The 144179-nt window shown below is 35.6% G+C and overlaps 1 protein-coding gene and 2 pseudogenes across 2 annotated transcripts; 1 reads left to right on the forward strand and 2 right to left on the reverse strand.

Annotated features, from left to right (window-relative positions):
* Nucleotides 1–3933: 3933 nt before the first annotated feature.
* LOC132313859 (protein MEI2-like 2) lies at nucleotides 3934–73357 on the reverse strand (annotated as a pseudogene).
* A 14311-nt stretch (nucleotides 73358–87668) lies between these two features.
* On the forward strand, nucleotides 87669–91792 carry LOC132311171 (uncharacterized). Of its 2 annotated transcripts, XR_009482872.1 has the most exons (3): nucleotides 87669–88111; nucleotides 88596–90816; nucleotides 91496–91792. XR_009482872.1 is itself a non-coding variant. In XM_059808938.1 (2 exons), the coding sequence occupies exons 1-2, from the start codon at nucleotides 87932–87934 to the stop codon at nucleotides 90717–90719; spliced, it is 2304 nt and encodes a 767-aa protein (XP_059664921.1). In that variant the 5' UTR covers nucleotides 87669–87931; the 3' UTR covers nucleotides 90720–90965. The 2 variants fall into 2 exon arrangements, 1 of the variants encoding a protein (XP_059664921.1); XM_059808938.1 differs by lacking the exon at nucleotides 91496–91792 and having other exon boundaries at nucleotides 88596–90965.
* Nucleotides 91793–109932: 18140 nt separating this feature from the next.
* On the reverse strand, nucleotides 109933–110089 carry LOC132315134 (U2 spliceosomal RNA; annotated as a pseudogene).
* Nucleotides 110090–144179: the final 34090 nt, after the last annotated feature.

A 144179-nucleotide genomic window follows, 5' to 3' on the forward strand; every position in this document is an offset into this window, starting at 1 on the left:
TGATTTTTTTTATAGAACTTGGGTGGGTTAGTAAAAAAAATTACAATAAAACAAGAATGAAAGCAATCCAAAATTCTTCAAAAATAAAGTAATATACACACACACACACACACACACACATATAACAAAATTTCAGTAATTAAATTGTCAAGTTGTACATTTTTTTAATGTATCCGCCATTAATGCCAATTTCACAGTAACGAAGCTTCAAAATCATATCCATATCCATCAATATTACCATAAACCCACACCAAATCAAACTTTAGAAAAACAAAAAAAAAAAACTCACCCCAACGAATCTTCAAACTAGAGTTTTGCACTGGCACATTATTATAATCGGTGGTAAGCAACTCGGATTTGTATCCCCACACAATCAACAACGGCACACTCTCATTTCTTCTCAAATCAAAGCATCGTTGTTCTTGTACAGCCTTATGGACTGCGATTCCACATCCTCTTTGACTTTCTCGACTTTAACACGGCTTCCTCTGGCGACTCAATCATCGCTTCGGTACCCAGAACTACTGTTTCTCTATGTTAGTTGCATATTGTCTTGTGTGTAAATAATTGAGGATTGATCTCTATATTAAATGCTTTTTGTAATTGTGCTTAGTGATGACCATGCATGGTATTTATTGAATACAACTGTCAATTAGTTTGGTGGGTTATGCTTTGTCTTGATGAGTTGTACTACACCTTAAATTAATTGTAGTTAGGTAGACAATTCATGCTTGAGTTTGATAGTCCTTGCTTATTATTACAATTTGTATTATCCTCTTGATTTGATGTGTGCTTGTAGCCATATTTTGATTATAATTATTTTTCTCCATTAATTAAAGGCTCTTGGTTTAGTTGCATGTGCTTAGTGGTGCATTTCATACCCCAAGCCTCTCTTCCTATCACTAAACTCTATTTAATCTAGTGTTGATTTCAATTGCACATTCAAAGTAGTATAATTAATCAATCAAACATCCTTTCAATTTCATGTTCATTAATGTAAGTTAGATTCCATACTATTATCCCTGTGAACGATCCCTTCTAACTTTATACTTATGTATATGTGTTTTGTGACTTTTATAAATGTAAAAGTAGATGCCCACTTAGCACATTCTCAATTCTAAATATTTAAACACATTTTTTTTTTTTGTGTACACACCAACTACGCATCAAAGATGATGAAACAAAGAAATTTTTCTTCGAAAAAGCAAAGAAATTATTAAGAGGAGATTTCATGTTTTTCTTAGTAGACGAAGATTGCAACATTACTTTCTTATTTTTCTTCGGAAAAGAAGATTTTTCTACTTTTGGTGTAGAAGATGTTTTATTTCCAAAGCCTAATCTCATTTTGTCATTTGAAGGTTTATCTATAGTAAGTAGCTTATTGTTACAAGGAGTCATTTGTCCCACATCGGATCTGGATGGGAAAGTTATTGAGTCTAAATGGATGGGTATGCAGCACTACCCAACAGTTTGAGCTTTTGGATAAATGGACAAGCGTCCACCCATTACAATTGGTATCAGAGCCAGGTTCAGTCCTTAATCCGGTGTCAAGACAAGCACCCAGCCCAAAAGGCGTTTGGGTGAACACCCCGGATAGGCAGGGTGACTCGAGCTGCAACGAGGATGTTGCGAGTTTAGGTATGAGAGGATGTTATAAGGGGTCATTTGTCTGACATCGGATCTGAATGGGAAAGTGATTGGGTATAAATGGGTGGGTATGCAGTACTATCCAACAGTTTGAATTTTTAAATAAATGGGCAAGCGTCCACCCATTAAACTTATATAGTTGGCATATGCTAAATTGAATTTCGTAGTTACTTGTTTAGACGTTTTATGATCACATTCTAACTCTTCAATTTTCAGATTAAAGTCTCTAATTGACTTTGGGCTTCATTATTTTACTAAGTAAAAGACGTTTTATGATCATGTTCTAACCCTTCAATTTCAGATTAAAGTCTCCAATAGACTTTGTGCTTCATTATTTTTATTAACTATGAAATTTGTCTTTCGAATTTTGTAGCTACTTGTTTAGACGTTTTATGATCACATTTCAAGTGTTTAAAATTCAGTAAGATAACAGTAGTCTCCCTAAATTAAAATTTAATTCCATTTAAAGTAGAACATATCTTATTAAAAATATATATACAATAAATTGCACTGTTAAAAGCACTTAACTGAATGAGTACTTCAATAGAGTTCGAGCTTTTGAGGGTTTTGGTCACCCCTCGCCAATTTGTCTTACCACCACCACCACTGATTTTTGACAAATGACAAAAGCTTGAGCAATTTAAGTTTGATTAGAGCATTTCTAGCAGTTGTGTGTATTTTTCTTTTTGTAAATCTGATGTGTCAAAGTAAATTTACACAAATTTTAAACTACTTATCTTTAGCTTTAGCTATTATTTTATACCTCTTGTGTAAAAATGTTATGCCAATAACAACCAATCATGTGTCCCCACATATACGAACTTACTTAATATAGGGTTGATTCATTAATGTAATGAGAAAAAAAGAGAAAAAAAATATGCTGATGTGACTGTATAAAAAAATTGTGTAAAATACACAAAAATTTTACACATTTATGTATCTTAACAAACTGCTCGAGATAAAAATAAAATAAATTAAACTAAAATTACACATTATACGTGACAACATATATTTTACACAAAATGATGTTTTAATAGATTGTTGAAGATGCTCTTAGATGTTAAAAAGTAGAATTTTTGGTCCTCACCAATGAGAAATTATTGGATGATCCGGGACGACCATGTCATCAAATGGTCCCGACCAATAAAAGGTCGGCCATGCATATCTTGAAACACACAATTTTACCTCTATATACATATAGAGAGCCAGTGAGAGAGAGAACTACTAATAAATATATACGTACAATCATGCATCAGGTACACAATTTCATTGCGTACATTACAACACTGAACATATATTATCGGAATTAGTAATAGGGTATGTTCGTATATACAATTTCAAAAGCAGCCATACCCATATAAACATGTATGCACGTTTTGCATAACTAGGGATGGTAACGGGGGCGGGGTGGGGCGGGTGTACCCTCCCCCGCCCCCACAACCGTTTAAAAATCCCACCCTTGTCCCCGCCCAAAACCACAAAAACGGGGGTACTTTTCACCCCATCCCCGTAACCGTTTAATATTTTTACCCCCACGGGTACCTGCCCAGCCCCATTTAAGACCATAATTTATTTATTGTTGAAATAGATTTGTTTTTTTTTTTTTCCCCCTCATCTTCAATTATTTACCATTGCAAATTTCTTTTTAATCAAATTCATTTTTTACTTTAATATTGTTATATAGGGTACTAAATATATAGTGAGAAATATATATACTAATGAAATATGGGTACTAAAGTAATTTGCCTATCTAAACGGAACGGGAGGTGCAGGGTGACCTCCCCTGCCCCCGCACCAAATCCGTGGGGGTTTTTATTACATCAAATCATCTCCACCCAAAAAGTAAAACGGTCCCCCAAAACTATCAAAAATGGTGCGGGATGGGGTGGGTAACCGTGGAGGCGGGTCAAATTGCCATCCCTGTGCATAACAAAATGAAAAACAAGAAAGCAAATCTACAGGTGTGATCATCGACAAAGCAGCGAGGAATGCATCCGATAGCAGAGAGGCTTCATCCATTAGCTGTATGCTTCACCTCATTCTTTTCCCTTGTAACAGATTGTTGCTATACATATACACAAAAATGATGCTACCTCTGTATCTCTCCTCTGAACCATTCTTGTGAAATACCAAGGGGCATCCACTATCTATCACTCAAAAATCAGATATCGCCAGATCCCCCGTATACAAGCAATCTCTTGCATGTTCTGGTTTCTCCTCTAAGTTTATGTACATACGCAAAAAGTTGTCACATGCCTTTCAAAAAACAAAAAAAGTTGTCACTTGTCACCATTGCTTCTCATCCAGTTTATCGTTTGGACGTTGAAGTAAATCCCCCGAGTAAGACCCATCTGGCTGACGATTACAAATATTCAAATTGCTGGAGGGGAGTGGTTCCTGAATGATATAAAATGATCCTAAAGTAAGTCCGCAAATGATTTGATTTAGCTGGAAATCTTTACATATAATCTTCTGCTAATCTTTACACATCAAACTTCCATATGAAAATCTAAATCAGGCTCCAGTTCTACAATATAGGAAAAAGGGCATGATTCTTCTCCACCAAAAGAAACTCTTAAGGAAAAACAGAAGTACATTTTGCCCACAAATTGCCAATACAATCTTTTTCCATCTGAACCTCTTATACCTTAATTTCTTTAGTTAATAACATCCTAAAGACATTTGAAATATTGTTGAAATTTCCATCAGTTTTTACTTTTAACCTATCAAAAAAAAAAAAAAAAAAATTTCCATTATTATTAATTTTTTTATATTCTTTAGGTTTACAACCAATGACTAAATCACGGGGAAGGGTTTTTTTTTTTCTCGAAAAGTAAAAAAAGTAAAAAATAAAATAAAAAAAGGAGGGAAGGTTCGAACCAGTGAATTGAGAACTATAAACCTCCCCTAGCTATCAACATCCATGTTAGCTTACCTAAAGATTAGTTGAAAGATTGCAAAACAATGTTTGTGCCGCTGGCTTTGCATGAAAAATTAGGTACTGTTTCTTTTTACAGAGAACTACTCACTGAAGTTCCACATTATTTCCGTTCTTTTTCATTCAAAGAAATATGTCATTTAAATTTGGCCACTATAAATCACCCAGGTACAACAGAGGCTTCTTGCTCTCCCTCTAAATAGATTTACATGTGCTTGAGGGGGTGGGAACGAGGACACCAGAGGAGATTTAACAAAGTTGCTTCCAAACACAAAGTTCAATAAGTTATCAAACAAATAAAATTAAACAAAAAGCTATAATACTCAAACGGAACTAAGTTAAGAATATCTGCTATTGAAGTTAAAAATTTGACAAGAGATTCTGAAATTTGCAAAATTACTAAATCATGTTAGTGAAAGGAAAATAATACATGGACACCTCAACTACATTACCTTATCACCAGTCTCTTGGCCCTCTGACTGGAAGAATATTGGGCCGCAGTGCTTATCTTCATTCATTAGGCTTGAATTCTGAAAGTGTGTAAAAAGGGCTGCCTTGCCCTGGACACGTGCATATGCCAAGGAAGCAACTTTTTCACTATTTAACTTTTCCCACTTCTTCCCATTGAATGCCTGCAAAAGTTTATGCCGGATAAGTATTTCCACCAGTTTAAAAGAGCTCTAGAATTTCACTTGCATAAATTCAGTAGACTAGTTGACATGTTGAAAATAAACTTGATTTTAGAATTTTAGTTGTAATTACTATTTTTAAGTATTTGGTATACATGATGCATGTGTGCATTTTATATTAGTAGGGTAGTAAATGGTCTTGATGGAGAAGGTTATGTAAGACTAAGAGGTATGGGAATTAAGTCTCCTAAATACTATGTTAGTGGGAGTTATGCTACTAATGGTTATGTTAGTGGGAATAATGGGTGTAATTAGGCCTTTAAATGTAATGGTTATGCATATATATGTGAGGCCTATATAATCATGTACTTTAGTCATTTTAGAATAAGAATATGTTGGGATTAATTGAAATAATATACTTCATCCTCCATTTCTCTTCCAAATTATAGTGAATTGTATTTGTTTGTCTAGCCCACTTATTTTCAACAAAGTGGTATCAAAGTAAGCCAGAAAGTTGTATTAGAGAAAAAGCCAATAAAGTGGTATCAGAGCCAAGTTCCATATTAGAGCCGGGGGTTACATGTTCAGAGCCTAGACGATCCTGGAAGCCTGACGAAGTTGATCTTATAAGGTTCAACGTTTTGAGAAGAACATGTTTCTCCTTGATGATGATGAACATGGGAAAATGTATTTTCTTAATGAGAAGATGATGTTCTCTAATTACAAGAGAATGAGAATCATCATGACTTCATACCTCAAAGCATGTGATTTGTGGGATGTTGTTGGAGAAAAGCTAGAGAATGGTATGTCCAACAAGATTCGTGTGAAAAAAGAAGAGAAGGCATTGGTAGTGTTGCTAAAGGCAATACATAAAGAAATTTGGGAGTATTTTGGAGAGTCCAAAACTCCAAGTTGTGTTTGGAAGATGCTCGAAACCATCGTTTCCAATCATAGAGGTGAATCACTACCTATGGAGTATTGGGTACAATGCTTTGAGGATGATGAGTTTACGAAGGATGATTATGAAAGTTTTGAAGACAAATTTATGGAGAATGAAAAGGCATATAATAAAAATCAAGTTAAAGAATTTGAAGAACAACTTGAAATGGTGCGTGGGGGCGCGTGAGGGACCCCTACAGCTGCTGGAAAGTCCAGATTACCCCTAGGGACTGTTTTGTAATTTTCAGAACCTTCAACTTGCATTTTTGGACCTCAGGTTGGTATTTTCGGGATTAACGGGACATTAAATTATTATTTTGTTACCCGTTAATTATTATGATGTTCAATTAATATTTTTAAACAATAATTGTATCGTTTACAGTACGAATCGCTATTAAATGGATGTAATTAATTTAATAACATACTTAAATATTAATTGTGTTATTATTTTAAATGGTACTAATAATTGATGTTAAATTAAATGTTTACATGATTTTCTTCATATAAATTGTCCATTATACATTATGAGATTATTTATATTGTTTATTGATATGTAAATCATTATTATTATGCTGGGTGTATTTCAGGTAGTAAATGGACTGCTTAATAAATTATGTCGCATTTATATTATATGGATGTGTTGCCATATAAAACCATGTGAGCTGACTAATAAGTTGAGACTCATTTATACCTTATGCATTCGTTGCCATAGACAGATGTGTGGCTGTCGGGGTATGTAGTTTAATATTATTGGCATGTGTTGCCTAAGTGATATACTCAGTATATTCATTAGTACCTTGAGATGCGTTACTACTGTGTAGGACTTATAGTCTGTGTTGTCAGCACCATGCACCATATATTAATAGCTGATTTCCCAGGTAGGCAAAGGAGACACTTAACCACCTCGTGTGAGTCTAAGTGATCACTGTCTATTCTGGTTGAGGTCATATTATACATTGAGTAGTTTCATTAGGGTGTATACAGATATAGTATACTTCTGAATAACAATGATTAATTTATTTGATTCTTTGATTTGAGTCATAGTAGAGAGGACTTGCTCGTGGGGTTGACCCACCATTGTTGTTATTTCAGGACACGGTCAGTACTCGTTTCAAGGTTGAGGCTTAGCAGTGTGGGACCACCATCCGAACTCATCTACTCTTACGGTCCTGTTCAGGGTAGAAGTTTTATGTATTATTTTAGTTTCAGTTTTATTTACTTTCGACATTGAACTTTTAGGTTTATATTTAGGGATCCTTGACATAGGATTTCCAAGTTGTATAAAGGAGTTTTGTACTTAATAAAGGATGGATGACTGTTTTATTATTTAGTTTTCCTTTCCTGTCTAAATTCTTCTATTATTATCATTTTGTATTCCATGCTTGTATATTACCAATTGTTTTTGATATCTCTCATTTTCGTGTATAAACCTGATCAACTTATGCGTGGAAAATGTGGGGTGTCAGACTTCTAATGACAAATGATGTATTGTCACAAAAGATTGAGTTATTGTGACAAAACTCACTTTGTTTCGATTAATAAACTTTTAGTGACAACATATTGTCACTAATTAGTATCATTTAGCGACGATGAATTTTTGTCCCAAAAAACTACACTCTAGTGACAAAAATTGTCTTTGTCGCTATTGATAGATTTTTAGTGACAAATTATTTTTCGCCAATTTCTATCTTTTAGCGACAAAGGATATTTCATCACAAAAGAGTAAATTCTTGTCACAAATTGGCCTTCTGTCACCGTATACTTGTTTGGGAAATAATAAGAAAAATTAAAACTTATCATAAGTTATGTTTTTTATATATAAAAGTATGTGTATATATATAAATATATGGTAAAGTGCAGAACACTCCCTGAACTTTGTTTGAATTTGCAAATAACCCCATTGAATTATATTTTGTACCTAATACCACCTATTGCCACAAATACCCCAATGTTCTAATAATAAGTTAATCATTTTATAAAATGGTAGTTATATATATTTTTTTAATGATAAATTAATTCTAATAATAAAGTTAAGGGATAATTTGTATAATTCATATTTAAATTTAAATAAGAGAATATATATATAAATGATTTATTAATTGGGATTAATTATTTTTATTTTATTTTTAAAATAATTTATTTTATTTAATTGAGTGCTTAGATTAATTATCTTATTTTAATTAGATTATATTTTGTTAGTATATTTGTTGAATTGAATGGTATTTTGCTTTGTGGAATGTTATGATTAAATTGTCTATTTGATTTGTGTGTATTTATGTTTGTGTGAATTGTTTGTTAATTATTTGTAATTATTAGATTTAATTTAATTATTTTATTTTAATTAGATTGAGCTTAAGAGGAGTGTGACAAATGGATGTGGTATTGGGCTTGAAGGAAGCCTTGTTAGGTTAATTAATAAGGGCCAATGATTATAAAGATATTTAAATAATTATCTTTGCATAATTATTATGGAAGGAAATATACATATATATATATATATATATATATATATTGATATATATATGTGTGCATATAATTTAATTAGTCAAAGATTATCATGAAAGGAAATAGACATATATATTATATAATATATGTGTATATATATTATTTAAGATAGTTATTATTTCTTTTATTTGGTAGTCCTAGTAGGAATATGATTTGGATTTTAATGTGTATAAATATACACATAAGGTTTTAGGGTTAAAAGTTTACATGAATAAGAGAGGTAAAGAGAGAAGAAGAGAAAGCTGATAAGGAGGAGGCTGGATCTGAGAAAGAGGACGTCAGAATTGGAAGAGACAATCAAAACTTGAAGCGTCGGTTTCGTTTCGAAACCTTCTGGCAAGTTATTTTCTAACTCTACTATTAGAACTCATAAGGATTTCACCTTGAGTATCAGTGTTTAGATTAATTTTATTTAATTAAATCAGAGTATTAAAAATATGTTTTATTATTATTTTTATTTTTGGAATTGTTGAATTTTAATTGTATATATAGGTTGTATATATTTAAAATCAACTATATGCTTGACCTGTGACCCAAGAGGGTTATTTAGGGTTTATAGAATTTCTGGGAATTTTCAGTAATTTTCTATAATTTTTTGGTATTTTTCTATATTTTTAAGAATTTATTATATTTTATTTTCCTATAATTATCAGAAAAATTATATATAAATATATACTATTTATATAGTATTTTATATAAATATACACACACTGGCGTTTGTGAAATCAGCGCCTTAATAGGGAATTGATCCAGTGCAGTGCGGCATCGGTAATAGTGTGTACACGCAAATCTTGATCTTTGGATGGTGATGATGAGGGAGGATGATTCAATGTGGTGTGGTGCATGGGATTTTGGTGTTCATGGTCATCTGGACCATAGAAGTGGTCTGGTCAATAAAGAACTGATCTGATGTAGCGCAGACCATGGAGAGTGGTGCACACTCAGATCTGGACCGTTGACTTGTTCTGGTCAACAAATAAATTATTCGGTGTGGTCACACTCATAGTAGCGATTGAGCTCAATCTATTATTTTTTACTGTTTTGTTACTCAAAATTTAAACGGTCATAACTCAGTCATCTTAAATCCAAATTGGGTCATTCTTGAGCTAAAATTTAAGGATTTTTCGTTCTCTTTCCAATTGTATCAATTTCATTATTAGATTTTCATCATACTAAGAGATATTTACATTTTAGTGAGATGGTGTTGAAAAATTATTTAAACTGATGTGGAGTACTTATGGGAAACCATTTATAACGATATTTAGTAACATTTAATTTGCGTAAATATCATTAATTAATAGTTTGGTGATGGAAGGAGTTATATATATACTTAATTATATATGTGTATATATGATTTAATTAATTTATGTTTAGGATGGAAGGAAATATATGTGTGTGTGTATATATATATATATATATATATTCATTAATATATATGTATATATGATTTTAAATAATTAAGGATTATTATTGAAGGTATTATACATATATATATTGTATAATATATGGGTATAAGTATATATCAATTAAGATAATTAAATTATTGTTCTTATTTAATATATTATATTAGGCTGGTTATTAAATTAATCGTATGCATATAATATGCATGAAATGGTTATGTGTGAATTAATTTATTGTTAAGTTTAAAGTTGATACATAATTGAATTGTAGGCATAAATGAGTTGTCATAAACGTAAATATATTGCCTAAGTATTTGTATGAATAAAGTACATACATAGGAAGTATGACTGAATTGTTAATTTAAAAGTACAAATATATATACTTAAAGGAGGCATGGTTGAGTTGCCAATATATAAATAAATATATTTATAATGGCATGGTTGATTTGCCAAATGTATAAATAAATATACTTGTGGATGCTGGTTGAATTGCCAGTATATAAATAAATATATTTATAATGGCATGGTTTATTTGCCAAAGCGTTCTTCAATTGATGTATGTTAGATGATTAAAATTTCATTTATGATTATTGAATGTGTAAGTTGGATTATGATTAGAAATGATTATATTAGAATAATCTAGTCTTTAATTGTTAGTATATTATTTTATATTAATAAAATAATATTGGTGCAGATATAAATGATTTGTCAAAGTTTAGATATTGAATATGTGATTTAAATAATTACAATTATTATTAGGGATTTGATTAAATATATTATTTCTTTAATTATATTTTATTATTTAAATGGTTTAATAATTGTTTAGGATTGAATTAAGGTTAAAGGAATTTCTATTTAAAAGAAATTGTGGATTGGTCTAGGAATGATTATTAATTTAATCATGGTGATTTCAAAAGAAATTATGGATTGGTCTATAGATAATATTTTCGTAAAATACATTCACAATTGTTCTCATTTAGTTTTGTATTTTAAAAATGTTGCAACACACCAATGGTAGTAACTCAACGAGGAATTCAACTTTTTATGATAAAAGTGAATTTTCAAATTTATCATTATTAAAAGATAAAGGAGTATTCTGTAATTAGTGTACTTGTTTAACTAGTCAATGTCAAAAAGGTAGTTTGGGAATATTATAAAAAATAGTACATCTATTATTGGAGTGGGACGTGTATTTAGGACATCTCAAAATAGAAAGATGTCCAAGAATTTAGGAACGGAGGGAGTATTTAGTTATTCAAAGAGAAAGCCGTGGATGATAGACTAGGGATAGTCGAGATGGACTCTAGAGATGGAGTTCTTGTCTTCTTGACTACTGTTTATGAGCATAGGCATGAGTGAGAAGGGAAAAGAAAAAAAGAGGCAATGGAGCAAAAGATAAAAGTAATGGGGGCATTATATAAATATTCAAGATTTTATAGATAAAAACAAGATTATTTAAAAATTCAGTAGGAGCAAGTAACCCCAACGGGCTTCACATGGGTCTCTCCCTGTTGATAAACACAACTAAATATTTTTAAGGTAACTAAAAAAAGAATAATAATAATAAAATAAATAAATAAAAAAAACTTGCACATACTCCCCAAGAAAAAGTGATATGTAGTTTTATAATGAGCATTATACACTTTTTCTACCAAGATATCTGTCATATTTAAAGCTTAACTTTTGTTGTCACATACGAGGGAACTTCCATAATATAATATTTCATTTAATGGCTGGGAATTATTTTTCTAGCTATGGACGAATTGTGAAAGGATAGTGAGTTTTCCAGTTTTTGATTCTCCAAACTTTCAATGACATAATAACATCTAGATAGAACTTTGAGAAACTAAACCGGCAACTTCTTGTGTTCATTAATAATTTTATTTTCTCCCCCAAAATAATAATAATAATAATAATAATAATAATAATAATTTAAGTGGTGATTTCTCTTGAATAAACGTTGGTATAAGATGGGATTTTAAACCCAAAAGGAAAAAAAATGATCTATGATTACTAAACCCATTTTAAAATTACCAATTACTGAAAAGCCAAAGTTAATAAAAACACAAAACTTCAAAAAGAAAAACACCTACTGGCTGTGTTTCATATTTGGATGTCCCTTAGTTTTGCCGTTTCCCAATTTTAAGTTTTTGGTAACAATATGTATAAGAATATAATATTCGTTGTGCCAAAAACTTTTTATTAGTTTTGGAATAAAAAAAGCTATACACATTTACAATTGAATTCCCGGCATATAATCCTAAACAAGCCATCCACATTTACAATCAATTCACATATACATATGTACACACAAATTTTGTAAACTGCAAATAAGAAACAAAATAAGGGCAAAAATAATATTTTAATAATTTATAAAGATGGAGTACAATTCTTTGTAATATTTTTTACAAAAATAAAGGTCCCCTGATTCGATCTCCTTTTTGGTTGGTTGGATCCAAGGGCTGCACAAGTTTGATCTTGAATCACCGTGAAATTTGATGAAGAACGGCACGTCTTTGGATGTGCTTGTTGTTGATCACTATGGAATTTGATGAAGAACGACACGAGTTTGGATGTGCTTGATGTTCTTCGCTTTTAGGTTTGGATTCTGAATTACTGTCTCTAACTTCTGAGTCTCTAGATTTCTGAGTCTCTGAATTTCTGAACTTCTGAATTCTGAATTTGTGTACCCCTTCCTTCTTCCTTCAGGCCTCTATTTATAGGTTTCTTGGATTAATAGGATGATGACAAGTGTCATCTCCTGATAAGGATAAAATCATAACTGGCCGGGCCGATTATATTATGATAATTATCCTTAAATATAATTATTCCAAATAATTTTATTAGGAATAATTATCTTTTTATTTAATCATCTAGGCTGGGCTAATTGAATAATTTAAGTGGACCAAACTTGTGCCAATTAAATAACTTAATTAAACATTAAGCCCATATTTCATGGGTCCATTTGTCAAAACTAAAGCCCACTAAAATTTTAGTGTCTACAAATTGCCCCCACTTCGAGTCCCAAGATTGACAGGACTTATCTCCTTTTTCAAGTGGGACTTGAAGTATCCAACTTTCCTATTTAAACTGAATTATACAAATCCAATACAACTTGTAGGTATCTTGTTGCCTATATATATCCTCAATATTATAGGGTTTGACATCAATTCCAATAATCTGTGAAGACTTGTCAGATTACAACTTCTGAAGACTATGTTGGATTGCGGCTTCTGCTTGAACACACACAAATAATTGGTATGTCTTTTTTTTTTTTTCTTTTTTTTTTTTCACGATTTTTTTTTTTTTTTTTTTTTTTTTTTTTTTTTTTTTTTTTTTTTTCCATACTTTTAGTCCCTCTAGGACCCATTGTTTCGTTGGAACCCATTTTGTCCCTCAGGACCCATTGTTCCATTGGAACGCATCTAATCCATAAGGACCCATTGTTCATTTGGAACGCAACTAGTCCATAAGTACCCATTGTTTCTTTAGAATGCATCTAGTCCGTAAGGACCCATTGTTCATTTGGAATGCAACTAGCTCGTAAGGACCCATTATTCCTTTGGAACGCGACTAGTCCGTAAGGACCCATTATTCCTTTGGAACGCATCTAGTCCGTAATGACCTATTATTCCTTTGGAACAAACAATCTTCCATGCATACCAATCCATACTTTTTTTTTTTTTTTTTTTTTTTTTTTTTTTTTTTTTTTTTCAGGGAGTGTTAGTCAATCATGGTATTTTTCAAGAGTTTCAAGCCCCATACTATCACTATTTTGGAGCGGGAGAACGACACCATAGAGAAAGGAACTACTTTGGATGTCAGAACTTCTCTTGTTGGCCGCTTTGCACTGAAACCGCTTCAATTTGATCCTCCGTACCATCATTTGCTAGAGTGGTCCCGCATATCTTCTTGTGAGCTTTCCAACCTTGGCTATAATCAGAATAATGAGATAAATTCGATTTCAAATGTTCTGATTTTACGCTTTGCACTTCATGAACCAATAAAGGCGCCAGAACATTTTTCACTTTTGGGTCATAGGATGCGTGCTAAAGGAGCTAAATGGGGAAATTCCTTCAAAATCCCTGATTTATCCTATACTTATGGATATTGGGAATGGTCAGAGGACGTCATGGGTCGCCATGCTAAATTCCCAAAAAAAAAAACTATATGGTGTAATATTTGCTTCGTTATTCATATATGATCGCCCTAGGCCTATTCTTAAAGCTTTCCTTGAATCTTGGTACTCTTCTACCAACACCCTCCATTGCTTAATAGGTGAATTGTCAATTTCTCTTCGTGACTTGTATGTGATAGGAGGTCTTCCTTTTTCTGGCAAACAATACGAAGAAGTTATCCCTTCTGTGAAAGAGTTATCAGATTTAGACAAAGACGGTAAACCTTTCCTTCCTCCTTACTGTCGGTACTTATTTTCTACCTTCAACCATCTTTAAAAGCAGCACACAACAGAGCAGACTGTGAAGATTTCTGATTTGGTAAAGTTTTGGTTTAAAGGATCAATAAAGTATGAAAAATCTAAAAGAAAAGCGTCAAAGAACAAAACCCAACACCCCAAACAGACTCATAAGCATCCTTATGGAGTGATCACTAACATTCATATTGCAAGCGGATGAAGTATTCACCGGCCTTGGAATAGAACAGGGGATGAAAAAGGAAAACTTATTTAGCTGCCTTTGTAGCTTGTTGGTTATGCAAATTCATTCTGCCTTCCGGCCCTGAAAATATGATTCGCCCTGGAGTTTTCAAAGTTGTCAGCATGATTGCAGATAGTGATGGGTTTTGTCTTTCTGTTCCGGTCCTAGACAGCATTTACAAGGGCTTGAACGATATTATTTCTTCCTCTACCCCATCGAATTCGGTAGTGACATTTCCCATTCACTGTGTATGGATGGCTAGCAGAATATTTCAACACGCACTTTATTTCTTCAGAGCACAACTATGTTCCTCAAATAATACAGTTCGAAGGGGAAGGGTCAGCGAAGCACTTTGATGAATCAGAAGTCCAAAATTTGTTTAGATTTTATGAAGGTATCAAATTATCTCATTTGTCTAAAACATTCGAGCCAGAGCAACTATTTGTGGATGATGGCCAGCAAAATTTCTCAATCTTTGAATATTTTGCCTCCCTTCGGTCGAGTTATTTGACATTGTGCCAAGGTGACCATTTCATCATTGAGCCTTACAGTCCGCATAGGTTTAGCAGACAATTTCATTTTCCTCAAGATGTCCCAAGGAGGTTGAAAAGGGACATTCGTACTGGTAAATTAGAAGAGGTTATGAAACTATGGAGATTGTCCACCTGTTTCCATACTGGGTGTAAGGTATTGCTTCCTTCGAGCTCTAATCTTCAGAAATTTAAGGTCACGAAAGCATATGCTGAATGGTGGGCCAAAGTCTATGTTGATCCATTTACATAGGAAGAAACTACCTCAAAGCAACTAAAAGCACGATTTCCCCACCAAAGAAACCAACTAAAATCAGGAAGGTTTTAATTAAGGGGTTGAAGTCAAGCCTCCCATCTACGCCAATGCCAAAGGCAACCATCAAATCTCATAATAATTGTGATGTTGTTGGAGGGTCTAGTATTCATCACCAGACAGTAGAAGATGTCCCACCACTAATCAATAACCGTCACCGTCGTCAGTTAGGAATGGATTCAGATGAGGATGTGAAAGCTTGCGATGAGGATCATAACTGGAAGCATGTCACTGATAAGGTGAGACTTGATCCAATACAGGAATGTGTTGTCACTTCTCTTGATCGATTTTTTAATGGGGTACCTAGCAGTTCACAACCTATACAGGTATTATTTTTATTTATTTATTTATTTTATTATTTTTTCCCGCGATTTACCATCACTTTATTTTCTTAATAGACAAAAGGCAACGAGGGATTTCTCAGGAAAGATGTCATCTTTATTGCTAACCCAACATGTAGTGAAGAATCTGTTTATGGACCGTCTACCTTAGCGTTGGCAACTGCAATAGGAAAAAGTACAGAGGTTTCACGACAAAGAAGCAGAGCTAATTAACATTTGGATGTTTTGAGGGTTGCTGAAGTGACTAGTCAAACTATGGAGGTAGTTGAAAAGGTTGGTATAGATCATATGGCTATCCCTTACTTACCTATAAGAGAACAGGGTCCACCTTTGCATCATATTGCCCCTTCCGAAATGTCAATTTTTAATGTAGAAGAGATCGTTCTTAATGTTCATCGCCGTGCTACTTTATTCTTTATTGACTTCATAAAGGGTATCATACGCGATATTCCTACTGACAAAATATCGTCTCAAGCACCTAAACTTCAAACACTTTATGAGGGACTCGCAAAACTCCCTGGAGACCATTCAGCTTTAAAGAGGCAAATTGACTCGTATACGAATAATGCAGCTAATTATGTTGCTACTTTTTCTTCCTATGCTTATATGATGACTTCAGACTCTCAATCCCAACGGTTGGCCAATATTGATACACAGCTCACCAACACTAGGTCTATAGAAGATGATGGTGCTAAGCGTATACAATCACTTCGGTCTAGTTTGAGTGAAGTCGAAGTTAAAGAAGCCAGGTTAGTGAAGGAGTTGCAATAAGCCAGGGAAGAGACTCAATGGATTAAAGTCCTCATATCGACAACGGATGCACAGTTATCTCAGAAGAAGGAAGTCGTCACCAAACTTTGGGAAGGTCAAAAATCAGTGAAAGAAGCTAACGTCATCTCTAATCATGATCTTGAAGTAGTGAAGCAACTAGAAGAGATATTACGGTAAGAATGTAACGAAATCATAGCTATGGAGTTTTAATATTGATCATCATTTTTTTTTTTCCAAACCCCAAAAGTTGTAACTTTGAATCTCAACAATAAAATAAATGATTTATTATCTCTATTTTTTAACAAAGATGTTGTCATTGTTTATTGGTTTCGCCGTTCACAGTTTATACTCTTGCGGGCCAAGAGTATACGAAGAAATTTTTTATTTTTTTTAATTTTTTTTATGGATGACTGAACTTGGAACAAACCTCCAAGCTGCCTACGTACCCTTACAGGGATCAAGTCAATGACGTAGTTTAATAGAAAATAACTTTTTTTATTATTTTATTTTATTTACTGTTGGGGCCGTATAAAGTTTTAGCTCATGCGGGCCATGAGCATAGTACAATTTAAGCTCATATGATCAGGAGCATAACCTTCATGGGTAATAGCGCTTCAGGAATTTGCCATTAATGGGCCCCACTCTTACTCTGTCTTCATCAATAATAAGATATACTTCGTTAGTATAAACTTCGCGAACAATATATGGTCCATCCCATTTGGATACAAATTTATTTCCCTTGCGATTCATGATAATTGGTCTACGAACAGCTAATACTAAGTCTCGAACTTGAAATGACCGAGGTTGAACTTTTTTATTGAACGCTTTAGAAAGTCGAGCTTGATAACACTCTAGCTGTTGTTGAGTTTCTAATCTCTTCCCATCCAATTCTTCCAGTTCATGAAAACATAAGATGACATTTTCTTCACTTGTAAGACCTTCTTGTATGGCTATCCTTAATGGAGTGATCTGTTGTTCCAATGGAAGAACCGTTTCCACGCCATAGACAAGAGAATACGGAGTTTCTTGAGTAGGTGTATGATGCGTAGTACGATATGCCCACAATGCTTCTTCTATTCGCTTATGCCAATCTCTCTTTGTCTGGTTGACTACTTTCTTCAATAACTCACAAAGAGTTTTATTGAATGCTTCTGCGAGACCATTTGCAGGGGCATTGTACATGGAGGATTTACGTTGTTTGAAGCCAAACTTCTCACAAAGATCAGTTACCCAACTATTTTGAAATTCATCCCATTGATGATGTATCGAGGGACACCATATCGATAAATAAGGTTAGACTTGATAAAATCAACTACTGTTTCCTTTTTCACATGTTTATAGGGTGCAGCTTCCACCCATTTAGAAAAATAATCAGTGGCAACCAAGATATACAAGTGGCCCTTTGAAGACTTTTCTAGAGGACCAACTACATCTAATCCCCATGCATTGAATGGCCATGATGTTATAGTAGGGTGCAGCGGCTCCGGTGGTTGATGTATGAAGTTAGCATAGAATTGACAAGCTTGACACCTCTTTGCATACTCCAAGCAGTCCTTGACCATGGTGGGCCAATAATAACCCATTCTTTTGATGCGAAAGTGAAGCTTTGGACCAGATTGATGGGCTCCACAAATCCTAGAATGTGTCTCCTTCATTGCATGGGTTGCTTCGTCATTTCCAAGGCAGCAAAGGAAAAAGGCCCTCATATGAACGCCTATACAACGTATCGTTGTAATAGATGAAACGAGGTGCTCGTATTCATATTTCAGTCTTGTGGCGCAGGTCTTCGGGAAGCTTTCCATGTTCCAGATAATCAATGATAGGGAGCCTCTAGTCTTCTTCTACTTGTGTCCAACAAGAAACTAAATTATTTTCTTCAAATTTTTCTTCCAGGACTTGTGGCAAGACCCATCATTGACATACAGGAACATCAACCAGGTCCTCATCAGTTAATGCCAATGTTGTAGCTAAATTTTCTAAAGCATTAGCTATCCGATTTTCTTTCCTAGAAATGTGTTCTAGCATGACGCTATCAAACCGTTCCAACAAATGAGAGGCATAACGATGGTACGTCACTAGATCATCTTTTTTAACCTCGTATTTTTTAAGAAGTTGGTTGATCACCAACTTAGAGTCTCCATATATTTCGGGATTCGCGATCTTCATCTTATTCACCATTTAAAGGCCGATGATCAGGGCTTGATATTCAGCTACATTATTTGAGCAGTTTTCAGTGAGTGCAAAAGAGTATGGCATAACATGTATGTTTGGAGTAACAAAAACTACGCCTGCTCCAGCCCCGTCTGATCGTGCTGCCCTATCGAAAAATATTATCCATGGAGGGAGGATATCCACAAGAAAGACTTCTTCATCAGGAAAATCTTCAGAAATTTCCCAATCGGCTGGAATAGGATGGTCAGCTAAGAAATCTGCTAAGACTTGTCCTTTCACTGTTTTTCGTGGCACATAAACAATTTCAAACTCATTGAATAAAATTGACCGCCTCGTCAAACGTCCAAAAATGACCGGTTTAGACATGACATATTTGAGAGGATCAGCTCTTACAATAAGATGTATTGTATGAGCTAAGAAATAATGCCTTAATTTCTTAGAGGCGAAGACAAACGCGAGGCATATTTTTTCAATTGGAGGATAATTTTGTTCCATCGGGGTAAGCTTGCGACTTAAGTAATACAAGGCTTTCTCTTTATGTTATTCATTATTCTGAGCAAGTAGGGCACCCAGTGATTCTTCTTGCGCAACAATGTAAAGTATGAGTGGTTTTCCAGGTACAGGTGTTCCTAATACCAGAGAATTGAGAAGGTACTTTTTAATGCTATCGAAAGCATTTTGGCAAGATTAGTCCCAGTTGAATGAGCGTCTTTCTTCATGAGTCGGTTAAAAGGCAGACAACGACCAGCCAAATTTGAGATGAACCGACGAATAAACGCCAGTTGACCTTGTAAACTTTGAAGCTCACGTAAATTCTTTGGTGGTGGCATCTTTTGAATGGCCTCAACTTTATTAAGATCAATCTCAATACCACGATAACGTACGACGTATCCCAGGAATTTCCCTAAAGTCACACCAAATGCACATTTAAGGGGATTCATCTTAAGTTGATATTTTCGGAGGCGATTAAAAACTGTGCACAGATCCTGTAAATGATTTCTTCGTTTTTTCGTCTTAATGACCAAGTCATCAACATAACATTCAAAAATCTTGTGGAGTATGTCGTCGAAGATCGTCTGCATAGCGCGCTGGTATATTGCTCCCGCATTTTTGAGTCCGAAGGGCACAACTTTGTAGCAATATATCCCTTTAGGAGTGCAAAAGGTAGTTAGTTCCTCATCTTCGGAGTCATTCTTATCTGATTATATTCGGAGTAACAATCCATGAATGAGAGTGCTTTATGCCCCATGGTTGCATCTACAGTGAGCTCAGGGATGGGAAAAGAAAAATAATCTTTTGGGCATGCCTCATTCAAATCATGAAAGTCCATACAGATTCGAATCTGTCCTTTTTTCTTCTTTACTGGAACAATGCTCAAAATTGATGTCGGATATTTTACCTCACGAATGAACCCTACTTCAATTAATTTGTTGAGTTCTTCTTCTATCCTTGGAACTAGCTCTGGACGGAAGAAACATTGAAACTGCTTAATTGGACGTGTCCCATTTTTGACAGCAAGATTGTGCACTACAATTTTAGGGTCAAGATCGGGCATCTCTTTGTATGTCCAAGCAAAGACATCCTTGTACTCAAACAATAATTGAAAGTAATCATTTTTTTCTGAGGGGTTTAGGAATGCACTAACGAAAACTGGTTTGGGTTAATCATCAATCCCTAAGTTGATTTCCTTGAGTTGATCAATAGTAGCTTGCCCCCGTCTTCTAGTGCTGGTGGAGCTTTCTCAATGTCATCTGGTTGTTCATAATCAGGTTCCTCTTCAATAGTGATGTGGTACAAAATAACATAAGATAATTTGCTAGTGTGTTCTATTCTATCCACTTCTTTTGATTGATTAGTGAATACAACGGTATACCTTCGAGCTTTTAGTGCAACATCATTGGTGACATCTACCTCTGTCTTACGTTTCATTCGCGATGGCCCTAGGCTCCGAACTTCACTATTGTTCACCACATCGATGTTAGTTTTCTCTGAATTTCCACTCTTGCTGCTTCTTAGCGGCACATCATTGATTCTACCAATTCGAGAATATATTGATTTTCGACATTAAAGTTGTGGAGATTTTCTTCCTTGGTCATGAAAGCTCATTCTATTAAAAACAGAGGTACGAGGCAAACTGCTGACATGAGAACTTGAGATATTTGATTCTTGGCTCGACAACCTGTTGAATACAGATACTCGATCACATGGAGCTCGTATACGGTTAAAGACCAATTTTTTTTATGCATAGTCTGTTGATCTTGTTCAGCCTTAACTTCTTCAAACCCAATGTATAAGGTGTTTGACTTCTTATCTTTTTTTTTTTTTTTTTGTGATTTGAATTCGAAGTGGCTCAGAAGCTATGAAATCGAGACCAGACTTGTGTGGAATGATCTTACGCCCTTGTTATTTTAACTTCTTCTGTGTCTCATTGAGGCCTTTCACTTTCTCCTCGGTGACCTCATAATTCAGTTTTCCAAGGCTTGCAGGATTTGTAAAATCATACCCCGACTTAGCCATGAGTTGGTATGCTTTAGGATCGAATCCTTTATCAGTCCTTTGTTTTGGAAGTGAGCTATGCTAGACCAGAGATTGAGAAGGCTGCATGAACCCTTTTAACAGAGGCTTAGAAGGTGAAGACTTTTGAATCTTGGTGAGAGGAAGAGTTAACTCTCCTTGCAGCTTTTGCATATCTTCTTTTTCCTTGGTTTGTGACATTTTCACTTTAAATTCCTTAGTCTCAAGTATCTCGATGACAGGTGACTGCCCTTCTTATCATTGATATTTTGGAATATACTTTAAAATAGGTTTCATCCGATGTGCTTTTATCGAGACCCCTTGCATTTTAGCTACCTTTACAATGTCTGTCACTGAAACATCTAATGGATCACTTAATGCTTCTTTTGTCTTTGTAGATTGAACCTCTTGTGTAGATGGATGGCTTGGGATGGGCACTTCCGAAGGTGTATCGGGATCAATATAGAACTTAGCATTGGCAAAATGAGACTCTGCTACTGTAAATGGTTTATGGTCCGCCACAACCGTTTGTACGCCATTTTTATAGAATTTGAAGCATTAATAAAGAGTCGATGGAATGACGCCATTACTATATATCCAAGGCCTTCCCAACAACAAATTGTAGGACGTCTTTGCATTAATAACATGGAATAAGGTTTTAGCTTGGAGCTCGCCAATAGTTAGCTCCGCCCGAATCATGCCAATAACTCTCTGTTCTCCTTGGTTAAAACCTTAAATAATAAGACGGCTACGAGATAACTCGTCGACTGTGATGCCAAGATTTTTCATCGTAAATTTTGGCATAAGATTCACTGTTAATCCACTATCAATAAGAATTCGAGTAACCTTTTGTTCTCTTATGTAACCGGAAACGAAAAGATGACAATTATGCGGTTTCGAACCCAACTGAAGATCCTTGTTAGTGAACACAATTGGTGCATAACATGAATCAAGCATACCTCTGGCTACTTCATCATCATCAAACTTTTCAATGATGGCTACATCCTTTGCTTGGTTCTCTATAGTCTGGGCTTCATCTTGATCCTCGCTATTTTCATCATCAAGGCTCTTTTTCTTAGTTAAAACCATATAAGGTATCACAACTTCATTATTTAGATATCCTTCTGGAAAGAACTCTTGCAAAGTAATGGGCTTTTGGATCCCTTTGCTCATAGAGGTGTGTTTGATGACTGTGTCTTCTTGACCCATTTTCTGTTATGGCCAGACTGCTTATGGCGATATTGAGGTTTCTTCTTCCTTTACCCCCTGTTAGAATAACTAGTCTAAAAAATGTCAGCTCGTTACTTCCGTGGTTTATTTCTTGTCACCAGAGTCCATCCTTCATCATTATCATGAGGAAAGACCCTTCCAAATGTTGAAACGTCTGGTACACTCCCTTGGCCAAAATAGATGGGGATTGGTTCCAATGAGACAAACTAGATGGTTATGCAATTTACCTCAGAAGTTGAAGGTTGAAAATGAGCACTCCCCATGACAGAGGTTGTCAAAGTAGTAGTAATACGATTTGAAGTTACAACTTTGTCTGTATCCAACAAGATTTTTCCTTGTTTTGTTAGATTCATCACCACCTCCTTGAAGATAAAACACTTCTCAATTGGATGTCTGATAATACGATGATATTTGCAATATTTTGGGTCATTAACACATCCCATCTCTTCAGGGCATTTGCTTTCAGGGAGTTCTATAATTTTATTTTCGAGCAAGGATTCTAATATGTCAGGAACATCGGAATCGGGAAATGGGTATTCCTTCTTCTCTAATTCCTTTAGCTTAGGATGCTGTCTTTCCCCCTCTTGAAACTGGCGAGACTTTTTATCATCTTTCTTGTTATCTTTAACAGATATCTTGACTGGGGTAGTTGAGATAGTCATGGATTCTTTAGCAGTGTTCTTTGACGACTTGTTGCTCTTCTTCCAGTTTTTCTTATCTTTGCATGGTTCTATGGCGACGGGACTTTTGCCGTCATGGGATTTCATACTGATTTGTATGTCATGGGCACGCATAGCCAATTCTTTAAATGTGCGAGGTTTTATGCCTTGAAGAATGTAGAGAAAGCCCCAATGCATTCTTTACATACACATCTTTACAGCAAAGATTTCTGACAATCGGTCCTTGTAATCAAGACTGAGTGCTCGCCATCGATTAATGTAGTCAATTACAGGCTCATCCTTTCATTGCTTCGTGTTAGTCAATTCTATCATACTAACAGTACGATGAGTGCTATAGAACATGTTCAAGAATTCTCGTTCCATTTGGTCCCAACAATCAATTGATTCTGACTTTAGGTCGGTATACCACTCAATCGCGTTTCCTTTAAGAGAGTAGACAAACTGTTTAACTAGTAAGTCCCCATTAGTTCCGGCATTATTGCAAGTCTCGATAAAATGGGCAATGTGTTGCTTGGGGTTGCCTTTTTCATCAAATTGCTGAATCTTTGGAGGTTGGTATCCTGCATGCATCCTCATACTGTCGATTCTCCTCATTTAAGGCTTTGAGTAAATGAGAGTGCTTTGTAAGACACCTCCGTATTGGGCTCGGATTGTATTCGTTATCATATCTTGCAATTGTTCGACAGATAATGAAGAGACTAAAAAAGTAAGATTGGTTTGACCAATCGCCTGTTCTGTAACCGGCGTCTGTTTAGGGTCCTTCATGCGAGTACCTTGTGCGGTAGAATTAGGATTCTCCGTCGACATTGCTGTGAAAGATGTAGGATTCCCAGACGGTGGTGGTGCACGATTCCCAGATGGCATTGGTGATTCACCGAAGGTCTAAACTTCCAATTTGTTCATCAGTGTAGCGATTTGCAAGTTCTTCTCTTCAACAGTCTTTGTGAGGTTCTCAATGGCATAAGACATAGTTGTTAGTTGTTCTTCCATCGTGGCAACTCCAGTCATCATAGCAACGACCACATTTGAGTATGATAGGCCTTGAGAGTCAATGTTCCTTGAAGTGATTGATTGCTCCGAAGTCTAACATGGGGACTCTGGGGGTGAACCAACACTAGAGTGAGCATTAGAGATGGAATGAAGTGAATCTGGTGGCGGAACCTCCTTTGGAACAACGTCAAGGTTTTTGACATGTTGAGTTTTCACGTTCACCGGCTTCGTAGGATTAGCTTGCACTAAGTCTTGCTAATGTCTGGATAATGCGATTGCCTGGGATTTGCTCCGTGTTACAGGGCCGCCCAAGGTACTTCTATCATTTGATGCATTTTTGGCCTTTATGCCACTTTTTATAGTGGTTTTGGCATTGACCTTTGTAGCAGCGATGTTCTTTGGGGCTTTTTTGTCTGTCTGAGCCTTAGGGGGAGCTATAGAATCTGACGGAGAAAAAACTTGATGGTAGGAAAAAGAGATGAGAGGTAAAGGAAGTCCCACCGAGCGTACCATAAATTTGTACACATAAATTTTGTAAACTGCAAATAAGAAACAAAATAGGGGCAAAAATAATATTTTAATAATTTATAAAGATGGAGTACAATCCTTTGTAATATTCTTTACAAAAAGAAAAGTCCTCTGATTCGATCACCTTTTTGGTTGGTTGGATCCAAGGGCTGCACGAGCTTGATCTTGAATCACCGTGGAATTTGGATAAAGAACGGCACATCTTTGGATGTGCTTGTTGTTGATCACCGTGGAATTTGATGAAGAACGGCACGACTTTGGATATGCTTAATGTTCTTCGCTTTTGGGTTTGGATTTTGAATTTGTGTCTCTAACTTCTGAGTCTCTGGATTTCTGAACTTCTGAATTCTGAATTTGTGTACCCCTTCTTTCTTCCTTTAGGCTTCTATTTATAGGCTTCTTGGATTAATAGGATGATGACACGAGTCATCTCCTGATAAGGATAAAATCATAACTAGGCCGCCCGGTTATATTATGATAATTATCCTTAAATATAATTATTCTAAATATATTTTATTAGGAATAATTATCTTTTTATTTAATCATCTGGGCTGGGCTAATTGAATAATTTAAGTAGACCAAGCTTAGATCAATTAAATAACTTAATTAAACATTAAGCCCATATTTCATGGGTCCATTTGTTAAAACCAAAGCCTATTAAAATTTTAGTGTCTACAACATACAATCGTAAATCAAACAAACTGATATTATTAACAAAAAGAAAATGAAGAATAGTGCTCTGATTTAGCAAACTTGAACATATGATCTTGAATAAATATCAATGTTTATTTGGGAGACGAATAGAGTTTTTAAAGAAAGATCATATCAGAAGTTAATAGGGGAAAGTTGTTGACAAATTGGAGTTGCAAAATTGGAATTGAAGATTGGCCCAAAATTATGTCATCGCTTATGTTTGCAAAAGGAGAATTTTTGGCTATAAATAGCCCTTGTATCTTATAAGCTCAATCATCCGAATATCATCCGAAAATCATCCAAGTGAGGATCAATTCGGATTCAAGAAGAGAGAGTTTGAGTGAGCAAAGAAAGTTTAGAGAAAATAGTATATATTTTCTCATTTGTGAGCCTTTTGTAACCCTTTGGGTTTTGATATTAGTTATTGATCTTGAGCTCCCGTGGATGTAGGCACATTGCCGAACCATGTAAATCCTTGTTTTCCATTTATGTGTGTGTTTTCTCCTATTTAGTATTTTGTGAGTACATTCTTCTTGTGTGTGTGATCATAACCACCATTTGTTATTTGTTGGGCCCACGTTTCTACACAACAAATTGGTATCAGAGCACCACGGTTCATATTCTATTCAGGCATTGTTTACGTACGGTACTATTCGTGTATAGTAGTATTCATATGGTACTGTTCACGTATACTACAATTCAAATGCAGTACTATTCACCAGGGTTCTTTTTTTGGAGAATTTTTTTTTTCTCATCAGAAATTCTTTTAGGTGATTGTGATCGTTGAAAAAGAATATGGCAACCGTAAAATTTGATATTAAAAAAATACGATGGGCGCAACAACTTCAGCATGTGGTAATACGAAGTTTTGGATATTCTGATTCAACAAGAGTTAGACACTGCTCTAGGGAAGGAGAAACCAGAAGAAACAAAGGAAAAAGATCAGAAAAAGTCTGGTAGCTGTGTAAGATCTCAATCCAGATCAAGAGGAGCATCAACTTCGGGCAGGAAAAATCTTGCCAAAGATGAATGTGCCTTTTGTCACAATAAAGGGCATTGGATGAATGATTGTCCTAAGTTGAAAAATAGGGATGATAAGAAGATTGCCGTCAACATTATTAGCAGTGATGATGAAGCTACAGAGTTTACTTTGACTATATCAATTGGATCCAGCTCTCATGAATGGATCTTGGATTCAGGTTGTTCCTATCACATGTGTCCCAACTGGGAGTGGTTCTCCAAGAGCTGGACGGTAGAGCTGTTTTCATGGGTAATGATCATGCCTGTCAAATAAGGGGGATAGGAAAGATCTGTTTGAAGTTGCACAATGGAACAGTCAGCGTTCTCAAAGATGTCCGGTATGTACCAAATTTGAAGAAAAATCTCATCTCACTTCGATCATTGGCTGTAAAAGGCTATGAGATCACGCTGAAAAGCGATAGTCTAAAGGTGACCTATGGAGCTCTAGTTGTAATGAAGGGTATGAGGAAGAGTAACTTGTATTTTCTCTTTGGAAATACAGTTACAGGCGCAACAGCTGTTGCAGACAGTTCAGAGGGAGATGCATCAAATGCTACCAGATTGTGGCATGTACGCTTGGGACATGCAGGTGAGAAGGCTTTGCAGGGACTAGTGAAACAGGGTCTATTGAAAGTTGCCAAGACCTAGAAGCTTGGATTTTGTGAACATTGTGTTCTGCGTAAGCAAACAAAAGTCAAGTTTGGCACATCAGTACACTACACGAAGGGAACACTTAACTATGTTCACACAGATGTTTGGGGACCTACTAGAGTTGCATCTTTAGGAGGTAAGCATTGGTTTGTCTCATTTGTTGATGACTTCTCTAAACGAGTATGGGTATACACCATGAAACATAAAAATGAAGTCTTAAAAATGTTCTTGAAATAGAAGAAGATGATGGAGACTCAAACTGGCAGAAAAATAAAAAAGACTCAGATCCGATAATAGCGGTGAATACACATCGGGCCCATTCTTGCAAGTATGCCAGGACGAGGGTATTGTTTGACACTTTATAGTCAAAGACACGCCGCAACACAATGGAGTGGCAAAACGCATGAATCGAACCTTGTTAGAAAAAGTTAGATGTATGTTGTTCAACGCTAGATTGGGCAAAGCGTTTTGGGCTGAGGCTGTGACATACGCATGCCATCTCATCAACAAGTTGCCTGCAGCTACGAATGAGGGCAAAATGGCCATGGAGGTATGGTCTCAGAAACCTGCTACAGATTATGATTTTCTGCGAATCTTTTGTTGTACTGCCTATTTTCATGTTAAAAAGAGTAAGTTGGATCCTAGAGCCAAGAAAGCTATATTCTTGGGCTATAGTGAAGGTGTAAAAGGGCATAGACTTTGGTGCCCCGAGTTAAAGAAAATCATTAATAGCAAGGATGTTACATTCGATGAGTCTCCGATGTTGAAAATTTCTCCTACAGAGAATAAGACTAAAGAAGTTTCGCAGCAGGTGGAGCTTGAGGCTGTAATTGTTCCAGCTAATCCTGTTAGTAACTCAGATGATGAGGAAACAAGTATAGATGAGGAAGAGGCTCCTACCTAAGTGTCTCCACATCAACTATATTCTATTGCAGTTGGTAAATCAAAAAGAAAAATAAAGAAACCTGCACGGTTTACTGATATGGTGGCATACGCACTACCCATAGTTGATGATGACATTCCATCTACCTACAGAGAAGCTGTCAGAAGTTCAAAAAGTGTAGATTGGAAGAAAGTAACAGACGAGGAGATGCAGTTTGTTTATACGAATCAGACTTGGGATTTGGTCCAACTTCCAAAGGAGAAGAAGGCTATAGGGTGCAAATGGGTATACACCAAAAAAGAAGGCTCTTCAGGGCAAGACAGTGTGAGATTCAAGGCTAGATTGGTGGCGAAAGGCTACGCGCAAAGGCAATGGATTGATTATAATGAGGTATTTTTACCTGTTGTAAAACACTCTTTGATTCGGATTTTACTAGCTTTGGTTGCACAGTTTGACCTCGAGTTAGCTCAACTCGATGTTAAAACTGCCTTCTTACATGGAGATTTGGAGGAGGAGATCTATATATCTCAGCCAGATGGATTCAAGGTTATTGGAAAGGAAAATTGGGTTTGCATACTGAAGAAGTCGTTGTATGGGTTGAAACAAAGTCTAAGGTAGTGGTACAAACGATTTGATCAGTTCATGAAAGGGCAACTGTATGCAAGAAGCCATTTTGATCACTATGTGTATTTTCGTAAGCTTCGTGATGGATCATTTGTATATTTGCTCTTTATATGTTGATGATAGGTTGATTGCATCTAAGAACAAAGTTGAAATTGATAAGTTGAAGATTCAGTTGAATACTGAGTTCGAAATGAAAGATCTTGGTGAAGCTAAGAAGATACTTGGGATGGAGATTAACAGAGATAGAATGAAGGGCACTGTTTGTTTGTCTTAGAAGTAATATTTGAAGAAGGTGCTACCTCGGTTTGGTATGGACTCGAATACGAAACCTGTAAGTACCACTTTGGCCCCTCATTCCAAGATTAGTGCTTCATTATCTCCATGCACAGACGAAGAGCGTGCGCATATGGCTCATGTTCTGTATGCAAGCGCAGTTGGAACTTTAATGTATGCAATAGTGTGTACGAGACCCAACATTTTACAGGCTGTTAGTATGGTAAACAGATATATGCATGACCCAGGAAAGGTCATTGGCATGCAGTGAAATGGATTCTACGGTACATCCATGGTACTGTGGATGTTGGTTTGAAATTTGAGTGGATATGTGGATTTAGACTACGCTGGTGATTTGGATAAACGTCATTCAACTACAGGTTATGTGTTCACACTTGCTAGAGGACCGGTGAGTTGGAGGTCGACATTACAGCCTACAGTTGCTTTGTCTACTACAAAGGCAGAGTATATGGCAATGACAGAGGCCATTAAGGAAGCCATATAGCTACATGGGTTGATTGAGGATTTGGGGATTATTCAAGCGCATATTGATGTCTATTGTGACAGTCAAAGTGCTATCTATTTGGTAAAGAACCAGGTTCATCATCCACGTACGAAATACATCGATGTCCATTTCCATTTTGTTCCTGAGATTTTGGATGAAGGCGATATTCTCCTTTAGAAGATTGGGATTGCAAATAATCCCGCAGATATGCTGATGAAGGTTGTAACGAAGGTCAAGTTTGAACATTGCTTAAACTTGATTAACATCCTGCGAGTATGAGCGACTTTAGGCGCAATTGGAGGCAGTTCAAGATCATATTTGTTTGGAAGACTTCATTTTGGAAAGATGTACAAAATTTTTTCGCCAAGGTGGAGATTGTTGATAAATTGTAGTTACAAAATTAGAATTGAAGCTTGGCTCAAAATTATGTCGTCGCTTACATCATCAGGCTTTGCTTACATCATCGCTTATGTTTGCAAAGGGAGAATTTTTGGCTATAAATAGCCCTTGTATCTCATAAGCTCAATCATCCAAATATCATCCAAAAATCATCCAAGTGAGGATCAATTCGGATCAAGAAAAGAGAGTTTGAGTGAGCAAAGAATGTTTGGAGAAAATAGTATATATTTTCTCATTTGTGAGCCTTTTGTAACCTTTTGGGTTTTGATATTAGTACATTGATCTTGAACTCTCGTAAACGTAGGCACATTGTCGAACCAAATAAATCCTCGTCTTCTTTTTGTCTATGTGTTTACTCCTGTTTAGTATTTTGTGAGTGCATTCTTCTTGTGTGTGCAATCACAACCACCATTAGTTATTTGTTGGGCCCATGCTTTCGCACAACAAAAGTATGAAAAAAAAGAAAAGAAAACAAAAGTAGAACAGATCGAGGTTGAAACTATAACGACTTGGTGTAATTTTCTGAATTTGTTAGATATGCTAATATTTTTATTGAAATGTACAGTTGAAAACTCAAATTGTTTGGATTTTTGAAAATTAAGTAACAGGAAAAAGAAAGAACAAAAGAAGAAGCTGGACCCGCAATGGAGAAATTTTCAGATTTTAGGGGTTTTATTAACAGAGAAAATGTAGATCACCTAAAGGCATTTTATATCCGCATTTGCTAGTCTTGACATATTGGTACCCTTGGAAACAACACCGCAGCACCACACAGAATGAGCTAAAGAGTAGTAGTTTCACATACATACACCAACTTAAATATCAATTTTATTTTGTTACTTATAAAAAAATATTTATCCAATACATCAAGCATGGGAAATCTTCCAAAAACTATAAGGGATAGAAAAATGAACCTGATAGGAGGGGACAATGTGTGAAGGAGACATCATACTGATGAAGGCATAACCTATGTTACATTTGTTCTACAACCAAATAAATAATTAACCATAAGTCATGGCTCAACATTAGTGAAATACTGAATAATGTATTAAAGGTCCCCAATAAAATTACCTTAAGATCAATTGGTAAGTTGGAAAAATCATAAGTACCCCGATGATTTGCATCAATAGCAGCCAGCAACATCTTTGAACTGTACCTAAAAGAAGGCAAGAAAAGCACAAGTTAACAAGGAAACTAGCAATCTGACTTAAACAACATACAGGTATCATAATAATATATTTTAGAATGTTATTACTTATTGGGGATATTTTTAATCATCAATGTAGTCCTAGTATCTTCCTCACTAATGATCTTATCCAAATCAATCTTATAATGCTTCTCGCTGTCTATCTGGTTGACACTGTACTCAACCCATGGACTTTGAACACGTTCAGCCAATCCCTCATTGCTGGTTGCTCCAATTCCTTGATAAGAACCATGTTGGGAAAAAGTAGGCCAATTACTTAGAAATGGCATAATTCTGGAACTGGGTAAACCAGCTAATGGTATAATTCTGGAACTCGGTGAACCATTTTCAGTCATGTTTCCTGGGAGTGCAACATGAACACTCATAGCCTCGTGTGCATCTAAATTCATTATATAATGTGCACTGTTATCACTTAAACCTGTATTCCCAAATGCAGCTGGGCTCTCAAGAAGGATGTTTCTGGTGATTTAAGGAAGTAGCCAATATGCCTGTTAAGAGGAATACCAGATGGAGCAGATCCCACATGATGTTGGCTATGTGAACCAAGGAATGACCCATGTTGATTGTGTGAGATTTATATTTTGAAATTGACTAATTTCGCTGTCAAAACAAGTTTGATCGAGTTGTAATTTTTCAGTTTAAAATTTCAAAGATTGAATATCGGATGCGGATTTGAAGAAAGTTCAAGTGTTCATAATATACTACACTCCGAGATAATGAGAACGATGTTCTAAGAAGGTTGAGAGGTAGTGAGAACAGTTAGGAAGGATTTTGGAAGGTTCAAAAATTACAAGACTGGTCATCTTAAACCGGTTCAAGAATCCGTGGGATCCCTTACTGTCCATCTTGAACCAATCAAGATGGCTGAATCGGTTCAAGAAGTCCTGAATGCATCATGTTTCCAAGTTTCCATCTTCTGATGTTTCCTTTTTGATCCCAGCTTCCTTCCAAGTCCTATGAACGAAATTTATCATATTTTCTGAGGGATTTGGACTTTCAAAACTCTATATAAATCATGTCATATACATTGGTTTATTAACGACTTTAGGGAAAATCAATTCTATATTTTGAGAAAGCCTTTAGAGAGAGGAAAAAATTCAGTAAATCAAATCTGATTATTCTGAATTTATTTTTGAGAGCACACATATATATTCATGAATGATTTAGTTATAGTGTTCTCCATCTCATCGGAATTGGAACTATATTGAAGATTCAGATATTCCGGATGAGCAGCAGGATCTAATTATTCTACAATCAAGTTTAGATCTTGAAGAACAAAATTAAACGCAGTCATACTTTGGAAGGGTTGGAGCATTCGTGGAGTGTTGTCTGATCTACCTGCTACTCTTCTACAAATATCAAGTGTAAGTCTGAGCTCAAGTTGCTATTGGACGGGGAGTCGCAAAGCCAGGGGGTCGTCAGCAGTTGATGTGGTGTAGAACAATAGGGTGTGAGCCAGAGTCAAAGTTCGATATACTTTGTTTCAAACATAGTGGATTGGTTTACTTCAGATTACACAATCCACGAGGTTTTTCCCATAACAGTTGATGCATTTTATCAACTAGGATTTCCTCATTAAAATCCTAGTACAATCTCTCTAACTCTAACTTGCTTTACTTTTCATATATTTGTGATTATGGATGTTTAAATTGATCATATAATTTAATCAATCATAAATTGCGCAAGTTGACCTAATAATCAGATCTGGGTCATTAAGGGAGTTAATTACAATTAAAATCAACTGACTGTTTTCGCACCCCGCGTAACTCTCGTTTCACAATTTGGTGTCAGAGCGGGTTACTCAATATACAGAGTAGATCATAGTTGTTGATTTATTGTTGTTTTTTGCATCATGTCTGAAAATTCTTCTGTTGATGTGTTGCCTTTACTTCCTATTTTTGATTCTGCCATAAGCATGCAAATTGAGTGCTCTAAGTTCAAAAATGATTTTGAAAATTTATTAGAGAAATTGAATCTTGCAGAACTTGATAGAGTTATTTATAAGTTAGAAGTTTCTGTCTCTAATAAAAATTTGGAAGAAATTGGCCATAAAAATTTGCATCTTCTTCATAAAATTAATTTTCTGGAAAAGGAACTTAAGAAGGTAAATTTGTTTAATACTTAAAATTGATAATTTGAGTAGTGAATTTGTTAAATCAAAACAGTCTGTTCAGAGAGTTGATATTGACACTTGCAAAATTAATACGTTGAAAGGAGTGATTAAAAATGTTATAAGTAACAAAGATTTGGCATCAATTTCAAAGAATTTGTATTTTAAAAAATCTAAAGATATTTTTGTGAAAGTTGAAACCAAGCCTTATGTTGTTTCTAATTCTCCTAAACTTATTTCAACATGTCATTTTTATGGTGAAAAGGGGCATATCAAGTATAAGTGTCAGAAAAGAAAATTTGAAATAGGAAATAAATTAAAAAATCTAGAGAGTTCAAGTTTGAGGAAGAAGAGGATTAGGTTTGTTGAGCCTTGTGATGCTTTACCTAGAATAATAAGGAAATCATTGCATAATGAATCTAAAATTGTTTGGGTAAAGAAAGAGAATTTTAAGTGTCTTGCCATGCACACTGCACTTAGAGCACTTGGTTCATGTGGTTGGTATTTTGATAGTGGTTGCTCTAGGCATATGACAGAGGATAGAACATTATTTACTACTTTTAAGGAATGCTCAGTTGTTACTGTTACTTTTAGTGATGGTAAAGTTTCTACTGTAAGTGGTAAAGGTAAGATCAAATTTCCAGGAATTGGAGAGTTAAAAAATGTTCTATATGTTAAAGGTTTAACTGTTAATCTGCTGAGTATTAGTCAAATCTGTGATGAGGAGTTTCAAGTAAATTTTACTCAACAAGGGTGTTTTGTAACTAATGAAAAAGGTGAATGCATCTTGAAAGGAACTAGAACTTCTGATAATTGCTATGTTGTCTTTTCAGATACTTCACTAATGTGTTTTTCTGCAGTTACTGATGAGGCTGTTTTGTGGCATAAAAGACTTGGACATGTGAATTATAATGATTTAGTGAATTTGTCTAACCATGATCTTGTTCGAGGTTTGCCTAAATTGAAGATGCTTAAGAATGAAATATGTGGTGCATGTCAATTAGGAAAATAAACTAGAGTGTCACATAAGAAACTTATTCATAAAGTCACTTCACGACCTTTAGAGTTGATTCATATGGATTTGATGGGTCGTATAACACTTGATAGCATTGGAGGAAAAAGATGTTTACTTGTTATGGCTGATGATTTTTCTAGATTTACTTTTGTTGCATATTTGAGGGAAAAATCTGATACTTTTGTGAATTTCAGGTCTATTTGCCAACTTATTCAAAATGATAAGGGATATTGAATTAATCGGATTAGAAGTGACAATGGAGATGAATTTGAACCTAAGGAATTTATTGAATTTTGTGATAAGAATAGTATTAAGCATGAATTTTCATCACCTAAAAAACCACAGTATAATGGTGTAGTGGAAAGGAAAAATAGGACAATTGCAGGTATGGCTCGTACTATGCTTCAGGAGAATAAGATTGCAAGTCACTTTTGAGCCGAATCGGTACGTACTGCTTGTCATATCCTAAATAGAGTTTATCTTAGGCCTGGAACTAACAAGACTTCATATGAATTATGTTATGATAGAAAGCCTACTGTTAAATATTTTAGAGTCTTTGGAAGTAAATGTTATATCCTTAGAGATAGGGAACACTTGTGAGAATTTTACTCTAGAAGTGATGAAGGTGTGTTTTTGGGTTATTCACAAACCAGTCGGGCTTATAGGATTTTCAATCTTAGAATCAAAGTAGTCATGGAGTCTATAAATGTTGTATTTGATGATACAAAATCTAAGATAACCTTTTCTCAACTTGATGAAGAAGAAACTAATTTCGAAATTGTAGGAGAGAGGAAAGAACCTTAAATTGAAGAAGAAGAAAGAGTTAAGGAGTTAGGTGAAGAAGGTGAAGAGGTTGAAGAAGATGAGGATGAGGAATTAGAGGTCACCACTGATGAACCTATAGGAATTCCTGCACCATCTCTAGATATTCCTACATCTAGCAGTTCAAGAGTTAGATTGAGTCATCCAATCGACAATGTGATAGGTCTATGGGATAAACATGGTATTAGGAGTACAGTTCGTGATGATGTGGGACACTCATGCAATGTAGATAATATAGTTCACTCATGTCACATGGCTCAGTTTAAACCGAAAAATGTTGATGAAGCTCTTCAAAATTCTAATTGGCTTATGGCTATGCAAGAAGAATTGCTTCAATTTGTAAAGAATGATATTTGGGAACTAGTGCCTCGACCTAGTGATGTTAATATCATAGGGACCAAATGGATTTTTAAAAATAAACTTGATGAACATGGTCTTGTGATGAAAAATAAAGTTAGATTAGTTGCACAAGGATACACTTAAGTTGCAGGAATTGATTTTGATGAGACTTTTGCACCTGTTGTTTGACTTGAGTCTATTCGACTTCTTTTTGCTCTTGCATGTCACTTTAAATTCAAGTTGTTTCAAATGGATGTTAAAAGTGCTTTTCTAAATGGTATTTTGTAGAAAGAAGTTTATGTAGCACAACCAAAAGGTTTTATTGATCCACATAATCCTGATTTTATTTTTCATCTTAAAAAAAGCTTTTTATGGTTTAAAGCAAGTACCTAGAGCATGGTATGAATACATTGCTGCTGGAACTTGTTGCACACAATTGCTTTGGATGAAACAGATGCTTGTAAATTATGGAGTAGATTAAGGTACTATTTCTATCTTTTGTGATAATACTAGTACAATTAATATTTCAAAGAATCCAATTTTGCATTCTAGAACTAAACACATTGACATTCAACATCACTTTCTTAGGGAACTTGTTGAACAAAATGTCGTGTCTTTAAAAAAAGTGCATACTGATCAGAATTTGACTGATATTCTCACTAAACCATTAGATGCTTCTAAGTTTTCTCATTTTAGGAAATCTATTGGTGTCTGTTGTCTTGATTAGATGCATTGCAAAGACATAGTCTATAAAGGATCTTCATGCATATCTTGAGAGTCTAGATTATGTTTTTGGGAAGTTAAGTAAACCATATTGACTGAGTACGTTGAATACAAGGAGTTTCATGACACATGGATTATCTATGGAAAGCATACAGTGGCTATGATTTGATAAAGTTGGTTTTGCTTACTTATTTCGTATAGTAAATGAATTATTGATAGTGGACGGTGTTTGCCGCACCACCGTCAAGCTTGAGGAAGTGTGCATTAAGGTGAGGGCCAAGAGTTTTACATTTATAGAAGCCACTACTACATTCACTAAAAATATAGCTAGGGTGAGTAGGGATTGTCCTAAGGGATTGTGAGGATTGACCAATGTTGTGGAATCGCTATTAGGGCTAGTAGGTCGAGTAATCAAACAATTGGTTAGTTGGTTGATTAGAGAGTAACTAAATTAAACTAAATATTGGTGTGTGTGTGTGTGTTTAGTTGATTCAACAAACAAGGATGACTAGTTAAGCATGCATTATCTAAACATCATGTGAAAGACACAATATATCTAAGCAATGAAGCATATATTGTCTAAATAACATGTGAAAGGCACAATAGATCAAAACAAGTCATTAATCCTTTCATTAAGCTCACAATCCAAATACAACACAAGGTTAGAGACATATGCTACTTGCATTCAAAAGCTTGGATCATCAAACAACAAGTATAGATTGTCCTCCCATTTAACACTACACTACAACTACACTACATCTACACAACTAGCATCAAAATAAACTAGGGAAGAGGCACAAACCATCAAGGAATAAGTATGAACCATCAAGAGAATCACAAAAGCATTCTTTTAAGCACTATGTCTTGACAATCTCCAAATCTATAGCATCAATACACATAGACATGCATCAATAACACAAAATCTAGAGACAAACACATGAACATCTATTCTAGCATATATAGACATACGGATAGAATGAAATGATCAATTGGAAGCATTAAACCACATAAATCATTGAATAAACAAGATCTATATATATCAAAGTATCAAAACATTAATTACAACACTAATCCCTCTATAATACACAAGATTAAGATATAGAAATCATGCTTGGGGCTAACTCTAGTCCTAAGAGAATGTTTAGCCACTCATGGTGATGTTGCTCCAACCCTCAAGGGCTAACTCCATGGTTGAAATCTGCTCCTTGTTGATGAAGAACCTCCAATGGTGTCTCTAGCCTCCTCTTCTATATTTCCGCTCCAAGAGATGATATGAAAATGATATTGGCTCTCCTTGTAAAAAGCAATCCTTATCCTTATATAGGTAGGTCAAAAGACACCCAAAATGAGCTGGGGTCGTGCACACAATATCCCTCATGATTGGATAAAGGACAACTTTCAATGAGATGGAAATTTAACTTTTTCGCACTGAAGGAAGTTCGATCAATCGAACCTTGGATTTGGATCGATCGAACTGGCTGAGATCCATCAACTTAGGCTAGATCGATCCAACTGGTTGAACCTTTTGGGAAAAGACAAATCCGAGATATTTTGGGAGATATTTCTGGGTGGTACAATTGTGGATAGGATCAATCATTTGAATAAGGACAAAAGTGTTCTATCAATCGAAGGGTGGTGTTGGATCGATCGAACTTTTGGACTTTATACTTTTGGGCCAAGACTTGGATCTATCTTGAAGTGCTGAGATCGATCATTGTTCGATCGATTGAACCTTAAACTTGGATTGATCGAACTTTTCTGCTTCCTACATTTGGCTTCATTTGCTTTCTTCTTTCTCCACTTTGCTCATTTCTTTGTTTAATCCCAGAGTTGCTTCCTTTTAGCTCTTATTTGGCTGAGTTAGCTTATTTTCGGGATAAGTACCTGAAAATGGAAATAATACGAAATCAATCTAAAATGGTAAAGTAAGATAGATAGAGGTACTAGAATGCCTAAGCTTAAGGGGTTTAAATACGCACTTTCAGCGCTCATCACACCCCCAAACTTAAATATTGCTAGTCCCTAACAATGAACTAGAAAGTAAAGGAATGAAATGAACAACTATACAAGTATAAACTAGAAAGTAATAAATGATAACGCCACTTTCGTAGGGAACACGATTGCACTTAGCATATGCAACAAGCCTTTTAAAGCCCTAGGTTACCCCTAGTGGACAAGTGAAGTCTCGTGAGGGTTTCCAGAAATGGTACTCACAAACATTAAGCTCGTTCTTTCAAAAGAGACACCAATATTGCAAACAAGCATTGGAAGAAAACTAACTCAAATATGCAATTTTTCAAACATTTCTAAGTAATCTCCCAAAATCTCAACATCAAACAAGCAAATATGGTCCTCCACACATCAAAAAAATGATTATGCAAATCAAAACAACTCTAGAATTCTTTTGAGTGGACCAGCATCAAATATATTGCTATCTTAGCCAACTAAAGAATTAATTACATCCTTACCCTCAAACTAGCACACAAATCTAATACCGATCATCAAGACAAAAAGTGGACCTTTTATTAAAGCTTTATTGTTCTAGGTGCGCTTATTCTTTTCACTCGATTTTTATTTTTTTTATTTTTTATAGGATCAAAGATGAAAGTATGGTGCAATGTGTTGATCTATTAAGCTTTCTTGGATTAAATGGTATGTAGATATTCCACCATGAGATGAGCCATGTTGAGGTATAATGAACGGATGGATCGATTCATGAAGTCGAGCGTTAGGTCAATGATTCCCAAACCAGACAGCTTTAGGGCATTAGGCGTTCAAACACCCCTACGGACTTACAAGCTCAAATCAACTAGGTTACAAATCAAGACAACCTCCATCTAATCATTTCCCACTTCTCACATTTTGGGAGAAATCCTCATTTTTTTATTTGCTTTTGCAACTTTTTCTTTTTTCTTTTTCTTTTTTTTTTTTTTTTTTTTTGAATTCAATTATTAACCTAGAATTTGGGCCCTCCATCTTTCGGCACGAGAAGTTCAATGCTTGATGAGGCTAGAATCCCGGCTACTTAGTGAAAAGGGGTTGTTATCCACCTTTATCAAGAATGAAAGCTTTCAATGCACTATTAGCTCAATTGGGATATAACTAATTCAATAGTCAACAAAGCATGTACCCCACAAATGAATGCTATTGTGCGCTTGTGCTAGTGTAAAATCCTAGAGTGAATCTCAAAACAATCACAAAATCAAAATAATGTAGACCACAAAGACAAGCAAGATATCAATCTTTCAAAAAATTTACTCCTAAGTGGCATCCATAAGGCATACAAGGAGTATTGGACTCTCAAGTCAAGCAATTTTTAAATTTTAAGCAATATAGTCCTCAAAAGATCAAAATCATAACTAGTTATGGACCAATCATAGAAATATCCCTTAAATACACAAGTCATGCTCAAAATTTTAAATTTAAAACTAACACTGTAAAGCACCATTTCCCCCAAACTTAAATGGCACAATGTCCTCAATGTGCAAAGAGAATAATGGAAAGAGTATACCAGTGCAACTAAGGCATAGAATGATCGAGACTGAAGTATCCGAAGTGGGTGGCATGACCCCCCCAAACTTAGGATGAACTGTGGTCCTGAAAATTAGCACTTGGATAAACTCATCAGATAACAAAATGGGATAATCAGTGCACAGTGGACATGCAAGTGTAAATGGGATAAACAGATAAATAGATGAGAGAGGTATAAGGGTGGTCCTAAAAATTGGGTAGCACTCTCTCACTGAAGTCACTGTGATGCACTTGATGGAGTCAAATATACAAATATGAGAATATAATCATATGACATCCATAACAAAAATAGATATATAAAATAGATAAAATGCAAGTACAACAAAAATATCAAAGCTAACAGACCGGCTGTAAAAATAATAGTACTATACAGTGACAAAAATAAAGTATCAATAGGAGAGAGGGATCATGAGATAGAAGGAACTGGGAACTCAGGAGGATGAGGTAGGATGGGCAGGTCGGGTTCCGTGGATATTTCTGGATAGATCTCGGAACATGGTCGCGACATCCGTGCTGAAGGCAGCAAAATTAGCTCTATGGGCTATGAGATCAGCTCGAATGGCAACAACAGCATCCTCAAGAGTCTGCAGGCGTACTCCAAAGCCAGGGGTTAGATCTGGAGCCTCAGGCATAGATGAATCAGAAGAAAGCTCCTGAGTCTGCTCCTACTCATGAATGGGTGACCCAGCTGGAGAGTACTGCTTTATATCATCTGTAGGGCACTTTAAGTCAATATCTATATGATCTGTAGTTGGATGGACTGGTGCGTCGTCCGCTGCGGCATCTGTTGCTGCTGCCTGTGCCTCCGCCTCCTCTAACTCTGCTGCAGCCACTACTGCGTGGTCCTGCAGGCGAGTAATGATGGATTGGTAGCTCTTGTCCCAATCCTTCTTTAGGAAGTGACAGGAACCTCTCTCGGGGTGCTCCCGAGGATGGATGGGGTAGCGCTGATCTATCAAAATCTAGGTGATGAGGTGGCTGAAAGGAAGAGAATTAGCCCGTCCGGGTGTCTCCTTGCTGATGTACTCATCATAAAGCCTCCTCATCATGCTCCAGATGAGCGCGGGAATGGACACCCAGTGCCCGGTGTAGAAGGCGTAGAGGGCTGTCAGATAATCGTCCCTCCGCTGAATCTTATGCCTGGCCATGTATATGTTCCGAAAAAGCACGGAATCGGTGAACCAAAGGTCGTTTGGAAGGAATATCCGAGTGGCGAAGGTCTCGCCACTGGCATGATAACCTGTAAGAAAAACCGCCATGTCGGAGTAAGAAGGCCTGAATAGCCTTGAATAAGTGTCCTGAAGTTCCGGAGGACATCTGTGTGGACAGCGGCAAGAGCGGGCTAGTGAGTCCACTGTGATGGTGATCGGATGTCCATCGACAGAAGTGACCATCTCGGTTGTGGTACGCGGCGATGGTCGGAGGTTCTAGTAGAACAACCGTACCAGCCGCGGGTAAACCGGCTCTGTGACGGGGGCAAGAATAGTGGCCAGGCCCCTCTGAATAATATCATGGTAAGCGGATCGGGTCAGCACTGATCTAGAGAAAAAGGCCATATCGAACACTGACTCGTGGTCGACCGTCATGTGCGTATATCTAGGCACGAGCCTATCACGCTCCTGAGCTGGCTGTCGTGGTGGAGATGGTACGGGTGTATGCTCAGCTCCAGCATGTGGTGGAGATGGTGATGGGGTAAATGCAAGATGAGCCTAAGAAGGAGATGGAATATGATCATCCTCAGCCTCATGAACAGGTGACTGAGGTGGAGTTGGTTGTACTGGCTCCTCCTGTGCATGATCATGGTCGTGAGAAGGACCGGCACCGGCATCAAAAGTGTGCCTGCTCCGGCGGTGATAGTGACTGCGGGCTACAGTCTTGCGCTTAGTCATGGCCTGAAAAATAATTTAAAAACTTGCAAAGGAAGTCAGTGCCAGAATAAAGAATTAAAAGCACAAAATCGAAACATGCATGTCAAATAAGATAAATCATATAGATGACATGAATCTATGCAAGTGATAGGATATAAAGCATGCTAAACAATGTAAGTATGAAATGCATTCAATGTGGAATATCACAGGCATTAGGCATATATGAGATAGCATGAACATAAGGTATGATGAATGAAGTGTGTGTGTGTGAGATCTGTGAAGTTTGATTGATCATAAAAAGAAGTGAGATCGATCACAAAAGTTGGATCGATCGAAAATAAGTGAGATCGATCTCATAACTTGGATCGATCTGAGACATGAGTTCGATCAATCTCTCAAGATCGATCTGAGATACAAGTTCGATCGATCAAACTGTGCGACAATGAAAACTCAAAGGTCACATATTTGTGACTTTAGAAGCACGGGGTCTACACGAACGTGTTCGTGGGCCCATTAACAAATCAAATCATCCAATCCCATCACCCAATCATGGCCTATACTCCCAAATCGAATCAAAGCATCAAAAATATATACACATATATACATATATATACACAAATGCTTCAAGCTTCAACAATGGAAGATTTTGTCATGTATATAGCATGTATTCAACATATAAAGCATGTATGCACAAGAGTGAAGCTTAAATCATGAGAGGCATTCTGAGATCTTACCTCAAACGATGAGAGAAGTGGAGATTTGGAAGAGTGAAGATGAATCCGAGAAGGGAGAGAGAGATCGATGCTTAGATGCTCGCCGGAAAGTTCACTGGAGGTGGGAGAGGTGATGATGATGATGCACAGTGACGGCGATGAGAGAAGGGGGTTAGGGTTTGCAGAGAGGGTGAGATCGATCTAAGGTATCGATCTAGAAAACCCTCGATTCTATTTTTAAAAACATTCCCGATAGAGTTCGATCGATCAAACTTTAACTGAGATCGATCGAACTTTGATGAACTCTCTTCAAAGTATTTTTGGATTTTTGAAATTTTTTAAAAATACAAAATTAAAAATTAGAAATTGGAATTAAAATTAAAATTGGAAAATAAAGTAAGATAAAATAAAATTATATATATATATATATATATATATATATTTTAAATTTTATTGAATAAACAATAATAATTAAAAACTAATTAAATTAAAATATTTTTGAATTTTTGAAAACTTTTTGAAAAATAAAATAAAATAAAATAAAAATGAAAATATTTTTGGATTTTTGAAAATTTGAAGAGTCAAAGCAAAGTCAAAATAATGAAACAAAGAACTGAGATCAATTGAAACAAGAGTTCGATCGATTAGACAGAGAGCAAAAATATGCAGGTTTTTGGTTCAGAAAATTGGCCAAGTGTTGGAACTTGAAGATCAATCGAACTTGAAAGTTGGATCGATCGAAGAAGTTCAAATCGATCTTAGAATGTTTCGATCGATGAGACAAAGAGGTGATTTGGATGCAGGTTTCTACAGGCTCAAAATTTTTTTAAGTGTTGAATCATGAGATCGATCGAACTTGGAAGTTGGATCGGTCGAAGGTCTCTTGATCGATCTAAAAATTAGTTCGAACGATGGGACATAGAGGTGATTTGGATGCAGGTTTCTGCAGGCCGAAAAATTTTCTAAGTGTTGGATGCAAAATGGAGTTCGATCGATCGAACTCAGGTTTGAGATCGATCGAACTATGCAGAATGCTCAATAATGGCATGAAAGCTCATGCAATCCTCACCAAAGTTCATTTCAATGCATATGAACCAAAAACAAGTATCTAGACTTCGCAAGAAATGAAATTTAAGATAGAAATGGGGGAGGAATAGGGTTTTGACACCCTATGAATACTTTTTGCTAGTCTTTAACGTCTCTAACAAGACATTGGGCTCTTTTACCCCGGCTCAATGATCTTATAATGCATCCCCTCCTTGTTGGGGTGATAGATGCTTTAAACTCCACCTAACAAATGGTTCTTTGAAGAACTTATTGGATTAAGTTTAAAAGAAACCTTTGGTCCTTTGTCTATGCAATCACAACCTTTGGGCTTCCATGCCCTTTCAAAGCAAGAATTTGAAACAAGACTTTGAGAATGCAAGGTTAAAGATGATTCTTTGGAAGTTTTGGTCTTACACAAAAGCTCATTTCTTTGACATTGTAGATCATGACATTCATCTACAACATTAACCTCTCCTTCATATTTGTCAAATGAATTGGGTGTGGGATTAAAGATATTCAACTTCACTTTCATGTGGCCAAATGAGATCTTCATTATCCCTATCCTACAATATATGTTGGCATTAGCGGTTGCCAAGAAGGGATGGCTAAGGATAACGGGAATTTGGCTCTTAGGGTTGGGAACCGGTTCCGTGTCTATGACAATGAAATCCACGGGGAAGAAAAATTTGTCAATCTTAATCAAAACATCCTCAATTATACCCCTAGGCTTCTTAATGGAATGGTCGGCAAATTGCAAAACTATCGACGTCGGTTTCAATTCACCTAGGCCCAATTTGACATAAACCGAGTACGGAAGAAGGTTAACACTTGCTCCTAAGTCAAGAAGCGCCCGATTAATGATATGATCACCAATAATGCATGATGTAGTAGGTGAACAGGGGTCCTTAAACTTTGGAAGAGTGTTATGTTGCAAAATTGAGCTTACTTGCTCGGTCAAAACCACTTTTCTTGGTACTTGGCTCTTGTTCTTCCGCTTTTGGGTGCACAAGTCTTTCAAGAATTTGGCATAAGCCGGAATTTGCTTGATTGCATCCAATAGTGGAAGATTAACTTTCACTTGCCTAAACATTTCCATAATTTCATTGGTTTTTGCCTTTTGCTTCTTTTTTGAAATGGATCCTTTTAAGGCATCCGGAAATGGAACTTTTGTTTCAAACACTTTTTCAGAATTTTCTTTTGAACTCTCTTCAACACAAGAAGTTTTCAAATCATTTTTTAATAAAACTTTTTCAACATCATTTTTCAAAACTTCTTTTTCAAACACATTTTTCAAGACTTTCTCATTCACAAGATCACGTATATGCAATGAAGGAGGAATGGGATATGAAACGGGACGGGTGACAACTTGAGGTTGCACCGGTTCACTCTCTTCATTGGACATTTCTACTTGATTGTTCACAATCCTACCACTCCGCAAGGTGGTCACCGCATTAACATGTTCAATGGTGTGGCCTTCTGATGAAGAATGGGTCTCCACAACACATTGTTGCTTAGGTGGGGTATTAATAAGCATCTTTCCCTTCTCTCTTGTATTGAGAGTGCTTGCTATTTGCCCTACTTGGGTTTCTAGCTTCGCAATAGATTGAAAGTGAGAATGAAGCAATTAAGTGTTAGCCTCTAAAGTGCCCAAAGCATTTAAAACTTTTTCTTTAAAGGCGGGACTTCTAGTATTTCCTTAGGAATAAGATTGGTTGGGAAAATGAGAATTAGCAAATTGATTTCCTTGTGATTGATAAGGTCTATAGCCTTGGGATCCTTGGTTTTGAAGTGGAGGTGGAATGTACTTCCCTTGGAAACCGCCTTGGGAAAGGTTTGAGCCCTCTCCTTGGTTTTTCCAAGAGAAATTCGGATGATTCCTCCAACTTGGATTATAGTGAGTACCATAAGGATTATTCCCTTGGTTCACAAAAGCTGCATTGACTTGTTCATTAGGTTCATTTTGCACTTGTCCATGAGGAAAATGAGAAGTAGAATGAAGAACACTAGAACAAGTCATACATGATTCATTTGATGCACGATGAGAATGGTTAGGAAAGGAAGATACTTGGTTCGCCGAGTTGTGGTTAATCAAAAATTGATCAAACCTTTGAGATAAAGACTTTATTTCGGCGGCTATTTCATTCGAATAGTCGACTTGATATAAGTCAACACTCTTCCTACCTTGTGTATCTCTATCATTCTTTGAAGACAATGTTCTATGTAATGAATTCTCACTCATGCTTTCATAGAGACGTTATACATCATCCTCATGCCTATCAATGTATGAGCCACCCATGGAAGCATCAACCATACCCTTATAGTTGTCCGATAGGCTCTCAAAGAAATATTAAACTAATTGCCATTTAGGCATGTCACGGTATGGACACTTCCTAAGCAATTCATTGAAGCATTCCCATGCCTCATGAAACATTTTTCCATCCCCATGTGAAAATTCTCTAATTGAGGTTCTCATGGCATTGGTCTTAGAAACCAGATAGTACTTCTTCAAGAATTCTTGTTGCATTTCTGCCCAAGAAGTGATTGAAAAAGGCCTAAGATTGTTAAACCAATACTTTGCCTTATCCTTTAAGGTGAATGGAAAAAGTTTGAGTCTTGAGACCTTTTCCGGCATGTCCGTATATTTTACGGTGGAACAAATTTCAAGAAACTCATCCAAATGCTTGTAAGGTTCTTCATTAGGAAGTCCATGAAAGTTAGGAAGCATTTGAATGGTTTATGCTTTGATTTCATAATGATGTGCTCTAAATGGAGGCAATTGGATGCATGTAGGTGCATTATACTCATTAGGCACATAATGGTTTCTTAAAGCAAGAGGTGGATTAGCTACTTGAGGTGCAACATGAACACCTTGGTTTTGAATTCCTTGATTGATGATGGGTGGTTGTGGAGCATACATTGGCCTTGGCATTCCATAGGGAACTTGGCCTTGTTGTTGTTGTGGTGGTTGGTGAATGTATGGCCTAGGCATACCTAATGGTACTTGTATGTTCTCATTGTGCACATTAGGATGAAGGATACCTTGTTGGTCTATGTGACCAAGGTCCTCAACGTAATCATCATTATGGTCATCCATTGATAGATTGGTTCTATTTGAACTTCCTCTTCCCCTAGGATTTCTAACGATGAATTTAAGATGCAAATCTAAAGGGACAAGAGTGGGTCTCAATGAACGACGTCCATGCATGCACAATGCAACACAACAAGCACAAAGAATGACAAACACTATGCTTTCATAATAATGCAATTAGACTTCTTCTACAAACACTTAATTCATACTCCCATGCTTTAACAACAACGATGCAATGACAAGAAAAATGCCTCCACGTGGGCTCACGATTTATCTAAGAAATTAAAAACAAGCCTTCACGCGGGCTGACGATTTAACTAAGGGATAGAGTAAGAAAAAGTTCACAAAGATCCTTTAGCACTTTAACTCCAAATTTAAAGCTTAGCTTAGCAAAAAAATTTAAATTTTTAGCTTTTTACTTTCTTTGCTTGCTTGAATGCTCCTTTGCTTGCTTCTTCTCCAACAATGTACCTAGTTAAGTAAGAACAACGTAATAAGTAACCAAAAAGAAAGATAAAAATAAAGGCACGATCAACAGAGTACTAATTCCTAATGAATTCCACAAATCCGACGTTGCCTAATCAAATCAATAAATCTCCGGCAACGGTGCCAAAAACCGGCCGGTGTTTGCCGCACCACCGTCAAGCTTAAGGAAGTGTGCATTAAGGCGAGGGCCAAGAGTTTTACATTTATAGAAGCCACTACTACCTTCACTAAAAATATAGCTAGGGTGAGTAGGGATCGTCCCAAGGGATTGTGAGGATTGAACAATGTCGTGGAATCGCTATTAGGGCTAGTAAGTCAAGTGATCAAACAATTGGTTGGTTGGTTGATTAGAGAGTAACTAAATTAAACTAAGTGATAACAAAAGAATGCAATTAAGAGTAAGTAAGAGAGAGAGATCTTGGGGTTTAGAGATCACCACCAAGCAATGCATTTCTATACCATTCATAAGTGACAAATGAGAGCAATTGGTGTGTTGCAATATTGGTGTATGTGTGCGTTTAGTTGATTCAACAAGTAAGGATGACTAGTTAAGCATGTATTATCTAAACATCATGTGAAAGGCACAATATATCTAAACAATGAAGCATATATTGTCTAAACAACATGTGAAAGGCACAATAGATCAAAACAAGTCATTAATCCTTTCATTAAGCTCACAATCCAAATACAACACAAGGTTCGAGACATATGCTACTTGTATTCAAAAGCTTGGATCATCAAATAACAAGCATAGATTGTCTCCCATTTAACACTACACTACAACTACACTACATCTACACTACTAGCATGAAAATAAATTAAGGGAGAGGCACAATCCATCAAGGAATAAGTATGAACCATCAACAGAATCACATAAGCATTCTTTTAAGCACTATGTCTTGACAATCTCTAAATCTATAGCATCAATACACATAGACATACATCAATAACACAAAATCTAGAGACAAACATATGAACATCTATTCTAGCATACATAAACATATGGATAGAATGAAATGATCAATTGGAAGCATTAAACCACATAAATCATTGAATAAACAAGATCTATATATATCAAAGTGTCAAAACATTAATTACAACACTAACCCCTCAATAATACACAAGATTAAGATATAGAAAGCATACTTGGGGTTAACTTTAGCCCCAAGAGAATGTCTAGCCACTCATGGTGATGTTGCTCCAACCCTCAAGGGCTAACTCCATGGTTGAAATCTGCTCCTTGTTGATGAAGAACCTCCAATGGTGTCTCTAGCCTCCTCCTCTATATTTCCTCTCCAAGAGATGATATGAAAATGATATTGGCTCTCTTTGTAAAAAGCAATCCTTATCCTTATATAGGTAGGTCAAAAGACACCCAAAATGAGCTGGGGTCGTGCACACAATATTCCCTCATGATTGGATAAAGGACAACTTTCAATGAGATGAAAATTTAACTTTTTCGCATTGGAGGAAGTTCGATCGATCGAACCTTGGATTTGGATCGATCGAACTGGCTGAGATCCATCGAACTTAGGCTGAATCAATCCAACTGGTTGAGCCTTTTGGGAAAAGACAAATCCGAGATATTTTGGGAGATATTTCTGGGAAAAGGACAAAAATGGATAGTGGGTGGTACAGCTGTGGATATGATCAATCATTTGAATAAGGACAAAAGTGTTCAATCGATCGAAGGGTGGTGTTGGATCGATCGAACTTTTGGACTTTATGTTTTTGGGCTAAGGCTTGGATCTATCTTGAAATGCTGAGATTGATCATTGTTCGATCGATCGAACCTTGAACTTGGATCGATCGAACTTTTCTGCTTCCCACATTTGGCTTCATTTGCTTCCTTCTTTTTCCACTTTGCTCATTTCTTTGTTTAATCCCAGAGTTGCTTCCTTTTTGCTCTTATTTGGCTGAGTTTGCTTATTTTCGGGATAAGTGCCTGAAAATGGAAATAATACGAAATCAATCTAAAATGGTAAAGTAAGATAGATAGAGGTACTAGAATGCCTAAGCTTAAGGGGTTTAAATACGCACTTTTCAGCGCTCATCAGATAGTACATTTACTTGAAATGTCATTGTTTTGGTCAAAGATAATGTCGATATGATTGATCATTGTCTTGGGATTTAAACTTGATTTATGTGTTTTAGACCAAAAGAATGAAAAGAAAAAGAAATTAAAAAACAAACAACTTGGATTGAAAAAGTTTTTGAAAAAGAAAGAAAAATATTTGCTGTTTAGAAAAAGTTGAGATGGAAAAGGCTACCTTTAGGATTTGTCCGAAAGCTACCTTGACTCGAAACAAATGGGAATAAGGGAAAGAGCTGGCTACCCATAATCGTGAAAGTCGCCAATATGCAAAAAGAAAAATGGAGCACAAAGAGAGATAAAAAAAATATCTTTTACACATGTTGATTGTTTGATTTCTAAGGATATGTGATATCATTGATTTATTATCTGAAATCTGAATAATTGGCAGATCATATGTTTTTGAAACTTGGTGGTGATTTTACTACACTTACTAAGTTTGTGGAACTTAATTGAATTAATCCTGGTTATTTCTATGGATACATATAATCTTATGGAGTCTACATTGTCATTAGTGACAATTTACAAGATTTATATGGTTGGTTGATTCCTCCTTCTAGGATTTTTCTTCCTTGTGACCCTTGTTAATTTGTGACAAAAAGGGGGAAAGAGTTTAGCTTGCCTCATTATTAAACTCTGCCTCATTATTCAGGGGGTGAACTTTTTGCATTGAGGGGGAGAACCATTGGTCATTGTATGTGTTTACATATTGCCTTGATCAATGGTTGATATTCAGGCATTAACATTTGCTTGTGTCTATTTCCTTGATTAAGTTTCACGGGTAGTTGTGTTTGAGTTAATGTGCAGGTTACAAGTGGTACATGTGTTAAAGCTTCATGACGTTCAAGAAAATTTTCATGTTTTATTTCCTTTAACATTCTATGTAATTTACTTTCCTGCTTGAGTAGATTGCTGAATTGTTTTTAGGGTTTTGTCACGAAATTGCCAAAGGGGGAGATTGTGAGATTTATATTTTGTAATAGGCTAATTTCGCTGTCAAAATAAGTCAGATCGAGTTGTAATTTTTCAATTCAAAATTTCAAAGATTGAAGATCGGATGTAGATTTGAAGAAAGTTCAAGTGTTCATAATATACTACACTCTGAGATAATGAGAACAATATTCTAAGAAGGTTGAGAGGTAGTGAGAACAGTTAGGAAGGATTCTGGAAGGTTTGAAGCAAGTTTAATTGCAAAATTACAAGACTGGTTATCTTGAACCGGTTCAAGAATCCGTGGGATTCCTTACTGTCTATCTTGAACGAAGCGAGTTTAATTGCAAAATTACAAGACTGGTCATCTTGAACTGGTTCAAGAATCCGTGGGATTCCTCACTGTCCATCTTGAACCAGTTCAAGATGGCTAAATCGGTTCAAGAAGTCCTAAATGCATCAGGTTTCCAAGTTTCCATCTTCTAATGTTTCCTTTTTGATCCTAGCTTCCTTCCAAGTCCTATGCACGAAATTTATCATATTTTCTGAGGGATTTGGACTTTCAAAACTCTATATAAATCATGTCATATACATTAGTTTATTGACGGCTTTAGGGAAAATCAATTCTATATTTTGAGAAAGCCTTTAGAGAGAGGAAAAAATTCAGAAAATCAAATCTGATTATTCTGAATTTATTTTTGAAAGCACACATATATATTCATAAGTGATTTAGTTGTAGTGTTCTCCATCTCATCGGAATTGGAACTGTATTGAAGATTCAGATATTCCGGATGATCAACAGGATTTAATTTTTCTATAATCAAGTTCAGATCTTGAAGAACAAAAATAAACGCAGTCAAACTTTGGAAAGGTTAGAGAATTCGTGGAGTGTTGTCTGATCTACCTGCTACTCTTCTACAAATATCAAGTGTAAGTCTGAGGTCAAGTTACTATTGAACGGGGAGTCGCAAAACCAGAGGGTCGTTAGTGGTTGATGTGGTGTAGAACGATAGGGTGTGAGCCAGAGTCAAAGTTTAATATACTTTGTTTCAAATATAGTGGATTGGTTTACTTTGGGCAGCATAGTCCACGAGGTTTTTCCCATAACAGTTGATGTATTTTATCAACTGGTGTTTCCTCACTAAAATCCTGGTGCAATCTCTCTAACTCTAACTTGCTTTACTTTTCATATATTTGTGATTGTGGATGTTTAAATTGATCATATATTTTAATCAATCATAAATTGAGCAAGTTGACCTAATAATTAGATCTAGGTCATTAAGGGAGTTAATTATAATTAAAATCAACTGACTGTTTCCGCACCCCGCGTAACTCTCATTTCACAGATTGATATATGGATAACCCTGTCTCTTTCCACCAGAAGTAAATGGCTTCTCCACTGATGATGTTGGCAAGGCAAAAGAATTGAGATGCTCCCAGTGAGTAGTGGGACTTCCCTAAAGAAACTGAGGTCCAGATAGTGTACCAATACCAGATGAATTAGAGCTTGATTCACCAAAAGACGACACGAGTCCAGGACTTGCCTTAATTTCTACTCAATAAGGGAATGAGAATGCTGATAAGTAGCTCCTTGTATTGATTTGGCTCTACCAATTACCTTGTTCACATTGCTAACCTTTCCTTGGTCTTTACCGATTGGTGCAATCTTTGCAGGGTTTGGAGCGGTGTATGGTAGAACAGAAGCCAACATAGACAAATGGTTGCTTTTCATTGGAGTGAAAGTTCCTAAGCCAGGAAATTAACTAAAACCTTGCAAAGGATTGAGTTCAACTGGGCTGCTGAAAGTGGCCAGTTACCTGTCATGACTGTGCCACAGATTTCAGCATATAACAAAAAAAATGCATTTAAAACAGTAACAAGAGTAGGAAATGTTCAATAACAATAGCAATAACTTTAAGCTCTCTCATAAACGCAAATGGCTAGAGATATTCACCTGGAGGAGAGTTGGTTAGTGGTGAGCCTATCTGATGTCAGAAATTTCGAGCTTCATCTTGTTCCAGTTCTTGACTCAATTGATGTATCGAGCTGAACATCGAAAGCACAAACAATTCAAGTTTTTAAACTTTAAAAAATAAAAAATAATGTTAAAAAAATAAATAAAATAAAAAAAGTTACCTTTAATGAATCAATAACACAACTAAAATATGATATGATATTAATCAGTACAACACAACTAAGTCATTAGAAATTGAAAAGTGGTGAAACAAAAAACTGCAGCATCAGAAAAAGGCATTATGCAAACCATTCAATGAATAGAAAGTAGCAATCACTTAAAGTATACTAGTTTGGACCTCTCTTTGAATCCCAAATCTTAGAATACAGAGGATTGACTACGAATATGTAGACATGTAGATGAGTACAGAAACCAAATACAATTTGTTGAAGGAATTATATATTTAAGTTACACCCTCTCTAACAACTTAAGCTTTTGGACCAAAACAGAAGGCCACACACACGTGAGGGAGCGTGTTGAAGGATTTATATATTTAAGTTACACCCTCTCTAACAGCTTAAGTTTTTGAAGTAGATGGTAGTTAACACAATTCAATTTTTTCAACCAAAAAAATTATTTTTAATGAATCAATAACACAACTAAAATATGATCTAACACTAATAAACACAACAGGACTAAAAGTAATTAAAAACTGGAAAGTGGTGATAACAAAAAAAGGGACAAAAAGCTCATCATCAAAAAGTGTGAAAAATAACTTCCTAATTGATAATTTTCGGTATCAAAACTAGTCCTCTAGTTGCAATTTGTAATTTTATGTTTTATTCTTGAGACTCAATGTCGGAAGCGGAATCAAAAAAATTGCGCAAAGTGCGAGTATACTTTGGTTTGAAGAGAACATCATATTAGTCAAGGTATGTAGTGAGGACACTTTGTGGTTCATTTTTGGTACGAAATTTAAGCTTTATCATATATTTTTCAAGTCTGCCAAAAAATGGACTGGCCTTTTGCACCGGTCCAACTTTTCCTCGAACCAAAATGGAAATTGCAGTTTTGGTCAAATTTGGTTTGCTTTTTTGTCAGATTTTAAGGACATGTTTTTACATAAATTAAACTTGTTTCCAAGTATAATTAGGTCTTCTTAAACTTTATATAAACACTTTTTCTCAACTAGGGTTCTTACGGTTTTTGAGATTAACTTTTGAAAAAGCCTTTTTCGAATTTTTTTGTGTGTTTTATCTTTTCAATTTGAGAGCACGAACTTAAACACACGGGTGACTTAGGTTGATGTTCTCTATCAGATCGGGATTTGATACAGTGCAAATGCAAGAGATTTTCTTCAAACAGTTGAAGATCCTAAGAAGACTAAATTGAAATTGCATTAATACATTGTTTATGGGTCTTAAATCTATTTTAATTTTATGTTTAATGTTTGCTTTACGCTCTAATTAGGGTATTATCGTCATTATGGTTTTATTTTATAAGTCATGTGCCTTTTAAATGAGTCATGTGAGTATTAGGATTAAATCTTTGCTAGGGCATCCGTTGTGTCTTATACAAGGGTTGTTCCAAATTGTAATCAGCAGTTCTTGATGATTATCAATATATTCAGCTGCCAGAGCAGCTTTCTACCTCTCTCTTTCTTTGGGATTGAGTTGTGGGTGTTTTAGCTGTTCTTTAGCTTGAACTAGCTCTCTATTTTCCCTTCTTACAAATTTCTTTTTTTTTTTCTTTCATAGCTGATTGACTTAGGATTTGAGCAATTGGAGATTCATTCAGAAAAGCAGGGTTTTAGTTTTCCTTCACAAATTCAAAACTTGAAGCAAGAAGGATTTGATCTAGCTATGAAGGGGACAGAACATTTGCGGAGTGTTCGTGTTCTAACAGCAACCCTTCTACAAGGACTAAAGAGTAAGCCTGAAGTGCAGAGCATTTGGACGGGGGAGTCGCAAAGCTAGAAGCGTTCAATAACCAATTCTTGGTAGAGCGGAGTGGACGTGAGCTTGAGTCAGAGTCTGTTGTACTTTGCTTCGAAGATAATGGATCGTTTTGCTTGAGACTGCAAAAGTCTTTGTGGTTTTTCCCCTTGTTGGTTGATTTTCTAACTCTTTTTTTACTTTACTTGCATTTAATTTTTTACTTTGTAGGTTGTTTTTATTTTGTTTCGGTAAATATAAAAAAGAAGTAAAAATTTGGGGTGCAGACCAAAAAAATTTGGGTGCAGACCAAATCTCCAAAGCCATTTTCCTAATAAGGCCTTATTAAAAGGAATTAATCATCTGATTCCTAACCCACCTTGCTGAATTGGAGTGCAGACCCTCTCCCACTGCACTAAATGATACTTGAACTCCTCCCCTTTACCACCCCACAGAAAATTTCTCTACAACCTCTCAATCTGTTATGAAAAAAGGATCGAATAGGAGTTTATAAGAACAAGAGAAAAATAATGACAAGAAAAATAAATAGGCACACACACAATCGAGATAAGAATTTACGTGGTTCGGCTATGCCTACATCAACGGGGAGAAGATAGAACAATATTTCACTATAGAAATAAAGAGATACAAGGCAAAGTGGCTCACACCCAAAACCCAATTACACCCAAACTCTTTCACCCACTAACTGATATTACAAACTCACTCAATTGATTTGGGATCAACACCATGGAGGGCAAGGCTATTTATAGCCAAAATGGGACACCAAAATGAGGCTACTTGGTGACCACTCAAAAGACTTGCTGGGAACACATTCTTGGAAGCCAAGAATAAAACTTGATGAACACATATACTTGGAGGCCAAGAAGATGATGTCATGGGTGATGTAAGCCTCAAATTGAGCCACATGTTTAACAAATCTCCACCTTGGCAAAAATTCAAATAAGCCACTGTATCTCTGCAAAACAAACTGTCTTCTCCATAAAACAAATTAATTAAGAATTTTAGTTAAGTTTGAGTCATCCTCAAACTTAACCCTCGGGCTCTCATTCTTCAACCCATGCATGCCTTACGTAGCCACAAGCATACCTTTAGTATTCCTGTCAAACTCTAAATGCTTACCTTCAGTAACCTCAGAAATTTCAAGTTTGACATCTCCTTCAGCAACCTTCTCCAACCGCCCACAAACCACCGGCCGGTAATGAAAAGTCATCTTCTTACCCTTGTGGAGAATAGGACGTCCTTTACTTTTCCTCGCATCCTGTTGTTACCAACTACTTGCCTCCCATGCATCTTAATGGCACTCGAATGGACTATCTCATTGCCACCAAGATTATTGCAAGTCAATATCACACCTGTCCTCATGGGTCTGCCTCCCTATAAGGACTGCTGCAATTTTGGTTGCCATCTGAAAACGGATTTCATTCTCCCACTACGTTGTGTAGTCCCCTCACAACCCTTTTGAGAACTAGGATCGTAACTCCTCTTTCGAACACTTCTTTTGCCAAGATCCGAATGCAGATTTCTACTAACTGTAGAAGACCCTGTAGAAGCTCCACCTGTTACTGTATTTCCTTGGAAAAGATATAAATTTTTCACCTTGGTGCCCTGTAACACTACAAGAGAATCCATCACGACCATCATTACTCCACCCTCTATTACAACCTTGTAACCTTTGGAGTCTAGCACACCCACTGAAATAAGATTCATCTTCAGATCCGGTACATGTCACACATCTGACAATGTTCTCACCAACCTATTGTGCTTCTTGATCTTGATTGTTCCAATTCCCAAAATTTTGAAAGCTTTCTTGTCCGCCGTCAAAATTGAACCACCTTTCACCTCTTTATAGGAAGAGAAAGAATCCCTACTGGGACACATACGAACAGAGCAACCAGAATCAAGAATCCAACTGTCATTAAATGACATACCTGAACACGAGGTTGTCATGAGAACATATTCATCACTTTCCGAATCACTAGTTATAGCAGTTGCCACAGAAGCTGTTTCTTGAACCTTTTCTTTGCCATTCCCATTTTTTGCCTTTAGTTTGGGACAGTGCTTGATGATGTGCCCTATCTTGTGACAGTAGTAACATTCCACATTTTTATGAGATCTAGATTTGCCCCTACTAGCAGAACCCTTTGTCCCACCTTTGCCTCTTACAAATGGACCCTCGGCCTGTTCATCTCCAATATTCTCAGACACCTTTTTCCTCAACTCCTGAGAGTTTAATGAGGATTTAACATCCTCCATACTAATAGTGTCTTTTCCATAGAGCAATGTGGTAACAAAATGCTCATAGGAAGGAGGCAAAGAACACAACAAAATAAGAGCTTGATCCTTATCATCAATTTTAATATCAGTATTTTTCAAATCCATAATAATAGAATTGAAATTATCAATATGCTCCTTAAGAGGCATACCTTCCTTCATACGAAGGGTGTAGAGTCTCTATTTCAAGTAAACTCTGTTGGTGAGAGATTTCGTCATATATAGACTCTCCAATTTCAGCCACAACTTTGTCGCTGTGTCTTCATCAATAACTTCACGCAGCACCTTATCAGGTAGATTCAGAATAATCGCACTACGCGTCTTTTCATCGACCTCATCCTTGTCTTCATCGGACATAGTTGTTGGCAACTTGTTCTTCCCGAATAACACCTTCTTCAGACCTTGTTGAGTCAGCCGGGCCTGTATCTTGATGCGCCAAAGACTGAAACTAATCTTGCCATCAAATTTCTCAATTCATATCTAGTCGACATCTCAAAAAACTCCTCCAAAAATTTCTCGGTGAATAGTACCGTATTTGTGAACAGTACCCAAAAAGTATCTATGAACAGTACCATATGTGTGAACAGCATCTGTACACAATACACGAACCCGAGCTCTGATACCAGTTTGTGATGAAAAAAGGATCGAATAGGAGTTTATGAGAACAAGAGAAAAATAATGACAAGAAAAATAAATAGGCACACACACAATCGAGACAAGAATTTACGTGGTTCGGCTATGCCTACATCAACAGGGAGAAGATAGAACAATATTTCACAATGAAAATAAAGAGATACAAGGCAAAGTGGCTCACACCCAAAACCCAATTACACCCAAACTCTCTCACCCACTAACTGATATTACAAACTCACTCAATTGATTTAGGATGCTTCAACACCATGGAGGGCAAGGCTATTTATAGCCAAAATGGGACACCAAAATGAGGCACCACTCAAAAGACTTATTGGGCACACATTCTTGGAGGCCAAGAATAAAACTTGATGAACACATATACTTGGAGGCCAAGAAGATGATGTCATGGGTGATGCAAGCCTCAAATTAAGCCACTTGTTTAACACAATCCTTTCAGCCGCTAAAGAGGGAATATGGAAAACTGAAAGAAAGTACGTAGGAAGGCTCGGCACAAAAGATGGGGAATAATAGAAGTTTGGCACAAAAGATGAAATTAAAACTCCGAAGTGGTCTGAAATCAAACTTAAACTCCAATACTTTTGAGAGCAAATTGCAGTTAAAATTTGTAATTTGAGCCATCAGAAGCCATTGAAAATTTTTAACAGATTGAAAACCATTCTGTTAGTTCAATACGATTAAATTGGAAAAATTTGTAGCTCAAAACTTGATTAATGTATTTTTGTTTTATTTTTATTTTTTTAGCTATGCTCTAATTGTGAGATAAATGTAAATTGCCTCAGAGATGAAGAATAAGCTTCAAAAAAGGTTAGATTGGCAATCTTCGGCAAAAGGGGTAAGAAGGTGAATTCAAACTGTGATGCACACTCACCAATTAGGTCCATTCATAACATATACATGGCGTCTTAATTTCAATTTTTTTTTTTTCAAACTTATTTTGATCCCTAAATACGCAGGTTGTTGCATGAAACTCATTATTAAAATTAGATTCTGCAGAATTTTCCAAGTATCAAGACTGCACAATCTCGATCATTTGAGCTATCGACTAAAGCATTCTTTTTTTCTTTTTCATTTTTTTTTTTTTGTATATGGATTGAAGCATTCTGGATTACCTGGATCGATCGAGATATGTGTCAATCAATCGACGAGTACGAGCATGCAGTGTTCTGTTTGGATTTGAACACTGAGTTTTAATCTAATTTTTCCTCTTGGATGATTATAAATACTCATGATCTTAGAATACCCTAGAAAACTTTTTCAACAAATTTTCATATATTTTTGAAAAATAGAAACAATGTTTTTGTTTTTGTTCACAAGATAAAATCTCATGATTTGCATATTACTCTAATATCTTCTAGAGATTACTTGTGAGGTTTTAGTGCATCTTTATTTACAACAATAATCAGATGCATTAGTATTTTGGTGAGTTGTGGATTGTGTTGATACACCCGCTTTTGAACTAATGAAGAACATTCAGAGCAATTCACAACATATTCTCAATTGGACGATTAGTGGTCGATGCCAATCACTAAAGAAGCAAATTCGTGAGGAGCGAATGCTCGACACGTCAGAAAAACAACCTGGAGATATTGAGTGTATTGAAAGTTTGGTGTCTTACTATGTCTAGAAATCGACTAGGAGTTCAAGGGTACTGAACTATGACATAGGTTGTACATCTCTTTCTGATGCCCTCTATTTATTGCTTTAACGCTTTGTTTATTTCAGGTTTGCATGCTTGTAACTTGAAATTACCACTTGCATAATATTTAATCTGATAAATTGTAACATGTCAGTTTCTTTAGTTAAACACAAGCCATAACCAGAATAACTGGAAAAGAATTTTAGAAGATATACAATATAGAAGAAAAGAAGAGAAATGTGTAAAAGGCCTGAATGAGATATAACACTCGTTCATAACTCTAGTATTTATAAATAAAAAGAGTACATGCTCATATCATAAGAAAGGAAATTAAATCAAATCACTGCATATTCTGTTGCTAGACATATGCGTAAATAAAACCAAACTCCATTATTTGTGACTATCAAATCTTGCTAATATAGTAAAGTCATTTCATAATTCATGGCTTCCCTCAAGTTGGTGCGTGCATGTCTGAGACGCCCAACTTGGACAATGCATCCTCAAACACAATCTTGCTGACGCTCTTTGTAAGAATGTCAGCAAGCCGAGGAGTGCAAAATAAAAAAAATGTCTCCTCAGACCATAAACAACCAACCATGTCTCCTCATACCATAAACAACCAACAATGTCTCCTCATACCATTTCCCTTTATACACACGTTTAAAATATGTAGATAGAAGAATCAACAATGTCTCCTCAGACCATTCTCCTTCGTATATATATTAAACAATGCAGATGAAAGAAACATCTCCTCTGACTATAAAAGAGCAACCATGTCCCCTCAGACCATTTCCTATTGGGTGGTGCTGAACTTACAATGCGATCATTGCAGTCGGACCACCTTGACTATAATACCAAGAAATATAATATAGAAGAAAAATAAGAGAAATGTGTAAAATGTCTTAATGAGATATAATACTCATTAATAAGTCTAGTATTTATAGATAAAAAGTGCACATGCTCATATTACAAGAAAGGCCAAACTCCCCTCTGCTAACATGATAAGTCATTTCATAATTTATGGCTACCACATTTCTGCTAACAATTTTAAATTGTACACATAACCAATCAATTCCACAAGTAACATATTCACCCCAAGGATATTCATCCTTCCGTTGCTACACTGCAGTTCCAGCAAAGTTGAATGTGATAGTGATTTAAAGGTCTTAAATCTTTAAATCTGACAGAAATTTTGGACATAATAATTGAGAGAGAGAGAGAGAGAGCCAAAGTCAATAAACTTGTTAAAAGGATGTAATTTTCACAGACAAAATAAAAAGAAATGAGACTTGATAGAAAGCAAGATCCCATGACAATAAGAGTTCCTACACTATAACTACCATGATGCAAGTGTCAAGTGGAAAAAGCAATTTGTCAAAAAGAAAAAAATTGTACTTTCGATGGGCTCCACCTGGCCGTCTAGGTTCAAGCTTTATTCGTTTTCGAGCTATGTCACTCCTATTCAAAGCTTTAAGAGCTGCCTCAGCAGCTCTAACATCATAAAACTCAATGAACTTATGGTGTTGCTTGTGTTGTGTTTCCCTGATCTGCATTTTGTACAGAAGGAAATCAAAAGTTATAGAGGTTATCATGATAACGAGGGAGATATGCACACATAATTTACTAACAAAAAGGAGCAAGTAAGAAGATAAAGAAAATGTGTACCTCCTTCACCTCCCCCATAAGCCCCAAATATTTGACAAAGATCATCATTTGACACTGATGCATCTAAATTGAATACTACAAGAGTTCCTTGGTTAATATCCTTTTCAGATGGGTTATCCTGGAAAGTAGAAAGGGAACATAAAACGTGATATAGATGTTAGTTTAACCAACAGTATGTAACTGTCATAAGATGCAGAAATCTTAGCTCAAAACTTAGGAATTGAAAAGTGAATATCAAGTCTTTTTCTTCTTAAGGGTTTATTCTGTAATGCACGCATTACAGTTCAAGCAGCTCGGATATCATAGTAAGATATCATCACAAAGCCCCTGCGCTTGCATGCAGTATATAGACTTCTGATATCCCCATAATACTACAAACAAATATCAGTTTCATGATCAATTAGCATCGTCAGTTCAATATTAAGGAAATAGAGATATGTTACTGTTTGTGGGTAAAGCCCTAACAATTACCTTACTAAGTCCCAAGTTGAATTCATGAAGGTTGTAGTTTTATTTATCAAAAAAAATGAAGGTTGTAGTTTTAATCAACCATCACATACGTAACTGTATCTTAACTCATCCTGTTTATTAATAAGGCAGACACAATTGAAAGCACAGTCTATTGAGATGTATGTGGCTGAAGTCCTAATTCTTACACCAGCATCACCAAAATTTATTATTCAAGGAGATGTATTCATTATCCTTAACCTTCAGATACTAATCAGTTTTGCACACGTATGGAAGCTGGTATTATTTGTAAACATGGTACCAGGATGTATTGTTGGTTTATCATTAAAATTTACATCTGATATGTACTTCTGAACAAGGCTTGGCTAAGTTAGCCCAGAGAAAGAGGCAGAGAGACAGAGACAGAGGATACCATCCATACCTGATAAAGTATATAGAAGTGGTTAAAGGGAGAGGTGGGCTACATGATCAACACCATATAATCAAAAAATATTTTTCCATGCATTAATTATATCAATTATACATTATGCCAAACCTTGTTCAATAACCAATGACAGGATTCTAACCAGAGAAGAGAAGAATTTTCATGTGGGTGTGGAAAGAATAGATCAAATAAGATAAAAGAAAACAGAACATCTACAGCACTGACATGCATATAGAGTTCATTTGGTGCAATGCATAAAGCTACAAATAAAACCATCATTGAATCAACTGATAGAGGAGTTAGTGTGACCATGTGAACTGCATGCTATTGGTATGAGCATAATATATTAGTTGCACCGACTTGGGTATGGTAACTGTCACACCCCCAAATTCACATATTGGAACATCTTTTTCAATACCCAAACATGGTGCTGAACTAGACACATAATCAATAAAACACATCCATTGCTATTGAATAATTGTTAGGAATAAGAGTCGTGATCGATGACAATTTCCTACCCAACACTTGGTTGTAATGTGTCAGAGAGTTAAAGTCATTAATCTACAACCATTAAACACATTGAAGATAAAGATTTCCAGAAAACCTGGAGCAGAATTATCTTCTAGGGCACAGGTAATTGAGACCTTAGAAAAACTTACCTGACATAGATTTGATCTTGAAAAGGTTCAAAATATTTTTTTAAATTGTTTTTTAAGGTTAGTTTGTTATTAAGTTCACTGAAAATTTGTTATTAAGTTTTAATGGGAAAACAATATGTATGGATTGATGGATCCATCGATTGAGTGCTTCCCAATAAATCTTGATTGATAGCTTGATCAATCAAAGGTTTCTAGAAAATTTTACTTTGAAAAACAGTAAGCCTATTGTTGGAAGATATATTTTTCCCCTTGATTTTAAAATTAGATGGATTTCTGACTGTTGTAAATTAGAACAAGTTTGTAGGACTGAATGATTGCAGTAAAATAGGATAGATTGATTGCTTTAAATTAGGAACATATTGTAGGAAGATTTTTTATTCTTTTCCTTGTATAGCTTTCCCTCTTTCCTATATATTCTTGTACAAGATGTTAATATATTAATGAGAATATTTACAAAGAAAATTTCTACAAGGTATCAGAGCAATAGTGTGAGAAGAGAGAAAAGTTTCACGGGTCTGGGCGATTACCGCTGACCTATTCTCCTTGTCCTCCTATTCTTGGCCTCTTGGTGTGCAACTGTCTTGGACAACACCCTAAAGCCTCGATTCTAAACACCATAGACTTCAAAACATGCCTGTTGTTGCCTCTAAATCTTCTGATTCTAGTACAGCACCGTCCATTCCTTCGACTGTGACAAATCAACTTGATAGCATGAGTGTGCAGATGACTTCTTACAAATCGATGGGACGAATTATTCTGCCTGGTCCCAGTTTGTGAAGTTGTACATCACAGGAAAGGGAAAGTTAGGGTACTTGACACGAGAGAAGAAACATCTGGCGGATACTGAACCTTCCTTCTCTACTTGGTTGGAGGAGAATGCCATGTTGATGTCATGGCTTCTTAACTCAATGACTCCGGATATTAGCATCAGTTTTCTTCGACTTCAAACAGCTCATGCTATTTGGGAAGTTGTAACTCAAACCTATTTTGATGGTAGTGATACTTCCCAGATTTATGAACCAAGGCGCAAGGCAAATAAGACTCGACAGCAGGGGAAGACATTGACTAGCTATTTTTCTGCTTTGCAGGCCATTTTGGCAGGAGCTGGTCTCCAGCTCTGTGATATGGAGTTTGTTGGGGATACAACAAAGCTCAAGATGAGAATTGAGAATGAAAGGATATACGATTTCCTGGCCGGCCTCGACCCAGGGTTTGATCAAATCAGAGTACAGGTTTTAACGCATGATCCTCTTCCTAATCTTTGCAGTGCATATGCCTGTGTTCGACATGAGGAGCTCCGTCAAGCCACCATGCTTACAGGTGTCTCACAAGAGAGTTCAGCCTTGACTATTGTGCAGATTCCAACTGCACTGGTTACCTCTCGCTCGAGGAAACCTGAGAACAAAGAGTCTTTGTTCTGTACACACTATAATAAGGTTGGACATACTCGAGAGACTTGTTTTAAGCTGAAAGGTTATCAAGTTCCGTAAGAAAGGTGGAAACAAGGGGGATAACTCAAATTATAGAGCACATCATACAACCTTTGATGCGCAGTTTGATGCACAATCTTCTTTTGCAGCCCAGCCACAATATTCTCAAGCCCAGATAGATCAAATGATGAAAGAGTATGCTTAGAAGCTATACTCAAAAGAGGCTTCATGTAACTCAGCCAATAAAGGTAACTTTGGATTAGCCTTGAACACTTCTGGTCGTATTGAGTCGTCTTAGATTATTGATTCGGGTACTGATCATATGACACATGAATCAAGTTTTTTTTCTTCTTATAGCACTCATCCTAATACAAAGAGTATTAAAACAACAAATGGATGTACTTCCATTGTGTCTGGCGAAGGTTACATTCCAATAACTTCTTCTATGTCTCTTTCTAGTGTCTTGCATGTTCCATGTTTATCTGATAATCTATTGTCCATTAGTCAGATTACTAAGGCTCTTAAATGTTTTGTAACTTTCTTTGATACTCATTGTGTCTTTGAGGATCTTCTTACGGGAGCGAATATTGGTCTTGGTAGAGAAAGAGTTGGCCTGTACTACTTAGATATGAACCGGGCTTCGAATGAAAAAACAAATCAAATAGTTGGCAGGTCAACATCAAAAGAGTAGATTTGGCTATGGCACAAAAGATTAGAACACCCCTCATTTAGCTATTTGCATAAGTTGTTTCCATCTTTATTCTCCAGAATTGATGTTTCTAATTTTCATTGTGATAGTTGTGCGTTAGCCAAACCCCATCGAACTTTTTTTCCTTCTAGTTTTAATAAAAATTATGTGCCTTTCTCAATTGTTCACAGTGATGTGTAGGGCCATCCCGTGTTCCTAATCATTTAGGTTCTAAATGGTTTGTTTCCTGTATTGACAACACTATCATGTTTCATAGATCTATTTGTTCAAAGAAAAAAGTGAGGTTTTTTCCACCTTCCATTCCTTTCACCAAATGGTTTTGACCCAGTTTAACACAAGAGTACAAGTTATATGATCAGATAATGGAGGGGAGTATTTTAAGAGAGGGCTTATTATCTATTTTCAGCCTCCTGGCATCATTCATCAAACTTCGTGTGTTGATAAACTCCAGCAGAATGGAGTAGCAGAGCGTAAGAATCGGCATCTCTTAGAAGTTGCTAGATCATTACTCTTTGCTATGAACGTTCCTAAAACTTTCTGGGGAGATGTTGTCCTTACTGCAGCATATCTCATTAATAGAATGCCTTTAAAAGTCTGTCAGTTTCAAACTCCTCTTCAAACAATATCTAAAACACACACTATTCCAACTGTTCTTCACATTCCACCCAAAGTGTTTGTTGTGTTTGTTATACTCATATCCACAAACAACACCGGAGTAAGCTGGATCCGAGAGCACTCAAATGCATTTTCTTAAGGTATTCTTCCACACAAAGGGATACAAATGCTATCACCCTCCTTCAGCAAAGATGATTATTTCCATGGACGTTACTTTTGTTGAAAATCAGGCATACTATTCAGGGGGAGATTCAAATGCTTCTCTTCAAGGGGAGAATTTGGGAAATGAAGAGAAGTTTTGAGAGGTGCTACCACTACCATTAACCAGCGTATCATCGTCTATTGAAACTTCTAAATTGACTTTGAAGGAATCTGCTACTGAAATTCTGCACCGACTTCAAAGAAATTCCTTGAGCCACACAGATTTTGTATACTCAAGAAGGGAGAAGACACAAACAACTCAGCCACCTCTTGATCGACCCAGTGACTAATTAAGCGCTCCTCTAAACTCTCTATTGATACTTTTACTAATGAGTCAGCTCATTTACCTATTGATCAACTTGACTAACATGCTACTGAATTAGTTATTGAGAATCAAGCACGTTATCCCACTCGAGAAGGAAAACCTCCTTTCGTTTCGGTTTTTCAGTTGTAAAATATCCCAACTCTCATAATATGTCTTCACATCATTTATCTTCATCTTATAAAATATTTGCAAACAAGTTATCATCTATGTTTGCCCCTTGTTGTATAGTATTATATGAGTTGTCACGTTGTACAGTATTGTATAAGTTGTCACACATGTACAGTTAGTATTGTATGAGTTGTCACACGTGTACAGTTAGTATTGTATGAGTTGTCATCTACCCCTCATTACATATATATATATATAATTACCATGTATAGGGTTTACTTGTTCTCCACTCACTTACTCCCGTAGCTTCTCCTATATAAACACCATTGTATTATTGTATTACTTAGTCAATAACATATACGTTTTCATATTTTCTCTTTCTCTCTCTCTTTCAACATGGTATCAGATCGAAAATCAATCCCTCTTTAAATTTTTTTTATTCAGAATCTCCGATCTTGATTCTATCTCTGTTTTCTCTCAGCAATCTCTTCTCGGCGATCTCTCCTCGGTGATCTCAGTTCTCATCTCAAAAATCTCCTCTCGGGTTCATCTCGGCTCCCGCTCACTACTATATCTCATTTGTTCGGCAACTCTTGTGATGGACACCAAGGAATCCCAAACTGAAAGGCTCGAACTACATTCAATGGTCTCGAGCCATAGAGGTATTCTTACAGGCTTGAGGAAAATTGTCTTATCTTAAATCAACCAAACCCACCTGATGAAAAGATTATTGAGGCTTGGGAGAAAGAAGATGCTTAGATTATGACTTAGTTATGGAACAGCTTGGAGCCTGAGATCTTCAACAACGTGTCATTCCTAGAATCTGCCAAAGATATCTGGGAAATTCTCAGGGCATGTATTCTTCAGAGAAGAATATTTCTCGTATTTATCAGTTGTATTAGGATTTTTTAATCTCCAGCAGGGAGATCATTATGTTGAAGATTATTCCTCATAACTGAAAGGCGTGTGGGAAGAATTAAATGTCTACCAACCGTTGACTACAGACATAGAACAACAAAAACGGCACAGGGAGGAGTTTCGGGTGGAAAAATTTTTATCTAGACTTAAATCCGAACTCACTCCGATCAGTTCACAGATTAAGTATGGCAAGGAGATACCCAAAGCAAGTGAGACTTTTGCTTGAGTTCGAAGAGCATCTATTCATGCCCATGTGATTGAGAAGGACAACCACTCTGCTCTTGTTGTTCCTATTGAGTGACATGATACTTTCCGTGGAGGACGAAGGGGCAGAGGTCCTTCCAACCCAGGTCGTGGTACTCGTGGTGGTAAAGGGGGTCACGGCAGCAAGAAGTGTACTCATTGTGGCCGAAACAATCACTTTATTGACTTTTGCTGGGCTCTTCATGGCAAGCCAACTTGGGTTAATCAAGCTTTGGTTTCGGAGGAGACTACTCCCACTCTACGAATAAACAAGTCATTCTCTCCAAAGTCAAATATGATTCCCTGGTAAAGTGTGAACGTGTGAATCAGCCTTCCTCCAGCACTACTATTATTACTTCAAGTAATACGTGTCTCCATGTTTCATCTTCTACACCTTGGATCATTGATTCAGGGGCATCTAATCACATAATAGGTAACCCATCTCTTCTTTCTGATATTTCTCATGTTTTCTCACCATCGGTTGTTCCTATAACGAATGGTGCCAAATCACCTGTTGATGGAATTGGTACCTTCCGCACTTCGGGTCTCATTTTTTCATCAGTTTTATATATCCCTCAATTTTCATTCAATTTCTTATCAGTTCACAAAATCATATTAGATTTAAATTGCTCAGTTATTTTTTCTCCTTCACGTTGTGTCTTTCAGGATCTCAAGATGAAGAAGACAATTAGTGGGGGGTTTGAGAAGGATGGTCTTTACTACTTTCAGCCAACTAATGCTCCGATAGCTCTACATTCCACCTCCTTTTCAGCTTACCAGTGGCATTGCCTCCTTGGACATCCCTCTTCAAATAATCTTCGAGCCTTAGTCCCTTCTTTAGTTGATTTTTCTAAGTTTAATTATACTACTTGCGAACTTAGTAAACATCGTCGTGCTATTTTTAAGTCTCGTTTTGATAATAAAAGTTTAAAACCTTTTGAGTTAGTACATTCGGATGTTTGGGGACCAGCTCGTACTATTGGTTTATTTGGTGCTCGTTATTTTGTGTCATTTATTGATAATTATTCACGTTTAACTTGGTTTATATTCTTACAGATAGATATCAAGTATTCTCTGTTTTTCAATCCTTTTATGCTGAAATTCAAAAATAGTTTGATGCAAAATTACTTTTTCTAAAAACTGACAATGCCCTTGAATATAAACTTAATGTTTTTCAAAAGTTTATTGAGTCGAGTGGCATTATCCATCAAACATCTTGTGTTGATACCCCGCAACAAAATGGAGTTGTTGAACGGAAGAATGTCCCACTCCTAGCTATTGCTCGTGCCTTAATAATTCAAATGCATATTCTTAAGCTTAGGTTGTTGGTTGTCGTTGGGTTTTTATTGTTAAACAGTTGACCGTCTCAAAGCTCGACTTGTTACTAAAGGCTACACTCAAACTTATAGCCTTGATTATACTGAGACGTTCTCTCCTGTGGCCAAACTGAATTATGTTCTTGTGATAATCTCTCTTGCAGCTAATCTAGACTGGCCACTCATCAACTTGATGTTAAAAATGCCTTTCTGCACAGTGACCTTATTGAGACAGTCTATATAACTCAACAACCTGGGTATAAGTGGAAGTGTGTGTGTCATCTCAAGAAGTCTATCTATGGCCTCAAACAGTCCCCTCGTGCATGGTTTGATAAATTTAGTAAAGCAGTGGTAGTTCATGGTATGACCAGAAGCCAGGCTGACCACTCTCTTTTTGAAAATAAAAATAACGAAACGTGGTATTGTGATTCTTGTGGTGTACGTAGATAATATCGTTATCACCGGCAGTGACAAAGATGGGATACAAGTTCTAATCCATCACTTGAGTTCTGGCTTCCTTACTAAGGATTTAGGCAAACTTTAGAATTTTCTAGGAATTGAGGTTGTTCGGTCAAAGCAAGGCATTAGTCTTTCTCAGCGGAAGTATACTTTTGATCTCTTACAGGATACTGGATATCTTGGTTCGAAACCTATAGCTACACCCACGGAGACTGATGTAAAACTTGAGGTGGATAATGGTGACCTCGATGATCCAGAGATGTATCGGAGACTTGTAGGTAAACTTATTTACCTCACAATCACTTGTCCAGACATCTCTTATGCAGTCAGTGTTATGAGCCAGTTCATGACCAGTCCTCAGGTACCTCACATAGAGGCAATTGTACACATCTTGAAGTATCTCAAGGTGCTCCAGGACGTGGTCTACTTTATCAATCTTCTGGACATCTTTGGATTGAGGGATACACAGATGCAAATTGGACCAGTTCTCCTTCTGATCGGCGGTCCATCATGGGTTACTGCACTTTCATAGGAAGAAATCTAGTAACTTGGAGGAGTAAGAAACAGTCAGTTGTGGCTCGTTCCAGTGCTAAAGCAGAGTATCGTGCCATGACACACACTATAAACTTACTTGGTTGAAAACTCTTTTACAAGAACTTAGGATTTCAATACAGTACCCAATTCCTCTCCATTGTGACAATCAAACAGCTATTCATATTGCTAGCAATCCAGTCTACCATGAGAGAACTAAACACATTGAAGTAGATTGCCATTTCTTTCGATCTAAAGTTGACTCGAATAAAATTGTTGCACCTTTTGTTCCTTCTGGTAGACAACTGGGAGATATCTTCACTAAGGCGCTTCCCAAGAACTCTATTGAGGGGGAGTGTTGTACAGTATTGTATAAGTTATCACGTTGTACAGTATTGTATGAGCTGTCACATATGTATAGTTAGTATTGTATGAGTTGTTACCTACCCCTCATTGCCATATATAGAATTACCATGTATAAGGTTTACTTGGTCTCCACTCACCTACTCCCGTAGCTTCTCCTATATAAACCCCATTGTATTATTGCATTACTTAATAACATATACGTTTTATATATTCTCTCTTTCTGTCTCTCTCTCTCAACATCCCTAATAAGTTACAGGAAACTCTTGAAAACCCCAAGTGGAAAGCTGCCATGATTGAAGAAATGGAAACTTTATAGAAAAATTCTACATGGGGGGTATTCACAGTAAAGCATAAGGAAGATGGTTCAATGGAGAGGTCCAAAGTAAGATTGGTAGCAAAATGTTATACCCAAACCTATGGGATAGATAATCGAGAAACATTTGCACCAATGGTGAAGATAAATACTATCGGGGTCCTCTTATCCTTGGCTGCAAATTTAGAGTGGCCTCTTTAGCAATTTGATGTAAAGAATTCATTTCTTCATGGATATCTAGAGGAAGAAGTATACATGGACTTTCCTCCTTGCTTTGTTAATCCCTCTAAAAAAGGTAAGGTATGCAAATTGAGGAAATCCTTATATGGACTCAAGAAGTCACCTAGAGCTTGGGTTGGCAAATTTACTTAGGCCATGAAGAAATATGGATACCACCAGAGCCGATCACACTCTCTTCCTCAAACATTCACTTAGAGGTAAGATTACTGCCTTGATCGTGTACGTGGATGATATTGTGGTGACTGGTAGTGATGGTGAGGAGATGGTTAAGCTGAAAGCATATCTAGCAAAAGAATTTGAGATCAAAGACCTTGGGTCTTTACGATATTTTTTGGGTAGTGAAGTTGCTAAGTCAAAGTAGGTGATCTTTGTTTCCCAACGAAAATATGTCTTAGACTTATTGGCTGAGACTGGAATGTTGGCTTGCAAACCTGTTGATACTCTAATTGAACAAAATCATAGATTTAGGTGAATGCATAAATGATACATCAAAGGTTGGTTGGGAAGCTAATATATTTGACACATACTCGACTTGACATAGCTTATGCGGTGAGTGTAGTAAGTCAGTTCATACATGCTCCTTGCGAAACACATATGTTGGCTGTACACACGATTCTCAGGTATTTAAAATCAGCTCCTGGGAAAGGTCTGTTATTCTCCAACCATGGTCATCTCGAAGTGAAAAGATATATAGATGTTGATTGGGCAGGATGTGTAATAGATAGAACATCAACTTCAGGATACTGCACCTTTGTGGGAGGGAATCTAGTCACGTGGCATAGTAAGAAACAATCTATTGTGGCCAGATCCAGTGCTGAAGCAGAATTTAGAGCCATGACTCATGGTATATGCGAGATGTTGTGGCTGAAAGCTTTGTTAAAGGAGCTGGGCTTTAGTTCTAAGATCTGGTGAAGCTTTTTTGGGATTACAAAGCTGCGATTAGCATTGCTCACAATCCAGTTCAACATGACCGTACTAAACATGTTGAAGTGGATATACACTTTATCAAGGAGAAGTTGATAGGTGGATTTATTTGCATTCCGTTTGTGAACACAGAACATCAGCTTGCATATTTTTGACAAAGGGAGTGTAAAGTACGACTTTCAATTTGACACTTGACAAGCTGGGCATTCGAGACATCTATGCTTCAGCTTGAGGGGGAGTGTTGGAAGATATATTTTTCCCCTTGATTTTAGGATTAGATTGATTTCTGACTGTTGTAAATTAGAACAAGTTTGTAGGACATAATGATTGCAGTAAAATATGATAGATTGATTGCTTTAAATTAGTAACATATTGTAGGAAGATTTTTTATTCTTTTCCTTGTATAGCTTTCCCTCTTCCCTATATATACTTATCCAAGATGTAAATATATTAATGAGAATATTTACACACAGAAAATTTCTACACCTATGTTGGCGGCTTGATTGATCAAGGAACATCCAATAGGGGTCACAATTGATGGCTCAACGGATCAAATCATGGCGACAGTTAATTCTGGTGACCCTTCCAAATTAGATTTCCTAAGGGATTCTCCATACTATATAGTATGGGTCTACTAAATTGGCTATAAATATGGGGTTATGGTCTAGGCCTCTAAGCATTCTAGAGTGAGAAACCAATTTTAGAAAGAGAAAATCCCATGTTCCTCAATCTAGGGTTTTATAAGAGTATTACAATAAGGAGGTTATCAAAATCAGTTACAAAGAGCAAGTCAACTAACAAACAAAGAGCGGAGACTTGAGTGGAGAGTTCAGTGTGTCTGTGTCAAGAGGTAAATAGGAGATCGTAAGGTGGGAATTTGTGAACCTGGTTGTACTATCTCTTTCTCATGGTATTGTTCATGCTTGGAAAAAGGTAAGTGAGACAGTGGAGGACCCAAGATGTATGTTGGTTAATAGATAGATAGTGGACCACCCTTGAACTAGATTCTGAACTCGGTATGAGGCACCGAGTTAAAACAGGCGTAAGTTGTAAGTGCACAACCACCGAGTCTTAGAAAGCGTTGAGTGTAAGATTGAGTCAGAGTTCTGGGGTAACTTCTTCAGTTAAGTGGATTGATGAAGCTGCAACAAATCTCCTGGTCTTATCCTTTTAAGAGTTTTCCACATAAAAATTTAATTGTCTTATTCCATTTGCTCATTCTCACTTCTTTCTTTTTCATGAAGGATTGTAAAACCTGAGTTAAATTTGAATTAGGTGAGTGTTCAAAATTAAAATGAATCATAAGATCATAGTAGACCTGCCCACGCATCAAGTCATGAATCATCTAAAACAGATTAACGGCACAACTCTCAGTTTCTACTGCCTTCTTCAAATCTAACCATAGCATAATTTATATTTTATACACACTAGTCAAGAATGATCACAAGGCTTTCGATATTTTTCGTTTTAGTGGTACGATTTTTCCAACAGATTTAGCCACCCATACAATTTGTTATTGCTTGGTCATTGAGGAATCTCATCAAAGGGGAAAAGTTCATATGTTTTTCCTTTATCACTATTGTTGGCTTGACCAAGCCATATGCTCGAGCTAACTTGTTGAGGTGCTTCAAAAGCAACACATCATAAAATTATAGCTTTCATGGCCATCTTCAATTCAGAGATATTATGCATGCTTTGTATGAATATCCACACACTAAACAATATAAAATTAAAAGACCAATTACTACCTAAATAGATGCTATAGATACAGCGCTTGCATTTAAACCTAAGCTTCAGAAAATGTTACATAGATTTGAATGGTAGAATACCCTTCAATTAGAAAACTATTATAAAATCCTATGGAAATAAAAATAAAGCACACAAAACAACTGAAAGAGTGATTATCCCATCTCCATTAATATAGGATGCAGAATTCACTTCTTGCTAAAACAGAAAATAGAAATTAGTCCCTAAGAATATATTACCGTGCTTGGAAACTGCATATATTATGTGCGAAAATGAAAATTTAAACATTATAATCTATTTGTACAATTTAAATTGTTAATAATAAAAAAGTTTGGAGCAACAAACACAGTAGATACATGTTTAATATCCAAGCAGACTGAGATTCCCTCTTAAACTAAAGCATCTATCACAATAAGTGGAAGACACCCTCATGCAGTGCATCAGAAATACAATAGACTTGTCAATATATCAATTAACCAAAATAAGCAAATGGAATCCTTCACAACTCACAAGCATATTAAGTTGAACAAGTGAGGTGCAGACAGATGGTAGAAGTTAGCAGATTATTAAATGGAATGTGGTTCATGTATAATACCTCAAAGAGAGATCTCAACTCAGAATCATCAACATTACTACTGATATTCCGAACAAATAATGTTCGTGAAGGATGTTCTCCATATGGATGTTCTCCAGCAACCGTTCCCACACCATTTAGAAGACCGTAATGACCCATCCCATTTCCAACATCACCATTAGGCATGCCTAACTTTGATATATCGAAAAGCAGGCTCTCTTGGGGGTCAAAATCCAACTCCATCCCCCCTCCACTGCCAAATAGATCATCTTCAACATCTTCGAGTTGTGTAGGCTGCCCGTTTCGGTCAAAATAATCCATTATGCCAGCTAAAAGCTCATCTTCATCATCAGGAAGCAAGCTTCCAATTGCATTTAGTTCAATATCATCAAGTGGATCCTTCCTGTCATTTTCTTGATGAAGTTTATTTAAGCTAGGCACGACATCGGCAACGGATTGACCACAGTGCTCTGATTCAGTGAAGTTCACTGCAATGTTTCCCGAAACAAGTCTAAGAGATCATTCTAAGTTACAGGGATCTACAACGTAGTAAAAAGGAGCCACGCTTGCACTTCTCATGAGGAAGGACGGGCAACGAGCTAGAAAACAAACTGGCATCACTTGATGCATGACATGCATCAGCTCCATGTGGAATCCTCCATGCATTTCCCACTTCCCCAGAAAAATTCACTGACGGAATTTTAGATGGACCTGAAACAAAAAGAAACAACTGGTCAGTAGATATGAAGTATATCTATATAAGCGTGTATAACATTAAGCTGTCACCGGTTGAAGGGAAAAAATGGTACCTTTAGAATCACCTAAAATAGAATTCTTTAAATGCTGTTCCATTTAGTCTTTTCTGCAAACAAAAGACAATTGAAAGAAATATGAAGTTAAAACCATCAAAAACAATTCAACTCTACGACAGATTATTAAAGCTACCGGAGAGAACTAATTGCTAAAACAGTATAAACAATAGTGAACATAAATTATAAGGAGCAACTAGTATGAAGCAAACAAAATTTAAATATTGAAATGCTTCAATTAAATTCATTTACACCAATACAAAGAAACAAGACAACAACAGTCAATAGAACAAATTATAAAAAATGATCAAGTGAGGAGGCAGAGGAAGAGTTCCAAATAAATTGTTTATGCATATAAATTATCACACAGTTTGTGTCTTTCTTATATTGCTACATTAAACAGTTACAAAGAACTTCAAGTGGTAATAATGTAGCGACGAGCAAATTTCATAAAAGGTAATTCCGCAGATAGGAATGTTCCGCAAAGGACCACAGAGGAGGCTTTCAGGTTACTTTGGTTTCAAAGAGTTATAACAGCCTTATTTAGTAGAGACCTAAGAAGCACGGACACTTCTTTGAAGATGTGTTTATGTGTTTATGTCTGACACTGACATTTCGTGGACCTCCTGGACATGTTTTTGACACTTCATGGCCATGTCCATAATATAATAAATAATTCTTATTATTTCGGACACTTGGTCGACACATCTCCGACTCTTGGTCAACACATTCTGAACACATGACAGGCTTGGAAACAACATTATACACATGCATCAAAGTGTCCAACCTCCTTTTCTTTAAACAATTGACATTAAACAAAATATGTAATTAAAAAAACATAACTATAATAACAAGATAAGATAGTAATACCATATATAGTATAACATTTTTTTATATTGGAATAGCTTCAATTTCTAACTTATGTAACCTTAATATAGAAATTATAAATTTATTAATGTTCTATTATTGTCTTATACAATAGATATATATATATATATATATATATATATATATATATATATGAAATTTTATATTTATAGTAGTCGCGTTCACGTCGTGTCCGTGTCCTACTTTCTTTAGAATTTGACATGTAGGAATAATCAGTTTTGGATCGTGTCCGGTTCCGGGTGCGGGTCCGTGTCCATGTCCCGTGTCCATGCTTCTAAAGTATAGTCTATATGCTCAGTTAAACGGAAGAAAGTTAAAGCATATTGTAAAAACACGATGAAATTATAGTTATAAATATTATTTCACTCATTGTCAAAAAAGAGAAAACAAATATTTCAATCAAAATGCATGACTACAAGTTTCAGATTAACTTTTTTTATTTGCTCAGTTTTAAGCCCATATTCTCCCGTCTTGCTTATTTGTATGTACTACAATGTACTGTTTTTAAGCTATTAACAGGAACTCTTGGTTTTAAAATTTCATATAGTATGGTACTTGGATCAGTGATTTCGTGACCATAAACAACACAGAGGTTATCCGTGTGTTGCATAAATGCCAGGATGGTGACCCGCAAAAACCACAAACCATTTGTTTGGTTGAAGTTTAATCCTACACCGAGTTGAGTAAACGCAATAGGTCCAGTGTGTGTGAAGTGTGAGATATGTCGGTAGTCCTCGTGCCAATGGTACTGGAAATCCAAAAGGTAAGGTGGTGGCTATAGTTCCAGCGCCGGCTTACTTTCTCAGTCCAAGTAAATCTTCGTCGAGGAGGTGCATCGATAGAGGATCGAGGGAGAAAGTGTGCAAAAAATTATTAAATGTTTTATTCATGGTCACTTATAAAACCCTTTTGTTGGAGACACATCTTTGCTTAGTGTGCATCAAATTGGTTTTCAAGATAGTCAAGGCAACAACTTCTTATAGTTGAACAAATTAACATATCCTTTCATAAATAGGTATGTAATATCCTATATATAAATAGCATAGTAATTCAATGAGTAAAATATAAGTTTTACATCTTCCTCTTTGTTTGTATATATTTTCTAAACATCCTTCCTTGCAACCAATATACTATCTCATTATATATGTCTTGAATTTATGGACAATATGATAATAGAAGACTTGGTAAATGTTCTTCACTGAACGTTACAATCTTGGAGCCTTTCAGAGTCATGACTCTCCAGGCTAGAAGTTTCTTCCTCTCTTTTACGATAATATGTTTTTATTGATATTTTACTAGAATGTTATTATTTTATAATACTTTATTTGTACTATTTATATTTTGCTATGAGTAAGTCTTTTGGTCCAACTACATTATGATTATGTTTAATTGAAAAAATTTCATTCTCTAGGTATATAATGTGTTTATTGTTCTGTACGTGTTCCTTTTCTACATAATTTGCGTTCCTTTCCTGTTTAATTTAATATATATATATATATATATATATATATATATATATATATATATATATTATTCTTTTATATACATTTGTCTAATTCTCTCCAAAGTATTTATGATTCCATGTGTTTATATTTGGAAATGAAGATTTTGGGAAGTATATTCCACGAAGATTAAGGGATGAAAAATTAACAAACTCTTTATAGTTACGTTTAGAATAAAACGGTATTTAGTTCAACCAGTTTAATATTGTTTTATTCGTAATATGTGTATTACATATGCAAATATGTGTGTATATATCATCGGAAACCGATTTCTATTTACTTCAATTGATTTTAAAATAAAATAAAAAAATCATGGATATCATCTTCCATTAACGAAATTTTTTTTCATCCCAATATATACATCCTATTCTTCAAAAAAAAAAAAAAAAATCTTATTTCAATTCTTTAATCATTTGTATTACTCAAAGTCACAATTTTTGTTTAGGAAAGTATCAAAAACTAATACCCTTTTTCATTCTGAATTCTACTTCCGGTAAGCCAAAAAATGATTGATTGAATTTAAAACTCTATCATGCATCAAGCAGCATGAAGCAATGTAAAAGTTATTTTCTTAATTCTTTCCTAAGTGTTGAGAACCTTTACAGACTAAAAGTCACTCTCTTTAAATAATAAATTATAAATATTAATTAATAAATTAAAAAATGCAGTCTAAATTTAAAACTAAAAGTTATGTTTATTCAACTGTATTGGAATAAGAAGCTCATAACATTTTTTGTATATAATATTATTCAATTTTACTAAAATTGGTAATATTAAACGAGATGATGGTTGAAAGTTATAGATTTCATTTATAAATGAATAGTAACATTGACTATACAATCGATTTCATCTATTTTTTTTAAGCCTCTCATATTATTTCCTTTCACAAAAACCTATTACCCTCTTACATACGGACCAATTTTAGTTGTCTCTGAATTTCAATCTATTGCTATGTATTAATTCCATGTTTTGAAATATTATTAATATGAAAAAATCTATTGATATGAAAAACTAATGTGCCTATTTAAAGTGTTGGAAGAAATTATTGGATAAAAAGAAAAGTGTGCTGAAAGTGAAGTGTGACAGCCCAAGTTTTTCAAACCGGTGCGTCAATGATGAACCGAAAGTGATCCGATAACGGATCCGAAATGCAGAAGCTAAAGGTAAACCAACGTCTCTAGAGATAGGAGTCACTCCTAAGACACAAATGTGACCCTCCATGAGGTCACGGAACTTAAAGAGGACAAAAACAAAAACAAATGTCAAAAGGGACAAAATTTGTTATCCAAGGGGCAAAAAGGTCAATTCACTATTAAAAGGAGAAATTTGACTCTAAACAAGTCAAAAAAGGTTAATACAACCTAATCTAATCATTTTGAAACATTTCAAGAGGTTCCATAGACTTTGGCTAAGAGTCCCACAAAATGCCCCGTCCCGGTTAAAGTGAAAACTGACACTACTTCACTAAAACATACATAACTCCCACTGTGTTTGTAATTTGAGAATGAAATTAGTACCATTGGAAAGCTTACTCAAAATCCTTGAGTTTAGGCTCAAGAATCACCCCATTTGGATTAGAAACGAAGAAGTTATGACCCTTTGAAGTTGGAAGATCAGTGCTGAAACTCAACAGAAGCTAGGCTCGGGTTCTAGCTATTTCGGTCGACTGAAATAAGGAAAGATTCGTGTTGCTTTGGTAGACCAAAATAAGAGTTCGGTCAACCGAAACACCTCAAAAACCTGCTGGAAAAGCTGTTATCTGCTGAAGATGCAAAAGTTCTATCTCAACTTTGAATCCCATGATGATTTGATTCAAATGAATGTACAAAATTAGTTTCTCAATGAAATTTGAGTGTGTGAACATGCTAACAAGTTTGATATGAGTAAATGAATATAAAACAATAGCCCATGGCCTCATACACATCATTTACAAGATTTTGACCTCTCAAACCTCAAATTTTGTTTAAAAGACAATCGAAGCAAAAATGTTATACCAAAAGTGTCTAAGTACCAAAGTAGACATGTTTGTCCCTTGGCCTCTTTACATACATATTTATAATGTCAAAAGCAAATGTTTGATTGTCATTACATATCAAAAAAGTTACTAAAGCTCCAAAAGTACCATACACCCATGGTATTCAAAATGTGACATCAAAAGTTAAGCATGCTAAACACTTGTATATTAATATACAAAAATGCTTTAGATTTCACATAAGCCACTAAGGATGATGAGCATCCAAGAACATGGTCTCCTTACCTGAAAAACAACCCAAACTACTAGGGTGAGTAATCAAATTACTCGTAGGAAGAAGCATATGCGTATACCCTAAAGTTTCAATATCATTACAAGATCAATATAGACGAATACAAGGGATCATTCCTCTTAACGTCTATGTTCAAGGTATTCTAAGGGATCATCTTAAGCCAACTTAAATGATTCTTTAGCAATACAAATCAATATCAATGTACTTAACAACATCAATTCGCCAATAACATGAATTTCAAGCTACAATTAAGCATTGGTTGTCAACTTGAAATTAAATGCGAAATCAAGTAATGGAAGACTTGGACATCACGTCTCGGACTAAACCAAGAACAAAATGGTTATTCCATGCATTAATCCGCTGAGAAGACCACCTTAGTGCGCACTATCTCAATTGGGGAAAACTCATATCTCCCGCATTAAAGCCGAACTTTAGCCATATCACATGTAACAATGTCCCAAGAGAATCCAAAATATATCAAGTTCAAGACTTATATATATATAATAAGGCATATCAACCACCTTACAAGCACAAGTATTTTAAAACCACACAAACCATGTCTTAGGGTTCCAAGTCTAGAATGGCATGCCAAATGACCAATTCACATCATGATTCTATGCACAATACAATATCACAATTTATCAATTCAAGTCATGCCTCAACAATAAGCTCTATATACTAATTATCAACATTTTAGCAATAAGCTTCTAAATTAATCACAATTTGTAATTTGCAAGAACATATAATTATTATCACAACAAATATAGCAATTCAAGTTAATAGAATTTGTATATAACATTTATAATTCTACAAGAGTTCTATATCACAATACATGTGAAATTACTAGAATTTAGCATGTCACTAAATTATATAATCCTTTTATACATGGTTTACACATATCATACATGCTTAAATCAATAAACCCTAAGTCAAGATGTGAGGGTTTCCTATAATATGCAATATTATCATATTAAAAGCATGTACACAATATATACTAAACCCCAAGGATTATAAAACACTTAGAATATAAACATACTACCACCCCTACCTCAATAGAGAATTGTATCTCTATAACCCAAGCTACCAAGCACAAAATGAAAAATAAGCTTAGGATTCTTGAAGAGGAGAGTGAGAGGAATCTTTTCTCTCCCAAAGTCAAAAGTCTAGGGTGGGTGGAAGAGTGCCAAATGTGAAGTCAAAACTCTATACTAAGCTTTCCTCTAATGAAGTCTTTGCTAGAGTTCATGAGAGATAATGAAATGAAGAAGGTAATGTGTAAAATGGTGAGTGGAAGGGTTAGAAATCCTCCACTCATTATGTGTTCTTGCACTACCTCTCTCACACACACAATGCAAGACTAAATTTTGATCCTACACTTGTCACTAATCCAATGCCTCTTCCAAGACTAAATCCCAAGCCCACACTTGTCACAAATCAAAGGCTACATGTGCACTAATCTAAGGCCAATACATGGATAAATCTCTACCCTTCAAATGTCAAGAAGTCATGGTGCCAAGTCTCTTCACCCAAATGCTAACAAATGGCTCCATGAGAGTGTGACACTTGTCACACTTTCCAAAATTTGCAAAATGGTCCTTTTTCAAAATATCTTCTAAAATAAATTGCAAAAAGGTCCCTAAAACAAAAATAATTATTTTACATAATTACACTAAAACTCCAAAATTAAGAATAATTACACTAAAGTATGCATTCATTCCCTTTATGAATAAAGTAAGCAACTAGCATGCTTTTCAACAAAAGTAAAAATACTAATGTCGTGGAAATCAAATACCATGAATGCATGCAAAACCAGAATCAAATCCGAGCACAACAAGTGAGGTTATGCAAGGAAAAATAAAAAACAGGAAAAAAAACAAAATAGGGAAAAGACAAAATAGGAAAAAGACGAAAAAAGAAAATCACCGAAAATAGAAAAGGAGGAAAAAGACCGGGTCATTACATGAAGTGTAGAGTTTTTCATCGTAAAAAGATAAGTGTTATACTGAGCGTAAAGAGACACACTTTTAACAACAAACACTTTTAAAGAAACGAGACAATTGATAATTATAGATTCTATTTATGAATAAATCGTAATACTTACTCTATATCATCTCTTTCATCTATTCTTAGCCACTTATATTCGTTCCTTTCACAAAAACTTTAATGGTTTGTAAAACAAATTCAGACTATATGTCATACAACTTTATTGGTTTATATAATATGTTATCATGTATATTGTATTATGTTTGGTCATACATAATATATATATATATGTATATATATATATATATAATATAAGACATGCTGGTATAATTATTTTATTTTTATTGCATGTTTCGAAATCTATAGATATGAAAATGTAACCTTTTTTTTTTTTTGGGTAAATTTTTAATTTTTTTTTGGTAAATTACTATAAGGTTGTGGAGGCTATTTCACTTAGAAGCAAGTCAGTTGAATAAGTTCAATTTTTTTCTTGAACTAATTGGACATGATAGTAACCCCAAATGAACCAGTTCACGTTTTCCCTCAACCAGTTCATCCGTACTAGGAATTTGTGAAAATTAGTTTCCAAGTTGGTTTTTGACTCTTCAAAAAGGCTAGACTTGTAAGACCAGTTGGGTTCTTTTGTATGGGACTATTTATACCAACCCTAATAAGATTTTAGGGTGTGATTTTGGAGAAACAAGTGATATGTTTTGTGCAAAAATGAGTGAAGCTTTTGTAAAAGACAATTAAGGGACAATTATGTGATAATTGTGTGACGACCCAAATCCGCTGGATCCGAATCACTAACCGGATCACAGGACTTGAGCGCTGATTCTGGAAAACAGCACTCGAGCACTGTTAGATAGGGCTCAAGCGTTGTTCAACACTTGACCGCTGTTTGACAGGACTCGAGCGTTAAGGGGTTTGGTTTGGTTAAAAACACCCTAAATGACCCCAGATTGATTTGTTAAGGCCCCGAATACTAAATAGGGACTCAGGAACAGTGGTATGTGGATTAAATGGTATGAAGTTTCGGTATGCATGTTAATTTGGATTTTATTCAATTATTAATTTGTAAATTGAATACTTTAACTTGTTCAAGCATTGAAATTTAAATGTTTAGCATGGTATATGATTGTAATCATCTAATTTGCTGGAATTATAAGTTATCAAAATGGTTCATGGCTGGATTTAGGATTTTCATGGTTGATGTAAAGGACATTAGTAACTTATAAATTATTCATGTAATTTAATAAGGTTAAATTGCTACACTAATTACAATATTTGATAATGTTATTTAAATCATATTCATAGTTGTTTTTATGATCTAATATTTGATCTATCTTTGTTGTATGTGAGACCATTGTTAGGATATGATTTTAGTATTATATTGATATTGCTTGACCGACTAATAAGTTGAGTCATTTATTATTTATCCCATTGTCAGGATATGGTTATGTTATTTATTGTGCCACTGTCAGGATATGGCTACAATATTTTTATATGTGGTCGTGCCATTATCAGGATATGGTTATTGTATTTTATGTATAGTTATGCCACTGTTAGAATATGGCTAGATATTTATATTATTTTGTGTACCATGATACGAGCTTGAGGTCTCGTGATCAATGGTTAGGATTGTGGCGTATATTTGTAACGATCCGAATTTTCAAATAAAATCATCGATTTATTTGACTCAAAATACATCAAAATACACCCAAGATCATAAAAAAATGCCCTCTTTTTATACAAAGTCAGTTTCCTCAAATATACAAAAATTCTCCAAATAATTAAATTAAATCCTGCAACGCCGACTCTTCAGCCTAAGCCCAAATCTAGCAATCCTCGTCCATCTTCGGTACCTGAAACTGGAGGGTGGTGAGACAAAAGTCCCAGTAGGAAAAACCATAACAAGAATTTCATGGAGGTTTAATAAAACAACTTCACAAAATAAACATATACAGGTGAGTATAAACAAAATACATATGCATTTCATGAAAACATTTAATAAAAATATTGAAGCAAAACCTCCCCATGTTATTCAAGGTATAGAGAACCCTACACTGAAAAAGAATTATCTCCTCACTGGATCATCAAAAACCTCAAGCTCCAGCCTCCTCTGGCTGCTCTCCTCTCTGTAATTCTCGTCTCTCTGCTCTCCTCAAACTCTCTGTGTCACTCTAATTTTTCCTTCTACTTTCGCATACAAATCAAGTCATAATCACCCAATTTAAAGGCAATTCCACTGACCCAACTCACCAACGGCTCTCCACTGACTCCATACACACGTCAATCTGCTCACCACACTTAAAAAGCAAAATGTAAGACAATATCATTTCATTTCATCTGATATGTCTTTCAAGCAACAGCCCACGTGACCAACCTGCTCCTCCTTTCTTTTCTTCTCAGTCGTCCATCTAACCCATCCTTATCTCTATCTTTTCCAAAACAAGATACAATATATATATATATATATATATATATATATATATATATATATATATAATCAAAAGGGTTAATTACAATAACACCCCCTGAGGTTTGACGTATTGACAGTCATATACAACTTAGCTATTTTTTGAACAAAGACACCCCTTGTGATAATTTTAATCCAAACAGGCCCTTAAAACATTAGAAAAGACGAAATTGCCCTTCAATATTTAATTCATTTTTATTGTAAAATATCATAACTCATGAAAACTCAAATTTACGCTTATATATATACATTATATACATTATTACCCTCATATATATATATATATATGGAAGAGCATCGGGGAAGAGAGAGCACTAGCCGCCACCACCCTCAACGATGTCGCCACACCCAATTCTCCAACCTCTACCCGCCACCTAATTGAAGACAACCCAAGAAAAAACCCACCCCTTCAATTTCACCCACCATTGCCTTCGATTTCACCTACCACCACTCACCACTGCCTAGGTTTCCAATCAAACCCCAATTGATTAGTGGCCATTAGAGACCTTTGGTTCGCCGCCGGCGACGACAGACCCTTCTGTCCTTCCTCCCAACGACCACAAAGGCTTTCACATCTCCAATCAAAATCAACCCAATCACCACTCACCACCACCAACACCGCTGTTGTCGTCAATTTCGCCGTCGTGGATTGTCAATGGAGATGACCCATCTTGGCCACTGGCAATGTAGATAAGGGCATGTGAATCCGCTTGTTCAATGGATTTCTTGATACAATAAAATGTTTTCAACAATAATTTGTTAAGATATACCAACCTTCGTACTATGGGAACATAAAATAAACCCAATAATTGCGGGAAATGGAAGCAGAGTTTTGGCTAAAGAATTTACAAAAAAATTGTGCTCATTGCTACTTAGAGGGTTTGCACATCAGTAATTTTAAGATTATGGAAAACTTTACATAATACAGAACAGAATTTGGCAAAATAAATTCCTCTAAATTGAACCACAATCATCATAGAATCTAACTACAAACTAATCAAATGTTATTCAACAAAGTTGAGATTAAATGAACCCAATCAAAAGTCAACAATGAAACAAAAGATTGAATTAAGCCAGCTAGCGAAGTTTCTTTTTAACTGACTAGAATTTGGCATTCAATAATATAGGTGGTGGTGGTGGCTATGGTGAAGCTGTGTAGTGGTGGCTAGGGGTAGCAATTCGTGTTGGCGTGTCGTGTTCGTGTCGACACGATTACGACACGGACACGATTAGGGTTAACACGAACATGACACGATTATTAATCGTGTTTAAGACCCTTGACATGAACATGACACCATTATTATACATGTAACACGATACGATATGCATAACCTGTTTAATAAATGGGTCAAGATTTGACACGACACGAAAAGACACATTTAAGTCATTTTCGACACGAATACGACATATTTTGCTAAATGGGTCATTTTTGACACGAACACGACATGTTTAGTTAATCGGATTAATCGTGTCATAATCATGTTTACAGGGTCAAACACGAACAGGACACGTTTAGTTAGCGGGTCAATCCGTGTCGACACGATTATGACACGAACACAATTAACCCAAACCCTAACCCACTTATCTCGTGTCGTGTCAAATATTGTCACCCCTAGTGGTGGCAGTGGTTGTGATGGGGTGTGGGTGCTTGGTTTATTAGTACGAGTGGGGGTGGGTCTTAGGGTATTGTAGTCAATTAAAAATAATTATTTTTAGGTAAATTGATAATTTAATGGGTTAAAGGGCAATAATGTCAATTTATTGTCACTGGGTGTCTTTGTTAACTTTATCAAACTTAAAGGGGAATCATCGTTCAAAAATGGCCCAACTTATATATAACTGTCATTACGTCAAACCTCAGGGGATATCATTGTAATTAACCCTAATAAAAACAAACCAAATCAAATGTTATGGGACCCACAAAAATCACAATTTCAATCTTTCTTTTTCTCTCATCATTACGGTCAAGTGCTCCCTCTTTCCACTTCCTAGCTTACTATATATATATATAACTCCATCTGTCAAAACATATATGAATATATATATTATAACAAAATAAAAATTCAAGACCCATTAATATCTTTAAATGTGGGACCCATGCCAAACCACTACAAATCTCAATTTTCTCTTCATTTCTTTCCACTTCCGCGATTGGCATGAAACATCCCCACAGCAGACAACATATATAAACTATATTTATAAAATATCAAAACTAAGCCTCTACTAACTTGATAAAACAAATAATTAAAGAAAATATCAACACTAAAGAACAAAATATTAATAACTCAAAATCACCAAAAATTAAATAATCAATCTTGACTAAAAATCATAAAATTTAAAATCTTAAAAATCCGGGTTATCACAATATTCCTAGTTGAGATAGGTAGCTGGATATAGGGATGTGTATGCCTTGGTAAAAGAAGGACTTATGACCACCTTGTGTGCGCTTTGCATGAGATACCCACTATCCGGTTGAGTATGCCCTTTGCATAAGATACCCACTATCCGGTTGAGTCTGCCCTTAGTCCAATGAGAGTCTTAAGTGTGTATATATATTTCTATCGAATATGTAGATATTGCATGAGTTAGCTAGGGATATAACGTTTATCAGATCTCTATTTGGGTTGTAAAAATGACTTGTTCGTGGGTTTTGACCCATCTTTGTTATATTTTTCAAGTCCTCATCAGTAGCAGGCCTAGTGGTTGATCATGAAGAGCAGAGACTACTATTAATCACTCTTCCGATGTCGTCAATGTAAGAATTTCCACTATGTCTTTTTTATTCAGTTTTAGACTTTTATTATTAATTTTAGTTATGGGATTTTATTAGGTTTTCATGATACAGATTGTCGAGTTGTATTCTGAAGAATTATTTACGTTTGGGGATTATTGGATTTACTTAGAGGATTAATTATTTATTACTTAGTTTCCTTTTCAGCGATATTATTTATTTATTATTTATCCTTTTGTATTGTGTGTTTATTTATTATTAATTGTTTGATGTCCCCTGGTTTTAGGCGCGGACTTGATCAACCCGTGTCTCTGAAATTAGGAGTACCACAGGAACCAACACCGTTGAGTTAATTATGTCTTGTTTGAGTTAGAGTAATTCAATCTGTGTAACCCGTTTAACTATATGTGTTGTACAAAAAATTATATTTAAGTTCCAAAACAGCATCTAAAATTGTGTCTTATAATTTTCTTTTTTGTAGACTATAGACTATATAATTTTTCTTTGTAGTAAATAAGTCATTAAACGGATTACACGTCTAACTCATTTAATAAATAAGTCGAGTTAGTGTTAAGAGTTCCTGACATTAATATTAAACGAGTCATATTCGGATTGAGTTATTTAGTAGAATAGTCTCATATTGATATTATGACCCACGAGCACTAATTAGCTATCGACCTTGTCATATATTTTTTTATTTTGTTAATGATTAATAATAATAAAATCAAGATAAATAATGCAATTTTTTTTCCGAAAAGGTTAAATAATGCAATTTTTGCATATTGAATATTATTATTATTATAGTGAATAAGGAAAAATGAAAAAAAAACCCCTGAGCTATTGGTAAATTTCAATTAACCCCCTGAATTATAAAAAACTCCCTTGAACTATGAATTTGTTGCATTTTACCCCACCACGTCAGCTGCCCATGCCGGAAAAAAATTCTGACCAGTTTACCCTTTAGAAGACTACATCATTTTAACTTGACCCTTACCAAACCTTTTTTTTTTCAGTGACCACTTATGCACCCAAACGGGCCAACAACAAGCTAGAGAGAGAGAGAAGAGATGGTGGTTCGCGGAAAAACTGTGGCGAAGAGCTCGCTGGTGTGACTGGCGCAGCGGTGGGCGATGGCGTAACTAGTGCAGTGAAGAGCTTAGCTTGGCGATGGAGTAGCGGCAGCGGCGAGCTTGGAGATGGAGAGCGAAGACGACTGTGAGAATGTTGATGGCACCGGCGAGACAAATTCGGTTACGGCAGATCCAGTGGAGACGACTGGTTCAGTTGTGGCTATGATGAGCTCTGCGAAGAGGGAGATGATTGGGTCTTGGAGATCCGGCGAGACAGATCTAAGACTTGGATTTACAGATCGGACTGGGTTGAGAACTCGGAAGCGAGCCGAGAAGTGATCACCGAATGATTCATGATATCATGGATAGAGTAGCGGTAGATGAGATCGATGGAGCAGAGGGTAGAACAGCGGCGGTGAACATTGCCGCCATGAACTTCACGTCGATTTCTTCGTCCCTACATCGACACCAATAATCAAACCCTATGTCCAACGCTTTATCAACTCCTCAGTCTGACGTTCCAGATCTACGTCGTTGTTCGTGGCGATAAAGCCCATCGGAAAAGCTTCGGTCGCCGGAGAGTCCCAACGCCCTTTGATTCTTCGCTGTCCTTGATAGGCGCGTTTGTACCCACGACAAATGTGGTGTCCGAGGTGTGGTCTGTGGTGAGAATTTGTGAAGGATATGTGGGTTGTGTTGTTGATATAGGGTTTCTTTTTAGGATTTTCTTTTTTCTGTATCTTTGTGGTCAATTAATGACATCCAGAAAATCAATCTTTTCGATTATGGGCTCAATTAAGTCGGACGATGTATGATTGAATATAAATTAAATACACATCTTTATAAAATTCTTACTCCCAAACACATCCTTACATCATGTACGTTTGTATATAATTGGAGTGTAATTCAAACAAACTTAGGTTTTTCATTGGGAGTGGTTTCACACAACAGAAGACTTGGTTTTTCCATGGGAGTGCAGTTATGGGGACGGTGGTGATGGTGCCAGTATCCAGAAGACTTGTATGATTAAATAAAGTTCTACAATGAACATGAATTTTGGAGAAGATGAACAATAATTTTTTACTCTGTGTGTGTGTGTATATATATAGACATAAGGACGTGTTTGGGTGTTTAAAGGGTGTTTGGATTTAATTGTTATAATAATAAGGGGCTTTAGTGTCTTTTCAACCTCATAAGGGTATTATGGTCATTAAAATTATAGTGTATACCGGAACAGTGATGGATCCGACCGGAAGAGTGATGGATGGAGTGATCTGTAACAAATTTGTATAGTTTAGGGAGTTTTATGTAATTTTGATAGTTTAGGGGGTTAATTGCAAGTTTCTCAATAGTATAAGGGGTTTTTTTGCGAATATTATTAGTCTACTAAACTTTTAGAAGTTCGCGCTGCTGTACTACATATAAATAAAACTACAACTGATGATGGGCCAACTCAAGAGCAAGAGCCGGTCTATTTGATAGCAACTATCCATTATCATCAACAACCCAATAAATCAAATTAGGGAACCCAATCGAAACCCTAATCAATCGATCGTTATTTTCCTCCCTAAAATCCGTTCTCTCGCATCCTCAATCTTTCAAATAAGCCAATTAGAATTTCTACCTTGCGCTCCATTTGGGTGTAGCTTCTGCGAATCCATCTACACTCGAAGAGAAGTCTTCACTGTTTGACGAACCCAATGTCGAGAGACAGCAATGACCGATTACCGATGGAAAACTTTAGAGCTGCGGTTATGGAAATGGCAAGCAGACATCCAAACAAACCCTTAACGGAGGCGCGAAAATGTCTAATTGATAAACGCATCCGAGAGTTCTTCGCCCACACGCCCAGCCCTCCTGATCATCCCCCTTACTCTGCGGTAATTATTTCTCAATTTTTAAATTCAACGACTATATATACATATATTTTTTTTATTTTTTTGTAGATATCATACATGAATGATAAAATTGTGACTTTGTGCTGCGAATGATAAAATTGGGACTTTGAGCTGGTTTTTTAAATTAGGGTTTTTGTGTGAAGACCCAGATGCATGAATGCATGATTGTATTTGTTTTGAGGTGAAAAAAAAAGAAAAAAAGAAAAAACCATTATTAACTGAATTGGGGACTTTGAGCTACAATGGAGTAACTTTCTATTTTTTAAATGTTCAAATATGGACAATCTGGGTTTGGTGGTTGGAAAATGATAGGTTATAGAGGAGTGGTATAATTGCTCTGCTTTTGTCTGTTAGTATTTACGTACGTGTGTGTCTTTGTGTTTGTTGCTTTGTCTGTGTAGATGTTAGTAGTGTGTACATTGCATGTTGATGGATAAAATCTTTTGGGTGGTGTCATGTTGTGCAGATGATACACAGGGCACTTCAAGAGTTGAACGAGGAAGGTGGTTCTAGTGAAGAGTCAATATCAAATTTTATTAGAAAGGAGTATAAAGAATTGCCATGGGCACATTCTGTATTCTTGAATCATCATCTGGGGAAACTTTGTGTGAGTGGTGAGATTGTTTTGACTCGTGACAATTCTTATTTGCTTGCTGGTGCAATCAGGAAACAAAAACCTAGCTCTAGACGTCCTTCTAAGAGGAAGGAACTGAAGAGAAAGCGAAGCAAGAAGCGGCAAAGGGAACTGGGTTGTCCATGTAACAAACAAGAAATTGAAGCAGAATATCACTTGAAAGAACAAATGGAAGTGATTGAAGAACTGAATCAAGCACTAGAAGATAATACTGAAATGGTTGACAAACAAAATCAAGCGCCAATTGGTGAGATGTTGCAATCCTATGATGATGGTGAGAAGGGTGATGGTAGAAAATTAAAAGTGCTGCCTGTTGAGTCTCTTGGGTCCATTATGGAAGAAGAAATTGGAGCAGAATATCAGTTAGAAGAATCAAGGGAAGGGATTGAAGAACTAAATCAAGCACTAGAACATTATACTTTTGACAAACAAAATCAAGCGTCAATCAGTGAGATGTTGCAATCCTGTGATGATGGTGAGAAGGGTGATGGTAGGAAATTAAAGTTGCTCCCCTTTGAGTCTCTTGGGCCCATTATGGAAGAAGAAATTGAAGATGAATATCAGTTAAAAGAACCAATGGAAGTGATTGAAGAACAAAATGAAGCATTAGAAGATGAGAAGGATGATGATATCAGTGAGATGTTGCAATCCTGTGATGATCGTGAGAAGGGTGATGGTTGGAAATTAAAGGTGCTGCCCGTTGAGGCTCTTGGCTCCATTATGGAAGAAGAAATTGAATCAGAATATCTATTGAAAGAACCGATGGAAGGGATTGTAGAACAAAATCAAGCATTAGAATATGAGAAGGATGATGATATCAGTGAGATGTTGCAATCCTGTGATGATGGTGAGAAGGGTGATGGTAGGAAATTAAAATTGCTGCCCGTTGAGGCTCTTGGGCCCATTATGGAAGAAGAAGTTGAATCAGAATATCAGTTGAAAGAACTGATGGAAGGATTGAAAGAACCGTTGGAAGGGATTGAAGAACAAAATGAAGCATTAGACTATGAGAAGGATGGTGATATCAGTGAGATGTTGCAATCCTGTGATGCTGGTGAGAAGGGTGAGGGCAGGAAATTAAAGGTGCTGCCCGTTGAGTCTCTTGGGCCCATTATGGAAGAAGAAATTGAAGCAGAATATCAGTTGAAAGAACCGATGGAAGGGATTGAAGAACAAAATCAAGCATTAGAAGATGAGAAGAATTATGAAAGTTTAAAGTTGCCGTCTGTTGAGTCCCTTGAGCCTATTATGGAAGAAGAGAAAAAAGAATCTTCAGAGGAAGAGCAGCCGATGAAGAGTGCTGGAGAGGAAAATTCTGATATTGTTGTTTTGCAGCCGGAACAGCAATTAGATCTTCCACTTCCTGAAAAATTTTCGGAACTAAAATCAACAGAATTGAGTTACACACCGGATCAGCTGGAGCAGCGGACACAGGAGAAGCCACAACGTAGGCAATTACGGCCTCGACCTCCTAAAGCTGGATCACTGACAGATACAAGTATGACATCCTTGCCCTCACAAAATCAGCATGAGGTGCAGCGGATGCAGGAGAAGCCACAACGTAGGAAATTACGGCCTCGACCTCCCAAAGCTGGATCACTGACAGATACAAGTATGGCTGAATCCTTGCCCTCACAACATCAGCATGAGGAGCAGCAGACACAGGAGAAGCCACGACGTAGGCAATTACGGCCTCGACCTCCTAAAGCTGGATCACTGGCTGCTGCAAGTACGACTGAATCATTGCCCCGTCAACAGGAGCAGCTGGAGCAAGTGGAGCAACCAGAGCATCGAGGTCCGGGGAGGCCTAAGAAGCAACGGGAGCAGCTGGAGCAAGTGGAGCAACCGGAGCGTCGAGGCCGTGGGAGGCCTAGAAAGCAGCAGGAGGAACCGAAGCAGCAGGCGCAACCAAAGCGTCGAGGCCGGGGGAGGCCTCCTAAAGCCCAAACCAACTAGTAGCATGGATATGAAGACTCAATGAAGTGGCAGCAGAAGCCTAAGTGTTGGGACCTGGAAGGTTGCTAAAGCTGTGAATTCAAGGACAGTAACTGTGGTAAGTGAAATTTTGTACTTTTGACTAGCATCAACACCATAGTGGCTGCTGTGTGCAACATAGTATATGTGTAGTAGAAGTAGGATTTTGGGGCTTCAACTGTGTTCTGTCACTGGTAATCATCACTTAGTTAATTTGTTGCTGCTGTATATTGTTGGTTTGGATTCCTTTAGATTTGTTGATGTTTTGCGTTTGGATTCTTCTTTCCATGAAAGATAATCACTTAGGGTAGGCTATTCAGTGGAAAGAAGATAATCACTTAGGGTAGGCTATTCAGTTCTTCCGGTTAACCTTTCTTGGTTTAGCTCCCGGAAACCCAAAATTTAGAATTGCAAATATGGACTCAGAACTCAGAAGGGGAATTATCATTGCACACAATAAATAATTATAACTAATTATTTAAAAAAAAAAAACAATTAGATTTAGTAAAATACTTATCAGCAAAATTCTCATATGAAGATTCTACTTTTTCCTCTCTTATAGTCGGATTTAGAATGATGGAACAAAGCCATATCCATGTTCTGCCATTAGTGTTGTCGATAGCATCTGCTCCACTTCAAGTTCTTTGTTCTCTTTTCAAACCGGCCTTAGATCCGGGGCTGGTTTCTGCATAGGCCTTCCTTGAGGCATATCTGATTGTCTTCTCAAACTTTCTTATCTTCTTCTCTCTGTACCTTAGGACTCTGGCTTCTCTGTCCATTGGAGGGATCTGACTGGGATTGTTCGTGAAAAGGTCAATTGTTTCCTTTGGGAGGCCTTGGGTGCGAGATTGAGACATCGCTCAATGTAGGTTCCGGTACACGCCAACATCCATGGATGAAGTAGAGATCTGATCGCAAAATTACAAAAAACACAGAGTCGGTTACAAATTGCATGAAACTTTTCATTGGGATGATTGAAGATTGACTATTCATTTAGTCTCGGTTTGTTTGGACGTAAAATATTTTTTTTGAATTTTTTTTTTTTTTTTTTTTTTTCAAGTAAAATATTCTTTTATTTTGACTTTGTCGGTGTTTGGCAAAGCTCTACGTTGAGGTTGAGGTCGAGTCCATCGGGCGGGACATGTAAAATAACTTGCCGAAAATTGATGGATAAGTTATTTTTGTTAAATTTTAATATTTTTTTTCTTTGTAAATATTTTACAACAACCAGACATCAGAAAATAAAAAATATTTTACATCCAAACAAATAGAGTTTTGATTACTTAGGAAAATAAGATAATTTAAAATGTGATATTTTTGTCATGAAACCAGACCAAAGTGGTCTTCAACAGATGCAAGGCGTTGGTGAATTACTTGGTCAGAATTAGGTGGTGGTGGTGGTGGTGGTGGTGGTGGTTGGCTGCGTAACCCTTACAGCCTCTCTATCTCAAGTTTTGGCAGTGCAATGGAATGAGGTTTAGTTCTCTTTGGAATTGTGATTTATGTAATAGATTCCCTGCTGTTAGGACACCCCGCGAAGACAAACAAAATTATGCTAATGTCAGCAGCGGAAAATGAATAAAATCTGTTATGTCTTTCTAAATGCTTGAAATGACAATATGACTATTCGATGAAGCTCAAAATGCTCGAAAAAGAACAATTATAAACTAATCTATAAATAACAATAAAAAATTAATCTTTTAATTATAAATATTTTAATGATAATAATTTTAATATAATTAAATAACAATAAAAAAATAGTTTTTTTTTTTTTTAAAGGTAAATTCAATTTTTTATATACCCTATAAAAGTGTATTCTATTTTGATTATTTATATACACTTTTAAATAATTTTTTTAATATACAAAAAAAAATGTTATACGCAACAATTGTCATATTTCTCTTTATTAACATCACTTTTCTTTTTTCTTTTTTTCTTTTAGTTTCTTTTTTTTCCCAAAGACTTATAGTTTTAAAGGAGTCTCTCAATTAAACAAGAAATCCAAGCAACTTCTTCATGTCAGTTCAAAATTATATAATCGGCGGTTGACATTCAGATTTTGCCTGTATGAATCCTTCTCATTCTACCTATCTTGCTCTTTTCTATCCATCCTTTCTTTCAAGAATTTTCTCTGAACAAAAATTGTTGGAAATATTTTTTTTCTATGTTCTAATGCAACTTCAAACCTTTCCAAGAAAAGTCGTTTTTGGTTGAAGCACACAACTCAAACCCTATCCCTATTTTTGTTTTAAGGTATGTTTCAATTTGAATTTTGGTACAAATTTAATCAACATCCATTTGTTTTTTGAAGGTAAGTTTCAATTTTGAATTCTATACTAACCAATTTCCAACATTTTTGATTAACAAGCCATACAACTTTTGTTTTTACTTCTACCCTATGATTAGTTCCGTTTTGGGTTGCACCATGTAGAAAATAGAATATTATGTCGAAACTACGACAATACTCATCCACCACATCCATCCGTCTCAAAAGCATTACTATTATTAATTGATTTTGAAATTCTATTTTATTTTTTTCCCACTTTCTTATATTATGTTAATTAAAATAAGTGACATAATTTATTACTGTTAATTGCAAAACTATTTTTTCAAACCGATCCTTAAAATTTTGGTTTAAAATTTTTAACCCTTTAATACAATACTTGAAACGTCATGTCTTCTATACATCTAATTTAGTTTCAGTCATAATGTAATTGTAAAGGTTATGAACTCATTTAACCTTGATAATAAGTGATGTCACTTTTTTGATATATCAAAACAATCTCAATTTGCCTAGAACCTAAAAAATAGATAGATAAGTAAGAAAATTAGGACAGTGCTTAGGAAAGGCTGAACAAGATGATAATTCAATATGATTAGAGAGGACGAGCAAAATCTCTCCATGACAAGCCACCATGTTGATCAATTTCATGGCTTTCTGACTTTTCAGTGTTTTTAATTCAACTGTAACAAAATTTAAAATGATTATTACTATTATTATTATTATTATTATTATTTAGGACAAAGTACAGAAAATCCCCCTCGACTTGTAACTTTTTCCAATATTTCCCCCTTGTCTAATTTTTTGCCAAAGAATTCCCCTCGACTTGTAGCCCTTTCCAATAAATCTCCTTTGTTCAATTTTTTTTACCAAATAACCCCCCTCAACTATCTAAAGAGTGTAAAAGAGTTGATATTTGGACCAAAATGCCCTTTTATTTAAATCTTAATTTTTCTGAACTTCAAAATTCATATCTCACAAACCGTACATCCAAATATTGTGAGTAATATATGCACGGAAAGGTTATAAAACAAAGATTCCAGAAATATAAGATTTGTTTAACAAATCATAACCAAAGAGAAATAGACAATTTAAAATAATTTACTGCAATAATTTTATTTTATTTTATTTTTTATAAAATACTGGATTTATTTGAAACAAAATTTTCAAAATTATTCACTTTCATAAAAAGCATAACATATAAAAAAATTAGCCCCAATAGAGACCCAATATTCATTTTTAAATTTTTTAAATGGCGAGTCTATAAAAGAATGAAAATACTTTGACGCAAAATATGATATCTCATGAAATTGATCTCTGTTGGGGTTAAATTTTTTATATATTCGACTCGATATGGAAATGAATAATTTTGAAAATTTTCTTGCAAATATCTCAAGTATTTTATTTATTAAAAATAAAATAAGATTGTTTGAGTAGATTTTTAGATTTCCTATTTTTCTCTAGTTATGAAGGTTTGTTGTACAAATTTTATATTTCTGGAATCTTTATTTTATAAGCTTTCTGTACATATATTATTATTAATTTTTAAATGTAAGGTTTGTGAGATATGAATTTTTGAAGTTTGGGAGAATTAATATTTAAATAAAAGGGTATTTTAGTCCAATTATCAACTTTTTTACCCCCTTCAGATAGTTGAGGGAGGTTCTTTGGTAAAAAATTAGACAAGGAGGATTTATTGGAAAAATGATACAAGTCGAGGTGGGTTCTTTGGTAAAAAAATAAACAAGAGGGGTTTACTAGAAAATGCTACAAGTCGATGGGGGATTTTCTGTACTTTGCCCTTTTATTTATTCAAAATGAAAATAGTTTTAACATCGGACTCTTTAATATTTCTCAACACATTCATGTCCCTAACATTAATTAATAAAATTAGAAACATAAAATTCAAAATTACCTTAAAAGTATTTTACTCCAAAACAAATACTGTTCTATTCAAAATTTAAGTCAAATTAAATGAAATGGGACATAGTTCCATAACAGAAACATTAATAAAGCAGGTATGAAATATGACAGAATAAACATGCTAATATATAAAAAAAGTTAGAAACAAAATTTCGAAATATGTTTGTTGTTAGAAAACCTAGATCTAAACACAAGGATATCGCTTAGAGCAATTTCTACCGTTGGAACTAAAATTCGGAGTTGACACAGGTGACATGTAGGAGTCATTATATGAGTATAATTGTAATACCCCGTAATTTTAAAGAGTGTATTTAAATTTATTTTGTGTTAGGTTAATTAATTTTATTTATTTGTGCATGTAATATTGATTTATGTTCTATATAGTATAATGATTAGTTTTAAAATTTTTATTGGTTATGTTTTAGATTAATTATTATTATTTAATTAAAGTATTTAATTTGTATATAATAATAATAATAATGATTATAAAAGTTTATTAATAATAATAATATAATAATAATAATGATTATAAAAGTTTATTAATAATAATAATAGTTATAATAATAATAATAGTATTAAACCAATGTCATGATGAAATTAGAGATTAGGATAGGATTGCATCAATGTTTATGGGTGGAATTGAAGCCATATGGTTGGGAAGGTGGTTAGTAAATGTAAAAATTAGATATTTGTAATATTTATATTATATAAATTAGCTAGCCTACCTTAGAATGAAAAAAAAAAAAAAAAGGAAGTTAGAAACAAAGTATAAATTCTAGAGAGCCATTGTAAAAGTGTGGAAAGGAAGAGAGAGAAAGAAAGGAGCTTGGACCGGTGTAGGGAATTTACCCGACTACGCGCAACCGGCGGATTTATTTTAAATCCAAAAAGGCAAGTTATTATCTACTTTTCCCCTTTGAATCCATAAATTAATTGTTTAGATTATTTAAATAATTATAGAGCTTAGAGATCATGCTAGGAAATTATTAAATTAAATTTTTTTAATTTATTAAAGAAAGGAATTTTAATTATTAAGGGTGGTCAACAATTATTTTATGGCCTATGTAATCAAAATATAGCTAAAAATAATTATTATGGCCTTTGGGATTTTTTTTAGAATTTTTAGGAATTTTTCGGGGCTTTTCTGCATTTTCCGGCGACCTTCCGGCGAGTTTTCCGGTCGCCGGCAGTGGGGGAGATGACCGGAGTCATCCGGTGTGATACGGCGCACTATAGTTACTGTGCGCATGGATATCTGGCCGTTAGATGAGTAACTAATCAGCAGATTGATTCGGTGTAGTCCAATACACCATAAGATGGTGCACGCGCGAACCAGGACCCTTGGATTAGAAGAACTAAGATAGGATCAATCCAGTGTAGCGCGCCCACATAGAAACGGTACAACCGACCAACCAGCACACGCCGCGTCATCAGGATGCATTAGTGCACGCGTGGCGGCGCGTGCGCGCGCGTGGCTGATGCCAGACGCGCGTGGAGGCGCGTGTAAGCGCGTGCGCGTGTGAGGAAAGTGGCGGCGCGTGTAGGAAGCTCTGGGAGGCGCGTGGGGGCGCGTGAGGGACCCCTACAACTACTGGAAAAGTCCAGAATACCCCTAAGGCCTGTTTTGTAATTTCCAGAACCTTAAACTTGCACTTTTGGGCCTATGGTTGGCACTTACGGGTTTAACGGGACATTAAATTATTATTTTATTAACCGTTAGTTATTATTATGTCCGATCAATATTTTTAAATATTAATTGTGTCGTTTTCATTACAGATCACCATTAAACGGATGTAGTTAATTTAATGACATTGTTAATCATTAATTGTGTTGTTATTTTATTAAACAGTATTAAATCATTAATGTTAAAATTAAATGATTACATGGTTTTAATTCAAATAAATTGTCCGTTATACATTGCAGGATTATTTATGTTGTTAATGATATACAAACCATGATTATTATACTATGTGCATTTCAGGAAATAAATGGACTGTTTAATTATGTCACATTTATATTATATGGATGAGTTGCCATATAGAACCATGTGAGCTGGCTAATAAGTTTAGACTCATTTATACCTTATGCATTCGTTGCTATAGACAGATGTGTGGCTGTCGGGGTATGTGGTTTAATATTATTGGCATGTGTTGCCTAATTGACATACTCGGTATATTTATTAATGTTGTTGGCATGTGTTGCCTAATTTATATGCTCAGCATATTCATCAGTACTTTGCAAGGTGTTATCGCTGTGTAGTTCGTTATAGTCTGTGTTGTCAGTACCGTGCACCATGTATAATAGCTGATTTCCCGGGTGGGGAAAGGCGACACTTAACCACCTAGTGTGAGTCTAAGTGATCACCGTCTATTCTGGTTGAGGTCATGTTATACATGGGATAGTTCCCTTAGGATGTATACAGATATAGTACTCAACCGATTCATAATGATTAATTTATTTGATTCTCTGATTTGGGTCATAGTAGAGAGGACTTGCTCGTGGGGTTGACCCACCATTGTTGTTATTTCAGGATACGGTCAGTACCCGTTCCAAGGTTGAGGTTAGCAATGTGGGACCACCATCCGAACTCATCTACTCTTACGATCCAGTTCAGGGTAGAAGTTTTACGTATTACTTCAGTTTCAGTTTTTATTTACTTTTGACGTTGAACTCTCAGGTTTATATTTAGGGATCCTTGACATAGGATTTCCAAGTTGTAATGGAGTACTGTATTTAAATAAAGGATGGATGGATGTTGTATTATTTAGTATTCCTTTCCTGTCTAAATTCTTTTATTATCATCATTTTGTATTCCATGCTTGTATATTGCCAAATGTTTTTGATATCCCTCGTTTTTCGTGTATAAGCCTGATCAACTTATGCGTGGAAAATGTGGGGGTGTTACAGTTGGTATCAGAGCATTCCAGGTTCGAGTGTCTTAGGGATCTGTGATTACTATACTTCCGCGTTGTGTATTCTGATAATTAGAGCCTAAGTATTAGGGTTCTTTGTATTCTTTTAGTCGGTCCATTATAATGTACTGACGTTAGATTTTTCTGAATTTAAAAGAAGGATGTCTCGGCGTGGGACAAGGAATGCGAACCGTCATCGCAGTATTTCCCCAACTCAAAATGAGAATCAGGAATTTTCCCCTCAAGTTGCTGATATCATTGCACGAGCTGTGGCAGCAGGAGTAGCATCTGCTCTACAGAACCAGCAACCTCCTCCGATAGTACCTGTTCCTAAACCAGTGGCGCAGCCAATGTCATGGGACAAAACTCGTCACTCGTTTATCAGAGGGAATCCACCGACATTTGCGGGGTCCACAGATGTCTTGTTAGCATATCAGTGGAAACAGGAGAGCGAGCGTCATCTTCGGATGGTAATCTGTACCGAAGTGCAGAAACAGATGCTGGCTACGTTTATGCTGATAGGCAATGCATTGCAGTGGTGGGAGTCTATTACTACTGTCGAAGAGAGGACCAGATTGACTTATGCTGAATTTCAGACTCGCTTTGACGACAAGTATTTTCCTATGTCAGTAAGATCAGCGATGAAGACTGAATTTCTGGATCTGCAACAGGAGGATATGACTGTGGCTGAGTATGAACAGAAGTTCATTAATTTGTCATTATTTGCACCAGAGGAGGTCAATACGGAAGAAAAGAAGAGAGACCGCTTTGTGAAAGGGTTGATATGGCCGATTAAAGTGGTGATCATAGGTAGTCCTGCATATACTACTTATATCCAGGTGGTTAATGCCGCCTTACAGCACTGCCAGATGAGGAGTGATTACCGGAAGTCCAAGGGAGATAAGCGGGCTAATCGAGACTACCAGACAGTGGAGAAAGGAAGCAGCAGTGGTACCAAGTCCAATGATCGGGGCAGATTTCAAGGACATCAACCTTGGAAGAAAAACAAAGGAAACCTAGATGTGCAGAGGGATGGAGTCCCTAATCAGGGTAGACAAGGTGGGATACCTCAGACCGGACAGGAACAGTGGTCGGGAAGTCAACAGAGGAGGCAGACAGGTCCTTTTACGGGACGTTGTTATCACTGTAGAGAGATTGGGCATCCGGCCAGGATGTGTCCCAAAGCTAAGCAGGGACAGTATGGGCAGCCGAGATCTAATCAGCCGTTACCTCTACCGGCCCCACCGATGCCACGTGGGCAAGTTTAAAATGTTCCGGCACTTCCAGCACCACCATTTCCTTCGGGACAACCTCCACAGCAGTTGCATCATGGCAGAGTTTATAACTTCATGCCACATAATGCACAGGCTCCTCAGGCTATTGATGGTATGTTTTCTACACATGGTAGAACTGCTCGTATACTGTTTGACACTGGTGCATCACATTCTTTTGTGTCTAGATCTTTTGTTATCTTATCTGGTATGACGACTCAGTTATGTGACCAACCTCTTAATATTTATACACCATTGGGAGTTGGCGCAATTTTACAAGAGTGTAGCGGTGATATCCTTATAGATATGGGCTGACTTCGATTTCTTGCAAATTTGTTAGTGTTGGATATGTATTCGTATGATGTTATACTTGGGATGGACTGGTTATCTCAGTACCATGCTCAGGTTAACTGTTACGAAAAGTCTATTGTATTTTCTATACCAGGACAGGAGATGTATCTTCTCGTTGTACCACAACCTGATAGAGGGCCTAGCACTTATTTATTCGTTCTTGAGGAAGACTCACAGGAAGCGACTGCGGTATCTCTTGACAGCATCCCGGTAGTACAGGAATTCCAGGATGTATTCCAGGAAATTCCAGGCTTGCCACCGAGTCGAGAGATAGACTTCGTTATTGATTTAGCTCCAGGCACTACGCCTATTGCTAAGGCGCCGTACAGAATGGCACCAGTGGAGATGCGAGAGTTGAAGGATCAAATTCAGCAGTTGCTCAGCCAGGGATTTATTCACAGGAGTACTTCACCATGGGGAGCACCAGTACTGTTTGTAAAGAAGAAAGATGGATCTCTTCGTCTTTGTATTGATTACAGAGAACTGAACAAGGTCACTATTCGCAACAAGTACCCGTTGCCCAGAATTGATGACCTGTTTGATCAGTTGAAGGGAGCTACTTACTTCTCAAAGATCGATTTGAGGTCTGGTTATCATCAGCTACAAGTCAGAGAACAAGATGTTCCAAAGACAGCATTTCTCACAAGGTACGGATCTTATGAGTTTCGTGTTATGCCTTTCGGTTTAACGAACGCTCCAGCTGTCTTTATGGACTTGATGAATAGAGTATTCAGAGAATACTTAGATCAGTTTGTCATTGTTTTCATTGATGATATTCTGGTTTACTCTAAGTCGGAGAAAGACCATGCCAGACATTTACGCACAGTATTGCAGACACTTCGAGAACATCAGTTGTTTGCGAAATTTGAGAAGTGTGAATTTTGGCAGAAAGAGGTCAAATTTCTGGGACATGTAGTGTCAGAAGAAGGGTTAGCAGTAGATCCAGCCAAGGTTGCGGCCGTTATGGAGTGGGGACAGCCTACCTCACCGACAGAGATTCGCAGTTTTCTGGGATTGGCGGGGTATTATCGCAGGTTCATCCAGGGATTTTCCAAAATTGCGGGTCCACTTACTCATCTGACTAAGAAGAATGTACCATTTGTATGGGATGATTCTTGTCAGACTGCTTTTGCTGAATTGAAGAGCAAGTTAACTTCTGCACCTGTCTTAGCCACACCTCAGAGTGGAATCGAGTATTTAGTATTTACCGACGCTTCTCTGAAGGGTTTGGGTTGTGTGTTGATGCAAGAAGAGCGACCAGTTTCTTATGGGTCTAGGAAGCTTAAGCCTCATGAGCTTAATTACCCGACTCACGATCTAGAGCTCGCAGCAGTGGTTTTTGCCTTGCGTATTTGAAGGCATTATCTTTTGGGGGAGACTTTTCGATTGTTTAGCGATCATAAAAGTCTATAGTATTTGTTCACACAGAGGGAACTGAATATGAGACAACGCATATGGTTGGAGTTCGTGAAAGACTATCATTTCTCTATACAGTATCATCCAAGGAAGGCGAATGTTGTAGCAGACGCACTCAGTCGCCGACCCTATGTCAGCCTTTCAGCTTTGTTTGCAACAGAGTGGGATGCTTTGAAGACTGTTGATGAGTTAGCAGACGCTTTTATAGCATGTGTGGTAGTAACTCCTTCTATCATTCATCAGGTCATTCAAGCGCAACTCTCAGATCAACAGTGTATTGATCGGGTTTCGGAGTTAGCCTCCGGAGATGTTCCTTTTTATTCTATAGGGACTGATGGAGGATTGAGGTACAAGGGACGTTTAATTGTGCCTTCAGCTGACAATTTGAGAAATGTTGTGATGAGAGAGACACACACTTCTCAGTTCTCTGTACATCCAGGGGGAGACAAGATGTATCAAGACATGAAACGCCAGTTTTGGTGGGCCGGCATGAAAAGAGATATAGCTATCTTTGTCTCTAAATGTAGCACCTGTCAGATGATTAAGATTGATCATCAGAGACCGCCAGGATCGTTACAGCCACTTCCCATACCAGAGTGGAAATGGGAGAGTATTTCCATGGACTTTATAGAGGGATTACCTACTTCATAGCATAATCACAACTCTATTTGGGTCATTGTTAATAGATTGACCAAGTCCGCTCACTTTTTGCCTGTTCGGTCAAACTTTACGTCAGAACAGTATGCTAAGCTGTATATTGCAGAAATGGTGAAACTTCATGGAGTACCATTGTCCATCGTATCAGATAGAGATCCGAAGTTTGTATCGGGATTTTGGAGGAGCTTTCAGCAGGCTTTGGGTACAGAACTTTATCTTAGCACTGCCTATCATCCTCAAACAGATGGACAGACTAAGCGAGTTAATCAGATTTTAGAAGACATGTTGCGGGCATGTGTTCTTGATTTTAAGGGCAATTGGGAGGAATATTTGCCGCTTTCAGAGTTTGCTTATAACAATAGTTATCAGAAAACTATTGGTATGGCACCATTTGAGGCTTTGTACGGTAGACCGTGTAGGTCTCCTGTCTGTTGGCTTGGAGTTGGTGAGAACAGCTTTTTGGGTCCTGAATTTATTAAGGACACGTCAGAAAAGATCGCTATCATTAGGGATCGGATGCGTACAGCTCAAAGCAGACAGAAAAGTTATGCTGACCGTCGAACTCGTGCTTTGGAATTTAAGGTTGGTGATCAGGTTTTGCTTAAGGTTTCTCCTATGAAGGGAGTAATGCGGTTTGGGTCAAAGGGTAAGTTATCGCCTCGTTTTGTGGGTCCTTTTATGATTACAGATCGGATTGGGGCAGTAGCTTATCGTCTGGCTCTACCAGATAATCTTCATAGGGTACATAATGTTTTTCATGTATCTATGCTACGAAAATTTCTACGGGAAGAAGATCGATATCAACACATTGATGTGGGTGAGATTGAGTTGCAACCCGATGCAACCTATTTGGAACAACCTTACTGTATTCTCGATCGTAGGAATCAGATACTGCGCACGAAGACTATTCCATTAGTACGTGTACAGTGGAGTCATCATAGTGCTACAGAGTCTACTTGGGAACGGGAAGATATTATCCGTGCCAAGTATCCAGAGCTTTTTAATATAGGTATGTAGTGAATTTCGGGGACGAAATTCCTTTATTAGGGGGGGAGAATGTAATACCCCGTAATTTTAAAGAGTGTATTTAAATTTATTTTGTGTTAGGTTAATTAATTTTATTTATTTGTGCATGTAATATTGATTTATATTCTATATAGTATAATGATTAGTTTTAAAATTTTTATTGGTTATGTTTTAGATTAATTATTATTATTTAATTAAAGTATTTAATTTGTATATAATAATAATAATAATAATGATTATAAAATTTTATTAATAATAATAATATAATAATAATAATGATTATAAAAGTTTATTAATAATAATAATAGTTATAATAATAATAATAGTATTAAACCAATGTCATGATGAAATTAGAGATTAGGATAGGATTGCATCAATGTTTATGGGTGGAATTGAAGCCATATGGTTGGGAAGGTGGTTAGTAAATGTAAAAATTAGATATTTGTAATATTTATATTATATAAATTAGCTAGCCTACCTTAGAATGAAAAAAAAAAAAAAGGAAGTTAGAAACAAAGTATAAATTCTAGAGAGCCATTGTAAAAGTGTGGAAAGGAAGAGAGAGAAAGAAAGGAGCTTGGACCGGTGTAGGGAATTTACCCGACTACGCGCAACCGGCGGATTTATTTTAAATCCAAAAAGGCAAGTTATTATCTACTTTTCCCCTTTGAATCCATAAATTAATTGTTTAGATTATTTAAATAATTATAGAGCTTAGAGATCATGCTAGGAAATTATTAAATTAAATTTTTTTAATTTATTAAAGAAAGGAATTTTAATTATTAAGGGTGGTCAACAATTATTTTATGGCCTATGTAATCAAAATATAGCTAAAAATAATTATTATGGCCTTTGGGATTTTTTTTAGAATTTTTAGGAATTTTTCGGGGCTTTTCTGCATTTTCCGGCGACCTTCCGGCGAGTTTTCCGGTCGCCGGCAGTGGGGGAGATGACCGGAGTCATCCGGTGTGATACGGCGCACTATAGTTACTGTGCGCATGGATATCTGGCCGTTAGATGAGTAACTAATCAGCAGATTGATTCGGTGTAGTCCAATACACCATAAGATGGTGCACGCGCGAACCAGGACCCTTGGATTAGAAGAACTAAGATAGGATCAATCCAGTGTAGCGCGCCCACATAGAAACGGTACAACCGACCAACCAGCACACGCCGCGTCATCAGGATGCATTAGTGCGCGCGTGGCTGATGCCAGACTCGCGTGGAGGTGCGTGTAAGCGCGTGCACGTGTGAGGAAAGTGGCGGCGCGTGTAGGAAGCTCTGGGAGGCGCGTGGGGGCGCGTGAGGGACCCCTACAACTACTGGAAAAGTCCAGAATACCCCTAAGGCCTGTTTTGTAATTTCCAGAACCTTAAACTTGCACTTTTGGGCCTATGGTTGGCACTTACGGGTTTAACGGGACATTAAATTATTATTTTATTAACCGTTAGTTATTATTATGTCCGATTAATATTTTTAAATATTAATTGTGTCGTTTTCATTACAGATCACCATTAAACGGATGTAGTTAATTTAATGACATTGTTAATCATTAATTGTGTTGTTATTTTATTAAACAGTATTAAATCATTAATGTTAAAATTAAATGATTACATGGTTTTAATTCAAATAAATTGTCCGTTATACATTGCAGGATTATTTATGTTGTTAATGATATACAAACCATGATTATTATGCTGTGTGCATTTCAGGAAATAAATGAACTGTTTAATTATGTCACATTTATATTATATGGATGAGTTGCCATATAGAACCATGTGAGCTGGCTAATAAGTTTAGACTCATTTATACCTTATGCATTCGTTGCTATAGACAGATGTGTGGCTGTCGGGGTATGTGGTTTAATATTATTGGCATGTGTTGCCTAATTGACATACTCGGTATATTTATTAATGTTGTTGGCATGTGTTGCCTAATTTATATGCTCAGCATATTCATCAGTACTTTGCGAGGTGTTATCGCTGTGTAGTTCGTTATAGTCTGTGTTGTCAGTACCGTGCACCATGTATAATAGCTGATTTCCCGGATTGGGAAAGGCGACACTTAACCACCTAGTGTGAGTCTAAGTGATCACCGTCTATTCTGGTTGAGGTCATGTTATACATGGGATAGTTCCCTTAGGATGTATATAGATATAGTACTCAACCGATTCATAATGATTAATTTATTTGATTCTCTGATTTGGGTCATAGTAGAGAGGACTTGCTCGTGGGGTTGACCCACCATTGTTGTTATTTCAGGATACGGTCAGTACCCGTTCCAAGGTTGAGGTTAGCAGTGTGGGACCACCATCCGAACTCATCTACTCTTACGATCCAGTTCAGAGTAGAAGTTTTACGCATTACTTCAGTTTCAGTTTTTATTTACTTTTGACGTTGAACTCTCAGGTTTATATTTAGGGATCCTTGACATAGGATTTCCAAGTTGTAATGGAGTACTGTATTTAAATAAAGGATGGATGGATGTTGTATTATTTAGTGTTCCTTTCCTGTCTAAATTCTTTTATTATCATCATTTTGTATTTCATGCTTGTATATTGCCAAATGTTTTTGATATCCCTCGTTTTTCGTGTATAAGCCTGATCAACTTATGCGTGGAAAATGTGGGGGTGTTACAATAATTATTCAACGCCATTGTTTTTTTTTTTTTTTTTGGTAAGTCACCATTAATTTTCTATCTTAGAACAACTAGGATTTTTTTTTTCTTTCTCAGAAACTCCTAAATTCAATTGAGAGCTACTATCATAAATTTTACCTTTTTACATGCCTACAACCATAAAACCATAAAAAAAATTCCATCTGAGTCAATGAGGGATTAAAAAGCCGGAGTTAGTTGGGTTCAAAGCTCGCTGAAATGTCATGTGGTTTACGAAAACATTAACGTGTAACAACTCAAGAAAAAACAACATAATTTTGTTAAAAAAAAAATTAAGAAAAAAAAAAACTCTCTTGGATTTTATTACCGTTGGATTGAAAACACCGGAAGAAATTTATTTTAAAAAATATTTGAAATTTTATTATTATCCTTTTTCAAAAACATAGATCACCTATTTTAGAAAAGTTATATACTGAATCAAAATCTCATTGCAAGTTGAGATTCAAACCCCTGACCTCCTTTTGAGAAGAAGGGACCTGGTACCGCTAGGCCACATACCTGTCGGTGTGTGTGTGTGTGTATATATATATATATATATATATATACTAGAAAAAGGCACGTGCGATGCACGTAGTGAATGTTTTGTAACTTATAGAATTTTTGTTTTCATATATATATATATATTTTTTCTAATTATTGATTTGAAACTTGTAAAAATAAATGTTACAAACAAATTGCAATTTTTTGTAACTCTTGTTATATTAATTAATAAATATTTATTTTATATTAATAAATAATACTGAAATATTTTGAAATTGGTGGTAAAGTTTAAGTTTCGTAAATTAATAAATTCTTTTAGGTTTTATATTAATACAGAAATATTTATATTTTATTTTTTATTAATTAATAATTAATAATTTTTTTATTTTAATAGTGAAATATTTGAGTTTTGCAAAGTAACAAATTATTTTAGGTAATTTGAAATTTAGTATAATTTTAAATTTACAATAGAAATTCAATTATATTAATTTTTAATTAAATTTTAAAACAGAAATTCAATTGCACTAATCATACATTAGATTGAAATTGATATAAAAATTTATTATATAGAGTTTGTGGTTTTTGGAAGATCATAGGTTATATTTTATTTTTTAAAAATATGTCCTTGTCTAATATGATAGAGTTTATAGAAAATAAAATAGGTAATTTGTGATAGAGTTTTATAGAAATTATTTTATTTTATTTAAATATATCTTTTTAAAATTAGATTTTCTTTTATTAAAAAACTCATAATAAATAGATAAATACAATGGTTATATACTTATATGTGATAGAGTTCTCTTTTATATTAATTAATAAATATTTTTTATATTAAAAAATAAATACTGAAATGTTCAAATTCTTTAACATTTATATTTTATTTATATGTATTATTTTATTATTATATATTTCTTTAAATATATCCTTGTTTAATGTGATAGAGTTTTTTTAAAAATAAAATAGTTAATTTGTGGTAAAGTTTTGATAATTTGTGTTAGAATTTTATAAAAATTCTTTAAATATATCCTTATCTAATGTGATAGAGTTTTATTACAAATAAAATAGGTAATTTATGATAAAATTTTATATAAATTATTTATTTTCTTTAAATTTATAAAAATCCTTGTCTAATTAGATTTTTTTTTTATTAAAAAACTCATAATAAAAGGTAATTTGTGGTAGAGTTTTAAAAAAATTATTTTATTTTTTATATCAATTATTAAATATTTTTTATATTAATAATTCTTGTCTAGTTATATTTCCTGTTATTAAAAAACTCATAATAAATACATAAATAGGTAATTTGTATTAGAGTTTTTTATAAACTCTTTTAAAAAAAATATTTTATTTTCTTTAAATATATCGTTGTCTAATTAGATTTCTTTCATTAAAAAAATCATAATAAATAGATAAAAACAAGTTATATGTGATAGAGTTTTAAAGAAAATAAAATATATAATTTGTGGTAGAATTTATAGAAATTATTTTATTTTCTGAAAATTTATTTATAATAAATAAATAAATAGGTAATTTGTGTTACAGTTTAATAGAAACATTTAAAAAAACTCTTTTTATATTAATTAATAAATATTTTTTATATTAATAATTCTTGTCTAATTAGATTTCCTTTTATAAAAAAACTCAAAATAAATAGATAAATAGGTAGTTTGTGTTAGAGTTTTATAGAAACTATTTTCAAACCTCTTTTTATATCAGTTAATAAATATTTTTTTATCTTAATAATGCTTGTGTAATTAGATTTCCTTTTATTAAAAAACTCATAATAAATAGATAAATAGGTAATTTGTGTTATAATTTTATAGAAACTTTTTAAATATATGTTTGTCTAATGTGATAGAGTTTTATTAAAAATAAAATATGTAATATGTGATAGAGTTTAATAGAAATTATTTTATTTTCTTTAAATATATCTTTGTCTAATTAAATTTAATTTGAATTAAACTCTTTTTATATTTTGTTAATTTTAATTAATTTTAATTTTATATTAGGTAATTTTGAGTTTTATAGAATATTACCAAGGGAAATTTTAGAAGAAAAACTTGGATTCTTTCCTATCGATAAAGTTTATAATGCTACGATTACAACAAAAAAAGAAAATGCATAAATTATAATTATAAAACCACATTGAAACAAAGTAAAACAAAATAGTTTATTGTTTAATTGACATCCCAAAATAATACGGAGTATTAATTTTAAAAAATAGTTAATTGTGCAAAGAATTTTAGAAATCCAAGACTTTTAAAATAGAATAGTTACAAGTTTAATAGTTGGAGAATTTTAAAAAATGGTCAAGAACTTTAATAGTAAAAGAATTCTAAAAATTGTTAAGAGTTTTTAAACAACTAAAATTTTTCAATAAAAAGATCCAAACCAGCCAAGAATATAAATAAATAAAAAAAATGATAAACTCTAAATATGAATTTGATTATACGAATTAATTTTTTGATACAAATTAAGTGCAATCAATAATTAAAATCATGTCATAATTCTAAATTAATTTGATTAAGACATTATTTTCATTGTTATTTTTTATTTTTTGTACGTGGAAGTCATAATTTTAATAATAGGGTCTGTGATAAAAACTCTTTCTCAAAATATGCTATTCTCAAAATATAAATACGATGATACAAATTATTTTTAGGTAATGATCATACAAATTAAGTTTAATAATAATATGTGATAGAAACTATTTCTAAAAATAGTGCATGATAGAAACTCTTATGTGGTAGAAACTCTTTCTCAAAATAAGATAAACTCAAAATATAAATATAATGAAACAAATTATTTGTTGGTAATGATCATACAAATTAAGTACAATCAATAATTAAAATCATAATTCTAAATTAATTTGATTAAGTCACTATTTTAATTTTTATGCATTTTTTGCTTTAATTAAGTTAATATATTAAAATATTGAAATTCAATAATTGATATATTTTGATGTAAAATTATTGTTATGCATTTATTTAAATAAATTATATATTTTATTCTCTATTTAGATTTATTTTTATTGAATTTCAGTATTTCTTACTTTATATTTTGTTAATTTGAATTTTTTTGAATTTTATTAGGTAATTTTGAGTTTTATAGAATTTATATCAATTAATAAATAAATACTGAAACTCTTTCCACAAAGGCCGAGAAAGTAGTACTACACTTGATCTTTGCCAAAACACCAAGAAATGTTAGCCAAAAGGCCGACTCAAAAAAATTTAGTATTACACTTGATCTTAGCCGAAAGGCCGAGAAGGTGTGATTATCATTTCTTTAACTCTATAGTTTTATAGGAGGCTTTCATGTAATCCTTTTTATTTAAAACCAATGTGGGACTTTGTAATTTGAATTAAACATAATAGTTGGAGAATTTTAAAAAATGGTCAAGAACTTTAATAGTAAAAGAATTCTAAAAATTGTTAAGAATTTTAAAACAACTAAAATTTTTCAATAAAAAGATCCAAAATAGCCAAGAATAAAAAAATATATATATGAAAAACTCTAAATATGAATTTGATTATATGAATTAATTTTTTGATACAAATTAAGTGCAATCAATAATTAAAATCATGTCACAATTCTAAATTAATTTGATTAAGACATTATTTTCATTGTTATTTTTTTTATTTTTTGTACGTGCAAGTCATAATTTTAATAATAGGGTATGTGATAGAAACTCTTTCTCAAAATATGATATTCTCAAAATATAAATATGATGACACAAATTATTTTTCGGTAATGATCATACAAATTAAGTTTAATAATAGTGATAGAAACTATTTCTAAAAATAGTGCATGATAGAAACTCTTATATGGTAGAAACTCTTTCTCAAAATAAGATAAACTCAAAATATAAATATAATGAAACAAATTATTTGTTGGTAATGATCATACAAATTAAGTGCAATCAATAATTAAAATCATAATTCCAAATTAATTTGATTAAGTCACTATTTTTATTGTTATACATTTTTTGCTTTAATTAAGTTAATATATTGAAATATTGAAATTCAATAATTGATATATTTTGATGTAAAATTATTGTTATGTATTTATTGAAATAAATTATATATTTCATTCTCTATTTAGATTTACTTTTATTGAATTTATGTATTTCTTACTTTATATTTTGTTAATTTGAATTTTTTTGAATTTTATTAGGTAATTTTGAGTTTTATAGAATTTATATCAATTAATAAATAAATACTGAAACTCTTTGCACAAAGGCCGAGAAAGTAGCACTACACTTGATCTTAGCCAAAAGACCAAGAAAGGTTAGCCAAAAGGCCGACCCAAAAAAAATTAGTACTACACTTGATCTTAGCCAAAAGGCCGAGAAGGTGTGATTATTATTTCTTTAGCTCTATAGTTTTATAGGAGGCTTTCATGTAATCATTTTTATTTAAAACCAATGTAGGACTTTGTAATTTGAATTAAACAAACAAGTTTAATAGTTGGAGAATTTAAAAAATGGTCAAGAACTTTAATAGTAAAAGAATTCTAAAAATTGTTAAGAGTTTTAAAACAACTAAAATTTTTCAATAAAAAGATCCAAAATAGCCAAGAATAAAAAAATATATATATGAAAAACTCTAAATATGAATTTGATTATATGAATTAATTTTTTGATACAAATTAAGTGCAATCAATAATTAAAATCATGTCACAATTCTAAATTAATTTGATTAAGACATTATTTTCATTGTTATTTTTTTATTTTTTGTACGTGCAAGTCATAATTTTAATAATAGGGTATGTGATAGAAACTCTTTCTCAAAATATGATATTCTCAAAATATAAATATGATGACACAAATTATTTTTCGGTAATGATCATACAAATTAAGTTTAATAATAGTGATAGAAACTATTTCTAAAAATAGTGCATGATAGAAACTCTTATATGGTAGAAACTCTTTCTCAAAATAAGATAAACTCAAAATATAAATATAATGAAACAAATTATTTGTTGGTAATGATCATACAAATTAAGTGCAATCAATAATTAAAATCATAATTCCAAATTAATTTGATTAAGTCACTATTTTTATTGTTATACATTTTTTGCTTTAATTAAGTTAATATATTGAAATATTGAAATTCAATAATTGATATATTTTGATGTAGAATTATTGTTATGTATTTATTGAAATAAATTATATATTTCATTCTCTATTTAGATTTACTTTTATTGAATTTATGTATTTCTTACTTTATATTTTGTTAATTTGAATTTTTTTGAATTTTATTAGGTAATTTTGAGTTTTATAGAATTTATATCAATTAATAAATAAATACTGAAACCCTTTGCACAAAGGTCGAGAAAGTAGCACTACACTTGATCTTAGCCAAAAGACCAAGAAAGGTTAGCCAAAAGGCCGACCCAAAAAAAATTAGTACTACACTTGATCTTAGCCAAAAGGCCGAGAAGGTGTGATTATTATTTCTTTAGGTCTATAGTTTTATAGGAGGCTTTCATGTAATCCTTTTTATTTAAAACCAATGTAGGACTTTGTAATTTGAATTAAACATACAAGTTTAATAGTTGGAGAATTTAAAAAATGGTCAAGAACTTTAATAGTAAAAGAATTCTAAAAATTGTTAAGAGTTTTAAAACAACTAAAATTTTTCAATAAAAAGATCCAAAATAGCCAAGAATAAAAAAATATATATATGAAAAACTCTAAATATGAATTTGATTATATGAATTAATTTTTTGATACAAATTAAGTACAATCAATAATTAAAATCATGTCGTAATTCTAAATTAATTTCATTAAGACATTATTTTCACTGTTATTTTTTTATTTTTTGTACGTGCAAGTCATAATTTTAATAATAGGGTATGTGATAGAAACTCTTTCTCGAAATATGATATTCTCAAAATATAAATATGATTATACAAATTATTTTTCGGTAATGATCATACAAATTAAGTTTAATAATAATATGTGATAGAAACTATTTCTAAAAATAGTGCATGATATAAACTCTTATATGGTAGAAACTCTTTCTCAAAATAAGATAAACTCAAAATATAAATATAATGAAACAAATTATTTGTTGGTAATGATCATACAAATTAAGTGCAATCAATAATTAAAATCATAATTCCAAATTAATTTGATTAAGTCACTATTTTTATTGTTATACATTTTTTGCTTTAATTAAGTTAATATATTGAAATATTGAAATTCAATAATTGATATATTTTGATGTAGAATTATTGTTATGTATTTATTGAAATAAATTATATATTTCATTCTCTATTTAGATTTACTTTTATTGAATTTCTGTATTTCTTACTTTATATTTTGTTAATTTGATTTTTTTTGAATTTTATTCGGTAATTTTGAGTTTTATAGAATTTATATCAATTAATAAATAAATACTGAAACTCATTGCACAAAGGCCGAGAAAGTAGTACTACACTTGATCTTTGCCAAAACACCAAGAAAGGTTAGCCAAAAGGCCGACTCAAAAAAATTTAGTATTACACTTGATCTTAGCCGAAAGGCCGAGAAGGTGTGATTATCATTTCTTTAGCTCTATAGTTTTATAGGAGGCTTTCATATAATCCTTTTTTTTATTTAAAACCAATGTGGAACTTTGTAATTTGAATTAAACATAATAGTTGGAGAATTTTAAAAAATGGTCAAGAACTTTAATAGTAAAAGAATTCTAAAAATTGTTAAGAGTTTTAAAACAACTAAAATTTTTCAATAAAAAGATCCAAAACAGCCAAGAATAAAAAAATATATATATGAAAAACTCTAAATATGAATTTGATTATATGAATTAATTTTTTGATACAAATTAAGTGCAATCAATAATTAAAATCATGTCACAATTCTAAATTAATTTGATTAAGACATTATTTTCATTGTTATTTTTTTATTTTTTGTACGTGCAAGTCATAATTTTAATAATAGGGTATGTGATAGAAACTCTTTCTCGAAATATGATATTCTCCAAAATATAAATTTGATGATACAAATTATTTTTCGGTAATGATCATACAAATTAAGTTTAATAATAATATGTGATAGAAACTATTTCTAAAAATAGTACATGATAGAAACTCTTATGTGGTAGAAACTCTTTCTCAAAATAAGATAAACTCAAAATATAAATATAATGAAACAAATTATTTGTTGGTAATGATCATACAAATTAAGTGCAATCAATAATTAAAATCATAATTTTAAATTAATTTGATTAAGTCACTATTTTAATTGTTATACATTTTTTGCTTTAATTAAGTTAATATATCGAAATATTGAAATTCAATAATTGATATATTTTGATGTAGAATTATTGTTATGTATTTATTGAAATAAATTATATATTTCATTCTCTATTTAGATTTACTTTTATTGAATTTATTTCTTACTTTATATTTTGTTAATTTGAATTTTTTTGAATTTAATTAGGTAATTTTGAGTTTTATAGAATTTATATCAATTAATAAATAAATACTGAAACTCTTTGTACAAAGGCCGAGAAAGTAGTATTACACTTGATTTTAGCCAAGAGACCAAGAAAGGTTAGCCAAAAGGCCGACCCAAAAAAATTTAGTACTACACTTGATCTTAGCCAAAAGGTCGAGAATGTGTAATTATTATTTTTTTACCTCTATAGTTTTATAGGAGGCTTTCATGTAATCCTTTTTATTTAAAACCAATGTGGGACTTTGTAATTTGAATTAAACTCTTTTTATATTTTGTTAATTTGAATTAATTTTAATTTTATATTAGGTAATTTTGAGTTTTATAGAATTTATATCAATTAATAAATAAACACTGAAATACTGAAACACTGAAACACTTTGCACATTTAATAATAGTATAGATATACACACACGTATATATTTATAAATGTGATGATATACTGATCAGCGAAAACATTATTGTAATTTTAATTTATTTTAGTTTAAAGTGGATATTACTGAAACAATTTTTAGAATAAGAATTAAATTAAAAAATTCACAAATATTTCTCCTCACGTGCAATGCTCGTTCATTTTTCTAGTATATATATTACAAGTGGAAGGGCAACAAACAAGCCCAAGATCCCTAGGCCCAAGGCAAGATTACAACCACCCACCCAGAGTATTCAAAAACAAATGACCATTACTGGCCATTATCACAAAAATTAGTTGATCAATGACAATAATGTTAGTGAAAAAGAAACTTTTTGTGATATCTAATTGATTGAATATTATATATAAGAATTGGATAATAGCTTACTATTTGAAATGAAATTATTATTATAAAATTAGGTTACACATGCAGAAAATAACCATCGACTACCATACAATAGTGTTCAAAATGGTTATACATCTAATTAGACGTAATTTTTGAAAGGTTTACGAGAAATTTGAAAAAAAAATTTGCAGGGACAGATTCAAATGCACATTAATCAAGACATCGACAACTAATCAACTATCTTGTAGGCATTGGTTGACCATAATGCAAAAGGCTCGAGCACTCCAGCCAAGGTGATCGAGCACCCTGAAGAAAAAGTCCAAAAATATTCTAAGTAATTATGAAAAAAAGGGCTTCAAAAATAAAGTGAATTTTTTTGGCTAAATATAAAATTCCTGATCGAGCCTTTCTCTAAAAGCTCAAACACAATATTTTCTGCTTGAGCCTTTCTTCTTCAGTCAGACTTTTTAATTGCGGGATTAATTCTAATTAAGTCCTAGATAGGCCCAGCTGGCCCAGAAGACCTAAAGCCCATCCAATCATTTATAGAAGTCAGTTGCTTCTATAAAAGGATGCACAAGGCCACATAAAAGCTCTCTCATTTTTCTTTTCTTCTCTCTCTTTTAGTCTTTAGATCTATTGACAGCTTTTAGGGTTTCTAAAGTTTCTCTGAAGCATTGAAGGTGAAGATCCTCAAAAGAAAAGTGCAGTCCATGATGATAAAGTCTACAACAACAAAGATGATATCTTCCATCGTCATGAGTAGCTAAATCCTCTCTTAAGGCATTGACGTAACCCGAATCCAATTACTATGGTTTGATTGTTCTATACTTTGGGGTTTTAATTGTTTATGTATAATTGATTGCATGATTTTGAGCAATTGATTTAGATCTTCTAAGCAATTGGGATTTTAATTAAATAAATTAGTTTTTGATAAATTAATACCTTGTCTTAGATTTAATTCTTCTAAAACCATATTCAACCTATTATTAATGTGTGAGATTGGCGGGTAAGGGCTTCTCGAACAATAAGAATAGAGATCATGTACTGGTGCGTAAACTGTTTTTATAAATGAATGTTTTCGTAATCTATACCTTAGGAAGACGAATTATACTACAAAATTAGTTAGAAGTAGGTAGATAGATAATTCGTGTCAACCGAAGATATGTTAGTATTAACTGAAATTTATGATTAATCTTTCTTTAAATTGAATTAAACGAATGTTATTGAGTTTAATTCTGAGTTATACATAATATTGAAATCCCAAGGTTGGACAATTAACCATAGTATAAGGTTCGTGGTGAAGTCAATCCCAAAGATCTTCTCTCTTTAATCTCAATCCTTTTACTTAGTTTAATTTTTGTTCATGCTATTGAATCACATCACACAACAAACAAATCTTTCTCCTAAATTAAAATAATAATTAATTGGAAACTCGAAAAACCATCATAGTCCCTAAGGTTCAACATCCTCTAAGTAGCCCTGTCCTGCAAAGGATTCATACTATTGTGAGTGGTATAAATTCTACACATCAGAGGGTAGTAGAGAACACAATTGAATAATAGCCTGATCTTTATCCTCTATCTTGACATCAATATTATTCAAGTCCATGATGATATTATTTATCTCATCAAGATTGTCTTTCAGAGACGAACCTTCGTGCATCTAAAGAATGAACAACTGCTTCTTTAGATACAAGCGATTCTTAAGAGATTTCGTCATACACGTGGACTCCAACTTTTGCCATAGCCTATCCGCCGTTCTCTCTAACAATTTCTCGCGGAACCTCGTTACTTAAGTACAACAAAATCATACCGTGTGCTTTCTCCATAACCTCATCTTTGTTTTTGATCATTCTGGAAGTGCATCCTTCCCTTCAGCACCTTGGATAACCCTTTTTGAACCAACAAAGCTTACATTCTAACTTATCATAGGTTGGTTGAAATCGTTTCGACCATTAAACTTCTCGATTTCCAGAAACTTGGATAGCATCCCTGCTTCAAACTGAAAGCTCCGATATAAGTTTGTTATAATAAATGCAACGAACCCAAGTTGAATCAAGAATTACGATCGAAAAGTAACACACCACACAAAGAACACAAAGATTTATATGTGGTTCAACAACACCCTACGTCCACGGTTGGGATTCGGCAAAATTTTTCACTATGTGTAAAATCGGAGATTACAAGTTTTCACTCTATTTCTGTACAAATTTCAGAGTCTCTCCCTTCCACCACTTCAAACCCTAAGTGCTCTTATATATCAGGCTACAAAAGAATAATTAGGATCTACGACCAATGAGCAAAAAAATGAATAAATTTTTTTTCCTCGTGGGCAAGCCCTTGAACCCCCAAAGCTTTGGTGGGCTTGGGCCCGCACAAAGCTTATCCAACGGGTCATTGGGTTATAAGCGGGTCACAACGCGACCCGACACCAAATTCGGGCCATAATATTCTTAATCCTTAGGATCTATGGCCACTTGATTATAGCCGGAATAACTGTCTAAGAAACAGTAATAGCTCTGGCCAGCCAATCGCTCTAGGATCTGATCAACGAATGGCAATGGAAAGTGATCATTCCTAGTAGCGAAGTTGAGTTTCTGGTAATCAATACACACACGCCATCCAGTGGTGGTGCGCTGTGGAACTAATTCTCCCTCGAAATTCTCAACTATAGTAATACCTAACTTTTTTTGTACCACTTGTGTGGGGCTCACCCATTTGCTATCAGAGATGGGGTAAATGATTTTGTGATACCCCTCGGATCCGAGACACGGGTTGATCAGGCCCAGGCCCAAACCCGAGGGAATATCAAACAATTAATATTTTAAAATGAACACGGAATACAAAATAAATTAAGAAATGAAATTAAAGCTGGAAGGAACTAAAAATAGAATCCGCAAAATATTATAATTATTAAAATCCATCAAACCCAAACTCCAAAACTCCATTAGTTTACAACTTGGGAATCCATCTCTAGTGGACTCCAATTAAACATCCAAATGGAAGATAGAACAACTATAATAAACGTCCAGAAATAAAACTATAGAGAGAGCCCTACATCGTCGGAAGAGTGACTAGAGACCTCTGCTCAGCACGAACACGTCTAAGCCTGGAACTGTCATGTACCGGAAAAATAGAAGTGGGTCAGGCCCACGTGCAAGTTCTATACTACTACAATCCAAACAGAGGCCCGATACGCATGTACATCCTAAACAATTCAACAATAGCTAATAATCCGTAAATATATATATGTAGTCACACTAAAGGACTCTCACTGGACTACAGGCCGGTCTCAACCTGAATAGAGGTAACATGCTAAAACGCACACGAAGTGGGCATATGTACCTATACCTAAACAGGGTACACCTCCAACCATCGTAGCCAGCTACACATCCCGATGCATATACGCTCCCTAGCCATCGGTCCTGAGGCTCAAGCTCATACCGAGGCACCATAACAGTACATATATAAAATCCATCCAAAATCCCTGGTATTGCCGCTCAACAAGTAGTTGCCATGACAATACAAATCCACGGGACTTAACTTTTAGTTAATCCCATTCTTATTCCAAGTAGGTGGGTAATGGTATTGATTTAAAAACCAAACCCATCCTTAGTATGCCACCGTCCCATACCGGTGCCTACTTTCCAATCCTCCCGTAGTCAATAATACCAATAAATCAAGTATATATCAACTAAATTCCAACATCCAACATTCAATGTTAGCAGTGATAAAATAAGCATTGATAAACAGGGTCACAACAACAACATATACATGGCCAATTTAAGTTGTTCCCTTTAGTCTGATATAAAGACAGAATTAATTAAAACTTCCATTTAACACCTTACAAATGACATACAGATATGTAGGGTATGTATCACAAAATCCTAACCTCCACAGTTGATACTAACTGTGATAATGTAAGCATCAAAACAATATTCACAGTATGTATGTAGACATGCTCAAATTATAGTGTTCCACAAAACCGATCTAGTGTTAAACTCAAATCCTCCTAGTATTTAAGTTCTAACAGTTGCTACTACAGAAGTTAAGATAGCTATCATCTAGACCCATCCTTCCAATAATTTATACTAGCAGTGGTAAGGAAAAACGTGAACCACAGAACCACAATGCATCCACAAACACGCTTAGTCTGGGTTGAACAAGCATACAACACTACTGTAACTACCAGTTTCATAGCAAAACAGATATCATTTTAGTTTGGTTTAATCTTCATTAATCCTGAAATAATTTAAGAGTGCAAAGAGTATGAAGCCTAAGGGAAAGAGTAAGGATAGAATCTTGCCTCAGAAACTTTTGTTCAAAGTTTCAACGTCGTCTTCTTAAAAAATCCAGGCGAGTTCGAAAACCCGGTTACTGTTCACAGGTACGAAACACTATTCCTGAACTCAAAATCTGATCTCTACCGTTCAGATTGTGCGACACTGAGTCATGAACCTATCCTCCAAATTTCAGCTCGATCGGCCCACGGACAAAGCAGGATCGGATATTTGATGAAATCTGGGCAGAATGGAAAAAAACATGTGCAACCCGGTTACTGTTCACGAGTACAAATCACTATTTTGGAGGTCAAACTCTGATCTCCACCGTTCAGATTGTGCGTCACTGAGTCATGAACCTCTCCTCCAAATTTCAGCTCGATCGGACGACGGACGAAGCGGGATCGGATGTTTGATCAAACCTTGGCAGAATGTGAAAAACTGCGTTTTTCCTTCTCCACTTCCACAAAACGTGTGTTTTGTTAAAAAAAAAAAAACCCTACACAGACGTCTACCTTATACTTATAGAGTTTTCCTAAACCCTAGGTTCATTTAAGTCCAACTCACAATCCTAACCTGCCCATCCAATTAACGTAGAAACTTACGACGGCTATAATATAAAACCCTAATTTATACTGTAATTAAAACCCTAGTTAGATGTATTTACCTAATTACCCTATTCACCATTAAATACTTAACAAATAATCTAATTGAACAAAATAATAATTAGTAAACCCAATTAAACCAAATAAGACACACATAAAATAAGACACACATAGAATAATTAAACCAATTACACTTAAACCATTAATGCCAATTAAATAATTAAAAAACTAACAAGTAATTCCAATCAAATAACTAAACCAATTACACTTAAACCATTAATGCCAATTAAATAATTAAAACACTAACAAGTAATTCCAATCAAATAACTAAAAATAAATATCATTTAAATAAATTAAATCACCACAAAAGAAAACAATTAAGCACCTAATAAAAAAAATAATGACACATAAGCAAATAAAATGCACTTAAATAATAAATTAAATATCATTAAATACCAGGAATATCCTTTTTAAAATTAGGGTATTACATTCTTCCCCCCTAACAAACGGAATTCCGTTCTCGGAATTCACTCTTACCTTCTTCCAATATTTCAGGAAACCGTGAGCGAATGACATCCTCTCGTTCCCAAGTGGACTCAGACTCATTGTGATGACTCCACTAAACACGAACCAAAGGAATAACCTTATTACGAAGAATCTGATCTCGTCGGTCGACAATACGACACGGTGGCTCTAAATAAGTTGCATCCGGCTGCAACGCAATCTCCCCAACATCGATATGCTGATACCGATCCTCATCTCGAAGAAATTTCCGCAACATGAAAACATGAAACACGTTGTGGACGTGATCCAAAGTATCCGGAAGTGCCAACCGATAAGCAACAGCTCCAATGCGATCCGTAATCATGAATGGACCAACAAATCGCGGTGACAACTTCCCTTTCTTCCCAAAGCGCATAACACCCTTCATAGGAGACACTTTGAGTAGAACCTGATCCCCAACCTGAAACTCCAAAGCCTGAGTACGACGATCAGCATAGCTCTTCTGCCTACTTTGGGCAGTACGCATGCGATCTCGAATAAGAGCAATCTTTTCAGAGGTATCCTTGATGAACTCAGGACCTAAGAATCGATTCTCTCCAACCTCCATCCAACAAACAGGTGACCGACACAGTCGACCGTATACAATGCCTCATATGGTGCCATACCAATAGTCTTCTGGAAACTATTGTTATAAGCAAACTCCACAAGTGGCAAATATTCCTCCCAGTGGCCCTTGAAATCCAGAACACACGACCGAAGCATATCTTCCATAATCTGATTCACCCTCTCAGTCTGTCCGTCAGTCTGAGGATGATAAGCAGTACTAAGGTGTAACTCCGTACCTAAAGCCTGCTGAAAACTCTTCCAAAATCCAGATACAAAGCTCGAATCCCTGTCCGATATAATAGACAATGGAATGCCATGTAGTTTCACAATCTCTGAAATGTAAAGCCTCGCCAACTGCTCTAAAGTGTAGTCAGTGCAAATAGGCAAGAAATGAGTTGACTTGGTCAACCTATCCACAATGACCCATATGGAATTATGCCCCTTGAAAGAATTTGGCAACCCTTCCACAAAATCCATAGATATGCTCTCCCATTTCCACTCCGAAATTGGTAGTGGCTGTAGAGCTCCTGGCGGCCTCTAATGATCAATCTTAACCATCTGACAAGTACTACATTAATAAACAAGAAGAGCAATGTCCCTCTTCATACCTGCCCACCAAAACTGCCGCTTCATATCTTGATACATCTTATCGCCTCCTGGATGAACAGAGAACTCAGAGTGATGAGTCTCAGCCATCACATCCTTCCTCAAATTATCAGCAGAAGGTACCACTAACCGTCCCTTGTACCTTAAACCTCCATCAGCGCCAACATAGTAGAATGGAACCTCTCCGGAAGCTATCTCTGCGACCTTGTCGACACATTGCTGATCGGTGAGTTGTGCTTGTAAAACCTTGCGAATGATGGAAGGTGTAACCACCATACAAGCCATAAAAGTATCCGATAACTTATCCACACTCTTTAAAGCATTCCACTCAGTAGTGAATAGAGCAGAAAGACTACCAACAGGTCAGCGACTGAGTGCATCCGCCACTACATTCGCTTTCCCTGGATGGTACTGTATAGAAAAATGATAGTCTTTTACAAACTCCAACCACCTGCGCTGTCTCATATTTAGCTCCCGCTGAGTGAACAAGTACTGCAGACTCTTGTGATCACTGAATAATCTGAAGGACTCACCCAACAGATAATGCCTCCAAATACGCAAGGCAAAGACCACTGCTGCCAACTCCAAATCATGTGTTGGATAATTAAGCTCATGAGGCTTAAGTTTCCGAGATCCATAAGAAATCGGTCGCTCCTCCTGCATCAATACACATCCAAGACCCTGCAACGAAGCATCCGTGTAAACAAGATACTCTATCCCGCTCTGCGGAGTAGCCAGAACCGGTGCAGAAGTCAGCTTCCTTTTTAGCTTATCAAAAGCTTGCTGACAGTGTTCATCCCATACGAACTGTACACCCTTCTTGGTCAGATGAGTGAGTGGTCCTGCTATCTTGGAGAACCCCTGGATGAATCTCCTATAATATCCTGCCAGACCGAGAAAACTCTGAATCTCAGTAGGTGATGTAGGCTGTCCCCACTCAACCACCGCTGAAACCTTGGCCGGATCCACTGCTATCCCCTTTTCTGACACCACGTGACCCAGAAATTTCACCTCCCGCTGCCAAAATTCACACTTCTCGAACTTGGCATATAACTGGTGCTCACGAAGCGTCTGCAAGATTATGCGAAGATGTCTAGCATGATCGTCCTCCGACCGAGAATAGATCAAGATGTCATCAATAAAGATAATAACAAACTGATCCAAATAAGCCCGGAAGATTCTATTCATTAAGTCCATGAATACTGCAGGTGCAATAGTCATCCCAAACGGCATAACTCGAAACTCATAAGAACCATATCGCATGAGAAATGCTGTCTTAGGAACATCCTGCTCCCTGACCCTCAGCTGATGATACCCAGAACGCAGATCAATCTTGGAGAAATATGTGGCTCCCCTTAACTGATCAAACAAGTCATCAATCCTGGGCAAAGGATACTTGTTACGAATCGTAACCTTGTTCAACTCCCTGTAATCTATACACAGACGAAGCGAACTATCCTTCTTCTTTACAAACAGAACCGGTCCTCCCCAAGGTGATGTACTCCTACGAATAAAACCCTGGCTAAGTAACTGCTGAATCTGATCCCTCAGCTCTCTCATCTCTATCGGTGCCATCCTATAGGGTGCCCTAGCAATAGGCGCAGTGCCTGGAGCTAAGTCTATCACAAAATTGATCTCGCGACTAGGTGGTAACCCTGGAATCTCCTGAAATATATCCGGGAAATCCTGTACAATCGGTATGTTATCCAATGACACAACAATCCCCTCCTCATTTTCTTCCTCTACATGGAACAAATAGGTGATACCGCCCCCTTTAGAACGTGGCATAGCTACTACATACATATCCTGACCAGGTATGGTAAAAATAATAGATCTATCAAAACAAACAATTTGGGCATGGTAGTGAGACAACCAATCCATCCCAAGTATCACATCATAAGTGTGCATGTCTAAGACCAATAGATTGGCTATAAATCTGAGTCTGCCAATATCTAGTGTCATAGGCCCATCACTCTCATATATAATAGCTGTATCACCCAATGGTGTAGAAATACCCTGAGGTCTAGTGCATACCCTCGTCCTCATCCCAGACAAAGCAACAAAAGTCCTAGCTACAAATGAGTGTGTAGCACCCGTATCAAATAAAACACGTCCATGCAAACCATGAATAAGAAACTTACCCTCAATAGTCTGAGGTGCCTGAACATCCTGTGGCATGGGGTTATACACCCTGCCATAGTGCAACTGCTGTGGTGTCTGTCCCTGAGTCTGCGGCGGTGCCGGTAAAGCTAGATGTGTCTGTCCCTGAATCCGTGAAACCTGTGGAATTGGTAGAGGCACTGGCGCCCTCTGTCCCTGCTGCACATACTGTCTCTGTCCCTGTCCTTGTCCTGCTTTAGGACACTGCCTGGTGGTATGACCATACTCTCCACAAGTGTAACAACTACCCTGGAAAGTACCAAATGGCCTCCTCTGTCGGTTAGCCTGTGGCTGACCCTGTCCTGCCTGTGGTCCTCCATTCTGTTGCCTCTAAATAGGTGTCCCATTCCGGTGAGCATCTGAACCACCTTTATGCTTCTTCCAAGGCTGTTTTCCTTAGAACTTGCCTTTGTCATTCTGCCGGTGACCATTGCCATTCCCCTTTTCAGCTGACTGATTAGTAGAGTCTTTATCTCCCCGCTTCTCACCACGAGCCTGTCTGATGTCCACAGTCAACTGATACTGTTGTAGAGTGGCGTCTACCACCTGAGCATAGGTAGTATAGGCTGGACTACCTGTAATAGCTCTCTTGATAGACCACATCAGTCCCTTGACAAAACTGTTGCGCTTCTTCTCCTCTGTATCCACCTCATCCGGTGCAAAGAGAGACAAGCGTGTGAACTGCTGCTCATACTCCGCCACTGTCATGTTTCCCTGCTGCAGACTTAGAAACTCGGTCTTCATAGCTGCCCTGACTGCATAGGGAAAATATTTCTCATCAAAGCGAGCACTGAACTCATCATAAGACAATGTCATCCTCTCCTCTGGGTTGGTAACTGACTCCCACCACTGTAGTGCATCCCCAACTAGCTTGAAAGTAGCAAGCATCTGCTTCTGAACCTCCGTGCACTGAACCAAACGAAGATGACGCTCAATGTCCTGTTTCCACTGGTGAGCTGCTCTCGCATCGGTTGAGCCTGAGAACACAGGTGGACTCCCCTTTGTGAAAGAGCTCCTAGCTTTTCCCCAAGAATCCGTCTGAACCACTGGTGCTGGTACAGGTGCCGGCTGTACCTGAGGCTGATTCCGAAGTGCAGCTGTTACCCCAGCCTCTATAGCCCGAGCAACGAGGTCATTGAGGTGAGGAGGAATCTCTGGATCTCTGACCTGGTCCAGAGTCTGTTGAACATTCTCCTGTTCCTCCTGAAACTGATCCATGTCATCTTGAAACCTAAGCCTTTGCTACTCTTCCTCCATTTGCTGACGCCGTAGGAGATATTGTTGCCAACGTGCCGTTCTCTTTTCCTTCCTAGTTCCTTGCATGTTCTGTCCATTTCTAGCGTTAACCATCTGTTAACACGAAAAGACAGACGTTAGTACCCTTTCTATACGAACCATAAGGAATACAATGAATCCTAACTTAAGCTCTATTTAAGAGAAAACGCTACGCGGAAGACTTTATACGAAAACATCCTAGAGACACTTGAACCTGGAGTGCTCTGATACCAACTGTGTTACCCCTCGGATTCGAGACACGGGTTGATCAGGCCCAAGCCCAAACCCGAAGGAATATCAAACAATTAATATTTTATAATGAACACGGAATACAAAATAAATTAAGAAATGAAATTAAAGCTGGAAGGAACTAAAAATAGAATCCGCAAAATATTATAATTATTAAAATCCATCAAACCCAAACTCCAAAACTCCATCAGTTTACAACTTGGGAATCCATCTCTAGTGGACCCCTATTAAACATCCAAACGGAAGATAGAACAACTATAATAAACGTCCAGAAATAAAACTATAGAGAGAGCCCTACATCGTCGGAAGAGTGAATAGAGACCTCTGCTCAGCACGAACACGTCTAAGCTTGGAACTGTCATGTACCTGAAAAATAGAAGTGGGTCAGGCCCACGCACAAGTTCTATACTACTACAATCCAAACAGAGGCCCGATACGCATGTACATCCTAAACAATTCAACAATAGCTAATAATCTGTAAATATATATATGTAGTCACACTAAAGGACTCTCACTGGAACACAGGCCGGTCTCAACTTGAATAGAGGTAACATGCTAAAACGCACACGAAATGGGCATATGTACCTATACCTAAACAGGGTACACCTCCAACCATCCTAGCCAGCTACACATCCCGATGCATATACACTCCCTAGCCATTGGTCCTGAGGCTCAAGCTCATACCGAGGCACCATAACAGTACATATATAAAATCCATCCAAAATCCCTGGTATTGCCACTCAACAAGTAGTTGCCATGACAATACAAATCCACGAGACTTAACTTTTAGTTAATCCCATTCTTATTCCAAGTAGGTGGGTAATGGTATTGATTTAAAAACCAAACCCATCCTTAGTATGCCACCGTCTCATACCGCTGCCTACTTTCCAATCCTCCCGTAGTCAATAATACTAATAAATCAAGTATATATCAACTAAATTTCAACATCCAACATTCAATGTTAGCAGTGATAAAATAAGCATTGATAAACAGGGTCACAACAACAACATATACATGCCCAATTTAAGTTGTTCCCTTTAGTCTGATATAAAGACAGAATTAATTAAAACTTCCATTTAACACCTTACAAATGACATACAGATATGTAGGGTATGTATCACAAAATCCTAACCTCCACAGTTGATACTAACTGTGATAATGTAAGCATCAAAACAATATTCACAGTATGTATGTAGACATGCTCAAATTATAGTGTTCCACAAAACCGATCTAGTGTTAAACTCAAATCCTCCTAGTATTTAAGTTCCAACAGTTGCTACTACAGAAGTTAAGATAGCTATCATCTAGACCCATCCTTCCAATAATTTATACTAGCAGTGGTAAGGAAAAACGTGAACCACAGAACCACAATGCATCCACAAACACGCTTAGTCTGGGTTGAACAAGCATACAACACTACTGTAACTACCAGTTTCATAGCAAAACAGATATCATTTTAGTTTGGTTTAATCTTTATTAATCCTGAAATCATTTAAGAGTGCAAAGAGTATGAAGCCTAACGGAAAGAGTAAGGATAGAATCTTGCCTCATAAACTTTTGTTCAAAGTTTCAACGTCGTCTTCTTAAAAAATCCTGGCGAGTTCCAAAACCCGGTTACTGTTCACAGGTACGAAACACTATTCCTGAACTCAAAATCTGATCTCTACCGTTCAGATTGTGCGACACTGAGTCATGAACCTATCCTCCAAATTTCAACTCGATCGGACCACGGACGAAGCGGGATCGGATGTTTGATGAAATCTGGGAAGAATGGAAAAAAACCTGTGCGACCCGGTTACTGTTCACGAGTACGAATCACTGTTCCAGAGGTCAAACTCTGATCTCCACTGTTCAGATTGTGCATCACTGAGTCGTGAACCTCTCCTCCAAATTTTAGCTCGATCGGACCACGGACGAAGCGGGATCGGATGTTTGATCAAACCTTGGCAGAATGTGAAAAACTGCGTTTTTCCTTCTCCACTTCCACAAAACGTGTGTTTTGTTAAAAAAAAAAAACCCTACACAGACGTCTACCTTATACTTATAGAGTTTTCCTAAACCCTAGGTTCATTTAAGTCCAACTCACAATCCTAACCGGCCCATCCAATTAACGTAGAAACCTACGACGGCTATAATATAAAACCCTAATTTATACTGTAATTAAAACCCTAGTTAGATGTATTTACCTAATTACCCTATTCACCATTAAATACTTAACAAATAATCTAATTGAACAAAATAATAATTAGTAAACCAAATTAAACCAAATAAGACACACATAAAATAAGACACACATAGAATAATTAAACCAATTACACTTAAATCATTAATGCCAATTAAATAATTAAAAAATTAACAAGTAATTCCAATCAAATAACTAAACCAATTACACTTAAACCATTAATGCCAATTAAATAATTAAAACACTAACAAGTAATTCCAATCAAATAACTAAAAATAAATATCATTTAAATAAATTAAATCACCACAAAAGAAAACAATTAAGCACCTAATAAAAAAAATAATGACACATAAGCAAATAAAATGCACTTAAATAATAAATTAAATATCATTAAATACCAAGAATATCCTTTTTAAAATTAGGGGTATTACAGATTTCCACATCTAGCAATTTCACCACCTCCTTCATAACCACCTCCTTCATATTGGGATTCAATCTTCTTTAGAGCTTCCAAGATGGTCGGGAATTCTCTTCCAAGTGAATCTGATGCATGCAAATTGTGGGATTGATTCCTTTCAAATCAGCCACACTCCACCAAATAGCCTCTTTATTTTGCTCAAGAACTTTTAAGAGACTGCTTTCTTAGGAGCTTGTAAGATTGGAAGCAATAATCACCGGTAAGGTGTCATTTGAACCCAAGAAAGCATACTTGAGCTTGTCCAAAAGTGGTTTAAGCTCAAGTTTAGTTGGAGACTCGAGAGTAATAGAGAGTGGTGGAAGAGGCTCAGCTCTAGATTTCCATGGAGGAAAATCTATGATAAAAGTGGTATCGAGCAATGCATTCCCTTCAGCTATTAACGATTTGATGTCGAAGTCTACAAAATTGAAGTGAGTAAAACAAGCTTCTAAAGGATCCTTGAATAAAATAGTTGGGAGTGATTTCTCAACCAACTCATCAATCACATTAAGGAATAAGCATTCACTATCATCGTGGGGATAATGAATGGCACTGAAGATGTTAAGCTTGACTTTCATATTCCCAAAAGATAAATCCATGGCGTTCATCACACAGTTAGTGCAAGCATTCGTTATGGCAAGGAAAAGACGACCAAGAATGACTGGAATACATCTCTTAGGATCGTGGACTGGTTCTGTATCAAGAACAAGGAAATCGACCAAAAAATAGAACTTGTCCACTTTTATGAGTACATCTTCAATGATACCACATGGTTGCCTGACAGAACGTTCAGCAAGCTATAGAACAACCGACATAGATTTTAAATCTCTCAAACCTAAGTTCTCATACACTGAGTAAGGAATGAGATTCACACTTGCTCCAAGATCAAGAAGCGTTCGCTCAATCACATTGTTTCCTATGATGTAAGAAATGGTAGGAGTATAAGGATCTTTGAACTTAGGAGGAGTGCTGTGTTGAATAATAGGACTGACTTGCTCGGTGAAACAAATTTTCTTAGGAACTTGGCATTTTGATTTTTTCTTTTGAGTGCATAAGTCCTTTAAAAATTTGGAGTAGGTAGGGATTTGATTAATAGCATCAAGGAAAGGTATATTGATTTTGACCTGTTTGAAGACCTCCATCATGTCTTGAATTTTCTCCCCTTATTTGCCAAAGTAGGAGGGTTCTTTGAGTCGTTGAGGAAAAGGCGCCATTGGCTCATAAGCTGTCTCAAGGTTAGGAGCAGATGAAGAAGTGACTCCACCTTCAACTCCTTTATAGCTCGATGGAACATAATTTGAGGGAACATCCTTGGGATATGGAATTAGAAGAATGTGATTAATAGGAATCCCGCGCCTCTCTTTTTCTTCCCATTATTCCTCAACTTAGTTATCGACCACCTTACCACTCCTCAATGTAGTGATGACCTGAACTTACTCATTATGACCACTTGAAGGATTAATGTCATCAATCATGTAAGTCTTCTCTTTCGGGTTGGCTACTGGCTGATTAAGCAGCTTTCCATCCTCTTTATGAGATAGAGTTTTCATTATTTGCCCAACTTATGCCTATAGCTTAGCTATGGCTTGAGAATGAGAATGAAAAAGTTGGGTCTTCACTTTAAGATTAATAAGAGCAGTTAAGACTTGATCCTCAAAAGCAGAATTTCTAGGAGGAGGAGGAGGAGGAGGAAGAGGAACTTAAGTGGATTGATTCCTAAACTAAGGTGGACAATAAATGGAAGATTAATTGAAAGAAGTATTTTGGGGTGGAGGATTGGATGAATTTTGGTACTGTCCCTGAGATTAGGGAACAATATTGCTTTGGCTTTAATTCCGCCATAATAGATTTGGATGATCTCTCCAACTAGAATTACAGGTACTAGAATATGGATTCTACCTTGGTCTGGAAAATGCAGCATTTGCTTGCTCTTGAGGAATCTCAGAAGATTACCTCATCAGAGGACAACTATCAGCAAGATGAAATGGATTAGCACAGATCGAGCACACCTCTTTGGGCAAAGAGGCATGCTGAGAAGCAACAGGAACATAGCCAGATGATAAGACTTGGTTGAACCTTCAGTTCAATGCTTCTATTTGAGTGGCAAGCTCTCTAGATTTCTCGACTTCGTATAGATTTTCAACCTTATGGACACCAGGAGTAAACCTAGACCTAGAGGAAGAAGTATGTTGTACATAATTTTCACTTAGGGGCTCAAACAGTTCACAAACGTCATCTGCACTCTTATGAAGGAAAGCTCCATTACGAAATTCCATTTAGTAATATCATGGTGTGGACACTTTCCTTAAAGATTATTGTATCTCTCCCAAGAATCATAAAGTTGTTCACTCAGGATTTGGGTAAACTGCATGATCTCTCTTCTCATTTGCGTGGTTTTACCCACAGTATAGTACTTTTTTAGGAACTCCTATTGCAACTTATCCCATGTGCCTATGAAATTATTTGGTAGGGAGTGCAACCAAGTTCCTATTTTTTCCTTGAGATAAAATTGGAAGAGTCTCATCCTAAAAGCATCATCAGAGAGAGTGGACAGCTTAGTAGTTGAACACAATTCCAGAAACTCATTAAGTGCTTATAGGGATCTTCAATTGTGGTGTGTGTTGCCTCATACCATGTTGCAAGAAAGTGTGTAGTGTGATAAGCTATGGCCAAGTTTAAATTTGTAAAATGCTACTACCACTTCTAACTAAAATATAGCAAGAGTGAGTAGGGATCGTCCCACGGGAAAAAGAGTCGCGCTTTGGAATCAATTATAGAGTAGTTGGTTGAATGATCAAAAAAGAGATTGGATTAGATTACACTAAAGTTCAATTAAAGTATGCAATTAACAATCTAGAAATTAGAGGGAAAATAAATGAGAGAGGGGACTTGGGGTCTAGAGTTCACCACTAAGCTTCACTTCACCAAACACTTGTAATTGTACATTAATGGGAAAAATTAAGTTGTAACTTGTGTGTGTGTGACATTAATTGAAACTAAGCATAGATTGTCTAGCCAATTTTGATGAATAGCACAACCTATCAAATGAGACCAATATCTATTCAATTTAAACCACAATTAATGCACACATAAATATCTAGAGACATATACTCTTTGCATTCACAAGTACGAAACATCAAGAAACAAGAATGGATTGTTCACCTATCTAAGAAATTCAAGCAATTACACTATAACTAGGCTAGAGACATGAAATTAAGCTAATTAAACTAAGGGTATGGCACAATCCATCAAGAAACAAGTGTGAACCATCAAATAAATCACAAGAGTGCTCAATTAAGCACCATGCCTTGACCATCACTAGATTAACATCATCAACACACATAGACATGCATCAATTCCATTAAATCTAGAGAAAAACACATGAACATTCATTCTAGCATACATAGACATATGGATAGAATTAAATGGTCAATTGAAAGAATTAATCCATACACATCAAGTAGAAACCACAAGATATATATTTATTCAAGATCAAAACATTTATTACAACTAAAATTCCCAAAAATACACAAAAGCTAGGTTTGAGAAGCAAGCCTAGGGGCTATCTCTAGCCCCAAGTGAAGGATTTAACCACTCATTGTAATGGTCATGGAACCCTCAAGGGCTAACCTAGAGGTTGACATCATCATCTTCATCCTTACTTTCTTCCCAAAAACCCTAGTTCTAGAGAGGAAAAAAATAAAATATCTATTCTCTATATTTTTCTATCTATCTACAAAATACATAATATGGTTCAATAAATCAATTATACACTACTTTGAGTAAGGACCAAGTCAGAATTGTAGCCTCTGATTGGAGGACATTCGCAACTATGCATGTTAGGTAGAAATCGGCGTGTTCCGGAATTAGACAGCACACTGCCAGCAGGCATTTCGATCGATCAAACAAATACTTAGCTTCGATCGATTAAAGCTGATGTGGCTCAAAAATATCTTCCAGGCCTTATCCGATTGGCTAAGCTGGCACCGCCTTGTTTCGATCTATTGAAGACTTTTTCAATCGATCGGGACTTCCCCTTCGATCGATCAAAGTTCTCCTGTTGCATTTTTCTTGGCTTCTTTCCAACTTTGCTCCTTAGCTCCAAAAGTGGTCTAAATGGCTCTTGTTAGCCTGTTTGAACATTATTCACTTGAAATAAGCAATAACACAAATAAGTACTTAAGACATAAAAGTAAGATAGATGAAGGGACTAAAATACCCTAACTTAGGTGCTAAAATGCATCACATTTGAGTACTCATCACACCACCAAATTTAGATATTGCTAGTCCCTAGCAATGAACTATAAGGAAAAGAAAGAAATAAGTAACTAAGCAACTATGAACTAGAAAGCAATAAAATGATAGCGCCACTTTCGTAGGGAAAACGATTGCATTTAGCGTATGCAACAAGCCTTTTAAACCCCTAGGTTACTCCTAGTGAATGAGTGAAGTCTCATGAGAGTTTCCAGAAATGATACCCATAAACATTAAGCTCTTTGTCACAAGAGAGGCACCAATATACAAAACAAGCATTGGGAGAAAACTATCTCAAATATGCAATTTTTCAACCCTTTCTAAGCAATCTCCCAAAATTTCAATATCAAATAAGCAAATATGGTCCTCCACACATCAATAAAATGATCATCCAAATCAAAACAACACTAGAATTCTTTTTGAATGAACCGGCATCAAATATGTTGCTATCTAAGCCAACTAAAGAAATGATCACATCATTGCCTTCAAATTAGCACACAAATCTAGTCCCGATCATCAAAATAAAGAGTGAACCTTTTATTAAAGCTTTATTCATCTAGGTACGCTTGTTCTTTTTTTTATTATTTTTTATTTTTTTTATTTTAACTATCGTAGAGGATCAAAGATGGAAGCATGGTGCAATGTAGTGATTTATTATGCTTTCTAGCGATCCATGAGGTCGAACGTTAGGTCAATGACTCCTAAACCTGACAGCTTTAGGTGTTTAAACACCCTTAAGAACTTACAAGCTCAAATCAACTAGGCTTCAAATTAAAACTACCTTCATCTAATCATTTCCCACTTCTCACCTTTTGGGAGAAGTCCTCACTTTTTATTTGCTTTTTGTAGCTTTTTTTTTTTTTTTTTTTTTTCCAAGTTATTAACCTAGAGTTTAGGCCCTCCACCTTTTGGCGCGAGAAATTCAATGCTTGATAAGGCTAGAATCCCGGCTACTTAATGAAAAGGGCTTGTTATTCACCTTGTCAAGAATGAAAGCTTTCAATGCACTATTAGCCCAATTGGGATATAACCACTTCAATAATCAACAAAGCATGTACCCCACAAATGAATGCTAGTGTGTGCATGTGTTAGTGTAGAATCTTAGAGTGAAGTTCAAAATAATCACAAAATCAAGATGATAAGGACCACAAATGCAAGCAAGATATTAATCTTTCGAAAAATTTACTCTTAAATGGCATCCATAAAGCATAGAAGGAATATTGGACTCTCAAGTCAAACAATTTTTAAATTCTAAGTATCATAGTCCTCAAAAGATCAAAATCATAGCCCAGGACTCTCAAATCATATCATATGCATAGAAAGTAAGTGCAACATGTAAGATATGCTAATACACCCCCAAACTTAATTTATGCATTGTCCGTAATGTACAAAGAAGCAACAAATAATGGAAATAGTATACCAAATGGGTAAAGTGAAAGGGACCCGACAACGAAAGCTTAGCTTTGGAAGGTGCACCCCCAAACTTATATTCCGAAAACCTGCCTAAAAGTGATCACATGAACAACTATCAAAGCATATGCATCAATAATATAAATGAGAAGTGGAACTGAAAACTGGGCAATAAGTATGACATCTAGCAATGTAAAGCTCATAACATCCAATACTGATATCAAAAATCCAAAAATCCATATACAGAGTATAAGTGCAAGATCAAATATCGATAAATCATATCAGTGCAATGGAAACAATAATATCCAATAATATTTGAAAATATCCAGGAATATCCAAAAACAAATATCCAAAGATAAATATCCAAAACCCAGTGCAAGTATCAAGATAATGCAAAAATATCTCAGCAGTAAAAGTCAAATAGTAGATAATGAAGAGGAGAGAAAATGGTGGAATCAGACTGTAAGATCAGGAATAAGCAGGTCTGCAATATGTTGTAGTATGGTAGACATCTCGGTGTTGTGGCGAGTGAGCGAAATGGTAAGGTCTGTCCTCAAAGCTCCAAGCTCATGTCTCACCTCAGCTACCTCAGCTCTCAGTGCATCAGATTTTCGAACTAAGTCATCGTGTCTCCCCATCAAATTGTCATATCTCCTCACCAGGTCATCATGCCTCCTCATGACATCCTCGTGACACCCAGTCATATCATCTCTGAAAGATATGAAATCTGTATGAAGTTGAGCTACTTTTGATCTGTAGCTAGAATCAGTGCTGGTATGTGCTGTCAGCTCGGTAGAAGGGGCATGTGAAACGCCAGTCTGCTGAGATGCAGTCGGTACATCTGATTGGGAGGTAGATCTGGAAGTAGTGATGCGACATCTTTGTCTGGGAGGAGATCTATCTGTTGTATCATCCTCTGGAGCTTCGCCTGCTGCGGCTGCCTGTGCTGCCTCTCTCTGCTGCTGTGCCTGTAGTCTCTTCATATCTCTGGTTGCCCTGTTTTTGCTGTAGGAGTTGAAGGTCTTATTCCACCTGGTCAAATCATAAGCTCTATTGGATTACTCTGCATCAAGCTTTCGAATCTCCTTGGGGTTAAACTAGTACCCCTGGTTTAAGAGCAGCTGTGTAATCAAATGGCCAAATGGTAAAGGTTAGTTATCTGCTCTAATACTGTACGTGTGATGCAAGTTCTTCCAGAACTTATGCATGAGCTCCCATATAAGCGCAGGAATAGAGATCCAATACCCCTGATCTAAACAGTATAAAGCTTGGAATATCCTCTCTTACCTCTGAGTGCCATGACCTGTAGGGAAAGCATTGAGGTGTATCACGAATTCAAAAAACTAGTACCAGGGATCAATCTTGACCCGGTCTACAAATGTGTGTCCCTTATATGCCACTTGTGGAGATAATGTGGCTACCATGGTCAGCTCAGTGGGAAATGTTGGATGTGTAGGGTACAGAGGCTCCTGAGTATCATTAGCCAGTGGAGAGGTGCGAGGGCATCGACTGGCAATAGCTATGGCCGGAAGAGAAATATCAATCTCCTGGCCATCTATGGTAGTGTGGAGAAGAAGTTGGTCATCCTCATCCATCCGGAGGTGCTGATAGAACAAAGCAACTAATCGAGGGTAGACGACTGTGTCTGCTGGAGTCATGATGGCATCAATGCCCTGCCTCACAAGCTCATCATATGACCATTTGGTATGGTCCAAGGTAGCAAAAAACGCTGTATCAAATCTGTACTCGGTCTCCCGTGTCTTACTGGCGTAAGACTCAGCGGGGACCTTTTTGATAATGGCCTGCTCAGTATCTATGGCAGATGAAGAAGATGGCTCTGTAACTGGAGATGCAGGCTGTGGCACTCTGTGAATTCTTTTCTTGGCAAGAGTCTTTCTTTTACACTGTATCTGTAAAAACACAATTATAAATTAGTGCACATGTGAAGGATAAGGTAAGCTATTGATAAGAAAACACAAAGCATGTCTGAATTAGATAAGAATAAAGGATAGACAAGAAAGATCATACTTGTGCAAGAAATGAATAAGAAAGCTTCAGAGTCATCATTCAACATACCTCAGGTAAACAAAACAGATCAAATACGCAATGATGACATAGAGGGCAGAAAAGTTACATATGGAACAATCTGAGCAAAAGTATGATAAACATGATAAACATAGGCTATAATGTATATAAATGATGCAACGTGCATTCACAAACCTAAAACTCAACCAGATGCTGCAATGATATGACAAGTAGACTTTAGGATGACATCGTATCAATTCCTAGTAAGAATGTCTACAAGTGCATCAATGAAGATCAAAACAGAGCAACAGGATAACATGGAGTATATATGTATGGCAAATCTCAACCTAGGACTCAAGAAACAAGCATGTCATGCAATAAAGACTAAGTGAAATGCATGGTTGCAAAACACAACAATCCAAGGCATGTTATGACAAGCAAGTTCAAGAAAGAATCCTGGACATGGTATGCAACTAGATGGCATGTATCTGAATGATGCACAAATAACAACAACTCCAAACAAAGAGATATCTTGTACATCAATGCAACAATATCCTATTATCACTCATGGCTCGTGACCTCCTCTAATGCTTAAATGAAGCAAAGAATGGTTAAAAACCGAAAATACAAGAAGCTTACCATCTGGAAGTCAAAATCTGGACCGAAAAGAACCTCAGTCATCAAGTATAAATCACAAGTGTAAGATATCAAGACAATGGCATGTAAACAAATAAATGGCGATATCAAGCAAACACAATCCTAATTTGGTTCAAATTGCATTTCAAAATCTCAAGTAAGTTCAAGAATTAATATTAAGGCCAAAGAACAGAGACAACATCGAAATCATGCATTTGAAATTCCAAGAATCCATAAAACACCCCCATACTTAGTCAGAAATCAATTCCAAGAAGATAGGCTCAAGGGATGCATAAAAAAATGTTTAAAACTATCAATGTGAGACAAGTGTGTGCAAAATGGTGTATATACAAGCAACAAGTTGTAATTATTCCAAAGTGCACCCAATTATTCAAAAGAAATCACATTTGACAAGTTTCAGAGTTATTAAGCACCAGAAGATCAAAATCATGATAAGGAGAGTCAAAAGATATCAAACTGTGCCCTAGCATGGCAATAATCAAGAATAGTATCATAAACAAGTTTAAAGGCACTAAGAACATGCAAATGGATGGAAATTAATCAAATGGAACAAGCTTCAACTCAGTCAAGGGCATTTTGGTCAACTTTGGAATTTCTCAACACTTTTGGGGCAAAATGGGAATTTTTGGAAAGTTTGGAGTCAAGACATTCAATTGCATTGTAGAATAGCTTCATGACAAGAATCATGCAATGAATGAACAATAATAGAAGGAATTATGTAACTCAACTTCACATTTTTCAAACAAAGTTCAAATTTTATTTATTTATTTATTTTTTTAATCATTTGAAAACCAACAAGTGTGATCACAAAGCGTTTTAACAATGAAAGTTCATTTTACCAAAATCATGCACTCAACCTAATCAAAACTTTTCAAAGAAGTCCATTTGAAATATTTAATGCATTGAAGACAAGACTTATCATTTTCAATTCAAAAGCACAAAATCAAATCAAGTCATGCTTGCAATCAATTTAGGCAACTTAAAACACATCCATACATTTCACATTCAAGCAAATGAGAAAAAGGTGGAACTATGCTCACAACAATTCAAACTTCGCAATGCCATTTCAAAATAAACATTAATATCTCAACTTTGAAAACAAGTTAAAAATTTATTTCTTTTCAATCCAAAACCTCTAAAAATTCTCTTCAAATTTCATCTCAAAGTCTAAGAATCAAACTACATGCCTTTTTGGATTTTAAAATCAAAGTTTAAAAAAAAAATTCAAAAATCCGGCATGGTTTCCCCTTAAAAATGGACGTCCAAAATTTTTTCAACGCAACAATTTCAATCAGTAAATCAATTTCATCATGTAAATCAATCTCATTCAAGCAATTTCAACAATCAAGAAGGACACCTCCCACAACAATTCATAAATCCACTTCAATTTTGCCTATTCTCCTTTTGTCAACTACAATCACTACAATCCATCATTCCTTTATAGTTGTTCCGATCAATATTCAATCAACATCAAAGTTTAATTCAAGCCAAATGTTCCCAATAATTTTTTTAAACAATTTTATTTTTATTTTATTTTTATTTTTTTTGTTTTTGTTTTTGCCTCTTTTCAATTTTTATTTGGTTTTCGAATCTTTATATAAACAAGAATATATACACAAAATGACAATTAAAAAAGAAAACTAAGTAACATGAAAATGGAACTAAAAATTAAAATTAAAATAAACAAAAGCATAATAAAATAAAATAAAATGAAAATAAAAATAAAATCGGAACATACCCGACTCAAAGAAGTGAAGAGGGGAGTGAAATGAAGAGATTGGGGTGAAAATGAGAATTTTCCAACTTCGCCAATGTCAGAGAAGATGACCGGAGGTTCGCCGGAATCTGCAGAAGCTCGCCGGAGCTTGTTTCGGTGTCTCCTTGGCCTAAATCGGCCGGAGACGATGGGTATGATGGAAAATAGAGAGGAATGGAGAAAGAGATGCCGGGATTTGGCCTTGGGCCAAAAATCTTCGCCGCCGATTTCAATGGAGGAAACGGCGGTGAGCTCGGCCTTTTGGGTTTTGCTCATTGAGAATGGAAAGAAGGGAGGTGGAGATGGTTATGTGAAGGTGTGAGAGATTAAGAGATGGACGAGAATGAGAGAAAGAGAATCGGGGAGACTAGGGTGTGGGTGAGAGAGGGAGAAGATGAATAGGAAGGAAGAAAGAAAAATAAAAGAAAAGAAAAAGAAAGAAGAAAGAAGAAAAATAAAAAGAAAAGGAAAAATAAAATTAAAATTGGGGAGCTGAACAGCCAAAGGGATTTATAAAAAATTGAAATGACGCATTTTCGATCGATCGAAGGACTTCAATCTATTAAACCCTTAACTTCGATTGATCCAAGATGGATTTCAATCGGTTGAGATTGCCTTTGATCGATCGAAATGGAAATTGAAAGGTCCTCAACCCAGGTGATTCGATCAATCAAAGTGAGACTTCGATCAATCGAACTGGAGTTTGATCGATCGAAACCTCACTGGCAGTACTCAAAATGCAGAAAATGGCTCTCAAACCAGATTTTTCAATGCAACTCTTTTCTAGACGACGCAGAAGCATATAAAAACAGAAACGAGGGAGGAATATGGTTGTCAAACCCTATGAAATGCACTAGTCTTTAATGTTTCTAGTAAGACGTTGGGCTCTTTTAGCCCGGATCAAAAATCTTGTTATGCATCCCCTCCTTGACGGGATGAATGACATTTTGAATCCCACCCAACAAATTGTTCCCTAAAGAACTTGTTAGATTTGATTCAAAAGAGATTGATGGTCTTTTGTCAATGCAACACTTGGGCTTCCATGCCCTTTCAACCTTTGTTTTTGAAACAACATCTTTTGAAATCAATTTTGAAGATAGACCTTTAGAAAATTCATTGCCAAGCAGAGACTCATGTTTTTCAATTTTATTTTCAATGCATTTTTCAACAACACAGACTTCTTCATGCTTGTCCATGGAATTGGGGGTTGGATTGAATATGTTCAACTTTACCTTCAAATGCCCAAATGAAGTTTTCATTATCCCCGTCCTACAATTTATGTTGCCATTAGCGGTTGCCAAGAATGGACGGTCAAGGATAATGGGAATTTGACTCTTGGGATTTGGGACCGGTTCCGTGTCAATGACAACGAAATCAACTGAGAAAAAAAACTTATCAATTTTAATCAAGACATCCTTAATAATACCCCGGGGCTTTTTGATGGATCGGTCGGCAAGTTGCAAAACTACCGACGTCGATTTTAAATCTCCTAAGCCCAATTGAACATACACCGAGTAAGGAAGAAGGTTAACATTTGCTCTTAAATCAAGAAGAGCCCGGTTGATGACATGATCACCAATGATGCAAGAAGTAGTACGTGAACAGGATCCTTAAATTTTGGGAGAGTGTTATGTTGCAAAATGGAGCTTACTTGCTCGGTCAAAATAACTTTCTTTGGTGCTTGGCTCTTGTTCTTCCTTTTTTGGGAGCAAAGATCTTTTAAGAATTTGGCATAAGCCGAAATTTGTCTAATTGCATCCAAGATGGGAGGATTAATCTTCATTTGCCTAAACACTTCAATTATTTCATTGACCTTTGTCTTTTGCTTTTCAAGAGAATTGGATCCTTTTAAGGCATCCGAAAATGGAGCTTTTGGCTCAAAATCTTTTTCAAAAATCTTTGGGGAATCACCCTTAATATAAGAATTTTTCAAATCATCTTTCAAAACTTTCTCAACAAAATGATCATGCACATGCAATAAAGGAGGAATAGAATGTGAAACGGGACGGGTGTCAACTTTTGGTTGCACCGGTTCACTCTCTTCATTTTGGACACCAACTTAATTGTCAACAATTTTTCCACTTCTTAAGGTTGTCACCGCATTAACATGTTCAATTGTGTGACCTTCCGATGAGGAATTGGTCTCCACAAAAAATTGTTGCTTTGGTGGATTTAAAGGCATTTTCCTTTTTTCCCTAGCATTTTTGGTATTTGATATTTGCCCAACTTGGGTTTCTAGCTTAGCAATGGATTGGGAATGAGAATGGAGGAATTGAGTGTTTGCCTTTAAAGTACCCAAAGCGGTCAACACTTTTTTCTCAAAAGCAGGACTCCTAGAATTTCCCTGAGAATAAGATGATTGATTAGGAAAATGAGAGTTAGAAAATTGCTTTCCATGTGATGATTGAAAAGATAATCTATAACCTTGGGAACCTTGGCCTTGTATTGGGGGCGGAACATACTTTCCTTGAAAACCACCTTTGGATGGGTTTGAGCCTTCCCCTTGGCTTTTCCAAGAGAAGTTCGGATGGTTCCTCCACCCGGCATTATAATGTGTGCCATAGGGATTATTCCCTTGGTGAACAAAAGTGGCATTCACTTGTTCTTAGTGCTCACTTTGCACATGTCCATGAGGACAATTGGAAGTAGAATGTAAGACACTAGAATAAATCATGCAAGATTCATTTGAAACATGATGAGTATGACTAGGGGAGGAAGACACTTGATTCACCGAATCTTGGTTGATCAAACCTTTAAGATAAAGACTTGACTTCAGCGGCTATGTCATTGGAATTTTCAACTTGATACAAGCCGTCATTCTTCCTTCCACCTAGAATTCTACCATTTTTAGAAGATAAGGATCGATGCATAAAATTTTCGCTCATGCTTTCATAAAGACGCCATACATCGTCCTCGTGCTTATCAAGATATGAACCACCCATGGAAGCATTTACTATTCCTTTATGATTATCCGACAAACTTTCAAAGAAAAATTGCACCAATTGCCATTTAGGAATATCGTGATGTGAACACTTCCTAAGAAAATCATTGAGGCACTCCCATGCCTCATGAAACATCTCCCATTCCCTTTGAGAAAAATCTCGAATTGAGGTTTTCATTGCATTGGTCTTTGAAACCGGATAATACTTTTTCAAAAACTCTTGTTGCATCTCTGCCCAATAGGTTATCGAAAGAGGTCTAAGATTATTGAACCAATATTTTGCCTTATCTTTAAGGGTAAAAGGAAAGAGTTTGAGTCTTAAAACCTCTTCCGGCATGTCTGTGTATTTCATGGTGGAGCACACTTCAAGAAACTCATCAAGATGCTTGTAAGGTTCTTCACTTGGAAGACCATGATAATTGGGAAGCATTTGAATGGTTTGCGGTTTAATTTCATAATGGTGAGCTCTAAATGGGGGTAATTGAATGCATGTTAGTGCATTGTATTCATTTGGAACATAATGATCATGCAAAGCAATAGGGGGATTCAAAACCGGTGGTGCTACATAAGCACCTTGATTGTCTTGAATAATGGGAGGTTGTGGAGCAAAAATTAGCCGAGGCATTCCTAATAGAATTTGGCCTTGTTGTTGTGGTGGAATGAAAGGTCTTGGCATGCCTAATAGTGCTTGAACGTTGTCATGATGCATATTAGGATAAAGGATGCCTTGTTGGTCTATGTGACCAAGGTCCTCCACATGGTCCTCATTTTGGACTTCCATTGATGAAATGGAGTCGTTCAATTTACCTCTTCCCCTACGAACAATGGATTCAATATTCAAATTAAGTGGGACAAGAGTAGGATTTAATGATCTACGACCATGCATACACTAGCAAAACAAACAACAAGCAATAAGCAAGTAGCAATCACTCCGCCCCCGCAACAAATCAATCAATAAATATCTACATACAATGTTCCCATACTCCCATGCTTTCAACAAGATGTAAGAAAAATAAAATTGCTCCCATGCGGGCTCACGATTTATCTAAGAAATTAAAAACTTGCCTCCACGCGGGCTCACGATTCAACTAGAGAGAGAGTTAGAAAAGCTCACAAAGGGTCCTTAAGCAACTTCAATTTTTTTTTTTTTTTTTTTTTTTTTTTTTTTTGCCTTACTTGCTTTGCAATTTTTTATTTTTGAGCTTTCTATGCTCTTTCTTAGCTTCACTTGGCTTTTTCCTTTTGCTTTTCAATTTCCCTTTGCTTCACTTAGCCAATCAAGAACAAACACAATAAGTAATCAAAATAAAATAAAATAAACTAAAACAAGATCAAAAGAGTACTAATTCCTAATTATTTCCAAAGTACGGTGTTGCCTAATCCCCGGCAACGGCGCCAAAACTTGGTGCGTGTCGTCTCATACTATGTTACAAGAAAGTGTGTAGTGAGATAAGCTATGGCCAAGTTTAAATTTGTAAAATGCCACTACCACTTCTAACTAAAATATAGCAAGAGTGAGTAGAGATCGTCCCAAGGGAAAATGAGTCACGCTTTGGAATCAATTATTGAATAGTAGGTCGAATGATCAAAAGAGAGATTGGATTTGATTACACTAAAGTTCAATTAAAGCATGCAATTAACAATCTAGAAATTAAAAGGGAAAATAAATGAGAGAGGGGACTTGGGGTCTAGAGTTCACCATTAAGCTTTACTTCACCAAACACTTGCAATTGTACATTAATGGGGAAAATTAAGTTGTAACTTGTGTGTGTGTGATATTAATTAAAACTAAGCATGGAAGGCAAATAAGTATAGATTGTCTAGCCAATTTTGATGAATAACACAACCTATCAAATGAGACCAATATCCATTCAATTTAAATCATAATTAATGCACACACAAATATCTAGAGACATACACTATTTGCATTCACAAGTATGGAACATCAAGAAACAAGAATGGATTGTTCACCTATCTAAGAAATTAAAGCAATTACATTATAACTAGGCTAGAGACATGAAATTAAGCTAATTAAACTAAGGGTGTGGCACAATCCATCAAGAAATAAGTGTGAACCATCAAACAAATCACAAGAGTATTTAATTAAGCACCATGCCTTGACCATCACTAGATTAACATCATCAACATACATAGACATGCATCAATTCCATTAAATCTAAAGAAAAACAAATGAACATTCATTCTAGCATACATAGACATATGGATAGACCTAAATGATCAATTGAAAGCATTAATCCATACACATCAAGTATAAACCACAAGATATATATTTATTCAAGATCAAAACATTTATTACAACTAAAATCTCCAAAAATACACAAAAGCTAGGTTTGAGAGGCAAGCCTAGGGGCTATCTCTAGCCCCAAGTGAAGTATTTAGCCACTCATTGTAGTGGTCATGGAACCCTCAAGGGTTAACTTGGAGATTGGCATCATTATCTTCATCCTTATTTTCTTCCCAAAAACCCTAGTTCTAGAGAGGAAAAAAAATAAAATATCTATTCTCTATATTTTTCTATCTACCTATAAAATACCTAATATGGTTCAAAAAATCAATTACACACTCCTTTGAGTAAGGACCAAGTCAAAATTACAGCCTCTGATTCGTAACTATGCAAGTTAAGTAGGAATCGATATACTCAGAAATCAGATAACATACTACCAACAGGCATTTCGATCAATCGAAGATCTTTGATCGATCAAACACTTAGCTTCGATTGATCAAAGTTAACGTGGCACAAAAATATCTTCCAAGCCTGATCTGATTGGCTGAGTTGGCACCGCCTTGTTTCAATCGATCAGACTTCCCCTTCAATTGATCGGAGTTCTCCTATTGCATTTTTCTTGGCTTCTTTCTAACTTTGCTCCTTAGCTCTAAAAGTGGTCTAAATGGTTCTTGTTAGCTTGTTTGAACATTATTCACCTGAAATAGGCAATAACACAAATAAGCACTTAAGACATAAAAGTAAGATAGATGAATGGACTAAAATACCTTAGCGTAGGTGCTAAAATGCGTCACATTTGAGCACTCATCAAGTTGCAAACCTATGGAATGAAGGGAACATTTGGATCATTGCAGGCTTGATCTCAAAGTGGGTTATATTAGTGTCTAGGAATTGGAAGCACGAGGGGGAAGTGTATAAAGTGGGAATGTAATAGTCCCTTAGTGGTGTGGGAGTGGCTGCAGGTGGTATTGCTGCTCTTGGTCCAGTTTCACCATCATCAGCCATGTTTGATGTAGAAGATTCTCCTAACAATTTAGATTTCTTTTTAGGTTTTCTAATTCGCCTAAGAGTTCTTTCTAGTTCAGAGTGGTATTCAAGTGATGGTTCTAACAAGGAACAACGACCTAACATGCACTATGTTCCATGGTGAAAACAGTAACCAAAAAAAAAAAAATTCAAGTAAAGAAAGAAACCAACAACAACTCATAGAAGGTCCTAAAACCGCAGCTTCTATTCCTTAAGTGTTGTCATACTTGCTGCTAGATTCCTGCACTTGAAATGAAAAAAAAATTAAGGTGAGATATCAAAAAGTCCTAAAATTATAAATTAAAGTAGAACTAATCTCGAACTTAATAAAACCGTTACATAGTCCTCAGTAGCAGCACCAAAAATTGATGTGTTAGAATTTATACCACTCGCAATAGTACGAATCCTTTGCAAGATAGGGCTACTTAGAGGGTGTCAAACCTTCGGGACTATGGTGTTTATCAAGTTTTCAATTAATACTATTTTAATTTAGAATAAAGAGTTTGCTTGTTGTGTTGTGTGATTCAATAACGTGAACAAAAATTAAACTAAGTAAAAGGATTGAGATCAAGAGAGAAGATCATAGGGATTGACTTCAACACGAACCTCATTCTATGGTCAATTGTCCAACCTTGGGATTTCAACACTTATGTATAATTCGGAATTAAACTCAATAACATTCATTTTATTCAATTTAAAGAAAGATGAATCATGAATTTCAGTTAATAATAACCTATCTTCAGTTGGCACAAATTATCTACCTACCTACTTTAACTAATGTTGTAGTATAACTCGTCTTCCCTAGGCATAGACTATGAAAATATTCACTCACAAAAAATGTTTGAACATCATTGCATGATCTCTATTCTTATTATCCGAGAAGCCGTTAACCTCCAATCTCACACAATAAGTTTTAGAAGAATAAAATCTAAGACAATGTATTAATTTCTCAAAAACCAATTTATTTAATTAAAATCCCAATTGCTTAG

Source organism: Cornus florida, unplaced genomic scaffold (assembly GCF_030987335.1).
Source record: "Cornus florida cultivar Cherokee Brave unplaced genomic scaffold, ASM3098733v1 CherokeeBrave_3.0.0_Hap2_Chr06, whole genome shotgun sequence".
NCBI classification, from domain to species: Eukaryota; Viridiplantae; Streptophyta; class Magnoliopsida; order Cornales; family Cornaceae; genus Cornus; species Cornus florida.

Bases quoted from the DNA above. Each gene is read 5' to 3' on its own strand.
- LOC132311171 (XM_059808938.1), top strand. From the start codon at position 87,932: ATGTCGAGAGACAGCAATGACCGATTACCGATGGAAAACTTTAGAGCT. The intron at 88,112-88,595 runs GTAATTATTTCT...CATGTTGTGCAG, and splicing joins ATCATCCCCCTTACTCTGCG to ATGATACACAGGGCACTTCA.